Genomic DNA, 123,953 nt, shown 5'->3' on the forward strand with positions numbered 1-123,953 from the left:
CCGGTTGAACCGATGCTTTGTACCGATGCATCACCGGTTCATCCGGTGCTTAAGAATCTTCTCCTGGGCGCTGACATCATTGCACCGATGCCATACTCCGATGCACCGTCGGTTAAACCGGTGCTGAAGAAACTTCTCCTGGGCACTTGACATCGTCTCTGGAACATAGGACGCCCAATGCACCGATGCCCTTTCTTGGACAGTCGGTTCAACCGGTGCCTATAGGCTGACTTGGCTTCGATTTCCTCCTGCACCAAACATCAAGGCGTCGGTCCTTGCTACGCCTATATTTTCTTTCTCTTTGTCATCACTTGAACCTAAAAACCTGAGAATGATCATCTTAACAATCATATTAGTCCAATTGTTGTGTTGTCATTCGATCACCAAAATCACTCGAAATGGCATAAATGGTGCCATGTTCGTTACAGAAGGTAAAAGACATACCGGACTCTCCATGAAGACTCTAAGACCTCGAACTACGACTCGAACCCGAACTCTTCTAGTCCTAAGACCTCTACATGTGGAGATGAACTACATCTTGAGGGAGTAGCTCTTCACCAATTTCTTCCTTGATAGCTTGGATGATTGAGTTGTGTGTTGTTTTGAAATGGAGCCCATGCCCTCATATTTATAGAGGGGAGCCACCCTCTCTTTGGCCTGAATTTCAGCAGGGAACACCTTGAACCGACGTTGTGAGCCAATGGGAGATTGCCACGTCATAGACTTAAGGCGGTGGGGCCCATGGGCTGGTCGGCCGACCAGGTAGGTCGGCCAGCCTCCCAGTGGGCCCACCGACCTTCCTCTTCGTCTTGTGGGCTGCTTTTGGTGTCCACTTGTTGATGGTCGTGGTTTGGGCCCTTGTTCTGTTGAATTTCTTCTCTGGTGGGCCTTTCGATCCATGTGAAGCTCATGTGGTGATATCTGATTGGTCGGTGTTTGCTCCTTGTCCAAAAAGGGTATGATTGCCCTCCATTTTCAGCTAAAACCTGCACTCATAGAAATCTAGAGGGACATGTGGAATTCGGTGATTTATTAGTAGCATGAGTGTAAGAAATGCAAGTTCATCCATTTATTATTGCAATATTAATGCTTAGAAATGGTCGTTAGTGAGCGTCAACATAGGCCTACGATACCTCTTTCTCCTCCCGATATCCTTAATGAAGTAATTCTCGAGGAAGCCAAGAAGGAGGAATGATCAGATAGAGAGAAACGCTTTTCTGAAGCAATTTGGATTAGTTCACCCTCCATGATCACTCCTTGTTCTATAAGGGGAACTACCGTAGAAGCCCACATTAACCCCATCATGGAGGTTAATATTTTGCCGTGGCCTTAGAGTACACTATTCTGGGCAATGTTACGCTAAAACCATCCGACACGCTATTAAAGAGTTGTCCCTTGGGACACATCCTTAAATGTCGGGGGGTTGCAAGTGCCATACTGTAACATCCCAAAATTCGCTAAGTTGTTTCGTACGCTGTTTAGTTTCAAAATCGATTTTCGTCGTTGAGCTCAAGTTTTTCCCTAAAACCTAACCCTAATATTTCAGGAACTTTCCCTGTTCCGCCCGATCTCCCGATCCCTGATAGACCCGACCCCGACAACCAAATCCACCGCCCTATTCTTCCTTGACCCGCGCGTCGTGCTCACGCGTGCCCGGCGTCGCGCGTGGCCGACCGAGCGCCGTGTTTTCGGCGCGAATCTCCCTTCCTCTCTCTTCTTTCCCTTCTCTCTCTCCCATTCTTTTCTTTTTCTTTTCTCTTTTTTCTTCTTTTCTATTTTTCCATCTTTTTTCCCTCTCCTCTCTCCTTCCCCACGCGCTCGGCCCTTCCCTCCTCCCTCTCTGCTCCCGAGCGCCGCCCGACCCGGCTCCTCTCCCTGCTCGGCTCGCGACCGCCGGCCCCGAGCACCGCTCGGCCACCACCTGTCCCGCTCGCCCTGCACCCCCCGACCCGCCTCGCACGCCCACGCGTGCGCACACGCCGCGCCGCGATGCCCCGAGCCGTGCGCGCGCCCACGCCACGCCACGGCCGCCTGGCCGTGCTCGCGCGCGCCCGTGCCGGCCGCACCACGCCGCCGGTCCCGCTCGCCCTACACCCCCCGCACGCCCGCGCAGCCGCACACACCGAGCGACCTCGGCACAGCACCGCCTGCGATGGTCACCGCCTGCCCGAGGCATCGCGTCACCTCGCCGTCCGCACCCCTGCCCTTTTGACGCCCGCACAGCACCGCCGGTCGCCGCCTGCCCGAGGCGTCGTATCACCGTCCGCGCCACCGCCCAGCTGCCGCCGTCCCCGCTACACGCCACCACAGCCCACTACTCGCCTCGACGCTCGAGCGGCACAGCGCCGAGCCGGCCCCCACTGCCATTAAACCACCCTGCACCGCTCGCCGGCGTTCGCTCACGCCCCGCCAAGTCGCCACCGCCTTCCAGCGGCTATAAAGAGCCCCTGCCCTGCCTCCGAGCTCCACACCCACCACCCCGACCTTGCTGACCCCCACGGCCCTCCCCTCCTCAGCTGGAGCGCCGCCCCGCCGGACTCCGGTGGCCGCCGCCGCCCACTCTCGACGACCCGCCGCCTCGCTCCACCTCAAGTCGAGCCAGGTGGGGAAATCAAGCCACCGCACCCCTACTCCCTTTTCCCCCTCACCCCGGCCGCCGCCGTGGCCCAGAGCGGCCGAATCGGCCGCCGCCGACGCACGGGGGCCGCCTCCCCTGTTTCCCGTGGAGGAGGAAGGGGGATGGCAACGTTGCCAAAAGCCCCTCCCCCTTTCCTCTATTCCGTAAAGAGTCCCTCCACCCCTTGACTTTATTTCAAATAAAACCGCCTCTTTTACTATTTTGTTTACCAAATAAACCCCACCACATAAACTCAATTATAACCGAACCCTTACACTTTTCTAATAAGCCCAAGTATTCTTAGAAATTGTAACCAAGCCCTTTCTATTCCAGTAAAACTTACAAGCAAGTCCCTGAACCACTGATTTAACCCTATTCACCTCGTTGCTTTATTATTTCATGCACCAAACGAACTTTGATCGGCCCGAAACTTTACCACGCCACTCATAACTTAGTTTCGGCCATACCATTAGAAAACCACTTGGAAATATTACTCCGAACTCTATATCTTAATGGTTTTCGATTCGAGCTCAACGATAAAAGCTTTTATTTCTTTTTCTTGATTGTATGTTTGTTTGTGTGCAACGTAGACCACGGTGTGAACGAAGGGGAGCCCGCCAACGAGCAGTACTGCAAGCAGGTGAATGAGGACTAGTTCCACGAACCCGAGCCCAAAAGACAGTGCTTCGACCAGGACTTCCCCGAAGGCTACGAAGACGGCAAGTTCAATCCCACCCTTTGATGCATGTTTCAGTCCTAGTTTTTATAAACATAACTTTTTGGCCTATTTTATAGAATTGCATATGTTTTACCTGCATGAAAACACTGTTGGATTGCCACCCCTTGATTTGTTATAACCATTCCTTGACCACCTAGATTAATGTCTGATTTTGCTTGGACGTTAATCGCTATTAGAATGCTTAGGACTCTACACAAAATGCTATTTGTTTTATAAAAGAAAATGCGTGAGTATGTGGGAAGGGATAAAAGCGGTGTTTTTGAAAAGTGAGTTTAGACAGGATGGATGGCATTTCCGCGGGATTTGCCATTTGGTGTGCTCGTGCCTGTGTGGCAGGGCAAGGAAGGGAGATACCCATCTTGTCACAACTAAGGACCGAGTTGGTGTGTCATCTCACCTAACTCCACTATCATGCAAACCACTCGACCGTTGAATGGGCAACGGCTTAGCATAAACCCCACTAGTTGATGTGATAGCCATCAGGAGGGCTGAGTGCAACGGGTGCCCAAGGAAAAGGGATAGGCTCTGTGTGAGTTATACCCCGGTTATACCTCTGAGTTAGGTCGATGACCCCTTGGTAAATCCCGTGATGGCAAATCAGGTCTAGCTAAGGTGGGTAATGGCTATGTCGGGATCTACACCGACACTACGGTGCTCGTGTTGTGGTACCCGCTTGTGGGTAAAGTTTCACACCTCTGCAGAGATAAAAGCTATTCGAATAGCCGTGCCCACGGTATTGGGCGAGTTACGGTGTGGTCACATAACTAGTGTTTACCTTGGTTTGGGCTAGCGTGAGTTGTTTTGGAATTGTGTCCGGCAGTTGTGCCGTGTGCTACGATGGACGGGGAGTCCGGTAGCAATTTAAAACTTGAACTCCGTGTTACTCAATACAAAAAACTGGTTTCTGAAATGTTTTCGGCTAAACGAACCCCTGCATAAAATTTAGCTTTCCGCAAATTTAACCATAATCCTATCCTTGTTTTACCTGAGCATGTTATTCTGATATAACCCCCTCCGTGGGTGTGGTTGGACTTGCTGAGTACGTTTGTACTCACCCCATTCTTACTTTTTACAGAAGAAGACCCAGACTTCGTACCAGACGACGTCGAGTAGGGTCATCGTTCTACACCTAACCTTGCTTGTGGAACCGGCCCTATTCGAGATGTTTTCGCTGACGCAGTACGCTGAGCGCGAGCTAGATCCCATGTGGGTTGCGCTCTGGTGTTATGTCGTAGCTTGGTTACTTGTTATTATCATCTGTATCGAGTATCCTCCTCGGAGGTTTGTATGGTAATGAACCATCTGATGTAATAAATGTGGCATCAGCCTCCTGGGACTGATGCTTGTATCACATTTAAGTTCTCTCTTATGAGGGGACGCTTCAGGTGGTATCAGAGCCGTTGGTTGGCCGTAGGACATGACCCTAGGAGCGAAACCCTGTCTTAGACCTTTTCACACTAGGATTATTCCTTCCTTAACCCTTTCTTCACACTAACACTCACCACTGGTTCTTGCCCTGTTCCAGATGGCTGACAATGGATGGATCGGCGGAATCTGTCACGCAGAGCCCGGCCTTCCAAAGTTGTTGATACTCAGCCTAGAACGCATCGGAGTTGTGGACCCACCAGAGTTTCTCTACCGGGAGTACGACTCCAAGGGCACTCTTCGGTGCGACCTGATGATCTTCGTGGCAAGGAGCACCCGCTACCCAGATGTGGACCCTTGGTTCATCTCCACCACTGGTTTTCGCTTCCCAGACACCTATCGAAAAGCCGCCTGCAAAGCCCTGCGACGTCTACGCACAATCTACAGGCATCACCTTCAGCAGACTCCTATGGGATTTTTCCCGCCGACTGAAGGAAGAGGACGCACATGGATTGCCCGGATGAGAGGACTAGGAAGGGAAGAAGAAGACCTAGAAGACACGGTCTCCCATCTATCCATCTACCTCACCGCCCTGGATGAACTCGACCGCGAACAAGCGGCGCAACTGAAGCAACAAGTCCACCGAGCGGAAATGGCAACCCAAGAGCTAGACGAACAACAGACAAGAACTGTACATGCCGAGTATTCCCTAGCCGCTCTCCAAGTCCAAATGCAAGAAAAAGAGGCGGAACTGGAAGAACAACAGGCAAGAGTCACACGCGCTGAAAATTCCCTAGCCTCCCTCCAAGCCCGAATGCGAGAGTACGAGGCTCGCAAAGGAATAGGTGGGTGGATAGAGGAATAAGAAGAAGAAGAACCCATGGAAACCCATTGGGATGTAGGTACTCAGACAGAAGAAGAAGAACCCGAAGAAACCCACTGGGATAAAGGTACTCAGACCGAAGATGACGCGATGGATCAGTATCTTCCACTGAAGAAGCGCCCTCTTAGGATCGAGGAAGAGTCCCCATGATAGGAGTAGCCCCTAAACTAGAACCTCTGCTCTAACAATCGTGTACCAATAAAGTCTGTATCCCACCATGTTGCAATAAAAAATATCATCTACTCCCTTTATGTACCCCAAATAATTGTGCAAGTTTTTCACCCTATCTTTGTTTTCAGATGGTTGAGGAAGGATGGACCCAGGGCGACTGCCAAGCTGCACCTGGCTTCCCCATCCTCTTGATCAATGCCCTGGAAAGCCTTGGCGTCACGGAACGCCCAAGGTACTACAACAGAGAGTACGAGCATCATGGCACTCTCCGCTGCAGGGTGATCCTAGTCATCACCAGAAGTGACCGCTACCCCGACATCCAGTCATGGCGAGTGATCGCTACAGGGTTTAGGCACCAGGACACCTATCCCTTAGCCATCAGGAAAGCACTCCGTTACCTATGCCGGATCTTCGAAAGACACCTTGCCCCCGCGCCAATGAGGTTCTTTCCGCCGGCCATCAGAACCCCAGTTTGGGAAGCTCGAATGAGAAGCCTGGAACGGCGCCGCCATGAAGAAGGCCTCCTATACCAAGTGGCTACCTACCTAGCCTCCTTGGATCAGCTCTTTGACGACCAAGCCAACTTGCTGAGGGAACAGACCCATCAAGCCGAGCAAGCAGAGCTCGCGGTAAGATTGCAACAGATCCGAGCAGTCCAAGCCGAGGCAGGAGCCGCAGCCACGGTCAGCAGTGAAGCAGTTGCTCAGGAGAGCCTCAGGCAAGCCCGGGACCGGCGTATGCAGGAATGGGCTAGAAGTGGAACACCAGTCCCGGCAATAGGAGAAGACCATGTTCTGCTCGGAACGCCCGCCATAGGATGGGGACCACTCTTTGGAAACCCACAAGCCCCACCCGAGAACCCTGAAAGATCTACGGCCGCCGCCGCAAGAGAAGCCACTACGCAACCCCGGGAAAACGGAGATTTAGAGGACGGCGAGCAAGGACCGCTCATTCCCCTAGAAGCCGTGAGTTCTCTTCTGAGGGAAGAACCCACTCAAGCCGATGAGTTTGCCTAAAGTGCTAGCGACCGTCGAGGGATGAAGCCGTGTGGTCTGAAGAAGATCTGTGCCCCTTTTTCTTTTGAAGTTGTGTACCCGGACGTGTAGTACGCGTTCGGCCTTGCCCCGTGTTGTACCTCCCTTGCAGTAATAAAGTTGTTTGTGCTTGTTGGTTGATAAATTGTGTGCTTGTTAGTTGTGTGCTTATTGGCAAAAGGTAGATACCGCCTTTTCAAAAATACGATTTAAATAACTTAAACATCACTTAATCCTAAATCTCACAAAAACTCTACCCAATTTACAGATGGCTTCCCGAAGCGTTACGAGGGCCTCCCGCATTCGGAGCCCTCCAGTCGCTGATATGGGAGTGCAGCCGAATGGACAGAGCCCTCCCCAGGATGAACAAGAAGTGAGCCAGAATCGAGGAGAAAATCAGGAAGTGCCACTGCCACCACCACCACCCCTCGGAGACCTGGCACAAATAATCCACAATCAAACCCTCATCCTTGAAACACTGGCCAATGCCCTTGTCAATAGGCAGCCACAAGGACAAACCATGAATGACAAGCTGACAGCTTTCCTGAGGACCAAGCCGCCCACCTATGCTAGATCCAGCAACCCTTTGGATGCAGATGACTGGTTGCGTGTGATCCAGAGGAAGCTTGAGCCGTTCGAGTGCCAGGATCGAGACAAAGTTCTGCTGGCAGCCCATCAACTCATCGGGTCTGCCTTAGCCTGGTGGGAGAATTACTGCGCTGCTGCCAAAGATGCCTCCACCATCACTTGGAATGAATTCGTGAAGGAGTTCCGCCGTTATCACATCCCCTCGGCCACCATGAAGCGCAAGGCAGATGAATTCCGCGCACTTCAGCAGGGGAGTATGTCGGTGGAAGAGTGTACCCACCAGTTTATGGAGCTGGCCCGCTATGCACCAGAAGAGGTGAACGACGACGAGAAGAAGCAAGATATGTTCAAGAAGGGACTAAATCTAGAACTCAGAACCCTACTCACCCCTCAGATCTATCTGATTTCAACACCTTGATGAACAAGGCAATCCTCACCGAGAAGGCTAAGATTGATGAAAGGAAAGATAACAAGCGCAAGTTCCTGGAAAGCAAGTCTCGCCAGCAGGATCGTTTCCAGAAGCCCAGAAGCTTCAGCTACAACGCACCGAGGTCCCAAGCCTCAATGCAGTACAGAACTCAGTCTCAAGTAATAGGACCACGGGCCCCTAACACCCAGCCCAGAAGCCAGAACACCATGAGGGCCCCGCAGAGTAATGCAAGCCAGGTCACCACCAACAACAGCAATGTGAGGGCCTGCTTCAACTGCCGTGAGACGGGGCACTTCATCGCCGACTGCCCCCATTTCAAAAACAAGCCGGCTACGTCAGCCTTTTCCAACACAGTGAACGGACCAAAGCCAGTTCTGACGGGTGCCAACCGAGTACCCATCCGCGGCAACAACAACACCAACAACAATAGTCAGCAGATGAGGCAGCCTCAGTAGTCATTTGGACGAGCCCGCGTCAACCACATCGACGCATAGGAAGCTCAAGGAGCTCAGGGCATAGTACTCGGTGAGTACCTAGTCAGCTCAACCCTAGCAACAATACTGTTTGATTATGGAGCATCGCACTCATTCATATCCTCAAGTTTTGTGGAGAAACATAAAATACCTACAGTACTACTAAAAACACCTCTATTAACCCGAACACCCGGAGGTGACAACAGGTCTCAACTGGGTTGTCTACGGGTAAGGATCAATTTAAGTGGGGTAGAATTTCTAGCGGACCTAGTAGTACTTAAGTCAGAAGGGATAGACGTGATCCTTGGAATGGATTGGTTAAGCCGACATAATGGTCTCATAGGCTGTACTGACAAAGTAGTACACCTAACAAACCCAGAAGGAGTACGAGTGACCTGCCATACCCGGGAAAGTGGATCAAACCCGATGGTATTTAGCATGGAAGCCAAGTCCTTGGAAGAAGTCCCAGTAGTGAATGAGTACCCAGATGTTTTCCCCGAAGAACTTCCCGGTATGCCACCAGATAGGGATGTAGAGTTTGTTATTGACCTTGTCCCTGGAACTGCCCCTATAGCCAAGAGACCCTATAGAATGGCAGCCTCTGAATTGGCAGAACTGAAGAAACAACTAGAAGAACTACAACGAATCGGCTTTATCAGGCCAAGTTCGTCGCCTTGGGGAGCCCCGGTTCTATTTGTCAAAAAGAAGGATGGAAGTATGAGGTTGTGTGTAGATTACCGGGCACTAAACGAGGTCACTATCAAGAACAAGTACCCCCTTCCCAGGATCGATGACCTTTTTGATCAGTTAAAAGGGGCCAAGTACTTCTCCAAGATCGATCTGAGGTCCGGATATTTTCAGCTCAAGATTAGGGAAAGCGATATCCCGAAGACGGCCTTTGTCACCCGATACGGGCAGTTTGAGTTCACAGTAATGTCTTTTGGACTGACAAATGCACCTGCTTATTTCATGAACCTCATGAACAAGGTGTTTATGGACGAGTTAGATAAGTTTGTCGTAGTCTTCATCGACGACATACTTATTTACTCAAAGAGCATTCAGGAGCACGAGCAGCACTTGAGGGTAGTTTTGGAAAAGCTGAGAGTGCATAGGCTATACGCCAAATTCAGCAAGTGTGAGTTCTGGCTGGAAAAAGTAGCTTTCCTTGGTCATATTCTGATCGCAGAAGGAGTAGCTGTGGACCTCGAGAAGGTCGAGGCAGTTTCCAACTGGCAGCAACAGACCAACGTCAGTGAGATCAGAAGTTTTCTTGGGTTAGCTGGGTATTATCGGAGGTTCATTGAAGGATTTTCCAAGATAGCCCGACCCATGACAGAGCTGCTCAAGAAGGAGAAGAAATTCACCTGGATAGAGTCATGTGAAAGGAGTTTCCAGGAACTGAAGCGAAGATTGACTACCGCTCCAGTACTGATCCTACCGGATATTCATCGGGATTTCGTCATCTATTGTGATGCATCCCGACAAGGATTGGGTTGTGTACTGATGCAAGACGGGAAAGTCGTTGCATATGCTTCCCGCCAGCTCAGGTCTCATGAGCAGAACTATCCGACCCAAGATTTGGAACTTGCAGCCGTAGTGCACGCTCTTAAAATTTGGAGGCATTATTTGATCGGGAATAAGTGTGAAATCTATACTGACCATAAGAGCCTGAAATACATCTTCACCCAGCCGGATCTGAACCTAAGGTAGAGAAGATGACTGGAATTGGTTAAGGATTATAACTTGGAAATCCATTACCACCCGGGGAAAGCAAACGTAGTAGCCGATGCCCTAAGTCGGAAATCCTATGGACCCAAGGATGATCATCTGCGAGAGGAAATGGCACGATTAAATGTGCACAATGTCCCTCGCGGTTCCAGCTAGGTGCTAAACGTCCAATCCACGCTAGAAGACAGAATCCGAAAGGCACAAAGTTCGGACAAGGGGCTGATGGAAATCCGGAGGCAGACTGGAGAAAATAAAGCACCAGATTTTAGAGTGGATAATAAGGGAACCTTATGGTATAAAGATAGAATTTGTGTGCCCCAGAAAGGAGATTTCAGGCAGATAATCATGGATGAAGCCCACAACTCGGCATATTCCATCCACCCAGGATCCACCAAAATGTATATGGACTTAAAACAAAAATATTGGTGGAATGGGATGAAGGCGGATATTGCATGGTTTCTCGCCCGTTGTGATACTTGTCAAAGGATCAAGGCCGAATATCAGAAGCCAGTAGGGCTGTTGCAACCCCTACCTATCACAGTTTGGAAGTGGGACGAGATAGGAATGGATTTGTGGTGGGTCTACCTAGGATCCAGAAAGGACATGACTCCATATGGGTAATAGTGGACCGACTCACTAAAGCGGCTCACTTCATACCCGTATGGACTAATTACGGCGGAGAAAAGCTAGCCAAGCTCTATGTGGAGAACATAGTGAAGTTGCATGGTGTGCCCAGCCGCATTGTTACAGATAGAGGGACCCAGTTCACCTCTAGGTTTTGGAAGAGTCTGCATAAAGCCATGGGCACCAAGTTTGATTTCAGCTCTGCTTATCACCCACAGACGGATGGCCAGACAGAAAGAGTGAATCAGATTATGGAGGATATGTTGAGGGCGTGTGTTCTCACCTATGGCAAGGATTGGGAACAGAGTTTACCTTATGCAGAATTTTCATACAACAATGGCTACCAAGCAAGCTTGGGCATGTCACCGTTCGAAGCTCTTTACGGGAGAAAGTGCAGAACTCCCCTAATGTGGTTAGAAGTTGGAGAACGGGCCCTAGTTGGACCCGCACTCATAAAGGAAGCCGAGGAAAGAGTAGCAGAAATCCGCGAGAAGTTAAAGGCAGCCCAGTCAAGGCAGAAGAGCTACGCTGACAAGAAAAGACGGGAAATAAGTTTCAACCCAGGAGATTTCGTGTATCTTAAGGTGTCGCCCATTCGAGGAACCCGAAGGTTTCAGGTGCAAGGAAAGCTGGCCCCTCGGTACATTGGACCGTACCGAGTTCAGAAGAGAGTCGGAGCAGTAGCATACCGCCTAGAGCTACCAGAAGAAATATCGGATATACACCCGGTGTTCCACATCTCACAATTAAGAAGGTGTTTGAGGGTACCCGAAGCAGAACACGAGCCAGTTGAAACGATAGATCTGCAGCCAGACCTGCGATACCAGGAAATACCGGTTAAGATTCTAGACACTGTCACCAGGAAGACCAGAAACTCCGAAGTACAGATATGCAGAGTGTTGACGTTCACTAACGCCCCCGATTTGTATACCGCAAGCGCACGGTTCGTGGTAGCTTTTCCCTTAGAGTATTCCCCCAAGGTTTATCAATCCGTGGATCGACAATGAACTTACTAGGGTTTTCCATCTAATCTAACGGATCTATCCTAACATGAAGCATTAATTGCATATAAAAGGTGAACCTTTGATAGATATGAGTGATGTACGAAGGTTGATCTCATCCATGAACATCGGTAAGGATAAAGCATGACCGAAGGCATGACTAAACCTATCACACGCATTCTAGTTGTAGTTCTAGCTAAACGAGTAAGCTCAACATGCATCTCATCCAAAGCCTCTTTAAATCAAAACCTCCAATCCGATCCCTCGATACCCAACCTACTCTGTGGAGACGGCCTGTCACGACGCCCCCCTTTTCAACGGGATACCCTGAAGCAAGTCGAACCCCCTTTGGGTAGATCCGGTATGAACTCCTAGCCACCATAGCTACAAGAACACCCCATGCAATCTATCTCGAGAATAGATCTAGGAATAAGCGCACCCAAAGCAAGAACGAAATCGAAAGAGGAGAGACATGATCGCTAAATAGATCGGATGACATGAAGACATTACTCACATAATAGATTCGTTTGGATCGCCACCACCGCGTATACACCATTGACGACTCCAACTAGCTCATGAACTCCACCATGACACAACCACGCAGGGAGGCCATGGCGGCTAGGGATGGCCTAAGCCATCTCCTAAACAACTTCGAAGACTTGCGGCGGCCGTCGTCTCCCTCCGGTCTTGGCCCTAGGTTTTCGTGGAGTTCTGGTTGGATGGATGCCTCGAGTTGAATAAGGTGCGAGCTATTTATAAGCCGAGGAAGCCACCGGTCGAAGGGGAAGGCAAACCGCCTCAGAAAAGGGCTGGGCCAGCCGGCCCCATGGGCCTAGGCCGGCCGGCCTACCCCTTTTCGGGCTCGCCTCGGTCTCATCTTTGGCGTGTAGACTCCTCGCGTCTTCTAGAGTTTCTGTCCTTCACGATTGCACCCCTTTGGACGTTGTTATCTTGGAGATATCTTCGAGGAAAGGATAGGATAGGGAATCCTTCCGTAAATCTTCATTTGCTTTGCTTAATCCCGAAGTATCTTGATCTCATCTTCGTGGGCTCGGTCCTTTGGGCTCTCTTGGAGGATGGATGTGCATGAATGTGCTTCGAATCAACATGGGCTTTGGTCCTTCCTTTGGGCTTTGACCTTCGTCTTTCTCCGTGTTAGCGCTCGATCACGGGCCTCGTCATTTCATGCTCCAAAATAGGCCAAAAACCTGCAAAAACGAAGTTCCTCCAAAATATATGTGCATATGTCAAAATGACCAATAATTAGGCCGGGGTTAGGACGGTTAGTGATTTTGATATTGAATTCATGCCATTATCAAGGATAAACAAGGGATAAAATGGGTACTTAAGGAGCGCCAACATTCCCCCCATGCTTAAACCTTGCTCGTCCTCGAGTAAGTCCAGGAGTTTTGCTTATAAAGAAATCAGCGTTGCCCCTCAATGTCTTCTCTGCACTTAGTCATACATAACAAGACATATTGCTCTCTCAAGTATTTAGCATTTAAGTTCATGTTGTAACCGGCTACTTTTTCATTATGGAAGATAGACTAGCAATTAAAGAACAAGCCACAATAATAAATAAATGCAATGCTCTCAAACTTAAGCGAACTTCAAACCTTTACCTTGTTTCATCGTGAAGAGTTTTCAAAAGAATGCATATCAAACATAAGTGAGGTTCTCTTGCAAAAGATCATGGAAATACTCATCTCATCAAGTCGCTCAAGCCTACATTAGATTGTTTTCAACCTATTCTACTCATATATAAAAGTGGAAGACTTATGTGGAGCTTGGTAGGTAAAAACAATCCTAGCAAAACATTATATCTAAAATATTGTCAAACTAAGAGAGAGATCTAATGGGATTACCGAGACTAGTCAAAAAGGCCATTGGAAAATAATGTTGGAGAGGGGGAAAGATGAAACACACACATTAAGATAGGTGGACATGTGCAAGTGGCAAATGGATGATCCCGAGACACAAATGAAGTTCTCGTTATCGGATTGCACATGGTTGGAAGATTTGAGTACGGAATAATTCTTCAAAGTAACTTGGAAAAATAATGAAACCAAAAAGAACTAAGGAGCATTTTATTCTTCTCTTTTTTTTTCTTTTCTCCCCTTTTTTTCATTTTTCTTTTTTTTTCTTTCTTTCTTTTTGCTCCTTAGAACTTTTGATAACATAGAATACTTACCCAGCCATCCCCCCATGCTTGAACGAATGCTCGTCCTCGAGTATGAATAGTGGGAGAACCAACTAGCTAGGGTAAGTATCTCAAATTCACCTTCTTCTTCGTAAAACCGCTTGAAGGTGTGTTCCAGGATCAAAACCTTTCCCTCCCGCATACTGTCACTACACGAGGATAATCGGTAACGAACAACAAGAACACGATAGTTGATGTACTCTAGGTAAACCATGCAAGAGCAAAGCAAACCCAAAGCCAAGTCGCGATTCTATTAGGCATCAAAGTGTCTCCGGGGAGCCTTGTCTCCCAAAACTTTTCTTTATATGGTGCCCTTGATTCTTTTGATTCCGTCGAAATGATAATCCATACTCAAATAGGGTTGTGGTCAAGGAGGTAATCACAAAAAGATATTTTTGGTTTAGGGTGGATATCCAGCGAGGTTTGCAAAATTCCCGAAGTGGAAACTCACAATGCATGGATAGATAGGCTAGCAGAAAGAAGGTTACAAAAAAAACGGAATGACCAGCTTCTTAGTCTCGTACCAAAGAAATCAATCTTAATCCAACTCATCAAAATATAAGTTTGCAATCTAAAGGTTTCATCATGAAAGAATATGCTTCTATAGGCTTTGGTAGGTAGAACTTTGCAAGAGATTCACAAATGTAGATAGCATAGGAATTAAGTTTTCAAATTAAACAACACAAGGTGTAAGGTCATCGGTAGACTTAAATCAAAGAGCAACATAGAATATGTGGGTTTAGAATTTAGTCATTTAACCTCCACAAATAAAAGAGCCGGTATTTAATCATTTTAATTCCATTTAATTGAGAGCAAATGGTCAAGTCATATACAACATAGCGTAGGTAAAACAAAGCAGCAACTTTCATCATTTTTCCATAAGCATAAGGCATTGCCAAAATGTATCAATGTGGTGAGCACAAAGTGATGGTGATCCTACACTTATTGAAAATAAAAACAAAACTAGGTTGTCCTCCTAGAAGCCATGTTATTATAGGGAGAGATATACAAAGGTTGCATCTTTGGTTGAAGGCATATATGTACAAGCATTTAGAAAAAGAGAGAGTTGAGGAAGAATTACCGTCCTTCTCGATGCTCGTAATGAAGTGTAGCGTGGTCTCCCTCATACTTAAGCATTGTGCTAAGCATGGAAGAAGAATCATGAGCATCTTGTGGCAACCGTGATTATCTTACTCAATGAGATCTTTCTTCCTTGTCCACGAAATCCTCCCCCATGCTTAGCATGATGTTAGGCGTGGAAGGAGAAGATGGACCATCTTGAAATTCTTGAAGTCCTTCCCTCATGTGTATGAATATCATCTTTAATGTGTCTTCACCTTTGTTGCCTCAATTTCCTTCAACTTCTTCTTGTACTAAGTCATGGTCCCAATCATTGCTTCACGTCGTCGTCGCCACCTTCAATTCCTTGTTGTCTCATTGCTGCCGCATCTTCACGAATTTTTCTTTCAATTTCCAGAACAGAACCTGTACTAAAACATTGCTCCATTGCGAAGTGCACAAATTTTCCTTTCCAACGAGTCCTTATTCGCCCAAAATTGATTCCGAACAAGAGAGTTGTGTCCATTTTATCCCAGCGCTGCAATCTGTCCCGACGAATTTCAGAACGCGCAACGTCCAATGTTCTTGCTACATCTCCTTGTACGGGTCTTCAAATTCATTGATCTTGAATGCGTTGGAATGGAAATTTGATGGAGCTTCTGAATATCAACTTTTTGCTTCTTGTACAGCTCTGAACATGTTCTCAAATTGATGAAAACAGCTGCGTCCTTCTCGGGTTTCGACGATGTTGATGATCTTGATTGAAATTCTTTTGGTCTTGAACTCATGGGAGCGCTTCTTCATGCCTGCAAAATATTTTGAACACACACTACCCCCGGGGTGATGGTCGGGAGTAGAAACAAATGCCAACAAACCTACCCTTCCTAAAATCTCAAATTGTGGCAAAGTTAGCTTAGCGAAACTAGTGAGTGTACGTGTGTGCTAGTGTAAATGCAAACGAGAGGAAGGTATATAAACAAAGACAATGTTTACACCTAGTTCTAAACACTATGTTTACAACTAGGTTGCCGAATTTCTCCATAGCCACAAAGACTTATTTAACAAAGGTCAAAACACCATGTCTATCCCAAGATCAATAGGCCTTCATAGCACAAGAAAAAAAATAAAGCGCATTGCAAAGCTTATAAACCAACCAAATGCAACCTCATAGCTTGGTAACTAAATGATGATGGTTTTCAATCATGTCTAAACACCATGTTTACACAAGATTGCAAAAAGAAAAATGCTCACGTGAAGCATTAACATGGATATGAAAGCTTTCATCAGTAAAGTTGAGACCAAGCTAGCAAAATGAGTGCATGAACAATGGAATGGACGCAAAGTGCAAATGCAAAGTTAGCAAAAAACAAGTGTTAGCAAGGTTGAAAGGACCTTTCGATGTTGTTCCGCAGCTAGTTTATTCAAAAACAATTGCTAAGAGTGACAAAAAGCCTTCGCGGCACTTCATAAGAAGTGAGGCTTTTGCCAATGAAAAAGGTTATTTATCGAAAAAGGGTCAAGCAACCGAGCTAACAAGGTTTTAGAAGTAGGTTTATGGGTTTCCTATATTTTGGTCTTAAAACAAAATTTTTGAAGAGAGAGTGTTGGGTATAAAAATTCTATCTAAGGTGGTTTCAAAAAAACTAGAGAGAAACAAGAGTTAGATTTTTTTTGAATGAAAAACATACCCTATGGTTTTGGGATTGCTCTATGAGTGGTTTTCCTAAGGGTTTTAGGATCTCAAAAACGAGGCTAGTCAATGTTTTTTAGAAAAGGTTTTTTTTTAAATGCAACATGCAATGCAATGCAAGGGTGAGTGAATAAAATGATATGACATGATGAGGTGGTCTAAAACAAAACAAAAAGTTAACCTAAGTTAACTATCCACAAGTTTAGAATCAAAGGGTGGTGCAATGCTTCATAAATCTCTCTAAAAAGACACAAATAAAAAGACTCTAAACACTAATAGACACACAAAAAGGTCTACAAGTTTCCCAAGAGCAAATAACAAAGTGCTCCCTCAATAACATTTAGAATGAACAACATGAAGTTGTGGTTTTTATTAGAGCAATGGTACAATGTTACTTGATATTCCGATTAAAGAGTGCAATGTAGACGGTCATATTAATATATAAAATAAAAGATCGGGTTGCCTCCCGCAAAGCGCTTCATTTAGAGTCATAGAGCTCGACTTTCTCACATACCTTCTCATTGATGCGAAGCCATGGTCCTTCATGCAAGAGGTGAAGGTGTTCCATGCAGCTCTTATTCCACTTCCCATGTTGGACATGATCAATCACGCTTAATGGAAAACTTGCCCAATCGTCTCTCACATCATGGTCACCTCCTTCTTTGTTGTCCTTCATCGCTACCCTTTCTTTTCACGGATTTTCCTCTCTGTCCAGATTGGAAGTTGCACCAACCAATTGATCCAATGCAAGGTGCACGAAATCTTCTTTCCAACAAGTCTTCATTTACCCAAAACGCATTCCAATTGAGGGAGTTATGCCCCTTTTTCCCCGTTACTGCAATCTGTCTCGTGCTGATTTCAGCACGTGCATCTCCGATGTTTGAGACATAGCTCCTCCCGTGGGTTTTCAATTGTATCAATCATGGATGCGTTGAACCGAGGACTTGATGGAGATCCTGAATATTCAACTTTCTTGCATTGCAAATCTCTGGACTTGTGCACAAAATTGATGAGGCTTAGCGACCTCCGTTCTTGAAACTTGAAGATGTTGATGATGGTGTTCAAAATTTTGGGCACAGTTTCCCTCCTCATCATTTGAGTTTCTTGTCCTGCATGGTTAGTGAAATTCGGGGCTTCTCCCGACATGTGCTCTTTTAGGGTCATGAGCTTGACCAAGCGCAAAGCAAGATCGAGATTTGCAATTATTTGTAAACATATGCAACATAATCACATCCTCAATTAATTTTCATCAACAAGACATGGTGTAATTAAATGCAGCATGTGTTTCTTGCATAGCGCGGAGCTCATTATTAGGCAAAGGTTCTTTAAGCATGAAATCAACCTTCTCAAGAAACTCTAGCCTATCATCATGAAAAGAACAAGGCATAGAATTTAAACTTTCATTCCGACTATCGGTTCGAGCATGAGATTTTTAAAGATTATCAACAAAACCAATAGAAGCTTGAGAATTCACTGTATACCTTAGCCTCGGAGCTTTTTCATACTCATTGGAGTCGTGGTGCTTTGTGCAAGATGTCATCTTGATGCACTCTTCGTGGTCCGTCGTGATTTGCTTCTCACGTCTCCATGTGTTTCATGTTGCGCTCTTGTAATCCGTCGTGGTTTGTTTGCAACATCTTCATTTGTCTAAGGTCGACCGCTTGTGCCTTCATTTGCCAATGTCATTGGGGTTCTTCCTCTGCTCCAAGCCTCTGAATTTTATCATGTACGCTTGATGAAAACATCGCCCAAGCTCCTCTTCATTGTTGTCATCGTCATCTTTTCTATCTTGTTCTCATCGCGTTGCTCCTGCCTCTTCTTCGTAGAATCTATCCTGTACACTCAACAGAACATATACCAAAATATAGATCTATTGAAAATTTTATGAAATTACCTTTCCAACGAGTGGTCACTCGCTTCAAACGGAGTCCAAACGAGAGAGTTATGACCGTTTTACTTTAGCGCTGCGTGCTGTCCAGAAAATTTCAGATTGCACGACTTTTGATGTTTTGGCCATAACTTCTTGTGGAAAACTTCGATTGACTTCATTCTTGATTCGTTGGAATTGGAACTTCATGGAGCTTTTGAATATCCAAAAATATACTGCAATTTTATTCTAAGGTCGAGCAGAATATTGATGAGAATAGTATCTTCTTGTGAATTCATCCGAAGATGTCAATGATCTCAATCATGTGGTCTTTGGAGCGTCTTGTCGTGCGTCCTTGGCTTCAAGGTCATCACCATTGATTTACCAGCACATAGCATGGCTTCAATGATGTGTCTTCTCCATGATTCTTGCTTTACCCAAGGTATCGGGATTAGTGGAGGCTCCCGTGCTTTGTGTTGATGATCTGAGCGGTTTTCTTCCTTAATAGCATCACTCGACTAGAAGTATATCGAGCATCTCACTGGAGAAAATAGGTGGTGTTGTGGTTCTTCAAATCTTGTTGCCTCCAGCTTTGGTCAACTTCAAATCATCATCTTTTGTGCACTCGGCCTTCCAATCATCCTTAGACATCGTCATCACTTTCTCCGTTGTTTGCTGCTGCACCTTTCTTCGTTGAATTGCTCCTTTGTCCAGTGTAGAACATGTACCAAACTCCAAGCTCGTTGTGAGGTGTATCAAATCATGTTTCCAACAAGTGGTCATTTACTCAAATTGGATCTCGGATGAAAAAGTTATGCTTGTTTTACTCCGGCGCTACGCTTCGTCCCGAGAGATTTCAGAACGCGCAGCGTTAAAAGATCTTTCCATAACTCTTCACACCGATCTCCAAAATTAACGATTTTTGATGCATTGGAAAGAAGACTTGACGAAACTTCATAATAATCTATTATTTCCTCATGGCACATATCTGATCTTGGACGAAAAACTCATCACAACAGCGACACTTCATAGATGATGATGATCCAATCGCACGATTTTCTTTTCGGACATGCTTCGTACCTATTGCTTGAGCAAACAAATCTTCCCAAAAACATTAGTCTTTAAAATCAATTGACACGGCGGCGTACCTTATTTATCATCTTTTGCTTTAGGGAGTGGGGACTCGATAGCGGATGCTGGGCCACTAACAAAAGTTAGCACCTACCACTAAAGAGCGAAACTTGATGTTATTCACATCTTGTCGAAGTGGATCTAGGGTTTTCGATGTTGATGTTGAGAACTCCTCGATCATCTTGTCGTCGATTGTCGAAGTTTGTTGGAGCGGGTTGTGGACTTCTCGAAGCCCAAGTTTGGTGTTTAGCTTTTTCCACCTGCTTTCAAGGACACGAACAAGAAAACAAGGGTATATGCAATAATAAAATTTAGGGTTAGTCCAAAAAACTAGATAGATCGCCCTAGGGTTCGAGTTGCCGATCCCCGGCAACGGCGCCAGAAAAGCTTGTTGACGCTCACTAACGCCCCCGATTTGTATACCGCAAGCGCACGGTTCGTGGTAGCTTTTCCCTTAGAGTATTCCCCCAAGGTTTATCAATCCGTGGATCGACAATGAACTTACTAGGGTTTTCCATCTAATCTAACGGATCTATCCTAACATGAAGCATTAATTGCATATAAAAGGTGAACCTTTGATAGATATGAGTGATGTACGAAGGTTGATCTCATCCATGAACATCGGTAAGGATAAAGCATGACCGAAGGCATGACTAAACCTATCACACGCATTCTAGTTGTAGTTCTAGCTAAACGAGTAAGCTCAACATGCATCTCATCCAAAGCCTCTTTAAATCAAAACCTCCAATCCGATCCCTCGATACCCAACCTACTCTGTGGAGACGGCCTGTCACGACGCCCCCCTTTTCAACGGGATACCCTGAAGCAAGTCGAACCCCCTTTGGGTAGATCCGGTATGAACTCCTAGCCACCATAGCTACAAGAACACCCCATACAATCTATCTCGAGAATAGATCTAGGAATAAGCGCACCCAAAGCAAGAACGAAATCGAAAGAGGAGAGACATGATCGCTAAATAGATCGGATGACATGAAGACATTACTCACATAATAGATTCGTTTGGATCGCCACCACCGCGTATACACCATTGACGACTCCAACTAGCTCATGAACTCCACCATGACACAACCACGCAGGGAGGTCATGGCGGCTAGGGATGGCCTAAGCCATCTCCTAAACAACTTCGAAGACTTGCGGCGGCCGTCGTCTCCCTCCGGTCTTGGCCCTAGGTTTTCGTGGAGTTCTGGTTGGATGGATGCCTCGAGTTGATAAGGTGCGAGCTATTTATAAGCCGAGGAAGCCACCGGTCGAAGGGGAAGGCAAACCGCCTCAGAAAAGGGCTGGGCCGGCCGGCCCCATGGGCCTAGGCCGGCCGGCCTACCCCTTTTCGGGCTCGCCTCGGTCTCATCTTTGGCGTGTAGACTCCTCGCATCTTCTAGAGTTTCTGTCCTTCACGATTGCACCCCTTTGGACGTTGTTATCTTGGAGATATCTTCGAGGAAAGGATAGGATAGGGAATCCTTCTGTAAATCTTCATTTGCTTTGCTTAATCCCGAAGTATCTTGATCTCATCTTCGTGGGCTCGGTCCTTTGGGCTCTCTTGGAGGATGGATGTGCATGAATGTGCTTCGAATCAACATGGGCTTTGGTCCTTCCTTTGGGCTTTGGAGTTCGTCTTTCTCCGTGTTAGCGCTCGATCACGGGCCTCATCATTTCATGCTCCAAAATAGGCCAAAAACCTGCAAAAACGAAGTTCCTCCAAAATATATGTGCATATGTGAAAATGACCAATAATTAGGCCGGGGTTAGGACGGTTAGTGATTTTGATATTGAATTCATGCCATTATCAAGGATAAACAAGGGATAAAATGGGTACTTAAGGAGCGCCAACACAGAGTCCAGTGGAGCAGACACGGAGTGGAAGAAGCTATGTGGGAACGTGAAGACGCTCTAAAGAAGGAGTTTCCCCACCTGTTTTGGTGGGAACCAGCCGAATCTCGAGGACGAGATTCATTTTAAGTGGGGTAGGTTTGTAACATCCCAAAATTCGCTAAGTTGTTTCGTACGCTGTTTAGTTTCAAAATCGAGTTTCGTCGTTGAGCTCAAGTTTTTCCCTAAAACCTAACCCTAATATTTTGGGAACTTTCCCTGTTCCGCCCGATCTCCCGATCCCTGATAGACCCGACCCCGACAACCAAATCCACCGCCCTATTCTTCCTTGACCCACGCGTCGCGCTCACGCGTGCCCGGCGCCGCGCGTGGCCGACCGAGCGCCATGTTTTCGCCGCGAATCTCCCTTCCTCTCTCTTCTTTCCCCTCTCTCTCTCCCCTTCTTTTCTTTTTCTTTTCTCTTTTTTCTTCTTTTCTTCTTTTCCTTCTTTTTCCCTCTCCTCTCTCCTTCCCCGCGCGCTCGGCCCTTCCCTCCTCCCTCTCTGCTCCCGAGCGCCGCCCGACCCGGCTCCTCTCCCTGCTCGGCTCACGACCGCTGGCCCCGAGCGCTGCTCGGCCACCACCTGTCCCGCTCGCCCTGCACCCCCCGACTTGCCTCGCACGCCCACGCGTGCGCACATGCCGCGCCGCGACGCCCTGAGCCGTGCACGCGCCCACGCCACGCCACGGCCGCCTGGCCGTGCTGGCGCGCGCCCGTGCCGGCCGTACCACGCCGCCGGTCCCGCTCGCCCTGCACCCACCGCACGCCCGCGCAGCCGCACACGCCGAGCCGCGAACCGCGCGCACACACCGTCGCCCTGGGCGCACAGCACCGGTGACCTCGGCACAGCGCCGCCTGCGACCGTCGCCGCCTGCCCGAGGCATCGCATCACCTCGCCGTCCGCACCCCTGCCCTGTTGACGCCCGCACAGCACCGCCGGTCGCCGCCTGCCCGAGGCGTCGCATCACCGTCCGCGCCACCGCCCAGCTGCCGCCGTCCCCGCTACATGCCACCACAGCCCACTGCTCGCCTCGACGCTCGAGCGGCGCAGCGTCGAGCCGGCCCCCACCGCCATTAAACCACCCTTCACCGCTCGCCGGCATTCACTCACGCCCCGCCAAGTCGCCACCGCCTTCCAGCGGCTATAAAGAGCCCCTGCCCCGCCTCCGAGCTCCACACCCACCACCCGACCTCGCTGACCACCACGGCCCTCCCCTCCTCAGCTGCAGCGCCACCCCGCCAGACTCCGGTGGCCGCCGCCGCCCGCTCTCGATGACCCGCCGCCTCGCTCCACCTCAAGTCGAGCCAGGTGAGGAAATCAAGCCACCGCACCCCTACTCCATTTTCCCCCTCACCCCGGCCGCCGCCGTGGCCCAGAGCGGCCGAATAGGCCGCCGCCGACGCACGGGGGCCGCCTCCCCTGTTTCCCGTGGAGGAGGAAGGGGGATGGCAACGTTGCCAAAAGCCCCTCCCCCTTTCCTCTATTCCATAAAGAGTCCCTCCACCCCTTGACTTTATTTCAAATAAAACCCCCTCTTTTACTATTTTTTTCCAAATAAACCCCACAACATAAACTCAATTATAATCGAACCCTTACACTTTTCTAATAAGCCCAAGTATTCTTAGAAATTGTAACCAAGCCCTTTCTATTCCAGTAAAACTTACAAGCAAGTCCTTGAACCACTGATTTAATCCTATTCACCTCGTTGCTTTATTATTTCATGCACCAAACGAACTTTTATCGGCCCGAAACTTTACCACGCCACTCATAACTTAGTTTCGGCCATACCATTAGAAAACCACTCGGAAATATTACTTCGAACTCTATATCTTAATGGTTTTCGATTCGAGCTCAACGATAAAAGCTTTCATTTCTTTTTCTTGATTGTATGTTTGTTTGTGTGCAACGTAGACCACGGTGTGAACGAAGGGGAGCCCGTCAACGAGCAGTACTGCGAGCAGGTGAACGAGGACCAATTCCACGAACCCAAGCCCGACCTTTGATGCAGTGCTTCGACCAGGACTTCCCCGAAGGCTATGAAGACGGCAAGTTCAATCCCGCCCTTTGATGCATGTTTCAGTCCTAGTTTTTATAAACATAACCTATTGGCCTGTTTTATAGAATTGCATATGTTTTGCCAGCATGAAAACACGGTTGGATAGCCACCCCTTGATTTGTTATAACCATTCCTTGACCACCTAGATTAATGTCTGATTTTGCTTGGACGTTAATCGCTATTAGAACGCTTAGGACTCTACACAAAATGCTATTTGTTTTATAAAAGAAAATGCGTGAGTATGTGGGAAGGGATAAAAGCGGTGATTTTGAAAAGTGAGTTTAGACAGGATGGATGGCATTTCCGCGGGATTTGCCCTTTGGTGTGCTCGTGCCTGTGTGGCAGGGCAAGGAAGGGAGATACCCATCTTGTCACAACTAAGGACCGAGTTGGTGTGTCATCTCACCTAACTCCACTATCGTGCAAACCACTCGACCGTTGAATGGGCAACGGCTTAGCATAAACCCCACTAGTTGATGTGATAGCCATCAGGAGGGCTGAGAGCAACGGGTGCCCAAGGAAAAGGGATAGGCTCAGTGTGACTTATACCCCGGTTATACCTCAGAGTTAGGTCGATGACCCCTTGGTAAATCCCGTGATGGTAAATCAGGTCTAGCTAAGGTGGGTAATGGCTATGTCGGGATCTACACCGACACTACGGTGCTCGTGTTGTGGTACCCGCTTGTGGGTAAAGTTGCACACCTCTGCAGAGTTAAAAGCTATTCGAATAGCCGTGCCCACGGTATTGGGCGAGTTACGGTGTGGTCACATAACTAGTGTTTACCTTGGTTTGGGCTAGCGTGAGTTGTTTTGGAATTGTGTCCGGCAGTTGTGCCGTGTGCTACGACGGACGGGGAGTCCGGTAGCAGTTTAAAACTTGAACTCCATGTTACTCAATACAAAAAAATGGTTTCTGAAATGTTTTCGGCTAAACGAACCCCTGCATAAAATTTAGCTTTCCGCAAATTTAACCATAACCCTATCCTTGTTTTACCTGAGCATGTTATTCTGATATAACCCCCTCCGTGGGTGTGGTTCGACTTGCTGAGTACGTTTGTACTCACCCCATTCTTACTTTTTACAGAAGAAGACCCGAACTTCGTACCAGACGACGCCGAGTAGGGTCATCGTTCTACACCCAACCTTGCCTGTGGAACCGGCCCTGTTCGAGATGTTTTCGCTGACGCAGTACTCTGAGCCCGAGCTAGATCCCATGTGGGTTGCGCTCTGGTGTTATGTCGTAGCTTGGTTACTTGTTATTATCATCTGTATCGAGTGTCCTCCTCGGAGGTTTGTACGGTAATGAACCATCTGATGTAATAAATGTGGCATCAGCCTCCTGGGACTGATGTTTGTATCACATTTAAGTTCTCTCTTATGAGGGGACGCTTCACATACCGCTCATAATAGACAAAATCGAGGTCAACTTAGATTTCCATATCTTCGATATCCTCGATTTTGATCTTCTTCTAGGCTCCCCGTTTGAAAAGCTTCTCATATCTCAACGGAGTCTAGATAAAAAGTTTAGGAAAACCGCTTTTGCCACTGTCTCTTGCTTAGAAATTTCTATGGCGGAGCATTTTCCTGAGTCAAACCCACTCAAGGAAATGATGTATGAGTCTCCATTCATATCATCCGAGTCCATTCTCTCTGAGGTTGCAAAATCTGCTGCTTCCGAAGGGCACGACTCGGAAGTTACCCTTCACTTTTGTGAAAAAGAACGATCATTATCCCTCTTGAGCGAGTTTGAGCCTCTTCCCTCTAGCCCCGAGAAAGTTGTTCTCGACCATGATCAAGATTCAACTATGCCTTCCCACAATAAATCTCTTGAGATGGAGAATCGATGGGCCATGGAATTTTGTGAGGCGCCGACTCTGGAGTCTGATGAAAAGGATTCCACAGATGAGCATGGGACCGTCATCTTTGAAATACCATGCTCATTCAATGCAACTTCAGAGTCAGACATGCTTAGTGCACCATGCACACATGAGGACTACAACCACCTTATGGTCCTCTTCTGTAAAACTTTCAGGAGATTGGTTGTAGATGTATATGTTGATCGTAAACATTGCAGATTTCGTGGGTGCACCGTGGCACTAACCTTGTAGCTAGCTGCAACAATTGGTGGTGAAACAATGACCCACCACCAATGATGGCTACAAGGGTTCTCATGGTCGAGCTTATGACCACAAAAACAAAGCACTACCGGGAGATAGCCCGGATTATCATTTATTTATTTCCCTTCAATAAAAGCAAGAGCATGTTCTAGGATGTATTTTTCCTTCGGATATTTTTGGTCGCTAACCTTTCCAGGGGAAGATCAAGAAGAATGACGGACAAGTAACACCTACGCACATGACAGCTACACCAACTACAACACCTCGATGTGTCTTGATAGAGGAATGACTACAGAAGGAGACTTGAACTCCACACATTTGAGTTTTGTTGCCCAGCAATGCAAACTTCAAGTGTGGGGGAGGTATGTGAGTACCCCAAAGTAAGATCTTTATCAATCCATATCTTGTCTTTGAATTGGTGCTAGTCTTCGCATCTTGCTCTATATATAAAATTCAAAAAAAAATGAGAGGAGTTGCCATGGTGACAATTTTGAGTTCTCATCAACAAAACGCCATGGTAAGTACTCTCAGTGTCCTACTTTTGACATTAAACAAATCCATACCGGGAGGTCACCTGAGGATTGCCAGAGTAAGTCTCATGGTGAGATTAATATTTAGTTTGAATAAATTGTAGGGCTCCCTAGTTCTTAAAACCGGCAGAGCCATTATTTCATTTCCACCATCTCGTTGAATACAGCACCAGGTACAAGTACAAGTGTGGGGGAGATCTCTCAAGATTATCATTATCATACACATTCGAGATCTCCCACATATGTATTGCACAACATCGTCTGCACAAATAGGACAAGGGACAAGGCAAGGACACCAAATTCAGCCAGTCACCTAGTAGTTTGGCTGAATCACCATTGCCTGAATCCTCATCTTCTTCAACAATGATTGTATGTGCACCCTCTATCTCTGAACTCTCTTGATTCTTGAGTTTGAATGGTTTCTAAATCTGACTTAGTAAAATCAAACTCAAAATGAATCAGTGTATCCGCCTGCTCTACATGTTTCCTATGGTTGGCTTGCATATATTTTATTCCATGCTTATCACCTTGATGCTTGTGAACAAAAATCCTTAGGAAAGCATGCTCATCTAAGTAGTTGACGTTTGAGATATGGTTTGAAAGATATGATCTTCGCTCTTTATTGTTTAAGTGCTTGGGAACTTTATTTAAAATTCTGGAAAACGCTTTGCAAAGCTCCTCTTTGATATGCCAAAGTCCCACCAAAGCCATAAGATGATAGTTCTTGAAAACCATATACACATATGCTGCTTGTTTTTGCACTGAGCTTTGTCAAATTGTTGTGACCCTTGAGAGAATTCTTTTCATGCTTTCATGATCAAGATTCACATGCACACCTCATACCCCCTTGCTATGCTTCTTTGAGAAGTTAGCATTGTACCATCCACCCATTCCACAAAATAAATGCTCCACTATATGTGTTGGTCTCTCTCTCTCCAGTTTTTGTTAAAAAAAAGAAGAAGAGAGGCATGGGCTATCAAAAAAAAATATGGACACATGAAGGTACAAGTATTGAAAAAAAAGAAAGAAAAAATATATATATGGACACATGAAGGTCCATGATGAAAAAAAACAAAAAGATAGCCATGCTCTCAAAAGAATTTATATAGAGAGAGAGATCATACAAAAGGAGTTTCCATTCCATCCACCACAATCCATACACGTGCACATCTTGATCGGATTGTATGGTTTGTTTTTCTCTTTGGATCCGGTTTTTGACTTTGCAATACATGTGATATAACTATGTCTTATCCTTTATACTCTACCTTGAGCCCCACATATAGCCATCACTAGAAGTAGGATGAAGAAAAGGCAAGTCAAATGCCTTGGTAAGGACATGTACACATTGAGCGATCTGAGAGAATCAAATGAGGAGCTAAGCAAGGTTTATTTTGAAAACTTATTGAAAAAAATCCCAAGCTACTTGACATGAGGAGAAGTGATTTGAGTCAAGATCATTCCATGCCTCAACTACGAAAAATGGCATGATAGACACTTCAAAGTTCACAAGTACAAGGTATGAGTTGGAATATCTCTTATGCTCGCTTCATATCTTTGGAAGTCATGTTCCACCTTAGTCCTTTCTCCTTTACTCGAGGACAAGCAAAGGCTAAGTGTGGGGATGTTTTTGACGGCTACTAAATACCAAATTTAGGCCGTCAATTCCTGCATAAACACATAAAATGTGAGCACCAACCTAGTGGTAGGAGTTTATTACTAACCATTTCTACGAGTGTTGGTGATTATTTGTATGCATGTGAATTAAGTGAGAAAACACACTTCATGAGCAGGGAAACACACTCCACAGATCAAGGCAAAATGCGCAACTACGTACAAGGATCAAATGGCCCACTAGATAGCCTCACATGAGAAGGAATGCAGCCCACAAGCAAAGTAACACGTCATCAATCTGTGGCAACACCCTCTCAACGAATCAGACGCGTTCACGAGGATCCACGGGCCTACCAGAGCATCTAAACAGCCTTAAGAGGGGCCCACACACCTGGGTATGACATGGGGGCCCACCTAGCAGCCTCCAACCAAGTTCGAGGTGGTTCGGCCACCTTTTCCAGTCGGCCGACCAAAGGTCGGTGCCTCTAGACCTCCCCCTTCCACGTGCCAACTCCTCATTCGATGCATAGGTCGGTTCCAGGAGGAAGGGGCCCAATTTCGGGGCTGAAGAGGCCATGGCACCCCCTATATATATGAGAGGAGGGGGTAAGAACCAACACATCCATCAAGTGCTCACTTGAAGCCTTCTCTTGGTTTAGAGTTGTCTTAGAGTAGGGAGAGGGTAGAGGTACTCCGGAAGGGCGCCGGTCTTCGTCGCTCTTCTCCATTTTGTACCTCTACGAGAGTGAGAGAGTAGTTCAGGAGAAGTGCCGGGGTGTCGGCACTCTGCTCCCTACTTGTACCTCTACGGATGCTGCTATATTCTTCAGTATTTAGTAAGTATTCGTGGTTTCTATCTCTAGTAATTTACTTGGTATAGTAGATGCTAGTAGTGTTTGTAGTTGAGTGAGATCAGTTCTCTTACTCCCGGGTTCGTCGGTCTGTATTCGTACAGAGTGTTGTAGTTTGCTACGGGGATCCATACATAGTTAGACTATAGTAGTAATCAGTAGCGTAGGCGTGGTGTGTAGGCTAAGGGTTATCCTTCGATTGCTTTATATCCCACGGTTTGTCAGAGGTAGGCCGTAGGTGGTGACAGCCATATTGGCCCTTCGTAATCCTCCATGTTCGGATATAGCGTAGAGTTGTTGGACCGACGAGAATAGGAGTTAGTGCACACACGTTCCCTGTGGATACGATAACCCTTGGAATACCCTGAGGTGAAAGCTACAACGGTATCCGTGCGCTTGCGGATTTATTCGTGATGCTAAAATACCCAACAATCATCTAAAGAGTTGTGGAATTGTTCCACAACTTACGCCGTCTGGAACACCTCAGAGAAATGGTGTGTCTGGGCGACGTAATCGGACCTTGTTGAACATGGTCCGATCAATGATGAGCCAATCGGATCTACCATTATTATTTTCGGATTACGTTCTAGAAACAACAACTTTCACACTAAATAGGGTATCATCTAAATCCATAGCTAAGACACCATATAAGATGTGGACCGGGAAGAGTCCCAGTTTGTCTTTTCTAAAGATTTGGGGTTGTGAAGCATTTGTCAAATGCCTGCAGTCTGACAAGCTTACACCCAAATTGGACAAGTGCATTTTCGTGCAATACCCAAATGAAACTTTAGGGTATTACTTCTACAACCAATCAGTGGGAAAAATGTTTGTCGCTCGAAACAAAGTTTTCCTAGATAAAGAATTTCTCAAAGGGGAGAAAAAGTGGAAGAACGTTGCAGCCGAAGAAGTTCGAGCGGAATCCATAGGACCTGGCTCTACAATTGATGCTAATGTAGCAGAAAAAGTTGAGATGCATATGGCAACAGAAGAACCACCACAACCATGAAGGTTGGCAAGGCTCCACCAAGCGTGGGAACTTAGACAATGATGAGCCTGCGACATATGCAAAAGCGATGGTAGACCCTGACTCCATGAAATGGAAAGAAGCCATGATATCTAAAACAGAGTCCATGAGAGAAAATCAAGTTTGGAACTTGATTGACCCACCTGATGGTGTAAAAACCATAGAATGCAAATGGATCTATAAGAAAAGGAAAGATATGGATGGAAATGTTCACATCCATAAAGCTTGACCTGTTGCAAAAGGTTTTCGACAGGTTCAAGGAATTGACTACGACGAGATGTTCTCGCCTGTAGCAATGCTTAAATCTGTTCGGATTATTCTAGCAATTGCTGCATATTTTGACTACGAGATATGGCAGATGGATGTACATCTGACCGAGGATGTGTATATGATGCAGCTCGAGAAATGCTGTAAAGATATGCAAGCTTCGCAAATCCATATATGGATTGAAGCAAGCATCTTGGAGTTGGAACATTCGTTTTGATGAAGTGGTCAAAGGATTTGGTTTCATTAAAAATGAAGAAGAGGCTTGTGTTTACAAGAAGGAAAGTGGATGCTCTATTACATTTCTAATCCTATATGTGGATGACATATTGCTGATTGAAAATGATATTCCTATGCTTGAGTCTGTGAAGACTTCACTGAAAAATAGTTTTCTAATAAAGGATTTAGGGGAAGCAGCATACATTCTGGGCATTAAGATCTATAGCGATAGATCAAAAAGGCTTGTAGGATTAAGCTAGGATACTTACATTGACAAAGTAATGAAATGGTTTAGCATGGAGAAGGCAAAGAAAGGGTTCTTGCCTATGTCACACAGCATTCATCTTAGCAAGACTTAGTGTCCTAGGACGGCTGATGAGCGCGAGCACATGAGCAAAGTTCCATATGCCTCGGCAATTGAATCTATTATGTATGCAATGATAAGTACCCGCCCAGATGTTTCTTATGCTCTAAGTGTTACGAGCAGATACCATTCTGATCTAGATGAGAGTCACTGGATAGCTGTGAAAAACATTCTTAAGTACTTGAGAAGAACTAAGAATGTATTTCTAGTCTATGGAGGTGAGGAGGAGCTCGTTGTACGGGTTACACCGATGCTAGTTTCTAAACTGATAAAGATGATTCAAAGTCCCAATTAGACTATGTGTTCACATTAAATGGTGGTGTTGTAAGCTGGAAGAATTTCAAGCAGGAGACGATGGCCGATTCTACATCAGAAGTCGAGTACATCTTAGCTTCGGAAGTTGCAAAGGAAGGTGTTTGGATAGGGAAGTTCCTTATTGAACTTGTGTGTTTTGAAATGTATCCAGCCCGCTAGATCTTTATTGTGACAATAGTGGGGCTATTGCGCAAGCAAAGGAGCCCCGAAATCACCAGAAAAGCAAACACGTTATGCGGCGATTCCATCTTATTCGAGAGTTCGTCGAACGAGATCAAGATATGCAAAATACATACGGATTTGATTGTTTCAAATCGGCTGACAAAACCTCTTCCGCAACCCAAGCAAGAGGCGCACACAAGAGCAATGGGTATTAGATATAGATTGACACTAGTGCAAGTGAGAGATTGATGGAAATATGCCCTAGAGGCAATCATACAGATGATTATATTTCCTTGTATTCGTGATTAATAAAGTGTTTCTCGAATATCCATGAAAGACAACTTGTACTGATTAACGATTATGTGAATTGTTTGTGAAACTCTTTACTTGTGTAGTTATTCTAAAATGTTTCTAGTCGAAGTTCATGCAAGGACACGCATGAATATTAGACTAGCACATGTATTAGTTGATGATTAGGTTTTACAAATTAAAAATATGGAGATGTCAAACTAATAATGTGGGCTCATGTAGGACATGAGACTGAACTGACCCGACACGGGAGATGGTAATTTCTCATAACACAATATATACATTGTGTCCTTAGACATGAGACTGTCGCATGTCCTCAAGATGTGAACTGACTTACTTAGGAGTCATCAAACGCTACTCCGTAACTGGGTAGTTATAAAGGTGACTTTCAGATTTGTCAAGAAGCATGTTGTGAGAAAGGGTCAGTTAAGATGGAATTTGCCCCTCTATCTGAGAGAGATATCTTTGGGCCCCCCTGAGTGACTCAGATCAAAAGAGCATGGCCATGCAAGGGTTAAGAGTTAACTAAGGATCTGAATCACAGCATCGAGAAAGAGAGGTTAGCTTGGAGCTGGACCAAATATCGTGTGGCAAAAGGTACAACAGCTGGTCTGACCGGATAGTCCGGACATAGGTCCAGATACTCCGGACTGAAGTTCGAACATCCAACTCAATACCCCGGATACTCCAGACAAGGGTTCTGACGCCCGATCAAGTGCCCCGAATACTCCGGGTAGATGTCCGGATACTCCTGGCATTTTATATATTGTGATGGCTCGTCTGATTTGATCCTAGCGTGCGCATATGAGTTGACATGTTTTGCTACCGCTATCAACTATTGGGCAAAGTAAGAGTACTCGAGCCATGTCTATTCGCGTGTGAGCCCATAGGGTCACACACTTAAGGGGATGGAAGTCCAATGAGGATAAGATCCGAGTTTGATTTGGACTTAGGGCTTGGAAGCCCAAGAAAGGAGCCCTCAGGGCTATAAAAGCCCTAGGTTGTTCTCGCAGACCTAGCAGTCTAGAGTGCGATGCTTCCTCCACCGTACATGTGGATACCTTGGAGGTGCTGCATCTGCTGCACAAGGACGAGCCGCACGTGAGGAGGATCCTGCAACTGTACTGCCGGCTTCCATCTGCTGGACACCGACGTGGTTTAGAACTTTCGCACCTGCGCATCTAGTGATAATCTCCTGATCTATAACAGGAGTAGTTTTTGGTTTATGGGGGTAAAAATTTTTATTTTTCGCCGCCCATATCCTTACAATGGGGTGATAGTAAAGCTTTCACCCGTACCGAATTTGACCCTATCTTCTGTAGGATCATAATTATCAAGCAAACACTTCCCTAAACTCTTACGCATTTTGACCGACTTCATGTGGAGCATGCCCCCCAAACCAAGTCTTCAACCTTTGTCCTATCGTGTGCAGCTTGGAGCTGGAGCAAATATCGTGTGGCAAAAGGAACATCAACTGGTCTTACTAGATAGTCCGGATACTCCTGACTGAAATTCGGACATCCGACCCAGTACCCAAATACTCCGGGTATATGTCCAGATACTCCGAACAAGGGTTCGGACGTCCGATTAAGTGCCCTGGATACTCCGGGTAGATGTCCAGATACTCCGTGCATTTTATATATTGTGATGGCTCATCTGTTTTGATCCTTGCGTGCGCATAAGAGTTGACATGTCTTGCTAAATGCCGCTATCAACTATTGGATCGAGTAAGAGTACTCGGGCCATGTCTTTTCGCATGTGAGCCCATAGGGTTACACATTTAAGGGGATGAAAGCCCAATGAGGATAAGATTCGAGTTGGATTTGGGCTTGGGGCTTGGACGCCCAAGAGAGAAGCCCTCAGAGCTATAAAAGCAAAGGTGGGGCGCATGGAGGAGATTGATCTCTCTCCTCGCGCCCAAGCTTGCAGCCTACCCGTGAGCCCTAGGTCTAGGTTGTTCTCGCGGACCTAGCAGTTCAGAGCGCGACGCTTCTTTCACCGTACTTGTGGATACCTTGGAGGTATTGCATCTGCTGCACAAGGACGAGCCGCATGTGAGGAGGATCCTGCAACTGTACTGCTGGCTTCCATCTGCTCGACACCGACGCACTTAAGTTCTTCATCTACGCGTCTAGTAATAATATCGTGATCTATAACCGCAGTAGTTCTTGGTTTATGGGGGTAAAATTTTTTGTTTTTCGTCGCCCATGCATATCCCTGCAACAGGGTGATAGTAAACTCTTACGTATTTTGATCGACTTCATGTGGATCATGCCCCCAAACCAAGTTATTCAACCTTTGCCCTATGGTTATCAGACATTAGAACCATAGCATCAACAAATTTTTCCATGGAAGATGGTATACTTCCCATCTGTCCCTGCCATGGCTGCTGCATGATGCATATTTGGAACGAATTTAGAATCACTGAAATTATTCAGAAAATGAAAAAAAAAACTATGCATCTATGGGCCAAAAATCAGACGGCCAACACTACCCTAAACCCATCTTCTCTGTCCCGCCCGTCAATTCTCGCGCTGCTACCCTGCTCGCGCAGCCACCAGCTGCGCCGAGCGCCGTCATCCCCGCCACCAAGATCTGCGCTAACCCCAGACCCAGCAAGCAGTCCCCATGGGCAGGCGGCCGGCTAGGGTCGCCGGCGACTCGCGAGCGCGAGGGTGCCAGGCCGCCGCCGCTGACTGCGCGGCTAGTTCCTGCCTTCCCGGTGCGCCTGCATCCGCCACCGCCGGGCGCGGAGCTCTCGCCGGCTCGCCCATCGTCGCCTGTGACCTGTCTAGAGGTGTCTACCAAGTTGCATGATCGTACCTGCGGAGCTGCGATTGCGTGCCCTTCGAAGCCCGACACGGCGTGGACTGCAAACAGCGGCGCTGACGGGATTCTAATTCAGGTACACGGCGACGGCGTGCAGAATTCCGATTCGTTTTGGTAGATTGGTAACAATCGTTGTCCTCAATATATATAGCCCGTGTTTAGATGTAAAAATCAAAATTCCAAAAAAAAAATTCCGACACCTGCATGGAGACTTAAATCTAAACGAAATAAAAAATGCATTGCGACTGTTGTCTGTAAATGGCGAGACGAATCTAATTGTGCTGTAATTATATGCTAAATTGCTACAGTAATGCTACAGTGAATAACCTCTAGTGGCGGCTTAATTAGGCACATTAGATTCGTCTCGCGATTTACAGACGAGTTCTGTAATTATTTTTGTGATTAGTTTATGTTTAGTACTTCAAATGTAAAAAGATGTCTTTTTAAAATTTTTACATCGCGCAACCAAACGGGGTCATAGTCTTTTACAGATAAAGATCTGATTGATTTGAATCGTGGTTCGTTATAACTCTTTTTTTACAGATAGATTTGGGCGAGGATAGCCCAATCATTTCGATTCGTGCGCTTTAGGTTGTTGGGATTCGATCATACAATCGGGCCGCCCCGTCCGGCCAAGAAGATTGGATGCGCCGGCAGTTTCGTGACCCATCTGTTCGGATCAGCCCGCCAGGCACACGCACTCGCGTCTGCGAATCCACTTCGGAATCCGACTCCTCTTCCATTGCAAATTGCAACATAGATCGAGGTCCCAGAAATTGATCTCCATTTACTCGGCTCCTAGTAGCATTTTTATTTTGGGTTCACTGATGGAACTCTGATACTGTTTAGGCTCCTTCTAATTTTTATGAGATGGATATCATCACTGAATTGCTAGGTAGGGCAGTTTGTACTGATCGAACTCTGGAATGTTTCTTTGGCTGAGTTTGTAAAAGTGAAGACTATCCAATGGTGCATTTAGGGCAGTTTGTGCAGATTGCTTACATCAACATTTCAACCCTGCTAGCTGTACTGTGGCTGTGATCACTGACATGTTGTGTTGAGTATATCCCTATCTATTCTCTCATGTCAGTTAATTTTGCCCAGTTCAATGGCTTCCTAAAAATCTGAAATGACTGCAGTGTATGTTCTAATCATCTTCTTTCCTTGAATTTGTAGATGGAAAGAATTTTGTAGAGCAGTGGCTACAAGCAGCGCCATCGTCACCCAAGGCCGCGAGTACAGATCTTGAGGAAAAGTAGGAAGGGAGCCGCAGCTTTATCATGGATGTTTTACACTGGAAGGGGTGGCCGATAAAAGATTTACTGTATCGTTTTTTTTTAGTGCTAGCAGTTTCTGTGTTCATTTGTCTAAAAGATGGCTGTAAACGGTCTAGCCTGAATGTCTTTGGCGTATCATCTGTTTAGATCTTTATGAATGGATTGCATATTTGAGCACGACCTGTATCTGGTTGGTTACATATGCAAGATGTGATAGCCTGATATGTGTTTAATTTTATAATAAATCTTCAAGATATGCTGAAATTGGTACGCATGGCCCATCCATACGGATTATGAAAAAACATGTCTTCAGAAACAGTACTGTACACATTCTGAACATATGTGACTCAAGCTCAAATAGACAGGGTAATTATCTCGCTTTCTGTCTGTATAATGTTTGTCAATCTAAATGGCACAATTTCAGACTTTACAACACATGCCTTCGGAAGAGAAATACTCAACTAAAATCAAAGGTTCATATCATTTTTAAAAGCAAAACAAGTTTGATCAAATTTCACAACACTTCCACATATAAACTTCAGGATGTAATAGCAAAGCCAGAAGTCCCAATGTAAAGCAGCTCTAACACTCCAGCAGGGCCCATGTTTGCAGGTGCAGATCTGTTTAAATTCCCTGCATGTATCGAGTGAAGTAGCTAATATGAGTAAGAAGCAGGATTGCAGGAAGCCATGATATGCATGTATCGAGTGAAGTAGTTAATACAAGTAAGAAGCAGGAAGCCATTGTGCAGTAAGTACCTAATGAAAAAGAAAACTGGAGAACCGATGCAGTACAAATGAACATCTAATACCTTGGGGTTTTATGGAGCCTACAAATGAAAAAGAATCAGTAGCACTACAACACAAAAATAGACTGCATAATTACTACAAAGATATACAAATTTGCTTACTCTCCACGGGCATGTCCTCCTATTATGACCTCCTTTGCCACATGTACCACACTTAATTGGCTGCGATTCATGAAATGATTTAATCCTATGTTTGTCTGTATTTTGCTTAGTTGTAACTTTGCTATCTTTCCTTGAGGCACCTTTGTTGGCAACAATTAGTGGATATAGCAGTGCCTTTCCAACCTGGTACTAACAACAGGTAGAATTTGCTGAACTAGAATGTACCACTTGTTACGAAGCAACAGACAAAGATCAATTTAAACATAGTGAAAATATTGCTCACTAATTAAGTCAGCATGCATCTAAAAAAGCAAGTGCCAAAGCAAACAAAATAAACACTTAGCAGAGTTGGCAAAAAATATAACTCTTGAAATTAACTTATCAATGATCAGTTAACAAGTATACCTGATTGGAAAACAAGAAGTTTTCCACCAGTAGATTTAATTGCCAGGAAGCCAGCCTAAAGAGAATACAAACAAGAAAAATGTTATTCAATTAACCAAAGGAGTAAAATCTGAACACAAGAATTTCTAGTAGCTTGCATAAAAATGTTGAATATGATTTGTTGTTCAGCAAGACCTAATGCCAAGTTGAAATAGACCTAGCAGTCTAGCACCCGTGAAATGTAAAACCGGTACCTTCATAGCTGCTCCAAAAGCAGAATCAGCAACCCTATTATTGTCAAACATGTTCGGGATGCTTTCTACCAACTGTTCCAGATTCTCCCGGCACTAAAACCACAAAGGAAAAGTTGCATGATAAAAAAATGTTTTCAAGCACAATAGGTTTCTTTTAAATCTTTTTGAGCAAATGAAATAAAAGGTACTACCAAATCTCATCTGCTCAAATACAAACCTCTGAAACTGGGAAATAAGATCCATCTGAAGAGGTGTATATACATCTTGAACATCAGGAATGATGAGCATCAAAGGCTGCAAGAGAAAGAAGGTTACTGAGACAACTCAGATATCTAACATCTATGCAGAAACAAATTGTACTAAGAAAAAGATAAGAGATGGCATAAATGACAATAAAAATGCTGTTTCTACACACACATATATGACCTGTTAAAAGCAAAAAGACGCATATAATTGTAAACTAAAATATGGTCAAATGGAGAAACAGAATTACTGATCAATTCAAGACTTTCACTACCAAAGTAAAAAGGAAAAGTGAGATGATTAACATTCCCACTATTTCAGGGTTTGAATCCACATTTGCATAAAAAAAAAATCAGAATGTGGTTGCTGTGCTCCGTTGCCCTGCGCAGCAGAATTTCATTTTTTCTGGGAATAACATTCCATTGAGAACTGACAGTACAACTCCAAAAAGGCTGCTTCTACAGAAAATGCCACATCGATGCAAAGCCAAAGTCCTGTTGCTAAGGACAAGTTTAAAGAAAATGCTAGTTACAATATAATGTCTAATGTGCCTTCAGAGCAATGCTGTTAAGATAATGTGAGTACCTGCTGCTGAGCACGTTTAAGACTGTAGAAGTGAATAGCAGAATCAAACGTGCCAAAACCAACCATTGTCCGAGGACCCTCCTACATTAGACAGGAAAAAAACAGTAAGTGATGTAAACCAGGTTTCATTCTGTAAATAGCGTTCACTCCATATGGATACATGGATATGAACTCCTGGGAAAATGGGCTTGTCGGCAGTGAGGACCATCGTTTGTAGATGATGCTTTATTTAAACCATGCCAAACAATCAAACAATGATGTTCACTCCATGTTCTTGTTCGGTCATTGTGCGGTTGTGCCATTATGTAGATGTCGAAAATCAACTAGATACTCAGTTCCTAGAGTAACAACAGATAGAACAAAGATAGCTGAGCCCAAAGTAGCACCATAAAACTATGACCTATCTAATAATACTCAAAACTGATAATACAACAAATTGTCAGAATTAAAGAATTTACTTTACTGTCACTCATAAAAACTACAATGCTCACCCGGTCATCATATAAGTAACTTTTGTACAAGAAAGAATACAAAACAATATAAGGGGAGAAATATCAAATTATAGACAGTGCTGCAGTTCAATTTGTCGCTACGGTACTCATGATTAAAAAAAAGGACATATAATGGCATATATGTGTTCCTGAATCAGACTACAAGAGTCCAGTACACATAACTTACTGGCGGATCTGAAATAGCCTGGGCAATAGCACTGCAAGCCGCAGCAGTTGCACATCAATAAGGAAGAAGTATAAAGCACGCATTGGATCACGAACCTGAAATATTATTATGATGGGTTCTCATTGAATAGTATATGCAAAAATCAAAGCGAACAAGAAACTAATATAAATGGAAGGACAGTGGGCTGCCTGATGAAACTCTTATTCAATAGCTTACTAGTCCAAGTTCCATAAATTTGCCAGTTTTAAGTGAACCGAATAGTAGCGTGAAGAAATATAAATAAGATTGCATCATATAGAAGATACAAGTTCCACACAGACTATTTGATGCATATGCTATGATGCAGATGTTACAAGGACTTCATGGATTAGATAAGATAGTGCTTCGAAGTATTAAAAAAAATCTAAAGTTGACTTTATTACAGTACCAATCGATTTGGTCATCTATTTATATAGTTCGCTGAAGATGCACCTATCAATTTGGTCATCTATTTATATAGTTCGCTGAAGATGCACCTATCAATTTGGTCATCTATTTACATAGTTCGCTGAAGATGTGCGGTGTTTCTCTAGGTGCAAAAAGTGACAACAAATACCTGAATAGGTTCCTCAGATGGGTGAGGAAGGGCGAAAGGTTAAACCATCAGAGCTAAAGGCATGCCCGACAATGTGACGAGATCACCAGTACAAGGTATCTGAGAGAACATGAATTAGCAGTAGATCAACAAAGAGACAAAGACACCAGAGATACAAATAACTATTCAACAAAGCTACTTGATTCACAGTGCACCGCATTAATTGAGGGCTACAGTTCCCAGTTCCTTAACAATAAATTCGCTAGATGCAGCCTGTGATCAATAAGTTCCTTTTACACATATAAGAGGCAGGAACAGTTTTGGCCAGCAACAATATCTGAATGAAAATAAACACCATTTACACGATTGTAGCTATAAGACATACCGGGGGGAACGGTTGCTTGGCCACCTTGACGGGTATCATAAATGATGACTGATGCTTCAATCATTGGACGAGGAATTTGAGTAGGATCGATTTTGGACGGCTGATATTATATTGACACCTCATTTTTTTTCTTAATCTTTAAAAAGGGTCTTCAGTAAACGTCGAGCTTCCCAAGTCATTCCCGGCTTTGAAAATGCTTTGGATATAAAACTAAGAGTGCCTTTAGATGGTTTAAATCCTATCTCTTTCATATCTATGAAAAGTTTTCTCACTTCAGTTCCATTTCTAAGCTTTGACCATCCATTCAAAAGGATGTCATAAGTTGAGGGTGTATGTAAAACTCCTCTACTTTTCATTTCGTTGAACAGCTCTTTAGCTTGATTCATCATTCCAGCTTTGGCAAAGTCATTTATTAGTGAATTGTATGTGCTTGCTTTGGGAATAAAGCCTTTACCCACCATATCACAATACAGCCTCAGTGCTTCAACTTTATTGCTCTTCTTTGCATATCCTGACACCAGTATATCATAGGTGAGATTATTGGGTTCAAGGCCCATCTTGTTCATCTCACAGAGAACAGTATCCGCTTCTCCAATTCTTCCAGTGGACTCAAGACCACCGAGAAGAGTGTTGAAAGTAGCTATATTTGGTGACAGGCCTTGACGAAGCATCTGAGCATACATAGCAAATGCATTATCTAGATGGTCACTCTTACAATGGCCGAGAATGAGAGCATTTAATGTGATAGTATCTGGTGCAATTCCTCTCTCCAACATTTCATCCAAAACAACTGTAGCTTTCCTAGTCATTCCATGACAACAGAAAACATGCACAAGTGTATTATAGACAATGGTGTCAGCATGAAGACCAGCATTTATCATCCATTCATGAATTTCCAAAATCACATCCAATCTCCTGCTTTCAGAACATGCTTGCAGCACCCTTCGATGGGTCAGAGAGGTTGGAGTGAATCCAGCAGAAGCCATCTCATTAAGCAAATATTTTGCCTTCTCCACAGCCCCAACTTCAAGAAGGCCCACAACAAGTGTAGTATATGTGATGAGATTAGGCTTTATAGAACTCCGCTTCATTTCATCCAGTAGCTTTAGAGCTTTGGAGGTCTTTCCTTCCCTGCACTGTGCGGCGATCAGAGTGTTATATGTTGCTTGATCAGGTTCTATGCCCGTATTTCTCATTTCTTTCAAAAAAGATTTTGCTTCGTTGAACTTGCCAAGCATGCAAAGGGAATTGATAAACACATTATAGACAACAGCATCAGGTGGTAGTTTTTTCTCCATCAACTCCTGACCAACCTTAAAAGCAGCTGGCATGTTTCCTGTTTTAAAAAGCCCGTCAATTAAGGTGGTATAATTTACACAGTCTAGCAACAGACCATGTTCACCCATACCTTTAAATAATTCTTCAGCATCCTCTATATTCCCATTCTTTCTCAGACCATTTACCAGTGAGTCAACAACAAAGTTGTTTGGTTCAACACCATCATGCAACATACTACGGTACACATCAAGAGCTGCTTCTTGCCCCTGGCACTTGAAGAATCCATCAATAAGTATTCCATAGGTCACAACATTAGGAGCAATCCCAATGTCCTTCATCTTCCTCATATAATCAGCTGCTTTACTGAGGCATCCCCTTTTGACTAGACCTCTGAGGATTGATGAGAATGTAACAACATTTGGGCTAACAGATTTCTCCTCCATTTGCAACAGCACCTGCTCTGCCCCATCGATGTTGCCTGTTCTGCAGTGGGTGTCAATCAGTACAGTGTAAGTAACACAATTGGGAGTGAGATTATCCAATAGAGCATGCTGAAGCATGTCTTTCACTTCCTCAATCTTCCCTTCCTTACCTAAACAGTCCATCAGAGCTGTATACATGACCAGATCAATGACCACACCTCTTGAAGCCATCTCTCCCAATAAACCAAGAGATTCCTTGACCCTCCGCGCTTTCACTAATGAATCAATAAGTGTACAGTACGTCACATGGTTCGGCGCAGCTCCAATCTGGTCCATCTCCCGGAAAAGTGCATATGCCTCTGTGAACCGGCCATCCCTGCAGAGCCCATCGACAAGAGCACTAAGTGTGACCACATCCGGCAGCACACCCAACCTCACCATTCCCTCGTACAAATTGAACGCCTCCTCAATCCCCTTCCTCTTACAGTACTCCCCGATGAACGCAGTGTATGTCACCACATTCGGCTCCACCCCGTCCGCCTTCATTGAATCCACTACGTCCCATGCAGCACCAACATCACCGGAGTGGCAAAACCCAGCAACTAAGCTATTATACCCCACAACATCAAGCACCACCCCTTGTGTCCTCATCCTCTGTGCCACAGCCAATGCTGCGGCCATGCCCTGGACTTTACAATACCCATCAATGAGAGCATTCCATCCCACCACATCTAAGGTCTCGATTCCTCGGCCTCCTACCAGCATCTCAGCCAATCTCGTGGCTTCGTTCACCAGGCCGGCCCCACACAACCCCACGAGCACTGTGTTCACGGTGACCCCATCGAAGGGCACGCCGCGCTTGCACATCTCGGCGAGCAAGGGCGGAGCGAGCTTGCCGTGGCCCTGCTCGGAGAGGCCAGTGAGGAAGATGTTGTAGCTAACGGTATCAGCCGCAACCTGCGACTGGGGTCTGGAGGAGGAACGGAGGAGGCTGAGCGCGGGGCGGAGCAAGCGGAGGTTGCAGTAGGAGAGGATGATCGCGTTGAGGGTGCGGGAGTCACCTGGAACGGGACGGAAGCGGACGGCGGCGGCGGCGAGGCCCGAGGAGGCAAGGGCGGGGATGAGGCGTCGGAGGAGGCGAGCGGGAGGGGAGGCGGGAAGTGAGGAGACGATGTGGGAGGCGGCGGCGAGGCGGCCGGCGCGGAGGAGGGCGAGCGCGAAAGAGCAAAGGAAAGAGGCGTGAAGGGTGGGCGATATTTGAGGAGAGGCTGCCGCCATGGCCCATGGGAGTGGGAGGAGCGGACTAGCGCCCATCGGCGGTCGGGGTGGGCATTCGGTCAACTAACCGAGCAAAGAGGAAGAGCCGACAGCCAGACAGAGATGCCGCCGCCGCGCGCTTGTCGGGGCCGCCGCCGTCGATCCGCTGCACCCGCGGCCCCGCGCCGTCGATTCGCCGCCGCCGTGGGTGCTGGCCGGTGCCGAGGGCCGGCGGCGGTGGGCGCGGCGCGCGGGCGGTTGGGCGGGGGGCGGAGGGCCGGAGACGGTGCGCCGCCGCGCCGTGGTCGGGGTCGGGGCGAAGTGGAAGTGGCGGGGCTGGGGTCGGCGGCGCCGGCTTCCGAGCTGGCCGTGGGCGGGGCGGAGGGCGGAGGGCGGACCGGCGGAGCTCGGGAGAGGGAGCGGCCTGGGTGCGGGACGCCAGGCGGAGCCGCGGAGGCGAAAGGTCCGGTTGGGTGGCTAAACCCCGCTCCGTAAGCCACCCAGTCCATGGCCGTGTTTGGTTGGATTTGATGAAATTTTTTTTCCATCTTTGACCACTAATTTAGAGTATCAAATAAAGTCTAATTACAAAACCACCTCCACAGCCCCCTTTAAATCGCGAGACGAATCTAATAAGGCCTTTAACCGCACGAGTAGAGCAAGGTACTGTAGCATCACTGTAGCAAATCATCAATTAATTACCGTCATTAGATTCATCGCGAAAAGTTACACCCGTCCCTAAAAAGGTTTTGCAAATAGACTTCATTTAGTACTCCATACATACGAGATTCTCTTCTCGGAAAACGTGCCCGAAAAATTTCCTCTGTAACCAAACACGGCCCATATTTGGTTGTCTGACTACCTCTGTAGCCGGGCTACATCAAGCCAAATCGGCCTCTTGGTCTGGCTCCACAGGAACGCGAGATTCGGCCGTCTCCGGTTAGCTAGACTTGTCCAATCTAAAAGCTTGTCTCGCCTCACCTCCCGTGCATCCACCTCCTTCTTCCTCGTTCACCAACAGCAGCGGTGAACCTCGATTCTTTCCCATCGTTGTTCTCCAACAGCAGCTCTGCACTCGGCAGCGGAGGTCCAGCTCCCGCACCCAACATCGGAGCTCGAGCCCCGCTTTCGCGGCGGGGAGCACTCGGCTGCGGCGGCGAAGCACGTACTCCCGCATGCGGCCGATGGAGCACCTGCGCGCGGACGCCGCGCCGGAGCTTGGTGCTCTCGCTCGCACGGCCGGATGCGCTCCTTGCCGCTGGCGTCGCTCCCCCTCAACCCTCCCGCATGGTAGGCTCGACGGCCGGCGGCGGAGCTCGCCCACACGTGCGGTCAAGGCCAAAGCTCGCCCATGCGTGTGCCAACGGCGGAGGTCGCCCTCGCACGAGGCCTGGAGCGCAACCGGTGGCAGATTCACCTGCAAGCGGCGGACGGCAGCACTCCTCCACCCACTTGGCTTCCTCTCCCCACCCATCCACTGCCTCCTCTCTTCCATCTCCGGCTGCTGAACTTGATCCTAGAAATTGATTTGCTCATGAATTGATTTGGACTTCAAATTGCTCTAGCTCGCTGATATGAACCGCAATCGAATTGATTAGTTAAATCAATCACACATGGAGGCGGCGGGGATAGACCTTCACGGCCGGAACAAGGATGAGTGGATGATGGAGCAGGGCCTCCTGGGTGCCGGCATCGATGGGTTGGGTTGACGATGATGTGGATGGAGCGAGGGCAAGAGAGACCGGAAAGAGGTCAGTAACTTCACCAACACGTAAGACATGGTTATTGCATCAAATATGCAAGCAACCAGACACGATCTTGAGCTAGTCAGGCTTAAATTGACCAAGAAACCAAATACGAGCTCGTGGCTAACACTGGACAGGCTTTGGGCTGGCCTGGCTCCAAATTCTAGCCAGGCTAGAATAAGCCCATAAACCAAACAGACCCGAAGTGGGCAGGCGGCGGCTGGCTCTGGAGTCTGGAAGGTGTCGATAGGATGGGCTAAGGCTGTTAGAGCAACTCCAAAAGAGTAGCTATTTTTGGTCGTATTTGGTTAGCTATCATGTCAACTTTATACAAAAAGATGAATATATATGGAGTACTAAATGAAGTCTATTTGTAAAACCTTTTCAGGGATGGGTGTAACTTTTCGAGACGAATCTAATGACGGTAATTAAATGTTAATTTGCTACATTGATGCTACAGTAACTATCCTCTAATCACACGATCAAAGGTCTCATTAGATTCGTCTTGCGATTTACACGGGGGTTGTGGAGCTGGTTTTGTAATTAGACTTCATTTAATACTCCTAATTAATGGTCAAAGGGGCAAAAAGTTTCCATGAAAAATTTTTCCACACCAAACCAAACACGGCCTTTTTTTTCTTCCTATTTGACACTCCATCTAACTTTCTAAACAGATTCCTCTTTATATGAAGAGGTTTACTTCAACAGACTCTCTATTTCTCACTCTTCAAATGCCAACAGCTTCTTCAATTCTTCCCCTCCACACCCACTAACACATGGGTCCTACACGTCATACTCTTCTTCCTCCTTCCTCATCCTCTCTGCTGGCCTCACATCCTCTACTCCCCTCCATCCCGGCCCGGTGGGACCTCACGGCGGCCCCCTCCCTGGTGTGACGCAGCGCGACGCGGGGATGGCGAACGCCGGCGAAGCCCGCCCTACTGGGCGGCGTCGCAGGGCAGGATGCGCTCTTCTTCCCGGTGTTGCGGCAGCCGACGAGCCACGTTCCTGCCAGCCTCGAGCGCCATGAGAAGGTAGCAGGGGAAGGCCGCCACCGTCTACTAGCTATCTAGTGTTCGGCTTCGCCGAGGGGCACCGCTGTTGAAGGGCCCCGCCGCCGACCGAGGGCCGTCGCCATCGCGGCCTGCGCCTCCCGCCACCGTGGCGGCCGGACGGGGTGAGGCGAAGCCGGCGGGCGAGGTCCACGGAGGCGAGGCGGCAGCAGGAGGAGCGACAGGAGGACGCAGGAAGTGGGACCCCCCGTGCGCGAGAGCAGATGGCGAGACGCTGCCGCTTGGATAAAAAAGCGAGGGGCAGGGGAGAGATGGCGAAGCTGATAGCGAGGGAAGGGGGATGAAGATTCTGTTGGAAGATTTTTTTACTGCACTTTATCCAAATTTACCTAGCCAAATCAATATTGCTAAGCTATTGGAGTTGCTCTTAGGGAGCACTCTCCAACTCCAAAAAAAAATAGCTCCACTCCACCAACCCCATGTTTTTAAGCCAAAACTAGCAAAAAAATGATCGGTACACCTTGCAGCTGTGATAGATGTTATCCTGTCCCTTCATCTCGTGATCGAGGGTGCGATCTGTTTCCTCTCTCACCGTATATGAGATGTATTTTTTTTTGAACCGTACATCTTTTGCATTATACCGTTTCAGTCCAACAGCGACATAAAGTCACTTTACAGAGGCCAACATGACATAAGTTTGCAAGGACGCCCGCAAGCTGCACAAAGTTGTACATTGATGTCAGTAGCTTTTTTGACTTTGGAAGATGTGTACTCAACGTGCATCACTCATTCAAATTTCAAAAACAGCACCATTATTAATTGCCATTTTCTCTCTCATGTACAATAGGATAAAAAAAATCTAAAATTGAATTATCGCTACAAACTAATGGTATTCATCATATGCAAGCACTCCCGATACCAACCGTACCACTGCTCTTTGGTGTTGAACAAGTACTCGAACGGCCACTTTAACACTAGTAATTACGATATTATACATATCAAATATTATATATAGGTGTACCTGCGTTGTGTACCATTTGAACACACATATGTTCATCAGATGCAAGCTAGCACCACCGGTATCCAACTGTACCAATGCTTTTTGGTGTTGAACCAAGTCACTCGAACTGCCAGTTTAACACTAGTAATTACAATATTATAAATATCAAATATACATAGGTGTATCTCACGATCTACTGTTAAGCTGCAGATGATGTACATTAAGAAATTTGAAATGTACATAGGTGTACCTCATGATGTACCATTTGAACACACGTATGTTCATCATGAAGAATAATAACACCACACAATTAATGAAAAAATAAGAAAAGAAAGAACAAACTATGTTTATCCTAAGCTAGCTCTTTATCTTAAAAGAAGAAAATGAGCTTTAGAGGCACCAAGAGATGAGCAACTCCTGGACCATCTCCCCAATGAACAGAACATGGAGGCTTTTCCCAAAGAAATTGATTCAAGAAAGAAAAATAAACACGAAGCCAAAGAGAGAGAATAGCATGAAGCTGTGGCACCACGCGATTGAACTAGAAGCGGACGTCCAGGCGCTTGGCCCTCCTTCGTGAGCACCATGGTTGTCTGAGTGAGCATACCCTTGTGCTCCTGGACGGCCGTGAGGCGGAGGCCGGCCACCATGGCGCTCTTCAGCCCCGTCGCCCATGGCCAAAGTCAGCACCAGCACGCCCGCGACCATGCCGCGGAGCGCGCCGCAAGTCGCCGCCTAGAACGTGGCCCCGCGCCGGAGGCGAGCTCGCGGGCAGGAGAAGCCCCTCTTTGACGATGCGGTGGCCCTCAAGAGGAGCCTGCGTCTGTGTACTCGAGCAGGATCCGGATCTCGCCGGCCTGCTTGTACATGTCGTGGTAGCGCACTGCGGCCGAGTTCGCCATGGTCAGACAACTAGGTGTCCATGCCGGACACCGCCCAGCTAAGCGCGACCCAGGAGTCGTCGTAGGCAGCGGGAAGCGGGTGCTTGGGAGCCATGTGGTAGTCGACGGAGACAGTGAGGCCGCGGGCGTCGGCGACCAGTGAGGTCACGTAGTGGTCGAAGTCGGGGGCTCGGGGCAGCCGGGTGACCCGACGACGAAGTAGCCGCCGTGGAAAATGATAAGGATGGGGAGCTTCGTCGTGGCGCCGCCGTCAGGCTCGAACGCGCTTTGGCAGGAGCCTCACCGCAAGAGGACGCAGGGAGGCCACTATGACGCGCATCCCCGGCGAGCGACCGCGCACGCACGCGTCGACCGTCGCATCGCCGTGGCCCGCGGCGGGGCGACCGAGTCTCCACAGTCGAGTGGCTCGAGCACTACCTCCAGGACGGCTACGGCGTGCGTCGCTCCGCGCTGGACGGTCGCCGCCTCCTCATCCAGGCTAATGCCCGCGAGCTCGCCGCCACGGTCGCCCTCATCGAGCTCAACGGGCCGCAGTCGGGCCCCACCGCCGCCTGCAGCTCGGCCGGCCGCGGCGCTCCTAATGCCACGCGCAGCCCCGCAAGCCTGATCTGGGCCCGGCAACACCGGATAAGAGCCGCCATCGCCGGATCCGGCTCGGGTGGTAGTAGATCTGGCTGGACCACCGCCGTTGGCCAGGCCGGAGCATCATGGGCGCCGGCTTGCGAGGAGAGAGAGAGAGATAGAAGGACGGAGGGAGGGAGGACGGGAGAGGTGAGGGTTCAAATGTTCATTGGCCGGAGAGAGACTAGATTTTATTAGGTACAGATGTATACATATACGGTGGACCCACTGTATACATCTCATACCAGCTAGAACAGCACACATCCCTAAATCTGGATGGACGGTCTAGATAAGATCCACCATGCTACCCGGTTGTATATTATTCTAGTTCCAAAACTAGTGGAGAACGCGCGCTCTTGGCAAAGATGTAACAGTTTTTGTATAATACACATTTTCAGTGTTCAAGCAGATAATACATTTACATATAACAAAAGACAAAGTTTATTGCAACAGAGTCTCGACACTCTGGATAACACAACAAATAAGAACCTAGTGATGATCATTACAAGAGGTAGCACGAACACATTGGCTAATAGTAGGCTTTGGATTTCACAAAAGTTGTACAATGTGGAAGTTGGCGATTGCAAGTCATTATAGGGTTTGGACTTATAAGATAGTTGGCAATTTATTTAGGCAAACTAGCCAGGGAAACTAGACTCAATAATAAAGGAAAACTATATAACTTACTCGCATATTTGTATCACTAACCTTACTCCATAGTTATTTTCGAGTTTTGTATATTTCAGATGAGTAAGAGCGGAATAAGACGAAAACACGCAGCAGACGCCACACACTTATAAGGAGGACCCATCTGGCAGAGCAAACGGGCGCGCCACGAATAATGCATACAAGGAAAGATATCAGGGCCCACAAGTCAGCCTGCCAGAGAAGGATGAGGACGAGAGGTGGCCAGGTGGGGGCGGCCGACCCCCTGGGTCGGCCGAACCTGGCTGGCCTCCCGTAGGTGCGCTTCGAGGAGAAGTCACCCCCAAGTCTCCTGATCACCTTCCATATATACTTTTGGCGGAAACCGACCTCCACTAGTATAAATAGGGCCCCTCTCACCCTTCTCTCTCACACACACACTTGATTCCACTCATTCCAAAGAGGCTCTCTCTCTCTTGCTCTCTAAGCTAGGTAGTGGAGCTAGGCTAGTTCTCCTTTAGCGAAGCAAGTCGTCCTCGGGGTCGTTGAGCAATCCTCGGCTCCCGGTATGGCTTTGTATTCAACTTGTCAGACTTCTATTCATAATATAGAGATATACCATGGTTGCTTTGCTATCTTGATATTTTATCAATCCATGCTTAGTTCGTGCATGAGTTGTGCTACGGATTTGGTTAGGCCAGATGATCCGGGTACGGATAGAGGTTCATTGTGCTTTCCGGCTTGCTCTAGCGTTTTACTTATCCATCCGAACGGTGGGAGACCCGGAGACACTAGGGTGGTGACTTCATACATGAGCGTGGTGCTCGGGTATGCGGGATCCTTCGGATATGACCGTGCTCCACGGTGTGACTGGAGTAGACGGCAGGTGCTGACAGCCCTGTCCGTCTGGCGTAACAGCGGTGTTGCGTTTAGCGTATTCCCCGACGTTCGGGTACGGTATAGCAATTTATGCAAAGAGGTAACGGGACTGGATGTACTCCGGTGCGGGACCTTCTCCCCACTATCCCATTTTCCTGGCACATGTAGTTATAACCATGTCTTAATATAACACCAGCTCTGGATAGAAGCACTAGGACACTTAACCTAGCCTAAACTCCAACTGACTTTACATAGGATAGTTTAGTTCTTTCTTTTGTTGTTTCTCTCTATTATTCCTACCTTCTAGGGTGTGGTTGTGTGCTGTGTCGCATTACCCTTGCTTGTGTCTTTATCTTGACTTACCCCAGTCAGAGTTTTGACTATTGCTTGAGGTACAATGTCATGGTTAATGTTGAGTACAATACATTTGCCACTGCCATCTTTTGGGACAAAATAAATGACGATACCCTTACTCTCCGGGTGAAATGCTACAACGGTATATCCGTGCGCTTGCGGATCCTTCTGTAATCATATAGATTATACCACGAGAGTGGCACCCCTTGGGTGCAGTTGCTAGGATGAGTTCGGCGCCCTCATTTCTAGTGATTGCAGTAAGGACCGCCAACAGACATTTCTGAGGCCGTTGCCGAGGTCTTCGCACACTCGGTAGCGACTTAAGAAATGCCAACAGGAAGATGTCATTCCTTGCTGCATGAAAAAAAACTGAAATATCTTTTGCTGAATTTAATCAATTTACATGCAGTCAAACTTTAAGAAACAGAACGTCCCTCATTGTTGCTTTACCATGGTGGCCTCAAAGTTCATGGATATGCGTTGAACCGTTGGAGGAAGACACATAAAGCTATCAAGCAGTGGCGGTATCCGTAGCTCATAATTTCAACAATTTGAACTACTGTCAGTAGAATATGAGGGATCATTTGGACAAGCAAAGTATAGGTTGTTTTGTACCGGATACTTATTTGCGCTTCAGACAAACAGAGGATGAAGGTCAGTGTCCATAGGAGTGTGCCTTGTGTGATGCAGAGTTTTATATTTCAGTAAAGCAGAGCCACTACATTGGGTAAATATAAATAGGGACGTCAGTATTTCTATAGCTTTTTAGACAGTGGACCCAATCCGGCAAGGAAGACAATTTTAAACCACAGTAACCAAAAATAACGTCTATTGTCCTTCTCCACAGAGCTGGAGCAACTGTTGCTATAAAAAAAGCTCTGAACACATATAGTAGTTGCATGGTTTTGGAGCTAAAGGGGATTTGTGTGGCAAGGGTGAAAGCAGCACTTAATAATGGAATTTTTGGTTCAAAGGTGCAATCTGCAAGCCACGTTCTGTGCCTAGCTCCAATGATATTTCAGCAACTGGGTTACTTTATGAGGTTTTGGGGTAGTTACTTGCAATAGGCAGGGCCAAGGAGAATTCAGATAGGTCAACTGCTCCTTGTTGATTTTCTATGTCGAAAGATAGTTCAAACAAAGAGGCACCTACAAATGAGTCATGTGTTAAAATGATAGGCAAGTAGTCTTATGCATCATGCTAACACTGGCATGTAAATAAAAAGAGATAATTTTGGTGTGGAATAGTAATTTGATTGCTTAGCTAATTGTAAGCAATGATATGTTGCTAAATATTAGGAAGTATTGATTCAAAATTATTAGTACAGGTTGGGCAAAGAGGCACCTAAAAGGAGGCGAAGGGTGAAATAAGGCTAGCAGTTGTATTTATAAACAATCGCAAAACAATACGTCATGTGTTAAAATGACATGCAAATAAACCTATGCACCATACTAACACTGACAGGTAAATGAACAAAGATATTTTAGTGTGGAAGAGAAATTTGATTGCCTTGCTAATTGTGAGCAATGATTTTGGCCAAATCTTAGAGACTAATGATCCCAGGTTAATAGCAGCTTTATGTAAATTAGAAACACAAGACAAAGAAATATTGGACATCTACAGAAATTAGTCAATGGTCCATGCAATCAGAAAAATGAGTGGAACATGCATTCTATAAATTAAATATGTAGCTGAATCAAAAGAGAGAAGTAATCTTCAAGTCTATAGGTGAACTTTTTTTTACATATCAGTATAAGAAGTAGCAGTTTTTTATATTTATTTTTTTACATTGAAGGATACTAAATTAAATGATACTTTTGTTAGTTTAACATAAGAGGTTTGTTAATGGAAAAAAAGCTTGGCCAACTTATAAAGTGATGTTCACTGCTCATAAAGTGGCTGTTGAGATTATGTAGAAATTTTTAAAGCTCTTTTTTTGGAACAGCGAACCTTTGGCCGTCGGTTGCAGTCTGAAAATAAAACGATAATTAGATTCGACTAAATAGGACCAAATCAGTGAGTTAGGATGCAGATTTGCAAAACGAACTTGAAGACCACTTAATAGAACCGCCCATGCTAATGGAGTTATGAAGAAAGAGGCTGTTGAACTTGTTGAAAGGTGTTGTGTTTGGCTTGATCTTTCCTGGTTTCCTTGTGGTCCATCACTTGTTTGTGCGCTGTGGGGAGCAGGTAGAGTCTTGTATTTTTGCAAGCGACGGTGTGCAAAAAATTAATATACCTGTTGATAAAGAAACTAAAACTTAAAATGAGGTCCAAAAGTCTGCTGGAAGTCGCACGAGCAGTGTTCAGAAATTCGAGGATACCGGCAAGTACAAAGCTCCTTGGCTCTGTGTGTGCAAAGCTGATGATGGGTCAAACTCGTGGGAAACGTAGTCCATACAAACCCGCTTTCCCGTGCGGTAGGCAGCCCAACAAATCCTGGCGGTGTGGGGCCACCTGTCAGCCACCACGACAAGGCATCTATTTATTATATTTTTTGAAATGCCACGCCGCAACACACACGTCGCCCACCGATCAAACCCGGCCCGGCCCACTATATACACAGCGATGCGGGGCCACTAGTCAGCCACGTCACCTCTCTCTGTTTTCCCTCTCGCCGTCGCCGATCTCTCTCTTCGTCGGTTCGTTCCTCCCGCCGCCGGCGAGCCAAGCAGAGCCATGGCGGCCGCGGTCTTCCGCCGCGCGCTCCTCCTCCGCCGCGTCCTCCCCTCCCCCTCCCCCCACCCCCACCCTCCCCGCGGTCTCCGCCCGCCGCCTCCTCTCCGCGTTCACCACCTCCCAGCAGAACGCCGCCGCCACCACCGTCGACCTCTCCTCCGACGAGAGCCGCCGCCGCCTACTCAACAGGTGCGCGCCCGTACCCGGGTCACCGGAGGTGGTTAGCGCTTGAGGTCTCGTTTGCCCCATCTTTGTTTGAGTGACTGGCGGATGGCGCTGCGCAGGCTGGTGTACCGTAGCAAGCAGCGGGGGTTCCTGGAGCTGGACCTGGTGCTGGGGACCTGGGTGGAGCAGCACGTCCACTCCATGGACGAGCCCAACATCCGCGCCCTCCTGCAAGTGCTCGACCTTGTAAGTTGCCCTGCCTGCCTCCGGTTATCTATTGCTTCAGAGCTTGAAGAATTAGAGATAGTTTAAATAGGGGGAAACAAGGTTTGGGGAAGATTCGCAAGAGGAGCAGGGGAACGGCCTGTGACAGAGGCAAGAGGAAGGAGACCTGTTCGGATTATTCATAGATGAGCTTGCTGACGGCCACTTGCTCGGCTTTGTAGCGTATTACCCCCTCCACAAGTTGTTTCCAACGCTCTAGTCTAGTCTTAATTTCGTCGTCTGATGGTTCTTCTGTGCCACCCTCACCCTGTTTTTTTGTTGGAGCAAGTAGATCAACCGGTTAATCGATTAGTATGTTGGTTGGTTGCTGAGTAATCTGATATGCAGTAATCGATTAGAAGCATTAGTTGCTTTATTTGCTCATCTTTGCAGATATCCCTTGTTAAATTTGTGCAATCAACCCTTCTTTAAGTATTTGGAAAGCAGCTTGATTTTTGATGGTCCAATCAAGCTGAGGGTCTTCAAATTTTTGGAGAAAAATTACAAGTTGCTATTTGTTGAGCCGAATGTCTCTGCTAAAATTTTCTTGTTAGGAGAGCACATTGAGTTGTGCTTGGTGATGTCAAATATGTTCTATTCGTTCTAAAGGTTAATAGGTTTATGGAACTACACTATGCTCTTTGAGTGGGTTCTCTTTTATCATTTTAAGGGGAAAAAAATAAAAGCTCCTATAGGTCGCATTATTATAAAAACTCCTACGATATGTACATTGTAGAAGTTCCAACATTGGTTCATATTTGTTCGTGTTTACTCAGCTTTAATTAAAATGAACAGTTCCTAGAAACCAGATAGTTGTGTGATTGATCTTGCTTAGAGGAACATAGCTCTGCGAATTCAGTTTCTGTGCACTTTGCTGAAAGGAAAAAAAAAGGTTTGGGGTTGGGGTGGGTGGGATAGGCATGGTAGTGGCATAGCAAATCTCATGTACCGACTTGTTGCTGTAAACTTGACATTTTGAACTTTGAATCGACAGAAAATAAGGCTGTTGCTTTGTGCCTTAACCAAAGATGTCTATCTCTTTGCCTTAACATCATGATGGAGATTCACAATTTCTATCATTAGTTAAAAATCTGTTTCCTACTTGCCAATTTCAGAACTTGTTTCTACAATACTGCTTCAGTTATCAGCTAACAGTAGATCAGGGTTAGTGATTTTTGATTTCTCAGGTTAGTGATTATTAGGGGCCTTAACTGGGTAGCTCATGGATGCGTCTTTCTCCCTTTGATTATGATAAATGTAATTATTTCTCTCCCTCTCTCTCTTCTCTCTCTCGCATATATTATATACTCTCAAACGGTCAAACCTGATTTTAGATGGACTACAAATATTTTTTTCTTTATTAAAACTTACATACTTATTGTAACATCTGACCATTAACCAGTCAGATACAAATTCCACTACATAGGCTGATGTTTGCTTCCTAAACCTTTGGATATTGTGTCTAGATTCAGGAGTCAAGACATTTTTGGTATCAATTCCAGAGACAGTGACTGTGATCCCTCTGTTCCTGAAATCATCAAAGTATTCCTTTTATCAAATACACTGTTTAAAGTTTGTATCTAGTCTTAATTCTTGGACTTCTTGATTCATCAGGAAAACCCAGATTTGTGGAAATGGCTTACTGGTCAGGAGCAGCCACCAGAGGATCTGAATTCTAATCCAGTATGACATACTGCAACCGTTATTCTTATACTTTATTTTCTAGGAATGGCTGCTTCTTTACCTGACAGTTCTTGATCAAATAGGTGTTCACTGCCATCAAGTCGAAGGTCACAGATAATCTCACCAAGCATGCCTCTCCTGAGACCCGATCAACACCAGGTCAGACATGGGTGAGAGGATGGGATGACATAAAGAAAGGCAAAGATGGGCCAAAGTACGGAAATCAGTGAAAAGGAGATTGAAGTTTCGTGTCCTAAATAAGGCCCTGTACCTGTTCTCTCGCATATGGTTCTGGTGTAGAATAAATTGAACCGTGGCTGGCATGTTTGACGTGTGTGACCGTTTGTTGAAGTGATCTGGAGAATTAGTTTGTAGCTGTGGATTTGTGCTAATAAGCTCTGTATATTATGATACCCCTGGTGACAGCCACACTGGCTCTCCTGCTGCTCCTGCAGTTCTGGATTAGGGTCTTACCTCGTTTTTCTGCTGTGTTTTGTATTGTTTACCTGTTTGGTGGGCGGTGGCAAACTGGCAATAGGTGAAGGTCAAGCATTCGGATTTAAACTTAGGTAAAGACTTCAAAACAGCGGGCTGTAAGTTTGTACTCCTGCACGGCTGCTCCATCCATCCACCGTCCGTCATTTACCCATTTGATTATTTCACCTCTCCCATTTCTCTCTCTAGGTAAGCTTCTCTCTCCCGCTCTAGATCTGGGTCGAGCCCCTGGAACGACCCCGCCACCGTGGGCGGACATGTCGTTGCTGCCGTCCTCGGCGCTGCTGTCCCCATCCGCCACGGCGAGGCCTCCCCTCCTCGTCCAGGGAGCCCCTTGCGCTCTCGCCCGCGTAGGAGACTCTCATCGGCCTCGCACGCCACCGTTGGCGGCTTCGAGGCCTCCTCGTCCGGGAAGCCTCTCGCGCTCTTGCCCGCGTAGGAGGCATTCGTCGTCATCGCCCTCGTTCACCGCACCGAGGGCTCCTTGTCCGGGGAGCCCCTCGCACTCTCGAACGGGTAGGAGGCGCCTCCTCCCTCCGCTGCCCACCCTCCCGTTGGTGACCCCCCGCCCTTCTCCTCCCTCCACTCATGCCAACGAACCCCCGCCCTCCTCCATGGATTTCTTCAATACTCTTCTGGTTTCTCGTCGCGAAGCGAACTGAATTTTGGGGATTCTTTGTAGGGATTTTTCAGTCGAGATGCAGGGAGATTCAGTAGTGGAAGAGCGGATCCATGCGAAGGCGAGAAATGGTTTGTACATGATCTGTTTTTTGTGCTAGGAATCTATTTGATTTGGGTGATTATTTATCAGATTTGTTTGGTAGAGGGAGAAACCCAAATCGTTTTGGGAGGAAGAGAAGGAGCCCTCTGTGAACAGAGGATACTTATGAGATGTTTTAATTCATATTATTAGATTTCTACTGAACATTAATCAAATTCTTATGATGTGTTACTTATGATATTAAACAACATTCAAAATGATGGTGATTGGTTGAACACATGGAATTCCTAACCATATTGTTATATTAAGCAATACTTTTTGTTGTACATGGGCAATAATCGGATCCTAGAAGGCAATAATATTCTATTAAATAGGCAAAGTACTATATCAATTAGGTAAAACACTACTCGTATCAAGTAAAAGAGTTGTTAGCTGTTACAGCTTAAGCAAAGTAATATCTCAATTAGGACCAAAGGTTCTGATTTCATTGTACTTTCCTTCATATTTTGGACATTCACTCATATTATAGTGCATCACATCTTGCATGTGCATCATCTCTATGGTTCCAACCAATGTTTTCGGTATGTTATATATTCAGTCAAAATAATATGACTACTTCCTAGTGTGATTAGTATAAACAGTAAGCTACTTATCCTCTCTGATTATTTGGTTTTCACCCTTTTACACAATTCAGAGTATCCTTTTTGTTCATTGTCATGCATCATGAGCAAATATGATAATTAGAAGTAATATTCTTATTTAAAAACAATGTTATTCTCTTTTAGCAAAGTACTATTCTCAGTTGGCAAAGTTCTATATTCTAAGATAGGCAAAGTAGTGTTATTAGTCTGGCAAAATACTGTTATTAGTTAGGCAAAATATTATTCTTCAGTTTAATTTAGAAAATTTTTATGCTTTTTCTCATTAGTACATAAGCATTGCATGAAATTTTTTCTCAGTAGGCAATAATATGATTCCAGATTATGCAAATACATTTGAGTAGGCAACAATATGTTTCTGTACTACGCAACAACATGATCTTTGATAGGCAAAACAATGTACTGGTGCTAGTCTGCTAACTTCTTGACCTAATTTGATAGGTTTGTGAGATCTTACAGCTAAAGTATTTGTGCTGCAATAAAAAGAAGAAAGAATGATACAGCATTTTTCAGTGTTGCACTTTGTCCTACAATTAGTGTGCTGCTCGACACGTTGCGGGTATTTAGCTTTATCTGCTATTTTTTATGCATTAGAAAAATATACCAAGTATTTTAATAATACCAAATAAATAGTCAATCAATATCGGTTAAGCATTTCAGATGTCCAGTACAAGTAGTTTCTACTGATAGTTTTTTTGGCTTTTGTTTAGAGCATTTTTACTTTCTGATTATAACATTTTTCATGTGTTCCAACTGATAGTTTTTTTGGATTTTTCATGTGTGCAACTTATGCTAAACCAAGATGCAGAACTTTTGTGTTTGCGATAGTAGCTTATGCTAAACCAGCTAAGCAGTTTATGGGTTGGGTGACGGTGGCCCTCCAGAAAGGGTTGGAATATTACGGCCGTTTGGGCAGCGAGCATATGCGTTGCCGCTGAACTTATCAATTTTACCATTTCAGTCGGATGATTCTATTATTTTTTACTGCTAGGTTGCTGCTGCTGCAGAAGTTCCAAATAAGGTGCAAGAGGGTGGTTTATTAAAAGAGGGGTGAGGTCCTGCACTTGTGCTGTTTTTCAATTTTATTTTGCTTCATGTGGTGATTTTGCTCAATCCCTGCACAAATTCATTGCCAGCACATGCCTTGATTATTTTCTAATGGTTTAGATGTAGTGGGAAGTGAAAATCATAGTCTAAGGAGGTGGTGCACATGAAAGTGTGGCCACTATAGAGATTTTAGGTCTGCCCTCAAATTTTTAGGTATTTCTAGAGGCTGCTTGTACACAATTGCTATGGTTGTCATCTCTTAGCTTGGGCCTTGGTGATATGTCTACTACACCTCTGAAAACTGTTGACACTAGCTTTATCTTTTGTATTTTCTGGGACTTTTATTATGTTCTTAACTCCTTTATGTTCTCTTGGTAATGCATGATTCAGCCATGGAAACTTTTGCTAAATCATCAAGTAATTTATTAATTTTGAATTTAGCATTTTTGCATTATGATTCATAAGTATTTTAATTAGATCGGTTATGTCTTTTTTCAGACTTGTATAGGCATTTTAATGTTGGTTCTCAATAAAATTGTTCTACGAAGGCAATAATATTGATTTCCAATAAGCAATTTTATTGTTGTATCTAGGCATAATAATACATTTCATTAAGCAATTTTGTTGCCTTTAGAAAATAGATAACATACAACTGCTAGCAATGCTAATACAAGTTCAGCCTACTAATTTGTGAATGTTTTTTGGACCTCCATTACTTACATAGTTGCATGTTCTCTCTGATTTTTTTATAATTACAATGCAGGTCACCAGATTTTGAACATGGATGCAGATTGGAAGACATTTTGCATAATTAGAAGCGAATACATTTGGCACTTTGGAGTACATATTGAGTGCATTTTATGATTTCTGGTTCACATAGTTCCGTAGTGCAAGTAGTAGACAAATAAATAAGTAACTATGTAGGTCTAGAAATTGTGTTCTAAAATGCATGATGATGCATGACATTTCTATGTTCTTTTTTCTTCATGGGGTTGATGCTGTGTGTTCTGAAGTGCTTGTAGATTAGGACGAGATGATGCAGTTGCAGGCACCACACTAATTGAGGACCTGATGAGGTAACTACAAGTGCAGGAGTAAAATTGTGTAGGCAAAACTGTAATTTCTAACAAGCATAGATGCATTTGTAATAAGATGCCAAATTCATTTTATTTTAGATCTTGTAACATGAATAATGGCAGCTCTTTTCATCATTCATTAGGCAAAAGTATGGTACTAAATTAGGTTTGTACATTTACTAAATTGCTTCCGAGTTTATTACGTCGTGCCTAAAATTAAGTATTTTTTTTGGTTTGTACATTTACTAAATTGCTTCAGAGTTTATTACGATATGCTTTCAACTTTCAACAAAAGTGTTTTTTAGGACTGCATGAGAAAAAAATATCATCAAAAAATATTGAAGTAAGATTTAGTTTTGATGGTTTTGTTGAGGGCAACTCAATGGTGCAATCAGATTTTAATTTTGATGCTCTGGGGTAAAGTTACGGCTTTTTTAAATCTGATATTGCTTTTGCATGTGCTGATATTATTTTTTTTGTCTTTATCCTAAAGTTGTACTCTGGAAGCAATCTTTTACCAAAAAGAGAAACCCAATACCTCTAGATGGCCAAAAAAGAGTATGCCGTACGGCCAGTCTAATTTACGGCCGACCGTATGTTAGCCGCCTCCTTAAACTTATAGACAATAGTTTTGCATAAAGGTAATGCTTATCGGACAAGGTTCAACTATCTAGAGTTTTGTCAGTTTCTGATTAAACAAAATCTGTCATTATTTAATTGTTTTCATATATATTATAAGGTTGGTGTGCAACATGGAAGTCGGTTACTCCCTCCGTCTCAAATTATATATTGTTTTGGTTTTTCTAAATAAATAATTTTTATTATGCACCTAGATATATGCTATATCAAGATACATAACAAAAACTATGGATGTAGAAAACCAAAGCAATCTATAATTTGGAATGGAGTAATAGTCTTATCCATTTTTTTTCAGAATTGTCCATGTTAATTCAGCGCTATACAGTTCACTTCACTTCTCATACACTGTAAAAGTTGATGATATCATTCTTATTTACAAACGAATGAACAAATGAAAGAATAACACAAAAACTGCGCAGAAGATTGGACACACATGGCGGGCCCTGAGTTGCAGCGAAATCTTGCTAAGATTGAATGAATTTATCACTAGCACCGTGAAGCTTCTGAAGCAGCAGGGGCTTGCTGGGCTCGGAGCACCATTTCTTCGGTTGTTGTCCCTATGATCTCGTTTGCTCGCTTCAACGGAACACATAGGATCCTCCCAATTGAGTCCTGAGTAGAGAATAAGGTCCAACCGACGGAGCACTTAGGTTTAGAAATTTTGAACTGGCAGATACTTCTTTTTACTGAAGATTACTGTGGTGGCCTTAAAAGTGACTCAGAAGATGACATTCTTTATCCACATTTGTTCTGTTCTTTGTGGTGATCTTCAAGAGTTTGCGAAAAGAACTTACCCGAGAAACAATACCCAGCTTTTCTAGCTTCTTTACAGCATCCACAACATCAAAGTTGCACTCCACGCCGAACTCTTCCTTGATGAGATGTTCACAGCGTACATCAAGATCCTGGAAAGATAATAAGATACAGCAATATCAGCAAGTCATTTGTCAAGACTCCAGGTGCCACATAAGAGGGCATGTCTTGCGAATTTTTGCATGTCTTGTGAATGTTTGCTAAGTGTTGGAAACTTGAAATCTCCCATCTTGAAAACTCAGTATCCATAATTGAGGTTATTATGCCATATAAAAAAATTAGTCCAAAATTCATACAATTTGAGAGATGACAAAATACAAGGTTTAGAACAACAAAAGGAGAACCTATGTTAATTTGCCCATTTGTGCATGTGTCAGAAGTATGCGATTTTTTAACCTCATGAATTGGAAAGAGTTTGGTATTGAAATTTTGTATGGTGTATTGTTAGGACATAAACTATGGATGGTGAGTTTTTCAAGATTTTTGAAAAACTTGTAAATATGATTTTTTATGGAGCTTTCAAGTTTCCAACACTTAGCCAGTTTTCACCTGATATACTCAACTTACTTTCATAAACTTTAACATGGCACTACATATTAAAGTTTAGCAGGAAACCTAAGATGGTGAAATTGTCTTAATGTAAACTGAATTTCAAGGAAAGCATACAGCACAGTTATATGCTAAACTTCTAACAGCCTGTAAGTCTGAATAATAGGTTTGTTCTCCCATATAGCGATAAAAAAGAATAAACACAACAGCTGAGCACGAATATACTTTTTTGCGACCGTGCCTGAGCACAAATATACTGTCCAAGCAGAATTTTGATTGCACAAGATATGGCAGAAATATCACTACAACCAGTGCTGAAACTAAGGAGATACTGTTACCTGTATAGTGGCCTTTCCTTGCTCCATCAAAATATAGTAGGAAACGATAACCTCCTTAACCTGCAAAAACAGGTTTAAGATATTTTGGTGGCACATGCAAGACAAATTAAATTTATCAATGACATAGTGAGGGTTGCATACTTCTTGCTGGATCACATCATCACACAAGTGAAGAAGTGTTCCTTTTCCACTATCAAGTTGTTTATCATACATTGACTTTGTAATCAAATTTTGGTATGTGACCATATTTGCTTGGAAACTGTTTTGAAAGAGAAATTCATTGTATATCAGTATATACCAAGTTGGTAAAATGTACCATTCCAATAGGACCTTCAGACATACATTACTGATATTCAGAGTGACATATGAGCAAAAAAAAAACTTTCTTATGAGAAAAAAACCACCTACTTGAAGTAGATCTTCGCACAGTAAACTGATATTCAGAGTGTCATATGAGCAAAAAAAAACTTTCTTATGAGAAAAAAACCACCTACGTGAAGTAGATCTTCGCACAGTATCCAATCAGACCAGATAAGATAGCTGTGACAACCCATATGTCAGCCTTTGGCATTTCAAGAGAACCTATTAGAGTGACCTGAAAGGAAAACATTATTCAGATGGTCAAAGATAGGTAGTATGCGTGTTCGATGTCAAAAGCATAACAGACTTACCAAGCCAATCACGGCAGAAATTAGGAATGTAACCCAATCCATTGGTGTTAAACTAGGGTTTTTCTTCTCTGGCTACAACACAATGCTGATGTCAGGTATTCTAGGAGAACAAACAGAACGTGCCTAAAGATAATTAGAAGTGTTCATAGGAAATATATTACCAGGACTAGCTCCATATCAGCCATTGGAATGTGCTTGAAGTGCTTTACATATATCCCACGATCTGGCTTACTTTCTGTGCTAGCCTTTCTGCAACATTAGAACAAAGATACTAAGCCGGCGTGTAAAATCCTATGATAAGTGAGATTACTTAAAGATTCAAGATGGCTAAAGGACATGATGAATAGAAATACATACCTATACACCACGATCATCCTTTCAAATGTAGGCTCTTGAATTGTCATTTTTCGTAACAGATTCCTTATGCTGCCGTAAAATGTATAACACATAAGAAAAGAAGCACAACTTTAGATTGCCAAAATTCCTGTGAAGCTAGCCCTAATCAACCTTAGCTCCATTTTCTCTAGACGAACGCGCTCAACATAGAGGTCTGGTTCTTCTTCATCTTCATTAATTTCGTCGGTCTTCTTTTTGTCCTTTTTTGAAGGTAATTGTTTCTTGGAGAATAATCTATCTATCCTGATATTAAAACATTGTATCGGTAATTGGATATGATGCTTTTATCAAAGGATCGGAAAACCATCCAGTTCAGCAAAAAACGAAAACAGTTGATATTGAGATGTGATACCTTGTTACACTGAGCAATGACCTCCATGCTCGGGATATGATGACATCCACTTTCTCCATGAAGAAGTAGTCAGTTGTTCGATCAATTCCAATGCCCCGACGGAAGACAATATACTGCGAAAACGTTAACTTTAATGTCCTCCTCAGCAATGTGTATCCAAAGAAAGAATAGTTATGAAATACGTAACAAAGATACTAGTTTCTCCCATTTTCATTTGCTCTTGCCTTGTACATGTGGCACTCAGTTTATGAATCATTGGCATAGCATGAGTAATGTGTACTTTGAGGAGGAAAGATGAATAGTAGAGTGCACTAAAGGAAACGAAAAATACCTTATTAGCGAATGCTGGTAGATTATCATGTGGGTGTTCCTTAAAGTATCTTGTCAACAACTTGCTGTCTACCTATATTTGTACAAATAGCTAGTTGAAAAGTGAAGTAAATTGCAGTGTCAGCATGGAAATCCAATATTTTATAGAGGTTACTCCATACCTTGTGTTCATCAACTTGTATAGGGAGGTTCAAAAGATACTGGCCAGACTGCGCTACCTCATACTCTTCGTCGGATAACAACTTGAAGTTGCTCTTTTCCATTATCTACTTAGATCACCAATTGTATTTCGAAACAGAGGTAGTACAAGTTATCGCCATATAAAATCTCAAGTATCATTCTCGCTAGTATGAAAAGGAATAGACAGTGAGCCAACCTGAAAAATATAGGTTAAGAAATTTAGTTCTAGAGTATCAAGCTCACTGGATGTCATGCCCTGCTGCTCCAAACTCTTCTCACCATTGACAGGATCAAATAATGCATACAGTTGCTGCATCACAGCACAAACATCAAGATAATCGACCAACTTGACTGTTGTAGATGAATAAGAGAAGAGGTACGAACCATTAGATCATCAAACTGCAGAAGATACCAAGCACGGATTGTGTACTCTACCCTCTTACATAGCTTCATGAACTCGGAACGGTCGTTGTCACGTTCTGCATGGTAATCAAGAGCATGTGCGCGTTATGCCAAGCAAATGATTCACACTGTTTCAATTCCAAACTTTCAGATAGCTAGTCAGAAATAGTATTGCGAAAAGTAAACCATCTTGGATTTTTTTCTGAAAAAATAAAAGACACATTAATCACTCTAAAAAGATATTGAGAATTGGTGGAAATTGACATGCTTTTATGAGAGACAGTAACAATACATATCACTGGAGAGAGAAAAAAGGAACATATTGCTGTGAAACCTGAATACCAAACATTCAACAGACTGATCCTTCATTTAATAAGGGTAAAGAAAAATATAGGATGGCACCATCCTTCCGTCCTCAAGAATTTTATGATTCCCGGGACAAACTTTGCTGGAATACTAAAACAAGTATTCCTTTTTTTCCCTTCAGGAGTTTAAGCAAAATCCGGACAAATTTACAAACCTAAGGCTCCCAAAGCTATCAAATAAATTACTCGCATTTTCCCTCCAATATAAATCTAGTTCCATTCACGGCTCCAGGTCCGTTTGTTGCAATGCAAGGAAGGGCGATAAAAATAAAAAGATACTGAACCTTGATCAGACAACGGGAGACGCATAGATAGAATTCCTGGTGAAAAACCGACAATACGATGCAGACCCCTATGTTCCAAGAAACTGGGCGCCTCCGTGCCCCGCGAGCGACCCAATGCAAATCCACCTATCGGCAAATGCCCGCGCATCGGAAGCACGATCGATCAGGCCAAGAGATCACCAGACGAGGTGGTGGATAGATTACCGATGAGGTAGGCGAGCTTCATGACGAGCTTGGGCTTGAGGATGGGGATGACGGACTCGCGCTCGAGCCGTATGACCTCCTTGACGACGCCGTCCCTCTTGGCCTTCCCCTTGTCCTCCATGGCCGCCGCCGACGCCGTTGCGGGCCTCCGGTCGCGCTCCCCGGCGTCCGCGTCCCCCATCAGCGGCCCGGGCGGCCGGCGCGGCGTATAGAGGCGCGGCCGGCCGGGATCGGGTTCGGTTGTTCCAGCCGTGGAGCCGGGGCGAAGGATCGCGTCGGCTAGCGGCGATACGCGATGCGATGGCGATGCGATGCCGCCGGGGGCGCGGGTGGTGGCGTGGCGGGTTCGCGCCTTTTCGCGGTGGCGGCACGAGGAGGAGCTAGGGGCCTGTCGTGTCGATGGTTAATTGGTTCCTGATTTATTTGGAAGGGTGGTTAGGCGTTGATTAATCATGGGGCTCGCAGCGCAGGTGATTTGAGACGCCGACAGCCTAAAGACGAGAGAGATTAAAGTCGTGGACATTACGTTTGTAATGGAGTGCACGCATTGATGATGGTAGCATGCCATAGACACTACTATACATACGGTTTCTTGGTTGATGATGATGATGATGATTGCATGGAAACGTAATTCATCGTGTGATTCGAAAAGGTGCGATGCAAATTAAATGATTTCAAATTTTGTGGGCAAATTGTTCATCATTGACTAATTTAATTGACAACCCAATTTGTTCTATACAACCCAATTGATATCCACGTGGAGGAGGACAAAAATGATCATCCGGGTTTTTTTCCTTCTTCTCTAATACAGAGGAGATCGACATATTCTTTTTTTTTTAGTATTTTTTCCAAATACACAAGAGATCTGCATAACTTCATTTGGATTCTTGTTTAGTTCATCTATATCTTAGTTGTACTGTGTAATCTCTAAAAAAAATCCTAATTGACTAATGTGGCATATATTCATATCTGAATCGAATTAGGTAGATCTTATACTGAATTAGATTGTAACTATTTTGGCCTACTTGAAAAATAAGATAAACCACGCAATATGTTTGTTGTCCAAGAACTTTGCTAGCAGCAGCGGAGCCAGGGGCTGCTGGGGGTGCTCCAGCCCCCTACCCCTATGGAGCCCCCTAGAGCCCCCCCCCACCCACCCACCACACACACCCCCCAATGCAACATTTTGCAACCATGAATGAAGAAGAGGTACAAGAAAAGGAGGAGGAGGAAGAAGAAAAAAAGAGGAAAGGAAAATGCACCCCCCCCCCCTAACTCACATCCTAGATTCACCACTGTTTGCTAGGGCACTAGGAAGAGGAGAGTACCAAACTACTCACAAAAATAGCATGATAAAAATTAGAGTGTCAACCCCTTCCATATCGAACGTCTTTTAGATTGTTGTCCAAGACTTGAAGATGCATGATTTTAAAATGATAAGAAACTCAACGAAATTCATTCATCACCCAGAGTATTTTGTTTTAGGTAATTTGTATTTGATTTACATGAATAGTTTAGTGGCCAAGTATTGTGGATTGAGCTGAATTTCGAGAGCTTGTTGATTATTACTCATTGATCTGTGTTTATACCCCCATTTCTGTGCGCAGGCAAGTGGTTTCTATGACATGTGAAATTAAAGTTGAAAGTACTGGCTGGTGCGTCAACTGTCAATATTAAAGTTGACCTCATTCCTTACCAGAATATACCTGAGTGCTTTATTTGGAGCCCATCTCCATCACAAGCTACCATATGTCAACTGGAAAGCAACTATGAACTATGAATGTTCTCTACGCGATTCAATTGCACGGATATTCATCAGTTCTGAAGAGAAGGGATGTCTAATTTGCTTGGAGTAGCATTTTGTTCCTTTGTTTAATTCCATTTTGAAATGGCATTACTCTCGTTTAACATAGGCATTTAGTTGAAGAAAAAGCCCGGAAAACTTGTGAAATTTAGTTGAAGAAAAAGCCCGGAAAACTTGTGAAAGCCAGTTATTTCAGATGAATAATTCCCCATTTGAATTCCCAAATACTCTATTGATAGTCCCATTTCACCTTGACACAATAACCAAGGAAAAACAACCTTACTTATCATCTAATTAATATAACACAAGACTTTTTGCTAGTCCTCCAATATCTTTGCTAGAAACTCCTCGTTACTGGTGCTATTTATTGCCATGATCCTTATCAAGAGCAAATAGAACTATCATATATGAATATTTGAGTTTTGAAAATGGGAAAGAGAATGGAGGGAGTAAAAGCTACGTAGGTGTAGTACTTAAATTCATAATCAGCTATCAGTTGTGTAACGTATGGCATTTCAAGATTAACGACGAGTTGTATAACAGTCTTGGAGGTTGGACCCTAGTAGTATGCATGTAGCATGACGCACACATGTACAGCCACAAAAACAAAGGGCAAAATGTAAAGAATCCTGTCCCTGGCACCAAATGGATTGGTCGTCTCTGAAGCGTGTTTGTTCCTCTAGTTGTAGGCGTTGTTGAGGTAGAAGTAGAGGCCGGCCAGAGCGATGATCCCGGCGACAATGGCGATCGGCAAGGCCTGCCTGCAAATACAGTAGATGCAAAGTCTCTGCTAAACCAGTTGATTTATTCCTTGACTAGTACATTAACTCTACATGCTTAATGCATATTCGAAAATTTGAATTCCTTTTTTCATGAGATCTTCATAGTTTTTCTGTAAGCTTGTTATATTACCCGATTGCTTCGTCCTTCTTCAGCTGCTCCTTCCTCGCCTTGCGGGCATCGGTAGCATTCGCGTTCTTGGACACCGCCGGCTGGTATGTTCTGAACCTCCTCTTTGGAGCTCCACAAACTGTATCAACAGTGAACAAGGATTCCTCAACCATTGGGAGAGGAGTATATATCCTTCTCATGTGGGCAGTCATAAGTAATAAGGACATCGTATACATGTTAACATTAAATGTTTGTGTGTTTTTAAACAAATGAGTTACTACGCTTGATTCCATAACGCGTGAATTACTGGTGTAGCGTGATTTATTTGTTCGAAATGGTTGCCATGGTGTTCAACTTTATACATGGAAAATCAGGAATTAAAAGCATGATGCATAGGCGTTGTATGTAGTACTCTGTACTCCTATGTTCCTTGTTAGCGAGTTGCTATGCATTGGATAATAAGAGTGCTCCAGATGTAAACATTCTCAAGCGCACAAATGCACAGGAAACCTCTGCACCGCTGAAAGCCAACAAGAAGCACAAGCTCTATATTTGCCATGGCCCATGGGCGCATGCATCAAGTGACTGAAGTGAGGGAATTAGATGAACAGAGAGAGGAAGAAGAAGAAGCAGAGGACTCTGCTGGAGCTCATCCTCACCGGGGCAGAAGTAGTTGTCGGCCAGCTTCTCAAACGGGGTCCTGTCGTTGTAGATGTACCTGCACGGCAGAGGGGCGAAGGCAACCATAAAACATCAAGCTTGCAGGGCTGCTGGCAACGCCATGGCATGGCAGAGCGCACGATCGAGCAGCGCGCCGCTCACCCGCAGTCGCGGCAGATGTAGGCCTGCTTGGACGCGACCCGCATGGTGATCCGCGCGGCCGCGGCGCCCGCCCGCCGCCGCGCGGGCGCCGGCAGCCGCAGCGCCGGCCACGGCGCCGAGAACGACGACCGGAGCGGCGCCGCCGGCGCGCGCGCCAGGGACGACGCCGGAGCCTGCAGGGCCATCGCTGCTAGCTGCCGGCTGCCAGGGGACGACGAGGAAGAAGGCGGCGGCGGCGGCGGCAACACAGCAGCGGGGCAATGACGACGTGGCGGAGCTGGCGGAGCCGAGGAGAGGGGATAAGAGGGAGGGAGCGAGAGGGGCGATTGGCTGGTGTGGCAGCGAGCTCCGACGCGTCGCTTTTTTTTTGTTCTCCTTTTGCTTTTTGGTGCGAGCGTGAGGTGATGAGGTGGAGTTGGCAGCTGCAGGCGCGGGGGAAGGGAAGTGTGGAAGCTGCGTGGCGGCCATGGTCACCCTTCGCTCGCTATCCCTTCCCTCTGGACGCGCTCGCCACACCGGGCTCCTGTTTTCAGTCTACTCTCTCTCTCTCTCTCATTTGTACAAAATTGCCCATTTATAACAAGAAAAACTGAAGGGTTTTTGTACAAAATTTACATGGCTTCCTCGATCTATCATCAGCGCCGGCTCATCATATTCACCACCGCGCTATTTTCACTCTGCTCAGTTTTATAAAAAGAAAGAGAAAAGTGGATGAAACTATAGAAGCATGGATTCCAATATCGGTAAAAATGATCCCCCCTCCTTTCAGTAATTTTACAAAGAGACTCTAATTCCGTGAGGCCGACTCAACTTTTACAGGCCTGGATGTAGGGTTGTAAATAGTACGAATATTTCCCGACCGACCGAGAGCAGTCGGATAGTGATTCGGATATTATTTTCGGATATCCAATACGAATTCAGATATTTTTATTCAGATTCGGATACAATATGTGTGATATCCGTCGGATATCGGATATCCGATAGGATAATCCGGATAGGTGATTTGGATATTTAATTCGGATACTTTTACAATATATATATTTTAATGAAGATCTAATTTAAACTCTAAAAAATTATAACTAATTCATTTCAAATAAAAAAACGAAATTAGTACCAAAAATTTTCTAGAAATATAATCTACCTACCACCACTACTCTAGTTTTACAATACAAAATATATACATTAATAAAAAATTTAATTTTGTCTCTAGAAATTTATAACTAATTCATTTCAAATAAAAAAAATAAAATTAGCACAAAAAATTTTCTAAAAAATACAATCACCTATTGCCACACTATAGAAGTTGAATCTTTTCTATTCTTAGCTTAGTTTAAGAACTAAAGCCAGACTTTAGCAATAATTCAACGTCCCATTTTAATAAAAACTCAATATCATATAATAATTCAAACTCTAGCAATAAATTGATATCTCCTACATATTTATGCATGTAATAAATCAAAATGTCAATGTCGTGTAATTGAGTGCCTAAAATGGTATGCCATATATTGTTAATGTGGCTAATCAAGATTGATTTTAGTTCAAATCTAGCCTCCAAAATAGACGAATCAATTCGAGTGCTCCAAGTATCATCAATGTAACAAGTTATAACATCGTATAATTCAGTATTTCTAATCTAAGCTATGTGGCATGTCAGAATGTCAATGTAATTGAATCTCTCTCATCTATGTAATCATTGGAAAAGTTGTTTATTAATTGCGTCTTTAAGTATAATTTAATTAACCGCATCATAACTAAAATAACGTGACAAAGCCTCGAATGTCAAACATTTGATTCATCAATGTTAATAATATTGTTCACAACTTTATTACAATAATTTGACAAAGATAAGCGGACAAGCCTCCGCTATCATAATCTTTTCTAATAAACGTCTCAAATTTAGACAAAATACATTTATTGGACTCAAAGACTAATTTAACCATCTCCACACAGTAGAGAGCCGCTGACTAGATTCTTCTTGGTAGTGGGGACATGCTACACCTTCTTCAACTGCACGATCTTCTCTGAAGTAAGCTTCAGATTTACCATACCAACACCAAGAACACACACATGTGGTCCATTCCCCGGAGCAAGTCCCTCCGACCTGGTAAGAAGAAAACAAAGAAGCATCATCACACACACATGAATATTAGCTCCAGTGTCAATCCACCACTCGGGTGAACAAAATACTGAAAGAACTGTAGTTAATAAATTACCGTACCCCTATGTTCCCCCAGTCTCGCTAATTACCATGTTGGCTGATTTCTTGCCTTTGCGATTCGGACACTTAGCAGCAAAGTGACCCAAACTGTCACACACAAAGTAAGCTCCCTTCTTCTTTTTCTTGAACGTGGTTGTTCGTTTAGTCTTTGTTTGGTTATGCGGTGGCTTCTTCTTGTTCTTGTGGAAATTGTTTTTCTAAACAAAGTTGGCGCTAGAAGCTCCAACAATTCCCTTTTCCACGTGTATCTTTTTCTCTCGCCTTCTCTTCAACATCAAGAGTCCCAATGAGTCCATCGATGGTGAACTCGTGTCTCTTGTGTTTTGTTGAAGTCGGAAAATCCCCGCTCTCAAAAAAAGGTAGCAAAATCCCCCAAGAAGGTGGCAATTTAGAGAAATACCTCCGGCCACAAACTTGTTGGGTCTCTTTGCTACAATTTTTTGAGATCTTTTGCTAGTGTCTGTATTTCATCAGCTTGTTCTACCATAGAACGGTCTTCAACCATCCTATAGTCAAGGAACTATTTCATGATATAGAACTCACTGCTAGCATCAGAAACTCCATATTGAGCCTCAAGAGTATCCCACATATCCTTACCAGTTGTGAGCCAGATATATGTCTCTACAAGATTTTCTGCAAGAACACTAATGATGCAGCCTCGTAAAAGGTTATCGGTAGAATCGAACGCACTCCCTTCCTCTGGAGTGAACTATTCGGTCTTCCCCTTTGTTGCATGCATCAGGTTCATAGCCGTCAACCACAGTATAAGTCGTTCACGCCAACGTTTGTAGTTGGAACCATCAAAAGGAGGTGGTTTGATTGTTGCAGCAAAGCTAGCTACCGAAAGCCTCTTAACACGTTCAGGTTTTTGGATTGTTAGAAAAATAGACAGATTTTGGTATATTTTAATTCCAAATATTATTAGCAATTCCATGACATGACTTAGTGATCCCGTGATAACAAAATATGTGCTAGTGTTCATGTTAATCTCACTAAAAACATGAACAAGTTAATAAACCACAGATGGTTTAGAATGTACCACAAGACGGGACCAGTGCCTGAGGCACCGGGTGCATTATTACCAGCTGGAATAGTCATATATTCGACTAGCCTTGTTCGATGTAGCCGTACAAACTTGATGCAGGAAGTGGTTCGCAGTGCAGTCCCACGAACGGCCACCAAGAAGTAGACAAAGTAGTCGTTCACTCCACCAGGATGTAGACGACGTAGTCGTTCAGGCCACCAGGAAGTAGACGACATAGTCGTTCAGGTAGCGAGCAGTCGCGTCAAGACGCTCTCCACAAACCTGATTGCCCGATATCCCGAGTAGGATCTTCAGCGTGTAGAGGTTCTGGAGGCCTGCTCTCGCCAGGACTGTGCACGCAGTGCTAGCGATGGAAATGCAGAGCGCAATAGAGGGAGAAGGGCGAGGTCTCCTTAGTAGGAGTATCTGAGAGAGTGCTTGAGGTGTGTGAAAATGAGAGGGGGCTTGTCTCCTTATATAGTTGATCCTAGAGGAAAGGTGGATGAACCTGGACAACAATGACCATCAATTTGCATCATTAACCCGCCATCAATTTTCTTTTAATAACCAATTACAACCCAACAATCAATCTCCTCTATTATCAATATTTATCTCCTCATGACTCCATAGCATTAATAGTAGGCTTTAATTCTTTTCCATTTAATTATTGATAAATTCCAACAAAATTCACCTCAGTGTCTCGGAAGACAATCGCTAGGCGGCTAACTGCAGATGGCTCTTACTAGGCGGCATCTGCCTATGATGTTCCTTTTCAGACAACCGTTGGGAACAAGTGTGGCAAATGAAAGTGGAAAACAAGTGTCGTTTCTTCTTGTGGCTACTTATTCAATGCAAACCACCTACAGCAAACAGGATCATCCAACGAGGCGGCACGGCTGATGCAATTTGCAAACTGTGCCATTGCAGAGAAGGAACAACCTTGCACATGTTGGCAAACTGCTCTTACGCTAAGGAGCTATGGCGTTTACTAGCACACCGAGCCTAGCCTCCACCACCTTTGTGCAGATTTATCCGCAGCCATCCAATGTCAAAGATTGGCGGGAGCAACTCACTAAGGCTACTGGTCTTGATCATGATCGCCTCCGGCAAATCCTCACCTATGCCACTCGGAACATTTGACAACAAAGCACTACCTGCAGATCAGTCGTTGCCTCTACTGATTATGCAACAGCTTACCCACAGGCTCATGCAAACCCGGTTGTCTAGTTCTTAGCTCCACACAAACTGTGTGTTGAGTTGTTTTCTTTTCCCTGTTCTTTTTCCTTTTATTTAGCTCGTGAAAATACTTGTTTTTTCTGGACTCCTCTTTGATGCACAAGCAGAGCACCTGCTATAGTTTCTCAGAAAAAAAAAACTGCAAGACAGACCTTAGTTATTTCTATGGTTTTTAGTAAACGGCATGCTGATAGGCTGATGGGACTCGTTTGACAAAGGAAGGACACAGTTTTATTTTTCACAAGATCACATAAGGAAATAAATAGTACACTAGTGAGGATACGCACGTACAATGTTTTACTCCAAACTAGAATAGACGCACGTGCGACACGCACGTGATTTAAAAAAATTAAATAGATTAATCACAAAGAAAAAACTTAAATAGATTTTAATTCAAAAGTATATTTAATTAAATTTTAAAAATATGTAGGTTAGGGAAACACAAATCTAATGTAAGTATGTAACAGGACCGGACAACAACAAATAATTGGGAACAAATTATATGCATATTTCTCTTCATGAAATCTATTTTTTCAAATATAGAAAAAGAAATGATATCACATCCATTCTCCTTCTTAGAAAAAGAAAAAAAAGAGGTTAAGATCAAGATCAAAATTAATCCTATGCGTGAGTAGTGCTAAATAAAACTTAATAACTTATCTTAAAACAGTTTGAAGCTCTAGCGGCAATAAATTAAACGTTAAGCATACTTAGAGGTGGGCATAATTAACAGAGATCGAAAATCCAACCGAATGACCAGATCGAAAATCGAACTGAAATGATTGAGACCGAAACTATTTGATTACAATTTCAGTTCCAAGAAGTAACTAACCGAATTAAACATGGTTAATTAAGTCTTGACTCTGTTAACCGAAATATACATTAGAGCCCAGCAAAATTCCAGCCCAAACCGGCCCAATAGCCCACCATTACTAACTCTGTGTGTGTGTGTGTGTATATATATATATATATATATATATATATATATATATATATATATATATATATACAGGGCCGGTCTATTTAGCATCCCTGGTGTTGAATAATATTCAACACCCATGGCGGAGCGCCGCCCCTCCTCCGGCGGCATGGAAATTACGGTTAATGCTTGAGTCGGTAGTAAATTTTAGTGTTTGGTTTGCTTTTAATATAGTTTGCGGTGGATCTGGTCAAATTTTTATGGGTTGACGCGGTCATGGAGTATTTAATACATTTTAAATGACTTGCATGTTTTTTTAGAGTTGGTTGACCAGTGAATATGGCGCCATGAGTGTTTCGCTGTCTTGCCCGCGTATCGCTGAAGTATAAATTGGATTGCCATGGAGTAAAAAGTAGTTTTGTCGAAAGCGGTTCATGCTTCCCAGCATGTGAGTAAAAAGTAGTTTTCCGGCGTCATGGATATTACGGTTAATGCTTAAGTTGGTAGTAAAATTTAGTGTTTGGTTTGCTTTTAACTTAGTTTGCAGTGGATCTAGTCAAATTCTCATGGGCTGACGTGGCCATGGGGTATTTAATATATTTTCAATGATTTGCAATTTTTTTAGCATAGGTTGACCAGTGAATATGGCGACATGAGCATGTCATATCTTCCCATGTTTGATGTAAATATTTAGATGGAGTATAAATTGGAATCTGCGGAAGTGAAAAACTACGACACACTTACGTGTGGGTCGTGGTATCCAAAAAAGATGTTGTTCCAGTCGTGTGTGTCTTATGGGCTGCCTTGAACGTGTACCGCTGAAGTATAAATTAGAGTGTATGGAAGTAAAAAGTAGTATTTCGAAAGTCTAAGTGCAGTGAAAGGAAAATAATACTTGACGCTCCTATCTAGGCATTATGGATGAAGCCTCGACGAGTTGCACGTTACATGTTATGGGCCATGATAAGTAAAAAGATGTATCCAAAGCAGTCAAAAAGGTGTGGTTTTTGTGTACTACTCGTTTGGTTCACTAATATGTGAATCGTTCACATGAATTACTTTTGAACTCTAGAAGTAAAATGATATATCCATATGATTAAAAATCGTTTCACAAGTGCGTGTTTTATTATGTGCTCTCGATTAGCTTAAAAATCCTGGTCCTCAATAAGCAAAATGATTTATCCAGAAAGGAGTTAATTTATGGGCTCTTGGGAGTAAAATAGTGTGATTTTGTTTACTCCACAATTTCTTTGCTTATATGTGGATCATGGGGATGGATTAATACAACCATAGAGTATGAATGCTCTCATGACCATTGAGTACTAATGTAAATATACCTTGAATACTGCACGCCCCTATTACTTATTTGCTAGTTGTCACCTAGAATACTTATTCCCCACGTCGCTTCAATGCTCATTAATTTTATTGCTACAATAAATTTGGACTTAATACTGTGAATGGCGTTGATCTGGACCCAACACTTTTGTCTTAAGGCACTACTTTTTGTGAACTAAAAAATACTAACGCTATCAGCAATAAGAAACATCAATTATAACAGGAACACAATTTGAATTTACCATCAGCAATAAGAGACCACACCATTTTTTTGATTTATACTCTCGCCAACAATTATATCCTACTTGTTTGGTTCTATAATATGTGAATCATTGGGATGGAGTACTTGTGTCCACTATAAGTAAAATGTTTTAGCCATTAGAGTAAAAATCATTCGTATTGCTTTATGTAAAATGTTAGAGCGATTTGAGTAAAAATCTTTTCGCAAGTGCGCATATTTGCTATGATGAATATAGAGAATGTCACATAAATGTGAAGTAAATTTTTTTCGAAGAAGGCGCGTGATGTAAAATTAATGGGTAAGCTAGATATATATATAAGAAGTGGTTTTTTCCCGATGTATATGTGTGTTGTCTATGAGCAGGCATGTGGTTGGGGAGTAAATTTCATTGGCAAGCTAAGTAATTATCATTTGAAATATTATTTCTTGACAATTTGGAAATTCCATTGTCGTGTTCAAAATAACTTTATGACTTTCACGGTGATATGAAAACAACAGCATAACAATAATAAGATGGAGTAAAAATTATATGTACAAGGAGTCAACTCAAGACTCAGCCACCTATACGTGAACTCAAGACTCAGCCAGTCAGGTGATATTTCTGTTGTCCATTGATTTCACTCAATTTATTGCACGCATGATCTCCTTGTTTTGTGGGGTGTAGCTCTTTAATTGGCCAATTTGTTTTGATTTCGTCCAATTTATTGCACGACTTTTTAATTGGCCAACATATTATGGGGTGTAGCTTTTTAACTGCATTGATGAATATGGTATACGCTAGTTGGGTAGTAATTATCGGTAGTGGTGGGCTGTGGATTTTACTCGCCGGAGTAGGGGCAGCGTCGTCGGGATGTTGAATATTATTCAACACCCTGTGTGTAGAATATATATATATATATATATATATATATATATATATATATAGTATTATGGTATAATGCACCTGGATGCATTCTGTATAGAGAATGCACCCACCCTCTCAGTTGCAACTACTGTGACTGTTCTAGTTGCAACTGGATTGTGTCCAATTGCAACGGTTCGCGTCCAGTTGCAACCGGGTCAGTCCGAGTTGCAACCAAATTTGTTCGAGTTGCAACCGGTTTGTGTCCAGTTGCAATTAGTTCCGTCTAGTTGCAGTTGGTCTATTCTTCTTGTTGCAATTGATGTAGTCTCTCAGTTGCAATTGCAGGGTATAAGTGCATTTTGTACACAGAATACACCTTGTCGCAACCTTCACTAACTAGACTTGCAACTAGGTTGTAACTAGTTGAAACCAGTAGCAATTGTGCAAAAACAAGGTTTTAAGTGGTCGCAACTAGTGCTAACTACGCTACAGCCAAGTTGCAATTGTAATATAGCTATGATAGCAACTCATAGTATCGTGATGTTGCAATTACATACTTGAAAAAAATTCATCAAATATAGTCTTAATGGATCTCATTTTGTGAAGCACATTTTTTCCAACAACCTAATGCAAATAGATCTGAAATCGGAGCTACGGTTTAAGAGATATTGTATTTTTTTTATCCAAATCAATAAAAGATTCTCTGCATGCGGCTTTTTGGTGGGTGGCGGGATTGAGCTGTGGTTGGTTGGCGAGTCCGGCGGTGGGTCTGTGCATTTGCTATAGCAAATACACCTTGTTGCATTTTAGTCTCGTCGTGTGTGTATATATATATATATATACACTTACTCTAATTCAGTCACTCATCCCAACCCACTCCCGTTCCCAGTCCCACGGTTCCCCCCAACGCACCACCGGCCATCAGGCCACCACAAGCTGCAGCCGTGGCCGGCGGCGCGGCACCCGCGCCCTCGTCTCGCAGCCGCGAAGACCGGGGCCCGCGCGCCTGCATGCTGCGCGCGCGGCTGGCGTGCTGCAGCCTGGAGCAGCGCTGGCATGGCCGGCGTGCTGCAGGGCCAACGCCGCCTTCACACTACTACAAAACATAGATGTGGTAACATACTCTTGTAACACAATTATCAATGTGATATAAAGAAGTTTTATAGAAACACAAAGCTATGTGTTACAAATGAAGGCGGTAACACATAGCGCTTGCTTTGAAAAAATATATTATAGGCAATCGTTATAGTAACACTAAATTAATATTACAGCCAAGATGCTACAGAATAGTACTATGTTGTAACACTAGACTGGAACATGTAAAACAAGTCACAAATGCATATACTATAGTAGCACAAAAATAATATTACAATAGAAGTGTTATAAAGACCTTTATGATGAATATCATGTTTGTGCTGCCCAGCATAGCGACCTTCATGAACAACCTTTAAGGGTTGCATTTCGAGATTTTTGATTTATGCTTACCTATGACTTGCACAGCCTAGCATTTAGCAAAAAGCAGAAAATGGGTCACCGTAGATGGGCAATAATTGAGAGCCCCAGCATGTTGTGTGGTGCGGATGGGTGTCCGATGTCGGCTGGTGTCATGGGCGGCGGTGTCATTGCGCCTCTAGAGCCGAGATGGGAGCCACTGGTGGGTAGTTCTATTGGACATGAAGAATAATGTACAATGTGAGAGGAGAAATACCAAAAGAGGTTAGTGTAGGCCGGAGTGAGGCGCGACCGAGAGGGTCGAGGTGCTGTCGGCGGCCAAGCACAACCGCACAAGACTTTGCGGGTGACGCTACGAGAGAGGGAAGGTTGGGAGGTTAGGAGGCGATTGGTCGGGAGCTGCTGGGGCTTGTACTCCCCGACAGGATTGGGGGTGAGAATAGGAGGGGGCTAGGAGACTGGGAGCTACAAATAGAAAGTTAGAGAGGTAGGGACTGAGACAAGTTTTACACGGCGGTGGTGGGCTGATGACATGGCCCAACTACCTTAGCTAAGCTCAGTAACATTTCCTAACAAGCTAAGCCAAGCTAAGCCACTAATGAGTTGAGCCGAGCCACAAGTTTTTCATCCAATCTTACAATAAAATTATCACTCTTTATGATTAAACTATGCAGAAGTGGAAGACTGCGGAAACCAATCTTCTGCACCCACACCATACCATGATAAATGCTATACTTTTTTCCTACAACATCGATCAAATTTGATCCAAAAATGTATCTACAAAATTATGCTAATTTGATCCAAACATGTATCTACAAAATTATGCTAATTTGATTCAAACCTGTATGTAGGAAATTTGTCGGGTCACCGATTAAAAAAAATGTCATAAGAAAAAAAAAGAACAATTACAAAATTTATTTGGCATAAAACTAGAGGTCGTTTGGAGATTTACACCAATCTGCCCTTATCTCTCTCCCGTCCTCACCGCTGCTCCAACCCACACGCGATTCCTCCAACGCCGCGCCGATCTCCATCCCCACCTTGGGACTCCAGGCCTCCCCATCGATGTCCGTCGCCGCCCGTCCCCATCCCCCGTCCGCGGCCGCCCATCCCCGTCCCTTACCGTGGCACCGGCGAGCGGGCATGGCCCCTTGGCACCTGATCCGTTTCCGCGCGACCGGCGGGCCGAGCTTGCGGCCGTGCCGGCGCCGCCCGTCCCTCGCTGTACTCCACAATGGTGCCTGCCGTTCCCGCCCAGGCCTCTCCTCACCGGAGCTCGCGGCCACCCTCGCCTAGGCGGCCATCGCGGCCGTCGCGTCTCGCGTCCCCACCCGGGCGGCCTTCAGCACTGAGGCACCGCCCGTCCTGCCCGGGTGCCCCTCCCCTCCCTTGCCAGCGCGGCGGGACCTGGCCCTCGTTGGCGCCCCTTCCCGCCCAGGCTGGAGCCGCGCGTACCGGCCTAGGCCGGCGACGCCCGTCGCCGTCCGGCAATCGCTGTCTGCCCTCGCCGCGCGCCCATCCCCGCAGAGGCACTGTCCAAGCCGAGTCACCTGCCCCCACCCTTGCAAGGCCAGGCACGAGCACAACTCGTCACTGTTCAGGTGAGCACTTCCATGGATCCACAAGAGGAGCACGACGAGTGGTTCAACTACGACTACAATGCTGCTTCTGTGACGAACCTTGGCCTGACTTGATGATTGCTTCCTATTTCACATTTTGCACAAGACAAGTGGAGAAAGTCTAAATGTTTGCATATATTTTGATTCTTGCATGTTCTCCTGTTCTGTCATAAATTATATAGTATATATTTTTATGCCTTGCTGATCCGATTGATGGATTGATCTGAAAAGTTTTATGCTGTCCATAAGTCAAAAGGCTATGTTTCATCATTCTTACTTCGTTGAATTTATCCAATTCATGCTTATCACATCCACATAGAACTGAACATGCAGCTTGTTTACTTCAGTTCAATTTTTTGCTCCTGATCATATATGATTGTTTAATTCAGATTTGAGTGTTGGAATTTTCTTTTTGGGGAATCAATATTTCGGAGAATGTGCAGAAACTTGTCCAGTAGTGTTCTTTTAGTTCTGTCTAGTATGAATTCTCCAAATTACACTTCCTACAATTAAAATATAATCATAACTCATACTACTTTCCTTTCTTCTCTTTACTTGACCAAAGAAACATCTATTCCTGATAGAGTGGCGCTGGTGATTTACTTTTGTCTAATAAAAAGGTTATCAGCTGGTTGCTTGTTTTTTAAGAATAATGGCAAATAATCTACTATTAGCTCATTATATGTCGATATATGGGCCTAGTGTCTATGATTTAGATGGATTTCTATTGGAATTAGTGTGAAGATGATAGTAGTTACAAGCAATTATAAAACCAGGAAGCAGAAGGATGGCACCCCAAGATGCTTCTTCTTAGTTAATGATTCCAAACAAAAAGAGGCACTCCTTAGCTAAATCTTTGAAAAATGTATATTAGTCATTATATGTTTAATTTATTAAAGATTAATGTTGCGCAATTCTACCGCTCTATAATGCAATTACATTTCTCTTTCTTTCAATTTGATGCACATACAAAGAATTCAAGTAAAGGTAGGATAACAATAAAAACAAAAGGTAGGTAAGAAGGATATTTTTTCATTCATTGTAGTGATATTTTTACCTTATATTATTTCATATCTTATTTCAGATGATAAGAATCAACAATTAGGATTTGCAATCTACCATTAGGATGGACGAACATAATAGTAATTAATCTAACTCCATGATCTTAACATAAATAATGCTCGTTTGTCGCTTAGTGACTATGTCAATTGAAGTGTCTGGGTCCATAACTTAAGGCTGCTGCCATACTGAGGTCTATCGTTAGTGGGGTCATCAAAAACTAGCGATGCTCTTACCAAAGGTGTGTCAATTGCTTGGCCTTTGAATTATGTTTGCTATGGCTATATTTATATTTTTTATGTAGCATATATGGGTAGTATGATATTTAATATTACAACTTGCTTTCTCTATGCAGGTTTGAGTTACCATAACTGAATTCTTATATTGATGGGTAAACGAATGGATCCAGAAGCAACGAATTTCAAGAATACTATATATTTATATTTTGCTTTTCAGTAGTGGAGGTTTGTACTGTGCACTATTTATTTTTGCTCTTTGTAATCATATTGTTATGTATATAGACTATCATATGATGTGAACCAGTACTACAATTGAAACTTTCCTACAATCAATGCAAGGTCCTATGTTTTTTGGAATATTTGGTTCGTGCAACATGTTATGTTACTCTGAAATTTCATGTCAACATTATATGCCACATGCAGTCGTGAAATAAATATTTATTTAAATTCTGAATGTGTTACAATAGATAAGATTTGTGTTACGAGCTATATGTTCCTTTGTTCTAAACTATATGCTCTACCCCAATGTGAAAGTGTTACTAGAGTTAAAAAAAAGTGTTACATAGACACTTATTGTAACACTTGATAAATGATCTAGTAGATAAGTAATTGTGTTACAAAGTAGTAACACTTGTTTGGATGTAAAAGAACATATATCTTGTGTTCTAATAAATCAGACTATAGTAATATTGGAAATAGGAACACTACGAAAATGTGTTACTAGAGGATGCGGTAACACTTTTATTGACCTACAGTAACACAAGTTGGTGTTACTACATCCATATTCTGTAGTAGTGTCTCTCGATCCAGTCGCTTGGGCTCGCGGCGCCTTGGCTCCCCTCCCATGCGGCTGCAGGGGCTTGTAATTTCATCTCTTAATTTGAGATCGATTTTCTATGTGCATTTGAGGGTGGCTTGTTTGTGGACTTGGATCGATCTTGTGTGTTGATTGTAAGCGCAATCCCAACCTCCATCTCAATCGCGAGGGCGGCGCACAAAGTAGTAGTTTTCTCAATCTATGCTGACGGATCGGAGAGTTGGGTGGCTTTGCCTGCCGGCGGTGGAGGGCTCGTTCGGTAACCGTGTGGGCCCAGGCGGGTATGACTATGATGGGTGAAAAAAATATTTGGTTTGGGGTAGAAACGCTCTCCAACTCTCAATTTCTATGGGTTTCCATCCCCTCCTATCTCTCTCGGCCCTGACATGCGGGTCCAGCATAAGAGGTACAGTAGGCCCGATCTAGGTGAAAAAGGTTTTCAATTATTTTAGATAGATAGAAAACAAGGCACTTCAAGGTAGCTAGGTACTCCTACGACGCAGACACCCACACATATACAAGTACAGTCAGATCTGCGTGACGCTTTATTCTTGGTCAATTTTAGCCCGTGTTTGGTTGCAAACTTCCAAATTCCAAATTTTTTTCCGGCACCTGCATGGAGACTTAAATCTAGACGAAATAAAAAACGCATTGCGACTGCTGTCTGTAAATGGCGAGACGAATCTAATGAACCTAATTAGGCTTTAATTAGATGCTAAATTGCTACAGTAATGCTGCAGTAAACAACCTCTAATGACGGATTAATTAGGCTCATTAGATTCGTCTCTCGATTTACAAACAAGTTCTGTAATTATTTTTGTGAATAGTCTATGTTTAGTATTTCAAATGTAGAAAGATGTCTTTTCAAAAATTTTACAAAGCGCAACCAAACACGGCCCTATTCTGTAATAACTTGACACGACAAACTTGGCAGGGAGTAGTGGAAGCTCGCTCAGTGCTGGCCGGGGAGCTTCTCCTTGACCTTTTCCATGAAGCCCTTCTTCTCGTGCGTCCCCTCCGTCGTCGTCGTCCCGTAACCGCCGGTGGTCGCCGTGGTGTGGTGCCGGTCGCCGTCCCTGTGGCCGCCCGGGAGCTTCTCCTTGATCTTCTCCATCATGCCCTTCTTCTCGTGCGCCCCCTCGGTCGTCGTCGCATACGTCCCGCCGGTGGCGGCGCCGGTGCCGGTCGACCCAGCATACCCTGTCGTCGTGCCGCTGTACGCTCCGGGGGCCGTCGCCTGGCCCTGGTTGTCCTTGTGGCCTCCGGGCATTTTCTCCTTGATCTTCTCCTTAGGCCCTTCTTCCTACGACCGCCGCCCATCGTCCCGTCGTCCTCATCAGATGACTGCAAAAGGATTGTTGCGTTTTGGCTAAAACTCAAGCATACAGATCAGATAGATGTGTACGCGACGGAGCGCAGGAGCACCAAAATTAATGGAAAGCAAGCAACGCACCGAGCTGGAGCTGGTGGAGCTGCCGGACCGGCGGAGGATGCCGCCGCCCGTCTTGTGCTCGGCTCCGTGGGGGAACGCGGCGCCGTGGGTTCCAGTGACGCCTGTTGCGCCGTGACCCGTGGCTCCGGGCACGCCGTGGGTGTGCCCACCGGTGCCGTGCATTCCGGTGACACCGCCGCCCGCCGTGCGTACCGAAACCGAAACCTGGCTGACCGGAGCCGCCATGGCCCCCGACGTCGTGCGTGCCCGTTCCGGTTGGGGCTTCGTACACGGCCTGCTGGCCGCCGTATCCCCCGGCGTCGTAGCTGCCGGCGGTGCCCGTGGCGCCGTACCCGCCGCGGGCCTGCGCCTGAATGCCGTGGCCGCCAGGAATCGGGTTGCCGTATTCGTGGACGACGCGGGTGGTGGGCTGTCCCTGCTGGTAGTGCGCCATAGCTCTCTCTAGAGCTTGTGCGTGGCTCTTAAATTTTGGCCAACTTTGCTGAGCTCAGTTGTTGCCGACCATTCACAACTAGACGAGAGAATGGGTCGGAGCTAGATGGATCGGATGGGACGAAGGCGAGAGGCCGCGCGTATTGGTTTTTTTATAGAGCTGTACGTGTGTGAGATCAACGTGTTGGGGTCGGCAGTTGGACACGTCGCAAGCTACGTGTGCGCGCATGCAGCGAGTTGGGTGTCTGGCGCATAGGATGCCGAGTGGACGCGTGGGGAGTGGCCGGCAGGCTGCGTTGTCACGTTGTGTGACCGTATACGTTTTCGGTTCCTGTATCTATCTATCTATATAACCTATTTAGATGCAACCCACTAAATATTATAATTATATTTCTCTCAATCCTCATACTGCCACGTGATCAACCCACTAAGTGTCATGCTTAACCCACTAAGTGTCATACTCAATCCTCATGCTGCTACGTCATCAATCCACTAAGTTCATAATTTCTATTTCCCTCAATCATGTTTTCCATATATTTCCACTATGCTACGGTTCATCAAAAGTATAAATATAGAAGAAGCCAAACAGCCAAACTTTTTTATTATCAGTTAAATCATACAGGTGTTAAAATCTCCTCTCTTTATTTCCTTCTATTATTACCTCATGAACGTTATTTTCAGCTATCCATTAAATATTTGTCTATCTAATATTAATAAATAAATAAATGGGGTTGGCTAACGGCCGGCCGTAATTTAGGCTGGCCGTACGGCCCGTCCCTTTTTAGATAAGCGGGTTACAAGCTTTTCTTATTTGGCAAAGAACTGCTAGATCAGGAAAAAAATAGTTGGCACCAGTCATGATTAATGTTTTCACCAAAAAATCAGACCTGTACCACTGTGGCACCGTCCCTCTCCTAATTTTGCTTGCTTCTAGATGTTTCAAAATTTGCAATGACAAAAGCAACTTTTGAAACCTCATAAGCAAATTTATGAAAATCTGAAAGCAAATTAGAACATTTACAAAGTTTCACCTCATCTAAATTCCAAATATTCACATAGTTTCAAAACTACTACCACATACAAATCATGATTGCCTCAACTGTTGTACTGCTGATTACATCCGATGATTAAAACTACCACCAAACAAAAAGATTGGAGGTACTACAACTAATATCAAGTTACACATGAATAAAATCAAGCTAGGTTGAGGTGGCAACTAAACTGTTGCCGATGATGATCTGATGAACTTTCTGATCACCACACACCAAATCTGTAATAAAAAAGGAAAGTCTTTATTTCACTATGGATCAAAAATTGAAAACTCTGGATATACAAAAAAAATGTTAGCAGCCTTACAGATGTAGAGCATGTTATAGTGTTGATCTGCTGAAGAAACTTGCAGACAAAAGAAAGGTACATCAACCAACTTATGAACACACTTTTGGAGGACTAAAAGGAGGAAAGGAACACAAATTAGTGAAAGAGTAGCAAGTGCAGTTAGTATCAGGAGTAAAACATCACCAAGGCTGAATACTTCAGTAAACAAACGTTGCTTGAACTTTTTTTTTAAGATTAGTATAATTGCCTAGATAAATGCATTGAGTTGCATACATGAAATCAGAAGAATTGCCTAGATAATGCACTAGGTTGCCTAGCTCACTGATTAAAATATCATTTAGCAAAATAAGACCCCTAGATAAGCAGGTTCATATGACAACATAGTCAGGCAGTCAGAAAGCAAGATTGAGAAAATGACTCATCGTAACGATGTATTACCTTCAACATACGCATGGGGGAGCTGTACACACCTCCATCATGACCACAAGCTGAGCACCCACTGAGCCGCAGATTGCCCTTGACAGGTTCAACGGCTAGAGCTTTTCTAAACCACACTACTGTTTGTCCCGGTGCCTGTCAAATGGCTCCAATAACATACAAAACAGAAGTCAACAACACGTGGAGATAGCAAAAGTTCCATCTCTATAACAGTCATCAAGTCAGTTTGGGTTGTTTTTTAACAGATACTATAGAGGGGAAAAAGAAAAGGCACAAGATTTGCACCTTCCGGGAGCAGTCGCTTCTTTTCCTCCCCAGCTATGTCCTCAAGGGTGCAATTGTACCAACATTCTCCCCCCAGTGGTGGACCGCCATCACGAGGATCACATATATGTGTTCCCTGGTGTTGATGGTAAAGGAGGCTCAGCAAGCTACCAAATAGAAACATCAAAATTAAAGCTACGGTTTATAAAACACCCGCAGACACAATTCTTGTGAAATTGTATTGTTATGCCTAGGTAGAGCAATATTATTGCTTATGGAAACTGATATTATTGCCTACCGGAACTAATATTATTGCCTCTATAGAATATTCTTGAGAACCAACATTAAAATGCCTATACGAGATCGTAAAAGGACATTACTAACCCAATTAAAATGCTTATGAGTTTTTACCAAAATGCTAGTTGATTTAGCATAAGTTTCCTAAAAAATGCTAACACAAAATAGTACAACTGTGAGTAGAAACAAATATCAGTTAGTGAAGAACCTTAATGTTGCGTATATGTACAATACGATTGCAAATAGCTCTGCTTATGCTTGCAGGTTGCAGCTCGCTGCTGGACAGCTGCTTGTGCTTACTGTCTGGCAATGGTTCCAAGCCGCTGCTGCGGCTTCCCAGTGCAGCTTTGATGACTGCCCCCGGATCCATAGCCTTAATGGGCTCAGATTTAGCGAGGCCATAGAGGTGCTTGATGGTCCTCGAGATGGAGGCAGGAGCGGAAAACACCCTCGATTCCCTTGGCTCCGAAGTAGCAGGAGCCGGCGGCGGCTCCGAAGTAGTTTATTGCCTAATGAAGTATATTGATTTATAATCAGGAACCATAATATTTCCAAATTCCCTCTCATATTATTGCCTAGCTGGTAACTATAATTTTGCCTAACAAAATACATTGTTTTGCCTTGTTATAATTATAAAATTATATAAAATAAGAACCATATTATTGCCTAGTAAACCATGTATTTAAAACCTGATCTAGGGAACTGGGATATATAATGGTAGTATGTATGGAAACCCCTTTCCTTTACAGGTATCTAGGGACAGTTTAAAAAGGCTCTTCACACTGCACTTGTGCTTCTGGATTTAACAGAAAATGATTTGAGAAACCTGCAGCATATTGATTGACCAATCAAAGCTAAAACATCTAGCAACTAGGAATGATTTTCCGTATACTGAATCTAGCAACTATAGCTGGATTATCAAACTATAGCTAGCACCTAGCATACTTTTATGTAATAGGCATTCATGGCTGAAATACAAAAAGGATCAAAAACACCCGGAGCATCTAGAAGTATACCATGCAAATTCAAGCTCGTGCTCATAATCACTTGAACATGTCACCCTCCCTGGCTCCTGCTTATAAAATGTTGAAGGACACAAAGCTCCACCAAACTATGGCAAACATGACAGGAAAATGAAAAACAGAAATAAGTTATAAGCTACACCTAGATACTATCATTATTAAAGCTAACACACGTGTAGTATGCATAACATCTACAAATACCATCTACAGCTCGATCAATCGAGCAACATACACCATTTGCCCTGTTGATTAGGAAATAAAATAGTAAATCAATACATCTACAGGCTCTGCGTTTCTAGCCAAAGGGTAATACTAGCATGCTGTAAGATGAAAAGCTTGCATTGAAATTGTGAGGAGATGAGATAACAACTACTAGTATGCAGAACGAAAAAAGGGAAGGCACTCACGAAGAAGCTCCCCTCGCCCATCTGCAGGTTCTGCATCTGTGGCCGAAGGGGAGTGAGTGGGCCTTCACCACGGTGCTTGAGAAGCTGCCTCCATGCATCACGCACCTACACTGGTTTGCCTACGTGCAGTGGAACAGAGCTCACAAATCACGGCCATCGTCCCGCTCGCCGCGTCGTACACCAACCCCAATGCCTGCTCGTGTGGCTGCTGTCCCGCCGCCTCCTGCCACGGGGCATAGGGCTCGAAGTAGCTGTGGGGGCGAGGCACCCGGATGAGGGGGAGGAGGATGCGGAGGTGGTCCTCGAGCTAGCTAGGGAGGGGAGCAATGGGTGGATCTGAGCAGCAGTAGGCGGTGGATCTGTGCAGCGGCAAGCGATGGATCTGAGGAGGGGAGAGGGGAGGGAGAGGGGGTGAAGGGAAGAAGGGGGAACACCTGGAGTGGCGGGGAGGCCGGCGAGCCGCACCAGTGGAGGAGCGCGGGGAGTGCTTCGTCGTCAAAGGAGTGGCACCCGGGCGTCGAGCACGAGGCGGAGGCGGGAGGCGGCCTTGATGGCGAGCCAGCGGCAGCAGACAAAGGAGCAGTGCTTGCAGTTGCCGGAGCCGAGCATGCCGAAGATGAGTGCGAGGAGCTCCTCGGGGAGGCCGGCGATGCGGTCCTCCCCGCCGACAGCCTCGACGACGGAGGCGAGGAGCGGCGGTGTCATCACGACGACGGTCAGCGGCGGGGGAGAGGGCTTGCGGCAGCGCAGATGTGGTAGGGCACGGGCCCTTGAGGGCGGCATAGGCGGATCTGCCAAGGAAGGGGTAGGCGGAGGGGGGAGGCGTGGGTGGCGTTAGGGGGCGGAGAGGAATGGGAACAGTTCCAATTAAATGTTTTGTTGGATGTTGATAGATTCAGTCGGCCGTTCCAATCGACAACAATACAGCCGGCTGCAAAGAAGTCATTACCTAAATAAATAAATTCACATTTGTTCAAAAAAAATTGCAAAACGATTCGTCTCCTATGATCTTTCTATCTTCTAATATTGATGCATCTCACTAGAAAACATTAATTTATATTTCTCTCAAACCTTAGTGACACCAAACGATGGAAGAAGCACTCCTTCATCCACCTTCTGACTCCGTCTCTTTATTTTTCTCATGTTTGTAACTTGATCATCCAAGCTGCCGTTTCCTTAAGTCTCTCTGTCTACCAATGTCACCACCACCCCTTCCACTTCTCATGATCTGTACAGCCCCAACGCTCTATATATTTTGCTCGGTCGAACCCATCGCAACGTTGCACAAACTCTCAACTCCATTATCCCAACTTCAACATTATCCCAAATTCAAACACTATTTGGCATAACTTGCACACACCATACTCAATTCGGTGGCTCTCGGCATTTACACGCAATGTAAACGAAAGGACAAATCAGTATCAGCCTGGACATGCAAAAATTTCCCATTAACATTACTTGCATGATTGCTTGAGTTGGACGGCCAGTCTCCTTATCAGACACTACTCTCACTTCTAGTTTATCAGACAATACTTTCACTTCTAGTTTACTCGTCCCTGGCTAGGGCTGGATAATGAGCTGGCTCGGCTCAATCCGGCTCGTTAATATAACCAGCTAGCTTGGCTCGGCTAGGTCCAGCTCGCGAGCTGGCTCGAGCAGCTCATGAGCTAAACACTGGCGGCGCATGTCGCCCAGGGGAATGAGGAGATCGAGAGGGCGGGCGGCGGGGGAGTCTAGGGGCAGGCTGATTTGATTGCGCAGCGGGGAGCCAGGGGGCACGGCGGCGTGTCAACGTCGGCGCCGGCGAGTCTGTGGGCGGGCTAGCCAATCTGGGTGCAGGCAAAAGGAGATAAGGCAGCGGGAGTGGCGTGGCACGGCGGTGCGTTGGCGCCGACGAGTCTAAGGCAGGCAGACGGAGAAAAGGAAGCAGGACCGTCGAGGCACGGCGGCGCACAGATATCTGCGTCGTGCCTGCGGGCCGCAGGGGGCGGGGACGAGCGGATGACCAGCTTGTTGCTGCACCCCCGCCCGCGAGGCCGCGCGGAGGCGACGAGTGGGGCCGTGGGGGGATGAGTAGTGGCTCAATTTGGTGCAGGGAGTTGGTTGGGGGGCAGTGGGTGCTGCCCTGCTGGGGTTGGACTTGTTTGGGTTACTTGGGCTGCTATTTGCTGGCCTGCTAGCTGTTGTAAGTCTTGGCTCGTTTGACTCGCGAGCAGCTCGAGCTGGCTCGTTATACATAACGAGCTAAAACTTCAGCTCGGCTTGTTAAGTAAATGCAACGAGCCGAGCTGACTCGATGCGACGAGCCGAGCCAAGCCGAACCAGCTATGAGACGAGCTAGCTACGAGCTGAGCGAGCTAACAAGCCACGAGCATTTTGTCCAGGCCTATCCCCGGATCAAGGGTATGGAGCATCATGATAGTGATCTTGTCCTAAGTTTTTATGGCTCAACGTACTCCCAGGTTAACGTCATAGCTGCTTTGATGCTTGATTCTTTCACAGTTTTCACTCGCTTTAAAACCATATAGTACAAGTTACACTTTCGTCACCGTTGACAATTGGTATAGCAAGTTACAGTCTGATGAGCATCGGTGCAGGGCTCATGTAACATAATCAAAAGAGAATTCAGAAAAAATTATCATAAGAAGTTGTGGTCAAATCAAAGGTTAAATAGATATTGGGTTGTTGAAAATATCAGTGCATACTTGAGAAGGTTATAAAAGAATTTGAATATGATAAGAGAGAGAGAGAGAGGAGTTGCCTTGCTTCGTGGTAAATAGGAATTTTCTAGAAATATATATTTTGTATGGATGGATAAGGATGAGAAAAAAATTTAGAGTTACATATTTTATAAAGAAGAGTGTGGAAATTATCGCATGGCAACGCTGCAACACTATGAGCACCTATAAATAGATATACTTCATTTCCTTCTGTCATACCATAGCATAACATAGAGGCCTTAAGTAGGAGATAGTAAGGTAGCCATGTATTATAGTTCTACGATAACCGGTCAGCCACATAGATAGTATAAGAATTTTATGTTGTATGAAAAAGTTATGGTGAATAAAGGTTTAAGTTCCCTTTTAAAAGTCATGGATACATGGCCATAGGTGTACCCATCGCGCAAGACCGTGAGTGGTCGAGATACAAGCTGAGGGAGACTGCAGGTCCAGACTCAGATTTGTCACAGATACAGGAACGCGGCCTTTTGCTTGCTTCCCTTTCATTCTCACACTTGATGGATCTGCAGTTGTGCTTGAGTCCTAGTCTTAAAATCCTCTGGCAAATCTTGCGGATGCCCAGCTCAGTTCCTTCATCTCCTGGCATCTCACTACAACACATGTGACTTTCCGTGACGAAAACCTCATGATGAAAGTAATAATTGTCATAAGTTAATGTGTTTTATGACGTTTTGTAAGGACTGACATACGTTAGTGACGAAAATAAAATGTTTGTCATAAAGACAAACAAAAAATCATCACAGACCACACCTACGAATTATTGTGACGATTCTTGTTTCGTCATAAACTTGATTCATGTTTAAGACTCATGGCCCACTTGTTAGGCTAAACTATTCTTTCTTCATGAATTCTATTTTGCTTTTTTAAAATGATATTGTCCATGTTGGATTGGTCATCCCCCTTGCCTGACAAAACCATCATCATATTATGGGTCGGTATAGTTTTTCATCTAACCATTGGTCGGTATTTCAAATTTTTCCAAACGAAAGATGCGTCGGTATATGAATTTGCGGAGAGACCCACATGCTAATGTACTGTCAAGCCCTAACGTGCCTCCATTTCACCCCTTTCTTCCCCGTCGCCGCGCTACCTCATCTTTTCCAAATTGGCATGGCCGCGTCCAAATCCACTACCCGCTCATCCAAATCCACTCCCCCAGAGTTGAAAAAAAAAAAACCACTCCCCCAGATCCACGCCGCCACCCCTACGCCCGACGCGGAGACCGGCCTCCGCGCCCCCCACGCTTGCGACGCGAGAGGGCCGGCGCGCGCCTGCTCGCCCAGATCCCCGCCGCCGCCCGCGAAGGCCGGCCTCCCCTCGCCCCCCCCCCCCCCCCCCCCCCCACACGCTTGCGATGCGAGAGGGCCGGCGCGCGCCTGCTCGCCCAGATCCCCGCCGCCGCCGCCCCTACGCACGACGCGAAGGCCGGCCTCCGCGCGCCCCTACGCCTGACGCGAGAGGGCCGAAGGGCGGCACGGCGATGACGCGGCGGTGCTCGCACTGCAGCCACAACGGGCACAACTCACAGACGTGCCCCAACTGCGGGGGAGATCTTCGGGGTGCGCCTCACCGATGGCTCGGCCAAGAGCGCCAGCATGGGAACCTCTCCCTCCTCTCCGCCAGATCCACAAGCAGCGGCGCCTCCCCCCGCAGACGGGCCCGACCTCACCGACGGCTGTGGGGGCTATGCATCGACGACTTCGCCCAGGGGTCCTCCGCCAGCCCCGAGCGCAAAGAAGGGTGAGCGCATCTGACGACCGATCTCTACCCCTCCCCCTCCCCTCTAAATCTCTTATCGATCATCCGTCTCATTCCAAGCTGATGCGTGACCCTAGATAGTAGATCCTCCCAGTCCCAACTAGCTCCAAGCTTTCCCATTCATTTACCTGCTGAGTTTCGTGTTAATTCTTGTTGAACCGAATATGTTTTTTTGATGGTTTGTTCTATCTGTCTAAACCTCTAGGCCTCTTCAATTTGTGCATCATTGTTGGTTTCTCGGTGAAATAAACAGTTCTATTATAAACTATAAACAATGGCATTAGTAATGCACATAGTAGAGATATATACCTAGTGCAATTTCAACTTGGTTCCTTTGCAGTTGAGACAAAACTATGCAGCACCAGTGCTGAACTGCCGATGGCTATTTAAAGTTGTGTGATTCAGACTTGCATTCTTATAATAAGCACACAGTTTGATATTTCGTTTATTCATTGATGAACATAGACTACGAAAATAATTTTGGTAGTGTGATTAGTATATGTGCATATGGGATATCTACAAGTTCTTCAGGTTCCACCAATTATCAAGATGCAGAAAAGTTACGGTTCATTTAATCTCCTTGATTGCATTGCAATTTACAGTTGGCCTCTATATTTTGTTTGCATGTTTGCCTTATAGTTTGGTAATTAAGGACACAAATTTTATCTTGCCCTCTTGATTTTTCAGAATGTACATCAGCTTTTGGTAAAGGAATGAAGAAAACTAATGCTGATATATATGAGAAGAATAGAATCCACACATAAGATTCTTGAATCTTTCCTCTGTGATTTCTTTCTTTCCATGGAGATGGCATTTGTTTACTAAAAGATCTTCTTGTGAGATGAATTACTTGTCAGTACTGATCTGCTTGTTGTTAAATTAGTATGTAAAAAAGTCTTAGGTTATTCTTGGAAGAAAATGGATGTTTTTGTTATAATCTTAGCACTTGTCCATGCCTATGATGTTTATGTTCTAATCTGAGCACTTGTCCATGCCTGTGATGTTTATGTTCTAATCTGAGCACTTGTCCATGCCTGTGATGTTTATGTTCTAATCTGAGCACTTGTCCATGCCTGTGATCTTTATGTTCTAATCTGAGCACTTATCCATGCCTAGTCTGTTATTCTGTAGTAAATCTGAGCACTTGTCAATATCAAAGCTGTTTTCGTGTGGCAAATAATTTATTTTCCTTCCATCTGCAAATTCATTTATAGCCTGCTCCAATTGTTAACTTAGTATGTAGCATTTATCTCCGTTTAGCAATTGATTTAGTTTTGAAGCTGGAACAATATGAGGGAATTCTACAGACTGAACATGATTTCAAGAGAGAAACGGCAGGAAATAAATGATAAATTATTTCTCATTTTTTATCACTTATTCAAAAGTCAGTTGTTTAGCATATAAACTCAAGATGAGCATGTGAACAGAATTGTAACTGTTTTGTTTGCCCAAATTATGCTTTCTGCTAAGTTAGTTGCTGCTCTAATGATTAAACATATTAGTGCATTGTCTACCTAAGTGAAAAGCATCACTATACCAGAGCTAACACATGATAGTAAAATCGATTTTAGATGATCTGCTACTGTATGTTAATCATTGCTAGTTGTGTGTATCTATTTTTTCCAATGTTCCTACTATCTATTTTTTTCATTATGAGAAAATTTTCCTATCTTACTAAAACATGCCTTATAGGAGAAGTGTTTGAAGGCCAAAATGTCTTATGGGAGAAGTGTATGAAGGCCAAAGTGAATCATGAGAAAGTTAAGTACCATCACAAGACAGGAACTAGGCTCTACATTGCGCAGACCTCTGCTCAGACCAGCAAGGTGAGCTAGAAGACTTGAAGTTGCTAGGAATCTGAAGTTGGCTGTGAGATCATAGAGTTGTCTTGGTTGTTCAGTGAACATAGAGTTATTGAGTGACTTGGCTGATTGTATCTAGGTTGTTTTTCGAGTGACTTGACAACTGATATTGGGTTGTAATAAATATTCTGTAAAGTTACCTGTGTTTTGAATGAATATGTTGTTATGAAGTTAATTAGCATTGTAATACTGGATTAGATTCTTTTACTATATGAGCTTTATTGGGCCATCGAATATTTATGACGAATCAAATCGTCATAATAGAGGTGCCACATCATATCCTAGTCAGTGCCACATCATATGAGGTAAAAATTTTATGACGTTTTCTATCCTACGTTGCACATGTATAGCCATCCAAGTAAACAGTTTTGTGACATTTTTTGGTATTGATTATGATAAAAAATGAGCGTCACAACTTAGTGACGATAGAACAATCGTCATAAGATTTATGACGAAAAATATGTTTTTCGTCGCATAAGATCTTTTATGACATGGTATAGGCGACGAACCGCATCATGCAAGCGTCACAGATTATGAAAGATGACAAAAATACCACTTTTAGTGATATAAATGAAACGTCGCAGAAGCCCATATGTGTTGTAGTGTCTACACATGACATATCAGTTAGTCCGGATATACAGAAATTGCTAGTTCTAGACGCACTAAATGAGGAAATAAAGTATTACAAAAAAAAGATAAAAGGAGACAAGCATATATGATGAAATCGCGTACTTTTAGCAGTAGGAAATAAAACAACAAGAAAGGGACGTGTCAACTGAAATTGATTGGGATCAAAATCTTGAGCAAGGTGTTGGTGAAGAGGAAACAAACAAATATCACCATGGTAATAACACATGTACCCTTCTGATGTGCAATAGATGACTTAGGTATAACAAGATAGTTTTTTCAAGTGATTCAGTAAGATAGTTTTTTTCAAGTGATTTAGTACCCTGACTACATTCTAGAATGCATATATGTGACAACAATGTCATTCTAGTGCAACAGTGATTGCCCCTAAGATTATATTAGATCTTATAGTAAAAATGAATTAAGATGTTCACTAAAAATTACATTATAATATGATTGGCCGTTACCGCAGAGTCCACGTGGCGGTAAGGGAAGGATCGAGGCATCCGAGAGGTTCCTTGGCACATGTGTCGTCACGGACTTGCAGCGGCTTGTGCCACTCTTCGGCTGACGAGTGGGGAGCTCCACTGGAGCCATCTTCCATGGGCGCCATTATATGTCACTTCAGGGGGACACAATCGCGCATCGTCACCTGAAGACAACCGGTTCATGAGTGAGGAAGCGTTGACTCCCCCCTGTCGTCGACCGCCTCCGCCTCCAATGGCCCCTCCTTAAAAAACTCGGCCGGGTGGGGAAAGACCGCCCCACCGGTATTAACTTAAGAAGAAGCCTTGGCTTCCCCGATTGAGAAAATCCCCGAACCCTGGTCCCGCCCTGACACTGAGAGACATAACCCCTGGGAACTGTGCCTGGGCCATGTAAGGGTCCTCAGGCCGACTTGGGCCGTCTCACAACCAGTGCTTTGGCACACAGGGCTAGCGAGGGGATTTTTTTATCCTCAGTCTGAAATTCGCTCCCACGGGGAGTCGAACTCAGGACCTGAGGGGTACCGCCGGAGTGACTAACCAACTGGGCTAGCATCCTTTGGCTCCAATGGCCCCTCCTCCTAGAGCCACCGCTGAAGTTTAGGTATGCCCCTTCGTCCAATGACGACACCATATGAGGAAGGCATGGACACATCGATGGTGATGAATATACTCATCTTCTCCGTGCGCATGTACATCCTATCTCGAGAGCTCACAATGTCACCTATGAGGAACGAGAGGCAATTCCTGCCACTCCTCGTCGCCAGGCCGGTAGTACACTAGATACTCATGATAGGATGTGGAGAACACGATGGTGCAGTCCGGGGGAGTCGGAGAGGAGAGAGCGCACCCACCGAGCATTCGTCGGAGGCCTCGTTGAGCATGAGGAGCCACTCTCTTGGGCCCGGCTCAACCTACTATTTCCCTTGAAGAGACTACTACGTTGTTCAAATGTACTTTTTATTTTAAGGTGTTGATCAACTACTCTTTTTGCTAGATTTCCTACTTAACGGAAAACAAGATTAAGATACGGGTTTCCCTAAATGAACGTCTTTACTCTCCGTGAAACACCCCATTCCAGGTAGGGTTGAGGTATTTCACCCCATTCCACTCATGGCTTTTACAACTTTCCTACCTGCCCGTGAGGTGAAGCAGGGTGAGGGCAGCCCTCGTCTATAGGATAGGGAAAGGCGGGAATAGCTAGGGAGGGAGGTATAGTTCTTTGCCTTTCCAAAAAAGAAGCATAGAACTCTAGTCTTCTACTAGAGATTCTATGTTCTTGGTCTTGAGAGTGGCGTCCTGGAGGGATAGAGAGAGGCGTCCCAGAGGAATGGTTGGTATTAATTAGAATTCCTCTCAAAGGTCGGATACTAGAATCATCTATTTATATAAGAGACTTGTTGGTCCCCACTAAACATCATGAACTTTGATTTTCCTGCAACCACATGAAGCCACATCATCACTTTTGTATCAACCATTAGATATTCGGTAGATATCTAGATCCTGGCTGTATATTGTATCGCCACATCACCCATATTTAATTAATCATGCAATGCTCTCTCTCCCCACTACCGAGTCTATTCCCATTCCCACTCCTTGCAATTGATCTTTACTTAGCACCTTGGCAGATCAATCTCTTCTTTACTTAGCACCTTGGCAGATCAAGAGACCACCATAGCTAATGACACTAATGGCATTTGTCCTCCATCAATCATCCACGTTCCCACTCCTTCGTGCCTTGACGTGCTCCTTCCTACCAACAATTAAAGGTGCACAAAAATGCTCTCCTTCCCAACCAATCAAATAGTCAGCCACCACGTCTCTCCATTTTCTCATCCATTCCAATTTTCACTAAAGCCACAGGTTGCAGCCACTAAGAAATCATAGTAGTATATAATTACCGATGTGTTTCTCTGTTCTCCTAGCACATGCGTCTAAGATCAACCTCTGGACCCTTTCATCATTCTTCAATTCTCCAATGGCCTCGACAATGGAATTCATGTATGCTCACTTGGTAGATTCAGCAGGCGCGCAGTAGCACCAAGTTTCCTGCCATGGCCACATCACAACGTACTTGATCTACTGCATTGAGGTAATTCCTTATACCCTGGTTATCCATCTAGATACTCCAACAATAATTCCTTCCGATGTATGTAGTTCTTCATCTATCCTTATTGTAATTTTGGCAGGGGAATTTTTTTAATCATCTGATGACCCTCCTTATGTTGATGCAGCTACTTGAAAAAACCATTGTTTGTCTGGAATTCTTATTTTCTGAATCGGCAAGTTGTATCTCTAGAGCAAGAGAACTAGCTCTCTTTTTCTAGGCCACGCTGAAGAACCAGAAGAAGGTAGCATTACATAAAGTTGGGAATTTCAAATGCTAGCATTTAATGGACCTTTTACTTATTTTTTTTCTTTACATCCGGTGTCTAATTTATTATCATGTCTCTCTACAGTGAACAACTTTAAGGTTTCACTTGAATTCCATTTATTTTGTCACTGATGATTTTCTTTCTATGTTCAACGTAGTACTAAAGAGATCCGTCTTTCACTTCTTGACATGTATGCATGACTCTCTTTATATTTGTATACTCACTCAACAATTATTATAGCATTTATTTGATATGATTCAAATATTCCCGCAGCAACGCACGGGGGTTTCACCTAGTTCTATGTATGGAAAGGGCAACCAAGAGGTGCTGCCACGCGCTGGGATTGGACTCTTGGTCATGGGTCATGGAAATTATGTTGGAGTAATGGGCTTGGCCCATTTATTCTAAAGCATTAAAAGAATTTAAAGCCCACTATTAATGCTAGGGAATCAATGTTTAATTCCGTACCGGGAATTGAGGAGGATCTCAACCGACTTAAAAGGTGGACTTCTTGTACACCACTTGTGAAGCCGGTAAGAGGAGGACGGTGAACCACACGCGCGCGCGCGCTCGCTCGCCTCGCCGGGCCGGGCCGTGGCCGTGGCCGAGGCCGAGGCCGAGGCCGAGGCCGAGGCGCGGCGCGATGTGATGGCTATTTTGCCGCATCACCTAAATGACTCTGATGGTGTCCAGGTTCAACGATCCTGAGCACCTGAGTCACTATATAAGGAGTGCCATTCCCCTCATCCATCCTGCACCAGAGCACTGAGGCAACTCGGCTCCTCTCTTCTCCCTCTCCAGTTGCAACAACTGAGTTCCCCAACGCTAATTTCTGCGCGCACAGAATTAGCGTGAGCAGGCCTCCGAAACCTTGCTCGCCTTGAGATCCTGCACGGGATAGGCGGGCAATCAGGTTTTTGGGTAACGCTTTAGCGTGACTGCTCAAAAATACTAAGGCTTTGCCCGATTGTACGACTACTTCCTGGTGGACGAGCCGAACGACTACGTCGACTACATTCTGGTGGCCGAACGACTACGTCGACTACATCTTGGTGACCGTTCGTGGGACTGCACTGCGAACTTCTTCCTGCACCGATTTAGTTCGACTACTTCGACTGAGGCCAACCGAGTAGATGTCTACTCCAGTTGGTAACAGCGCAGCCAATGCCTCCGGCAACGGCCCCGCTTTAGGGTACTCCCTGAAACTTTAGTTATTTATATTGTTTATGCTTATATGTGTGATAAGTATAAACATGTTCACATGTTTTATTTTACTCCTTAAAGTCATAGAAATATTGCTAGTTTATACATCTAATTTTGGAATTAAAATATACCGAAAATTGCCTAGATTTCTAACAAATTACTAATGCGATGCAATCACTCTGCTTGATCAGTGTGTATATATATATGACGTATGTGAGGTATAATAGTCTTCACGGGGAAGATTTTCAAGGTAAAAGTGCGCGAGATATTCGGACCCACAAAATTTTGGGGTTGTTTGGATTTAGGGGCTAAATTTTAGTCCCTGTCACGTCAAAACGAATTTTACTATTTTGAAGTATTAAATAAAGTTTAGTTACAAAAATAATTGCAGAACCCTAGGGCTAAACTGCAAGACGAATCTAATAAGATATATTAATTCATAATTAAAGGATGATTACTGTAGCATTATTGTAGCAAATAATGAATTAATTAGGCTTATTAGATTCGTCTCGCCAATTAGCACTCATCTGTCAAAAAAATTATAAGTATATTTTAATAATACTCTTAAATAGCAAGATTCTTTTTGATGTGACAGGAGCTAAACTTTAGACTTTGGAAGCAAACAGGGTCTTTGACGTTAGACCTTGAGGAAAAATACTAATAACATTTTTATATTTGTAAGGAAATAATTGTTTTCCTTTTTAAGTGCTATAATAATATTATATTACCAATATATGTGCCAGAATACATCCAATCGGTACAGTTGGAAATCCGGTTTAGTCTCGGTTCTCGAACAAGTATTAGAAGACCAAAACTGAAAGTCTCTATCTTCGCAATCAGACATTTTACCTGGTGCTAAAGCCAACCTTTGGTACCGTTGGAAAGGCCAACCGGTAGGTGACGGCCCCCTTTGGTGCCGATTGGCTTTTCCAACCTGTACCAAAAGCTTTTCCCTCTTTTTTCAAAATTCTATTTTATTCAATTATTTTCTCAAATCATGTTTTAGTTTTTTATTACTATTTATCCATTTAGAATTGTGACGCATATCCGAGCTATACGCTACTATACGTAAATAAGTCGTGTTCGAGTTAAAATAATGTATGAAAATAACTAAATATCAATGCTAATCATAAAATTAAGTTATTTAAGCATAACAATATTTACAAATATACAAATATCACTGTTCCATGTATTAGAAATGTAATGAGCAATCATTTTAATCTCGATTACAAATACTAAGCCCCTCACGACGTCATGCAGATTGTCTATTGATATGACTGTCATGGTAGAACTCACTTTTGGGATCCAAGATCTCATTCATAATGAATCCTACGAGCTGCTAGGCTGTGGTCTATCCACGTGGAGAACTTCCTCCTTGATTTGCATTATCTATTATTTTTAAGAAATAAAGCTTGATATATTAATTCATCGCCTGAATATAATTAGAATTGTATTTGCGGATGGTTTATAGGTACATCAAGAATTACTTAAAGTTGTAGGGTATGAGTAAAAGGGTTTTTAATATTGCATTGTTATGGCTTTGCACATGTTAACACACGTTTCCTGATATTTCGTCTCTAAATTTGCCTTGTTGATAAGCACGAGATTTATGAAGCCTACTTGATGCTGCCATCCTTGTTTTCAGCATGTTCTATATAAATTAGATAGTGCACAAACAATACGACACGGGTTACTGGAATGTATTAATAATCTAGAGATTAGTCGACACTTACAGAACTTAGCAGGCAACAACCGATATGATAGAGATGTCAAGGGCATCTCAACGGTATATTGCATAAGTTCACCCTGAAGTCAAACTCCCCACGGAAGAAATCATCGTTTTGATATTTTGGACAAGCAAATTAGTTCAAAAGTAACATGTGTCAAGGGAATACTGCAAAAATAAGAAGATAACATGTTCTGTGTAGTATAGTGTACACGCATCACATGTTAACATCTATCAAACAGTTACACAAGTCCATAGATTCAAATGATCCAGATATGAGTGCGAGAACGTGCACAAGAGTACAAGACAACATGCAGATATTGCAAACACAACGTTAACGATACTAACAAACAACCAAAAACCACACATGCCGTCACTGCAAACGACCATTTATTGACAACTGATCCATATGTAGCAACCAGATCGAGCTAGCATTCACGTCAATTGGATAGCTCAGTGCTGCCCGGGGAGCTTCTCCTTGATCTTGTCCATGAGACCCTTCTTTTCTCCTGTGCCCTCCGTGCCGTGCGCACCAGTGCCGGTTGCGCCAGTTGCCGTGTCCTGCTGGTTGCTGTCCTTGTGCCCCCCAGGCAGCTTCTCCTTGATCTTCTCCTTGAGGCCCTTCTTCCTCCTCCCGCCCATGCCGTCATCCTCAGACTGGCATATAAATTAAACCACACTATGATGAGTAAAACTCGCACATGTATTTAATTTGTACGCGACCACCACAAGAGATCGAGATGCGACGGCCGACGACGGAATAGAACGCGTACACCTACCGAGCTGGAGCTGGATGAGCTGCCGGAGCGGCGCAGGAGGCCGTCGGTCTTGTGGTCGTCCCTCATGGGATTGGGATGATGGACCTGCTCGCCGGCAGCAGCACCCACGCTGGTGGCGCCATGCCCAGTAGCAACTGGGTTGCCGTACTCGCTGGCTTGGTTGGTAGCGTGGCCGTGCTGCCCCTGGTGCTCCATCCTAGCTATCGACGAGATCGGCAACTCTCTGGCTACTCTTTTTTATCAGATGTAGTTCTACGAATCTGAAGGCAAAGTGCAATGCTTGATGGGCATTTATACGAGCTGGAGACTGGGGTTCAATTACAATTTAAAAATAAAGTTAGATTAATGAGGTCAGGGAGGCCACGTTAGGGGTGTACGTATGCATGTTGCCATCGGAAGGTATGATATGGATGCTCATCTTGGATCAGAGGATATATATGGTATCAAAGACGGAGTGAAGAATGTCCATGGCGCGGCCCTGTCGGCGCCACGTACCCATCAGTGCGTGTGCCCACCATCTGGGCAGTTCCGGAACGATGACTGGATCAGGACCCCGTAGTGAGTTTGTTGTTTGCTTGTTGCTTGATTCCTTCTTTTCCTATACTAGCAACAATGCCCATGGTTAGTTAGAGTTAAGAAAATATAAATATAGTTAGAGTTAATTTAAGAAATTTAGTTTAGAGTTAATATAAATATATATATTTAATTAATATATTAATTTAATTAATATTTAAAATTAATTCTAAAAATGTGTATCACAATAAACTTAACTGCTATCTTATAGCTTAGCTCAACACAAATCTAATACAATAGCAACAGGAAAGGACTATAGCGGATAATTAGGAACAAATTATATGCATTCAGCTGGCGCGTGCAGAAGGCGGCGAACCTGGGGCGCAAGTGGGAGCAAGGGCACTCACTACTACAGAACAAGCCTTTGGTCCAAATCATTTGTCCCGGCTGTCTTTGGACCCGGGACCAAAGAGTGCTTTAGTCCCGAGTCCAACGGCTAGCCGGGGCAGCGTGGGGGGGGGGGGGCAGGGGCCTTTTGTCCCGGTTGGAGCCACCAACCGGGACCAAATCCCCTCCATTTGTCCCGGTTGGTGGCTCCATCCGGGACTATTGGTCCCCGGGGCCTTTGGTCCTGGTTGGAGCCACCAACCGGGACCATACAAAATGCCCACATAAAGTTGTCAACGCCACTCCACACCAAGCCGGAGGATCGACGACGTGCCTACGAGCCACCAAGACTCCAAGGATGGTCGGTGCAACAAGATACAAACTTGGTTCACTCTAGAACCACTCACAAGGCAGCAACACCTTGCTCTCTCACTCACTTAAGAGCTAACCTAGCACCTCAAAAGTGTGCTAAAAAGTAAATATTTGATCACTATGCTCTTGGTTGGTTTGGAGGTGTTCTTCAATGTGTATAGGGTCTCCCTCGACTCCAGCAACTCTAAAATGGCAGGAAGATGTCGTATATATAGCCCACAAAATCGAAGTAGCCGTTTGTAGCCATTTGGGGCATTTCTGCGTAAGCATCGGTTTAACCAGTGCCTAGTCATCGATTTAACCGGTCACTAACAGCTTGAATTAGCCGTTGGCCCTTTCTGACAAGTTCTGCAGCTGAAATATGGTACCACCGGTTTATTCAGTGTTAGTATCGGTTTAACCGGTGCTACAGAAACTTTTTGGAGTCAAAAACATGCTCTCTAGACAATAGTACGGTGTATTTCCTTGGCCAGCACTTGGACAGTTTTGTTACCATCAAGCCTTTGAACTAACTAGGAAACATCTCCGACTACTTATGTAGTTTGTTCTCCTCGGGCCCTTGAACCCACCATCGGTAACATCTCCGCGTACCCACCCTGGCAAATACCCTGGTAGTTTTGTTACCATCGAGCCTTTGAACTCACTAGGAAACTGTTGACGATCTATTTTAACCTGTTTTGACCGTCAACTCCTCCACAAAAACTAAACATACTATGGAAAAATGCTAGGATAGTCCTAAATATTAATGAATTCTACATATGTTAGATTGAGATTGTGTCCAGGTGATTCTGAGCTAAAAATGCAGCAAGATGGTGAGGTATGATTCAAGACACAAGATTTCGACCAATCAAAACGTAACATGTCATTTCATGGATCAAGTGGCCCAACAGAGCAAGGAACCGACTTAGGACAATAGGCTTGCACAGAGATATGACATGTGGGCCCAAATAACAACATGCCAGGACAAGATGGGGGCAGTTGTCCACTGGGCCAGGCCGGTCAACCACCCTAGTCGGCTGACTGCCCAGTGGGTTCAGGCAGGCATCAGCTCATCCTCGCAGCAGAACTCCGGTGACTCCCACCTATATATATGAGGGGTGGGGGTAAAGAATGAGACATACCACCTTGGAGTTTCACACTTCTCCTCTTCATATTGAGCTTGAGAGCTCATCCTAGGGGCTCTAGGCAGCCTAGGGGTGTAGGAAAATAGGGAGAGAGTGAGGAGGAGTCGCAGAAGTGCCGGGCTTTTCGGCACTCTTCTCCACTTTTACCTCGATGGATGCTTATCAATCATAGTAAGTGTTCGTGTTTTCCTTTTGTTATTGAAAAATAGAGTTTAAGTTCAAGTTCTAGTTTCTACCTTTTACTAGATTGAGTGTTCGCTAAGAGTAGTGAATGATCCTAGCTTAAGACTCCTGATAGAGACAGATAATCTTGGTCAGGGTTAGGATCAGTACGGTATAGCGTAGATGTGGTGTCTAGATTAGACTTTACCACTTAGTTGTTATATACTCCATAGTTTGTAAAGGTAGCCTGCAAGTGGTGACAGCCCTGTTAGAGTCCCAGTAATCCTCCACGTTCGGGTATATAACAGTGCCTTATTCTCGGAGCAACATGGTGTTCATCTAGGGAGAGACCGAGCGCCTGAGGTAAATGGCGAAACTAGACTTTTCTTGACTTAGGTTTTGAATCTTAGGAATTCCTCTCCGTCCTTTTGATTCTACACGTGTGTGTATCCTTGGATGAACTTGAACCCTTAGATAGTATACTCACGTTTCTTTGTGGATACGATAACCTGGAATACTCCTGAGTGAAAGCTACAGCGGTATCCGTGCGCTTGCGGATTTTATTCGTGACACAAAATACCAACAGAAACATCTCCAACCACTTGCCCTAGCCATTACTTGGGCAGTTTTGTTCTCCTCGAGCCCTTGAACCCACCTTCGGTAACCTCTTCGCGTACCCGCCTTGGCAGGTACCCGGGCAGTTTTGTTACCATCAAGCCTTTGAACTCACTAGGAAACATCTCTAACTACTAGCATTGGCCATTAGTGGGGCAGTTTTGTTCTCCTTGGGCCCTTGAACCCACCTTCGGTAACATCTCCGCGCCCTGCCAGATACCCGGGCAGTTTTTTTTACCATCAAGCCTTTGAACTTACTAGGAAACATCTTCGACTACTTCCCCTGGCCAGTACTCGATCAGTTTTGTTCTCCTCGGGCCCTTGAATCCACCCTCGGTAACATCTCGGCATACCCACCCTGGTAGGTACCCGGACAGTTTTATTACCATCGAGCCTTTGAACTCACTAGGAAACATCTCCGACTACTTGCCCTGGCCAGTACTCGGATGGTTTTGTTCTCCTCTGTCCCTTGAACCCACGTTCGGCAACATCTTCGCATACTCGCCCTTTACAGGTACCCATGCAATTTTGTTACCATCGAGCCTTTGAACTCACTAGGAAATATCTCCGACTAGTTGCCTTGACCAGTCCTCGGGAAGTTTTGTTCTCCTTGGATCGTCGAACCCACACACGGTAACACTTCCGAATACCCTCCTTGGCCGGCACTCAAGGAGTTTTGTTACGATTGGATTTCGGAACTTGCCACAGGTAGCATCTCCGACTACTTTCCTTAGCTAGTACTTGGGAAGCTTTGCTACCACCGAGTCGTTAAACCTCATTCGGGTTATATCTCTGCGCTTTTGGCCCAGTATGTGGTTGTCAGCCAGATTTGTAAACCGCTACTCAAGGCTCACCACGTTCCTATGCAAACTACGATCACCAGAGGTCATGACTCGCATCATAAGAGCATCATACAGCAGGGATAATGTGAAGAAATATATTACAGCAAAGGAGACTTCAAATAATACATCAATGATGATTGTCTGTCGGCTAGGGACTCTACCTCCTGAAGGTGCTCACGAAATGCTCTAGCGTTCAGTCATTGGCTATCCCCTCCCTTAGGTAATTGATGTTCAAGTCAGGGTAAAAAGACCTAAGAATCCCAAGTACATGCCTGGCTACATACTTGGAAGTACCCATCATATACCCGGCAATCTGGGTTGGCACGTCCTTCAACCTGTCTACCATGGAGCATGGATTGACGATACCAGGTTGAGGAGGATCAACCGTGCCGATGATCACACGTGCCGCGGCCTCCAGGTCAAAGATCTCTTTATCCTTGCATTCCTTGTCACGATTCAGCCTCTGGATTATGGACATGTACAATCTTCTTCTCCGCATCCTTTAGCTGTTTCTCGACAACCATTTTGTAGTTTGTACTCTTCGAGACTAGCATATGACATATGCAGAGACTCATAATCTTGAAGAGCTTGACAAAATAAAAAGTCTTATTCAAGTTATAACAAAAGCTATATGTATAATTTATATTCATCATAAAAATTTTATTACAAAATTATTATGTAACAAGTTGGGAGAAAAAAAGTTATGCATATAAATCGAATGTTGTTTAGAAGCTGTATGTATAAGTTACGCGTATAAGTTATATATGCTTTGAAAGTATGCTAAAATCGCAGTCCGAAAAAATATTAGTAACAAGTTATGTGTTAAAGTTATATATATAAGTCATCATATTGTAAAAAAGCTGCGGTAATAAAAAATTTCCAAAAGCTGAAAGTTCACTGTTGTCAGGAATCGCTCGCTCGGAGACCTCCGGGCGAGCGGCCGCTAATTAGCATGGCCCGTATAATTGCCTAGTAGAAAAAAAATTTCATACATAGAAATAGCTTGTGTCCGTCCGAACAGAAAGGCCGACTTTGTTTCCTTCCTGGCCGGCTTACCTCCATTGGGCCAGCCTGCAACCGTTCGGCCATTTTCCGCCACGGGCTCAGGCTTCAGCGTTTACGATCGCGGTTTTTTTTATTTTTGTTTTTTTATAAAAATATATTTTCGATTTGGAAATTTTGAAGAATATACCCTTGGGGGCCAGTGAAAATTTTTTTTGAATTATTTGAGCAAAAATTATTTGAGCAAAAACCCATGCCGCCCCGCTGCTGGGCGGCCAGATCCCGGCCGGGGTATAGTCTTGCCGCTGCCTGCTTGCTGTGATAGTTCTTGGGCCCATATGAACTACTCTTTGGTCTGTCGTCCGCAGCCAACATTAGGAATTATACGTGTGTGACTGGTAGTTAAATCATTATACAAAATTTAATAATTTTTTAATTGCTAAAATAAATTTTTTTATTTGAACAATAACAATTGTTCCAACAATAGCAAAAAATTTCCGGCAACAAAAAAATGATTTCAGCAACAAAATACAAATAGACCGATTTATTGAGCTGATCAAAGGGGATCCATGTGCGGCGCTCATGTGCAGCTCCTCGGAGGGAGAGGATCCAGGGGCCTTGTTTAGTGGCCACCCTTGGGTTAGGGGAAAAGAGGGCAGGATTTGTTTATGGGCATTGCGCCATGTGAGGCTTGGGCTCATCGTAGGAGGGCATCACTTGAGCTCATGTGGCCTGTCTCCCGCGGTGATCCTGTAAGGCTTCATCACAGAGCACAAGTTGCCCCTGCTCCTGATCGTTTCTTTTTCAGCGGTTCCTTCTCTTCCCTGCATTCATTTTTTTTGCTGGTTTTAGGACCACCCGTTTCTTGGATCTGATGCCCTCGATCGCCGTGCCCGTCCTGTCAAAATGATTAGTTCCAGGGACAACTAACAATTGTGTTCAGGCAGAGCAGGGCTGGTGACTGTACTCTGGGTGTGTACCAGTTTCAGAGCAGATAGCCTGCAATCTGCGTACTGGCTTCGCCGAACAAGGCCGGTTTTCCAAATATTTGTCAATTGCAGGAATATGTTAAAATTCAGGCAAAGTTTCATCTTTTACTCCCTTTTGCATGAATTCTGGGTTTATCTGATCAATTGTGCACTTTGCAGGATATAACATTTGATGACGAGCAAAATGAGATGAAGAAGAGTCTCCTGGTTGACTCATCACAAAAAACTCGAAAGACCATCACAGATGTTGATCCTAAACTCGGCCTACCTACTAGCCTCCTAGCCAGCTATTGAAGAGGCTAATAGGACATGCATACATGATGTGCAATGCAAGGCTTTGATCCAAAAAGTCACTGTACTTTGCAATCTTTCTCTAACTCATTGGGCTTTGAGTATACCAAACACCAATACAAATGCATCCCAATGGGAGGCAGGGACATGGTATGAGCTCACTAGTGCCTTGTGGTCCTCAGGACAAGATTTTGTGGTTGTACTTGACATAATATTATCCCTTTAAACTAGGAGATGGGTTAGTGGTGGTCCTCTGGTCTATCTATCTATACATCATTGGAGGGTGTTAACATTATTATCATTGGTCAAGGATCATCACATATAACCACCAGAAAGTGCCAAGTGGTTTCCTAAGAGTTATTATCCTAGTGTCATGTGTCAATAGAGTATAATGAGGTGATCACAAGAAGCTCTATGGATCATCGTAAGGGCGATTTGCTTCTTTGATGGATACTAGTACATTACTTGATCTCTCTAGTGGTTGTTTGACTGTGCAACATGATGATTGAATGGTTATGAAGTTACGATCGATGAGGTTGCTTCAATTATCATATATGCTGGTACTCAATGCTGACAGCTTGAAATCACAGAGCAGATTCGTGATATCGATCATTTCCTGGTTTCACTGAAGATTTTGAAGTTCATCTACAGTCATTGGAACCAATTAATGGGGACTAAAATATAAAATTTCAATCCCAAATAGATATGACCAGAGAAGGATCCAGATGGTATCCGATCCATAATTTTTCCCCATTCGTTGTTCTACACAGCTACTGTTCCTCTCCATCTCCAATCCCAAATCCACCCAATAAACTTCAATAGGGATAAAAAAAAGATTATATTCGGTCATGTAGTGTGTCAGTGCTATCATATAACAACACAAAACAGAGGAATAGGTCATAAAAGGTTTTTGGATGCTTCACATGAATCTACCCTCTTGATGAAACAAAGATGTTCTGTATCAAATTTTAAAAGGAGAAAAGGCAAGTGCAATAACAATGGAGAAAAAACTTCAGGATCTAAGCCATGTCATGAATCATGTGAATTGAGAAGTTCAAAGGATTCTACAAACCAGATTATTTTCCTTGAAGGTTATGTATAGATCCTTCATAATTTCTACTAAAAATCCAACAACGACCTAGAGTCGGCCTCAAATTTTTCCAGAAATTTTTTTGGCACTGAGCATCCAACCATGAGTTGTTGAAATGTTTTACAGTTTGGATTTTGAGGCCATTCCTAGGAAGCCAGTTTAGGCCTGAAACAAATATTTCAAGGTGTGAGCAAGCTGCCTGTTTGGTCGTTTCTTCAACCAACTAGGTATGAGCACATTAAACTTGCAATTATTAAGTACACCTTTCATGGTCAAAATCTAAATTAGTGTCTCTTGTCATGTCAAGGAATGGAAGACTTTGGGTTACAGCCAGCTGCCTGTTTGGAGCTACCTATTTGAGGTAAAAGGAACTGCACCACCAACAGGAAATAAACCGATATTTGGCAAGTATTGACTTTTATCAGAACCAACACGATAAAAGTGATGGTAAAGGCACTCAAATCATATCACCCCCCTTTATTGCCAAAAGATACCATTGACCAAGTCATTATTAGACCTCACTCACCTGGTCAAGTCATCTCTCAATGGTATGATCAACTAATAAAAGTTGTTATCCAACGTGGTTATATACCTCTTTTCTTTCAATTTTTTTTCTGCTAGTCAGCTTTTGCTTCCTGGACTCCATGACCATACAGGTGTTCTCCCTGTGTATTTGTTTTGTGAATGCGAAACAGTACTGACTAATGCATTGCTTTTGGCACTTAGTACATCAAACCAGCTGCTCTCGGAACAGTTGGTAGTTCCTCCCTTGTTTTCCTCCTCCTTTCCTGCTCTTTTCAAGGATCTGCTGTCTCCTTCTAAGTAAGCCTTATCAACAACATCTTCACTATTTCTCTTGTCTTTACTTTTTTATAAAAATATTTCGTTGCATATTTTTATTGGTAGTTAATTTCATCATGTGAGCCACTAAATCTAGCAGATCCTCATCGTGTTGATCTATTCACTAAACTACAAATCTGTCTTCTCCCATTACTGTGAGAATTGGCCTGTTAAGTAATAAATAAATAATTAAAAACTCTACATCCTTTTTTGGACTGGCTCAATTATTTACTGCTCATTGCTCAGTGAGTGCATTAGTTCTCTTCCAATGCAGGTAACCATCATGTCCTGTTTTGCGATTCAGAGCAGTGTAGGGTCCTAATTACTTTACTGAGAAATTATTCAGTAATAAACAACTGTTTAATATAGTTAACCAGATAATAAAATAACAAGTTGCAGAATGCACAGTGTGCAGAAGTTTGCTGATGTCAGTCGGCACTTTGTGAGGACCAAGAATCCTGTCTTACAGGGCTATGACACAAACTGAAAACAGGTAACCTATTAGACAGTAGGCAAATGCTACACCTGTGTAAAAAATCCCCACTTGCATTGGATGGTTGGCAGCGGAAAATGACTTATCTTGGTATGAAAAATAAGCAGCCACACATAAAGCTCCTCAACGATCCTCTAATCAGAAGAGTACGAGTTGGGATTATAAGAGTAGTATATAGCGATATATACACTAAGAGTTAAATTTTTCGTGATGTAGCAATGATTGCGGTGGGATCATCTTATCATCTCTTGTTTTGTTGTTTTGCTTTTGATGTTGATTCTTACTTGTATGGGAGTGAGGACAATTGGTTATCCTTTGCAGGCATCCTTCTTTTTATGGAACTGCCATAAGTCTTGGCAGATAGAAATCTCACCAATGCAACCTGAAAAGACATAATTCACAATATCACTTGTCTGCATGAGGGGATTGGCTGCAAGAGTTTTCAAGAACCAGTTTAGTTGAACTAAAAACATCCCGAATATTTGTAAACTGGTTACTCTTGGATACCGACCTGAATTCCAAATCAGTTGGACAGACATTGGGTTGGCAGTCGTAGTGCCGACTATGGCACCACATGCACGAGTGCGTACAGTGGTATAGACATCTTGTCATACAGTTTGTTTGACTTCTACCACCATGACACCATCACAATAGCTTTTGTTATCTGACACCATCACAATATCAGAGCAACAGGATGACTATGCAAACATGAAAAGTCGAAGAAAATTTGATGATAAAATACGTTTCGGCATACCGATTTTATCAGATAAACATTGCAAACAATCTCAGATCTTTCATATGGAAGCTGGTGCAAACCTTTTTTAAGTTTGTTTGCGTGGACAGCTGGTGCAAACCTGACCTCATGATCTCTCTAAATCTTCTAGCTGTCTGCACTGACTAAATAAATCACCTCACATCAGATTTAACAGATTTCTTGAATAAAAGAATCAACCAAAATTATGAGATGATGCAACAGTGCAGGGAGCACGTGTAGTTTAACCCTTTTCTGATATATAGTTTTATATTTTCCATGATGAAGTAGGATCTGACAGTACTTGTTGACATGGATGATTAGATTCATATATTTAAACCCCAGCAAAACTGTGACAGCTAGGACAAAGAGACTAGCCATGTGTGTCATTCTACTTCTCAGCCTTGACTGAAAATAAGATGTCCCAAAAGGTCAGCTCAACATTCTACTAAAATGCTTTCCTGGCAAGAGCCAACAGAGCATTAACAAGAAGAGACACATTTCAGGCATTAAAATAGCCCCAGAGAACCGGTCATTGAAGGGTCAGAAATGGTACTAATCTAATTAATCTTTTCCTGCAAATATTTCTGTCAAACTTCAGATATCCGATCGTTTCAGGTTATTATGTCGAGCGCAACCTTAAGCAGTCGATTTGGTGCCTATCACTGATAAATCAAGCAGGAAAAAGAAATTGGACAAAAGCAGCTTACAAGATTTGCAAGACATAAAATAAGTTGTTAAGAACATGGTGAAAGTGATCGGGTGCTCTAACCTAAAAGGGGGAGGGGGTGAATTAGGCACCTTAAAATCTTAACCTACAGCTCCAACTAGTTTGCACAAAAAAAAACTTAATCTAAAACATGCTATCTAGATGTGCAACTATGATTCTTCTAGTGTCAAACCCTCATCCCAAAAAGATTTTGCAACCTATAGCCAATCCTAGAAAAGAACTACACTAAAATAGTAAAGGCACAAATATTGCAATATGAAATGAGGAAGCTTAAAGGAGGGATGAGAGGAAGCAAACTCTCGACATGAAGAATTATCCCGTGGTTTGGATTGCCACAAAGGCGCCCCTACATCCACGTTGTTGAAGCACTCACCAAGAGTATTGCTTCCGGCAACCAAGTCTCTTCCGTGAACACAATCACGGTCACATTGATCCTGTTTTCCACTAAGGAGCTTGCCCACAAAGGACAGGGGGTCTCTATGTCCCCCGTACAAAGGTTGTCGTCGCCGCTCCACACCAAGCCGGAGGATCGATGATGTGCCGGCGAGACACCAAATGCTCCAAGGGGTCGGCGCACTGAAATGCTTGTTGGTTCACTCTAGAACCAGCCACAAGGCACAACACCTTGCTCTCACACACTCTAAAGAGCTAATCCTACCACTAACATTCACAAAGCTTGTGCTAAGCCTAAGGATTTGATCAATATGCACTTGGGTTGGCTTGGAGGTGTTCTTCAATGTATATGGGGTCTCTCTAGTCTTCAGCAATCTTCAAATGGCTGAGGGAACACAAATATATAGGCCTCAAATTTGAACTAGCCGTTTGGAGCCGTTGGGCACTTTTCTGCGTAGGCGTCGGAACTTCCGATGCTATGACATCGGTTCTTTTCGGTCACACCGAGCTCTGAAGTAACTGTTGGTTTCTCTGACACAGCCGCAGCAAACCCTGGGACCATCGGTTAAACCGATGCTAGAGCATCGGTTAAACCTGTGACACTTGATCTTCACGTATCCGTTGCACTTGATCAATTCTTGCTGACGTCATTGCACCGACGCTTGCTCCGATGGGGCATTGGTTCTTCCGGTGCTGAAGGCTTGGCTGCTGCGCACTTGACATCGTCTCTGGACAATAGTATGTTGAATGCACCGATGCCTGTTTCTGACCCGTCGGTTAAACCGATGCCTAAAAGTTGTCTTCACTTGATCCCTTTTAGCCCCAAAACTTTCACCGATGCCTAAGGGTCGGTTTATCCAGCAACCATCGGATGCACCGATGGTGGGGCTTCGGTTTAACCGGTGCAGCTGACTCTGCATCCTTTTGTCCAATTTGTCGCGGCGATCTTTTAGATTCTTGAAATATAATCTATCTGTGAATTATTACAATGCTTTGGTATCTTTACGACTGATTGGATTTGTCATCTTGATGGTGGATTGGACTTGGCGTCTCGACGATAGATTGAACATTGCGTCTTGACGATGAATTAGACGTGTTGAATCATATCCATGAGACCTAAAAATCCTACAAGTGTGATCTCACAAACTCGTTAGTCCCATTGATTATGTTGTCACTCAATCACCAAAATCATAAACAATGGCCTAAATGGGGCCATTTTCCTTACACATGGTCAGTACATTCCTGGTGACATGGCCATCCAACAAAAAATTGATATTGTTGATCAAAGTAACAGTTCTAGACCCAGATTGGTCAAGGAATCAAATGGCTCTATTATTTTACACCTGCAAGGGCAAGGGCATCAAAGAAAAAACTTTCCTATTGCTCATTAGAATGTGTAGTATGTCAGAAAGGAGCTAAAGAAGAGAAAGCTCAAAATTTTAGATGCATACACACATAAACTAAAAGTAAATCAAGTTTCTGCTTATACATGAGAAGAGATCTGATTGACTACATTTTCCTGGAATTAAAGAAGCCTCAGTTTCATTTATTTACCTTTTGTCTGGGTGCAGGATTGTCTTTATGTTAAGTACGGTAAATTATGAGTAATTTTACAAAACTTGTAGCCTCGGGACCAACAGAATTCAATTCATTCTCACTTTGAACAAAAGGTAAATAAATGCATGTATGAATGTCTCCATTCTTAGGAGTAGAGAGGCTTGTACCATTCACATTCTGTCCAGAGAATTGATGCATCTTTCACTAAAATCAGGTGACTATCAGATAAGAAGAACCTTGGGTCTGTCTGCCAAGAAGAACACAGACAATTACAGAAAGCATGCATAAAAGGGACACCAAAGTTGAGCAGGCAGCCATATGAAGCTTTGACCCATAATAGATGCATCTAATCACAAGCTCCAAGACATGGTCACATGTGTAGGCCATTGACACAAATGACTTGCACACTACCTTGTGCTCTCTTCCCCATAAATTTGTTGCACCAGCACCACAGAGGGGAAAAAGAAAGATGAAATGAGATCACTCACAGCTAAGCATCTCTCTCTCTCTCTCTCTCTCTCTCTCTCTCTCTCTCTCTCTCTCTCTCTCTCTCTCTCTCTCTCCTAAACCAAATCACTGACAGCATCCCTGTACACTCACCACTCTCCCTATAAAATGAAAATCACACACAAAGCACCATCACTTTCTCTCTACACCCATAGATAGACATGCCCTGAGATATATATATATATAGGCCATGGAGAGCAAGAGAGTTTCACCTCTGCAACAACAGTAGCAAGCCCCTCCATGTCCTGGCACAGCGAATGCACGCGTGCATGGATCTAACAACAATGTCAACCACGACGACGTCCACGTCCCCAGAGCCCGACCATGACCGCGGTCACCACCTCCCCTCCTCCACCTCCTTGGTGATCCCGCCACCATCGTCGCCGGCGGCGGCGGCGGCAATGCCAGTGCCACCGCCACCGCCGGCTCTGCCGCCCACGATCCCGGCCTTCGACCCGCACGACGGGCCGGCGAGCCTGCAGCTGATCGAGGACCTGACCACCCACGCCGGCGCCATCCAGCGCCGCGTCCTCCGCGAGATCCTCGCCGAGAACGCCGGCGCCGACTACGTCCGCCACTTCTTTGGCGCCGACGCCGCGTCCCGCGGCGCCGACGAGCTCGCCGCCGCGTTCAAGTCCCGCGTCCCCGTCGTCGAGTACGAGGACGTCAAGCCGTACATCGAGCGCATCGCCAACGGCGCCCCCTCCTCCCTCATCACCTCCAGGACCATCACCGAGCTCCTCACCAGCTCCGGCACCTCCGGCGGGCAGCCGAAGCTGATGCCGTCGACGGCGGAGGAGCTCGACCGCAAGACCTTCGTCTACAACCTCCTCATCCCCGTCATGAACCGCTTCGTGCCCGGCCTCGACGAGGGCCGGTGCATGTACCTGCTCTTCGTCAAGCCCGAGGTCACCACGCCGTCGGGGCTGGCGGCGCGGCCGGTTCTGACGAGCTACTACAAGAGCCGCCACTTCCGGGAGCGGCCCGACAGCCCCTACGCGCGCTACACGAGCCCGACGGCGGCGATCCTGTGCCCGGACAGCGCGCAGAGCATGTACGCGCAGCTGCTCTGCGGCCTCGCCCGCCGCGGCGAGGTGCTCCGCGTCGGCGCCGTCTTCGCCTCCGCCTTCCTCCGCGCCGTCAAGTTCCTGGAGCGCCACTGGCGCGCGCTCTGCGCCGACCTCCGCGCCGGCCGCGTCGACGCCGCGCGCGTCGCGGACCCGGCGTGCCGGGCGGCCGTGTCCGCCGTGGTGGCGGGGCCGGACCAGGCGCTGGCCGACGCCGTCGCCGCCGAGTGCGCGGCGCCGTCGTGGCGGGGCATCGTGCGCCGGCTCTGGCCGCGGACCAAGTACATCGACGTGATCGTGACGGGGTCCATGGCGCAGTACATCCCGCTGCTGGAGTTCTACGGCGGCGGGCTGCCGCTGGTGTCGGCCATGTACGCGTCGTCCGAGTGCTACTTCGGCATCAACCTCCGGCCGCTGGACCCGCCGGAGGAGGTCTCCTACACGCTGCTGCCCAACATGTGCTACTACGAGTTCGTCAAGGTGGAGAAGGACGGCGAGGAGGTCCGGGACGGGGAGGTGGTGGACCTCGTCGACGTCGAGGTCGGCGGCCACTACGAGCTCGTCGTCACCACCTTCGCAGGTGCGCGCATTTCTTCCCCGCCTCCATGGCTCCATCAATTCATTACATTTAATTTGTTGCATGTATGTATATATGTGGCTGGATGCATGTATATATGTGTGTACTACTTCTAACCTTTGAAGTATGGACTGGAGGTTGTTAGAATTGCACTCCTTCACAGCCGTCCGATGATCGCAAATCAACGGTGGAGACTGTGCAGTAGCACGCCACAACTAGACAAGTGTCTAGCTAGTTTCCTGCCAAAGTTTTCTTTTCTGACCGTGCCTGAGCAAGTTTTTCATCAAGAGAAAGAGTTTCCTGGCAAAGTTTTGCTATGCCAAAAAAATATAGCATGATGCCCCACCTGTCATAGACACAGTTTCTTACCAAGTTTTGCCTAAGGTTAGCCAAATGATTTAACAAACCATGGCACAACTTAATAAATTCTTATGGCCACGCCTTAGCTTAAAAAGTTTGGTGAGCTATATAACTTGTAACCAAACATGCAATGAAAATAAATTGCCATGAAATAAATTGTCGAGTGTTTTTTTTAGCAACCACATTTTCCCGAAATGACTTGGTGCTAGTTCACATAACTGAATTGGGGCTGCACTTTTTGCTGAAAATGAAATTAAAAGCAAGTTGAAAACTTTTTTGATGTGATACCACGCTAGCATTATGGTTATCTGCATGCCAAAGATAAGTAGTGCAGCAGGTGTCTTGGATGGAAATAAAGATGAGGGCCTTTTTGTTCTGCTTTCTACCACCAGTTGTTTAGTTTTTTGTTTGGCTTTTTGCGGTCTCCTCGCTGTTCCCTCCACTGGTGGACAGAAGTGAGTCTTTGCTTCCCTCAGCCACAGTGTACTGCCTCCATATTATATACTGCCTTAATTAGGTTTCTTCACGCTGCACTAATCTTCGCTCCTGCCGATCGAATTTTTTTAACTCTTTTCAGATTTTTATAATTAATTAAAAATGGAATATTTCACTCCCTATTTAAGTGCTGATTGCATTATCTGGCAGCACAATCCCCTTTTTTTTGCATTTTAGGTGAAAGGAATTAAATAAATCACATATTATATTATGTACTAATTATTTTTCTTCTGTGTTCCCAAAAAGTAATCAAGTGGAGCTTGGTGATTTGACCAAATTATGTAGGTAAATATAGCTGTAATTTGGGATCACCCACTTGGCCACTAGTGTACATAATGCCAGATTCTTGACTCCCAGTTTCCCACTAGCTTAATTTTATTTACCACACAATCTCACTTCCACTGAATTTCTGAAAGTACACTTAGCCTTCCTCCTATATAGCTTTCATGTTTGGATTGACAGTACACTCACTTTCACCAGACAAAGGAGATATTTGTAGCTTCATTTTGATTAGAGGGAGTTGATTAGAAAGGTCAGGTCAAACATGCATGTCTATCCATTGCTGGGTAATAAGCTTTTTTCTTCAAAACCAGTAAAAAAAATTCTTTATTGCCTCCAGGCATAAATGAAAGCTAATCTTTCTGGAGACATGCTGGAGTAAAGAACAAGAATACAATTTATCTCCTGTAGCAGTAGATAGGTACAAAAAAAAAGGCTATGGAAGAATCAACCAATAATACATGTCACAAGAATAAGAGAAGATCCAGATGTGATATGTGAATAAATGGTATCCAGTCAATGTGACCTCCATCCCAACGCCCCCAACCTTCATTTATTAGCTCCACCTTACAGTCTTGCACTTGCATGAATAAAACTTATCAACTCTGCACATCACTTGACGGATCCATGATACCTTAAACTATATTCCTGAGGAGAAAGTGATTAATGCAGTGAATCAAATAGATAGCCACTGCATGTGGAAATGCTGCACAGAAGTGTGCTAGTGGGGGCACAAAGTCAAAGTGCTCATTATTATTGTAGAGACGTGTGTTCCCAACAATTGGAGGTCATCTCAAGTTTTCTTTTAACAATCAACTGAAGTTATAAAAAAGAACATTATCAATTCCTTCATTATATACTTCTTCTTGCATTGACTGAAAATATAGAAAATTAGGACATCTACATGTACGTATGTGGTCTCCAATTTGACACTTTGACAAGCAATGCTTCTAATATCTATTATACTATCTTAAAAGGAAAGAGCTATAAATGTGGTGAAAGTATTTAATTTTTTCCTTAACGAATGTAGTAATATATACCAATCTTGTGTTGTCAATCACAGTCAAAAATAAAAATGTTTGACTTAGAAAAAATCTGAATGGACTAGAAGCAGAAAAAAAAACCCTAAAAGAGCAAGGATTCTTTCTGGTTCTGGCGTACCCATTCACTTTATCCAAGCACACCGTTTCTGCAGCTGATGAATCAAGCAAATAGCTAGCACTGCAACTTTTCATCCCCTTTTCCCTTAATTTGCTCTAGAGAGGAACTGCAATGTGAATCTGAATATCTCAATGCACAGACATCCTGTACTGTCAGCATGATCGATCACTAGTCCTTGGACGATCGACTTCCTTTTTTTTTTCTTCATTGATCATATGAATATCTGCCATGGCGCGCAGGGCTGTACCGGTACCGGGTGGGCGACATCCTGCAGGTGTCGGGGTTCCACAACGCGGCGCCGCAGTTCCGGTTCGTGCACCGCCGCAACGTGGTGCTCAGCGTGGACACCGACAAGACCTCCGAGGACGACCTCCTCCGCGCCGTCACCGCCGCCAAGCGCCTCCTGGCGCCGCTCGGCGCCATCCTCTCCGAGTACACGGCCTACGCCGACACGGCGTCCATCCCGGGCCACTACGTCCTCTTCTGGGAGCTCACCCCGCCGCCGCTGCCCGCCTCCGGCGGCGGCGACGAAGAAGCCGTGGGCCGCGCCATGGCCGCGTGCTGCGCCGCGGTGGAGGCCGGGCTTGACGCCGTGTACCGGCGGTGCCGGAGCCGCGACCGGTCCGTGGGCCCGCTGGAGATCCGCGTGGTGAGCCCCGGCGCCTTCGACGCGCTCATGGACCTCTGCGTCTCCCACGGCTCCTCCGTGAACCAGTACAAGACGCCGCGCTGCGTCAAGCACCCCGACGCCATCGCCGTCCTGGAGGCGCGCGTCGTCGGCAGGTTCTTCAGCGTTGCCGTGCCGCACTGGGAGCCGCCGTTCCAGGTCGTCGCCGGCGCCGGCGCCGCCAGCTTGGACGAAGGGACGCTGGCGTGAGGCGTGCGTCGCTTTAAGATCAGGGCCGGCCGGCGGCAGCGCACGGACGGCGGCTTCAATTCCGGTGATTACTGCGTAGATATAATTAAAATTAATTGTGGATGTGCATGATGTCAGTCTGATGTGATGTTCAGTTTTCACGGGAGAGCGCGTGAATCGTGATGCGTACCGACGTGTGTTATCGCTCTAGTGTTGTTCGGTTGCATTTGAGATTGATCATATAATTTGTTCTTGTCAACTGATCATTGGCTCAACTGTACTGTTGGCAAATCTTCGAGTGATGTTGGCCTCTAAGATTGATTGCATTTGAGATTGATCATATCCAGGGGCGGAGACAGAGTGATGCATGTGTTCTCCTAGAAATAGACAACATTTTTTTAGAAAAAAATCAAGTATATTTCAAGTTTATACATGTATACATATAGGTAATCACTACTACAGAATACATCATCGCCAACGCCCCATCACCGCCGGTTTGTTTCGAATCGGCGGTGATAGTCTATCACCGCCGGTTCCAAATGGACCCGGCGGTGATGCTTAAGTATCACCGCCGGTTCGTAATACGACCCGGCGGTGATGCTGTCAGTGATGCATGTGTTCTCCTAGAAATAGACAACATTTTTTTAGAAAAAAATCAAGTATATTTCAAGTTTATACATGTATACATATAGGTAATCACTACTACAGAATACATCATCGCCAACGCCCCATCACCGCCGGTTTGTTTCGAATCGGCGGTGATAGTCTATCACCGCCGGTTCCAAATGGACCCGGCGGTGATGCTTAAGTATCACCGCCGGTTCGTAATACGACCCGGCGGTGATGCTGTCGGCATCACCGCCGGGTCGTATTACGAACCGGCGGTGATACTTAAGCATCACCGCCGGATTGTAATATGACCCGGTGGTGATGTGTTCTCCACCTATTTTTTTCATTCTCCCCTCCCCCCCTCTCTCTCTCCGGTATTTTTTTCCTCCTCCCCCTGGCGTCCCACAGCCCTCCCCTGCCGAGTCGTGTGCGAGACGAGGCCGCATCCGGGCGCCGCCGGCCGTCCTCCTCCTCGTCCAGGTGTCGCCGGCCGTCCTCATCCTCGTCTAGGCGTCGCCGGCCGTCCTCCTCGTCCAGGTGTCGCCGGCCGTCCTCCTCCTCGTCCAGGTGCCGCCGGCCCTCCTCCTCCTCCTCCGCCGCTCCATCCTCGTCGCTGCCCCGCCTCCCCGTTGGCTGCAACACCCCCGCCCCCTCGGAGGTCTCAATCTACAGCCATCCCTCTAGCTCGGTCGTCTCTACCTCGTCTTCCTCCTCAGCACCTGTGAGTTGTCCACCTCCTCTCCTATAATGCCTAGGGTTTCTACTCCTATCTCCTCATTCCTAGCACTTGTAGATCTTGCTGCCTTCAAGGACGTCATCTCCAAGATCCACTACAAGATTATCATCTCCTAACTTTTTTGGATCAGGTAAGCCAAAAGCCCAAAACTAGATAGCAGGTTGTGTTGTCAGTAGTTGGGTTGGATAATAGCTTAGCCTGATTTTCATTTACTCTGGTGATGATGTAGAGGATTTTGGTTGCTCTTTTTTTCCCTTCTGATTGTTGATGTAGAGAACCAATTAGATAGTGAATCTTGTAGCATTAACTTTGGTTTGCAATCTATGCTTATTTTAGCTATTGATTGTCAGCTATAAAAAATTGACTCCTCAAATCAAAGCACATATTCCAATTGTAGCTGTCTCAAAGTATGAATTCAAATAGTGTTTTTAGATCACAATCTAATATCATATATTGTTGATAACTTGGAGCACTCAAATTGTTACAGTCCATCTATTGTGAATTGTGACAGCAAGAGTTGAATACGAATTAATTTGTTTCTAACAGATGACAGTTGTTTCTATATTTACATGCTATACCACTGGTAGTGGTGAGCTTATGGACTCTGCAGCTGAGGGTGTTAGTGGTGCGCTTGCTAGTTGCATCAGATTACTCTTTGCAATTTCTTTATCAGTGCCATGTCTCCTCGAGTATCTGCCTGCCTGTCCAACTTGCTAGTGCTAGCTTTATGTGTCTATCTAGCTAGTTGTACCAGCAAAGATTATCTTTTCTTTTCTGTTAATCCTTTTCAATTCTTGGTTGCTGGTGATAGTTGAACTAATCAGGCTTTGCTTTGCACCATTTCGCTTTTGGAGCTCTTCTTTTGTCTGATGAATATTCTACTTGAGCATCATTCATGCCTCTGTTTGTACCACAGCATTGTGCATCTTTTTAAATAGAGGCATGAATGCTGTTTCTGTTTGTACCACAACATTGTGCAACAGAAGGTTGTAGATGCAGGATTCAGTTCATAGCTCAATAATGCAGTTCCTGGAGTATGGAATATGGGCTTAATTTCCTTTTTTCCCTCCACTTTTTCTCTATTTACTAGCAAGTTTGTTTACCTCTAGTATATGTTTTCTTTCTCATTGAATGCTTGTGCTGGACTACATGACTATAAGAGCCTGTGTTATTTCTATAAGAATTTCTATAAGTAGGCAGGTGATTTTATTGCGCCTTTATCACATTAGTAATCATGTGTATCAATTAGTACATCATCCCTTCTCTGCAAAGGAACGACTTGGCTTTACTTCACAAGGTAACATAATCATGTTTATTCCGCTAGCATGTGGTGTTTTTATCCATAGCCTGTAGTTATGTTGTAAGCCTAGATGTTTCCATCACCACTCTATAGTGGGTGCTCTGTGCCTCTATTTGTATGCGGTTCATATTCTGCTTCAGGAACTCATAGCACTAAGTCATTGCACATTATCTGTTAACTTGATAAAGTTGGTTGCATTTTAATTTTTTATTAAGCAATTTAACAATTTCCTTATTGCCAGGAATCGAGTTATACTTCTTTTTTGCAATGTCCCTACTAGTACTTGATATTTAGATTTGTGTGACTTCACGTGATGTGTTGGGATAAGCAATGCACATTGTATTTCCATTGTAATTGCACTATTAATGTTGTTGGTTCATAGTGATACACTAAACAAGTTCTTTTGGCTTCTCTGCAGGCATCTTCCACCTCTTCCTAATCTAGAGGTTTCAGATGTGGTTGTTGAGAAAGCTACAGATCGTGCTCTTGTATGGATCAATAGAGTGCTTGCTGTTGGCCATGATATTGCCATCAAGAGAGATAGGAAAACTTTTATAAGGGTCTGTTAGTCCATGATCGTGCTCTGTGGTATGTTTGAATTTGGACTGCAAACATATATTGTGCTATTGAACCTAGCTAGCTTAGTAGTAGCTGATAGGTTGAATGCATGTTTAAGTAATGAGATGAGATTACCTAATATAATTCAGTTAAGCTAATAACTGAATCTGCTTGTTTTTGAGCAAATGAGGTGTTCCACAATTAGATGACATATAGTATCATTGTTGTCAGCTGATATATATGTTGTACAAATGATGCAAATTATTATATGAAAATATTTTTTTGATGGGAAAAAGGTCTTCACCGCCAGTTCGTGTCTTCAACCGGCAGTGTTGATGTCCCCATCACCAACGGTTCCAGATACGAACCGGCGGTGTTGATGTCCCCATCACCAATGGTTTTGGAACCGATGGTGATGGCCCCGCTATCACCAACGACTTAAATCTAACGGTACCCAAAACCGTTGGTGATGCCCTTTTAGAACCGGCGGTGATAGGGGTGGCTGTAGTAGTGAATGACTCCATTCAAGCAGGCCGTATTTTCATTCTTTAGAATGGTCAGTTGTGTCCGTCACCAAGGACTACGTTAATACAGCAGTTGGTAGATAGATGAATGACATTATCTAACTTTGGGAGTTTTTTTACACAGAATTGCTTTATAAAAAATGTGTTATCTTCTTCATATATGATATCTGTTTTAAGTACCGATTACACCGTTGTGTTCTACTTGATGAGACGAACAAAACTGGATCTCACTTGCATATATTTTGAATATGTTTTGCACTAATATAATAGCAACTTATGTGTAAATTTGAATTTGATATTACTGAACGAGTTGCTACAATATACATATATAAGTTCCAGCATGTATATGGTAGCAATTTATGTGCAAGTTATCACCACAATAATAAGTTACACATAAGTTGCTATAGCAAGAAAAATAAGTCATCACATAAGTTGCCATAAAAAAAAATTACCAACCATAAGTGTGCTTCTGGGGCAAATCACATAAGATGGGCCTTGAAGCGGAAGGTCAAGAAGGGCCGCTGGAGGGAGGATGGGTTGCACGGGGGGAGGGGTGTATGGAGGCGCTGGACCGAGACTATATACATAAATTGCTACTATACATATACTAGCAACTTATATATGTATATTATAGCAACTCATTTGATAACCTTCAAATTTGAATTTTTATATAAGTTACTACTAGTATAAAACATCGTTAAAACATATGCAAGTGGGGTCTAGTTTTGTTTGTCTCGTCGCGTAGAATATATTGGTGCAATCGATTTAGAGTTTAGGGTTTAGGGTTTACATTGATCAAATGAAAAACTTTATGTAACAAAAGTTGTAGATATTGTTTCATAGAATCCAGAACAGTTGAGCTTGTATTTTTCCGATTTTTCTACGATTTTATATCGATTTTACAAGTTCATTGTTTAATACGTCCTAAACGCCAGGACCTAAATGTAATTTTTTTTTTTTACATTTAGGTCCTGTCGCCCACTGGATGGGCGACAGGCACCCTGTCGCCCATTAGGAGAGCGACCGACACCCATTTTTAAAAATTTACATATTCGACATATATTTTTGAATTTTTATTTTTTTAAATATAAAAATAAAAAAAGCGCCCCGTTGCAGGCCCGGATCTGGGCCTCCATGCGTTGGGCTGAGCTTTGGGCCGGCCTGCTCTGCCTGCGCAGCTCGTGCGCTGGGTGACTCCTGGATTAATCTAAGTTTAAATTTAAATAGCGGAAAACTTAAATAAAGAGCCACCCCTCTCTCCCTCTGCCAAACTCTAAAAAATTCTCTCACAAATAAATAAGAAGACCTCCAGCAAAATAGATGCAAGAGGCGGATGCCCTACCAGCCCCTCTTAGGAGCAACCAAAAGTCTAAAACGCTCCTACCTGAAGCACACAATCCAAATACCCTTTAGGGATAAAACTGTCCAAATTTTTATCGGGGCCACTAGACGGACACGCCGCCTTCACGACTTTGCTTCACCTCGAAGCAAACTTCGCGATGATGCCACATGTCCTCCGTAACCGTCGCTCGACCACACCGGACACGTCCCCGATTTTGAGGCATAAACCGGCAAACTTGTCACCTCCGATGTCAACATGTGTCCGGCCTCCGCCAAGTTTTGACGCTTTCAAGTCTTTCACGCTCCCGCCGCACCGGCAGCCTACTCAAGCTTGCCATCATCTTCCTCCATGACTTGACCGACGCCGTCTTCATCACCATCTTGTCCTCCATGTGCTCTTGCTCTGATCGTTTATCCTGTGGAGCGCCTGACTCTGCCCGGACTCCTCGGGTCCCTCGGCGCCAAGCCTCCACTTGTCCTTCACCACCACATAATGCATCGATGCCAAGCCTCTTGCTTACCCGTTATCACCGCATGGTCTATCGCACCCAAGCTGGAGCTTCCCCTTCGCCACATGCAGTCGACCGTCATGTCGCATCATATACCTGCACATCACAAGGGAAGAAATATATCAAATCCACTTAATGTTGTCAATCAATCATCATTTAAGGGTGACAACCATTGACCCTCTGAATGAGAATTAATTAACATAAGAGTGACTTGATGCACATAGGTCTCAGATGGGCATGATGCAAATGAGTATGGATTTTTCCTTCCAAACACTTTGGGAGTGCCTTTGCACTATATATACAGACTAGTAGGATGCACGTCGCGGCACGTGTTTTTTGAAAATCAAGTGAAATAAAATTTATGTTTATAGAAAATAACATGTATGCTTGAAAAGGACGTGTTTTTTCAAAAAATCAATTAAGAAACTATAATTAGTATCACACGCATTAAAATAATTCTTTTTGCCGCATTAAAATTATTCAATAAAAAATGAGAAGTCAAGCCCCAATAACCACATAAATATAGAAGTTGAATTTCTGTAACCTCAAGACTCAACTACCTTTAAAAACAAAAATAGTATTCGATATTAATAGTTTAGCTGAATTCATTTATAAAGTGCAGCATTTTGATGGTACATCTTTTATGAGATCATTTTCACATATGCTTATTCATATATGACACTGTACTATACAACTATCTAATGCCTTCAATTGGCTGGGCTAGCTGGCTGGCAACACTTTGCCAGTTCTTCCAAGTTCTTACCTCCATATAGAAAGACGTGAGCTTTGCAATATCCTTTTTCAGATATTTTACAAACAAACAGTGATTACAAATGAACATAACCTGAAAAAAAATTGGGGCAAAGTGCGGGAAACATTTTAGAAACTATGGTTTTTTCCTTGATCTCCTAGATTTCGATATCCAGGTTCCTGAGTAAAGCATAACCAACTTACTGCATCTCAAATGTTTTTTGGAGAGAAGAAAATAGTTTACATGGTATATACATGGTATATTTAAAGTAGCATCAGGATTCAGCCTGTACATCTTTGCCACATCCTCAAAAAATATTTCATGATCTTTATAAGGGTTAAGCAGGCAAATGCGTGGAAAACATGCATCCCTCTTATATCTATTATAGGCTTATCTTAGCACATCTAGCCTTTTTTTATTTGAATTGCTTGCTACAACATCTGTTCAGATTGCTCACTTGAGAAAGATATATTCATGTTATATTCATAACAAACATAGACCAGCAGACGTGTCTCCCCCCTCTATCCACTCTATCATCTCTCGCCATTTCTGATCCCTCTCTCTCACCCTTTCCATACTCAATG

The 123,953-nt window shown here is 44.5% G+C and overlaps 5 protein-coding genes, 5 long non-coding RNA genes and 2 pseudogenes across 37 annotated transcripts; 6 read left to right on the forward strand and 6 right to left on the reverse strand.

The window, feature by feature from the left end:
* Positions 1-33,832: 33,832 nt before the first annotated feature.
* LOC120644532 lies at positions 33,833-35,684 on the forward strand. The gene is made up of 2 exons (XR_005663791.1): positions 33,833-34,219; positions 34,687-35,684. It is a non-coding gene; the product is annotated as an uncharacterized LOC120644532 (long non-coding RNA).
* Positions 35,685-35,761: 77 nt separating this feature from the next.
* Positions 35,762-42,592, reverse strand: LOC120644530 (pentatricopeptide repeat-containing protein At5g14770, mitochondrial-like). Of its 22 annotated transcripts, none has more exons than XM_039921185.1 (11): positions 40,842-42,592; positions 39,434-40,769; positions 39,248-39,338; positions 39,070-39,168; positions 37,797-38,569; positions 37,186-37,262; positions 36,969-37,061; positions 36,736-36,790; positions 36,331-36,513; positions 36,179-36,249; positions 35,762-36,053 (listed from the first exon to the last, which is right to left on the reverse strand). In XM_039921185.1, exons 1-2 carry the CDS (start codon positions 42,445-42,447, stop codon positions 39,565-39,567), a joined length of 2,811 nt encoding a protein of 936 aa, XP_039777119.1. In that variant the 5' UTR covers positions 42,448-42,592; the 3' UTR covers positions 35,762-36,053; positions 36,179-36,249; positions 36,331-36,513; positions 36,736-36,790; positions 36,969-37,061; positions 37,186-37,262; positions 37,797-38,569; positions 39,070-39,168; positions 39,248-39,338; positions 39,434-39,564. The 22 variants fall into 22 exon arrangements, with proteins under 22 accessions (XP_039777119.1, XP_039777110.1, XP_039777107.1 ...); XM_039921176.1 differs by lacking the exon at positions 39,248-39,338 and having other exon boundaries at positions 37,797-37,877; positions 38,002-38,134; positions 38,475-38,569; positions 39,434-42,590; XM_039921173.1 differs by having other exon boundaries at positions 37,797-37,877; positions 38,475-38,569; positions 39,248-39,321; positions 39,434-42,590.
* A 9,565-nt stretch (positions 42,593-52,157) lies between these two features.
* LOC120644533 lies at positions 52,158-54,820 on the forward strand (annotated as a pseudogene).
* Positions 54,821-59,287: 4,467 nt separating this feature from the next.
* Positions 59,288-64,950, reverse strand: LOC120644534. Its single transcript, XM_039921186.1, has 15 exons — positions 63,862-64,950; positions 62,991-63,085; positions 62,803-62,916; positions 62,588-62,692; positions 62,428-62,499; positions 62,097-62,209; positions 61,856-61,987; positions 61,706-61,774; positions 61,510-61,597; positions 61,349-61,420; positions 61,172-61,272; positions 60,819-60,936; positions 60,678-60,737; positions 59,772-59,882; positions 59,288-59,589 (listed from the first exon to the last, which is right to left on the reverse strand). Exons 1-15 carry the CDS (start codon positions 64,040-64,042, stop codon positions 59,464-59,466), a joined length of 1,557 nt encoding a protein of 518 aa, XP_039777120.1. The 5' UTR covers positions 64,043-64,950; the 3' UTR covers positions 59,288-59,463.
* Positions 64,951-66,110: 1,160 nt separating this feature from the next.
* LOC120644535 lies at positions 66,111-67,832 on the reverse strand. Its single transcript, XM_039921187.1, has 4 exons — positions 67,379-67,832; positions 67,216-67,274; positions 66,578-66,695; positions 66,111-66,426 (listed from the first exon to the last, which is right to left on the reverse strand). The coding sequence occupies exons 1-4, from the start codon at positions 67,561-67,563 to the stop codon at positions 66,345-66,347; spliced, it is 444 nt and encodes a 147-aa protein (XP_039777121.1). The 5' UTR covers positions 67,564-67,832; the 3' UTR covers positions 66,111-66,344.
* Positions 67,833-77,597: 9,765 nt separating this feature from the next.
* LOC120644536 lies at positions 77,598-79,923 on the forward strand. The gene is made up of 2 exons (XR_005663793.1): positions 77,598-79,566; positions 79,681-79,923. It is a non-coding gene; the product is annotated as an uncharacterized LOC120644536 (long non-coding RNA).
* Positions 79,924-81,280: 1,357 nt separating this feature from the next.
* LOC120646286 lies at positions 81,281-82,380 on the reverse strand (annotated as a pseudogene).
* Positions 82,381-83,264: 884 nt separating this feature from the next.
* LOC120644537 lies at positions 83,265-86,912 on the reverse strand. Of its 7 annotated transcripts, XR_005663797.1 has the most exons (7): positions 86,033-86,878; positions 85,620-85,714; positions 84,812-85,112; positions 84,328-84,442; positions 84,043-84,177; positions 83,623-83,715; positions 83,265-83,536 (listed from the first exon to the last, which is right to left on the reverse strand). It is a non-coding gene; the product is annotated as an uncharacterized LOC120644537 (long non-coding RNA). The 7 variants fall into 7 exon arrangements; XR_005663794.1 differs by having other exon boundaries at positions 84,328-85,112; positions 86,033-86,894; XR_005663796.1 differs by having other exon boundaries at positions 83,623-83,661; positions 84,328-85,112; positions 86,033-86,889.
* A 3,021-nt stretch (positions 86,913-89,933) lies between these two features.
* On the forward strand, positions 89,934-92,600 carry LOC120644539. Its single transcript, XR_005663801.1, has 2 exons — positions 89,934-90,513; positions 92,224-92,600. It is a non-coding gene; the product is annotated as an uncharacterized LOC120644539 (long non-coding RNA).
* A 6,569-nt stretch (positions 92,601-99,169) lies between these two features.
* Positions 99,170-99,799, reverse strand: LOC120646287 (dehydrin DHN3-like). The gene is made up of 2 exons (XM_039922929.1): positions 99,589-99,799; positions 99,170-99,466 (listed from the first exon to the last, which is right to left on the reverse strand). The coding sequence occupies exons 1-2, from the start codon at positions 99,781-99,783 to the stop codon at positions 99,263-99,265; spliced, it is 399 nt and encodes a 132-aa protein (XP_039778863.1). The 5' UTR covers positions 99,784-99,799; the 3' UTR covers positions 99,170-99,262.
* Positions 99,800-112,429: 12,630 nt separating this feature from the next.
* Positions 112,430-117,298, forward strand: LOC120644540 (probable indole-3-acetic acid-amido synthetase GH3.13). Its single transcript, XM_039921189.1, has 2 exons — positions 112,430-113,893; positions 116,425-117,298. Exons 1-2 carry the CDS (start codon positions 112,504-112,506, stop codon positions 117,060-117,062), a joined length of 2,028 nt encoding a protein of 675 aa, XP_039777123.1. The 5' UTR covers positions 112,430-112,503; the 3' UTR covers positions 117,063-117,298.
* Positions 117,299-117,950: 652 nt separating this feature from the next.
* LOC120644541 lies at positions 117,951-119,439 on the forward strand. Its single transcript, XR_005663802.1, has 2 exons — positions 117,951-118,371; positions 118,444-119,439. It is a non-coding gene; the product is annotated as an uncharacterized LOC120644541 (long non-coding RNA).
* The last annotated feature ends 4,514 nt before the right edge of the window (positions 119,440-123,953 follow it).

The sequence above is a fragment of the Panicum virgatum genome, chromosome 8K (assembly GCF_016808335.1).
Source record: "Panicum virgatum strain AP13 chromosome 8K, P.virgatum_v5, whole genome shotgun sequence".
Classification (NCBI taxonomy): domain Eukaryota; kingdom Viridiplantae; phylum Streptophyta; class Magnoliopsida; order Poales; family Poaceae; genus Panicum; species Panicum virgatum.

Bases quoted from the DNA above. Each gene is read 5' to 3' on its own strand.
- LOC120644530 (XM_039921175.1), bottom strand. From the start codon at position 42,447: ATGGGCGCTAGTCCGCTCCTCCCACTCCCATGGGCCATGGCGGCAGCC.
- LOC120644534 (XM_039921186.1), bottom strand. From the start codon at position 64,042: ATGGGGGACGCGGACGCCGGGGAGCGCGACCGGAGGCCCGCAACGGCG. The intron at 61,273-61,348 runs GTAAGTCTGTTA...TTTTCCTTTCAG, and splicing joins TTTCTGCCGTGATTGGCTTG to GTCACTCTAATAGGTTCTCT. The intron at 60,738-60,818 runs GTATGCAACCCT...CTGTTTTTGCAG, and splicing joins ATGATGTGATCCAGCAAGAA to GTTAAGGAGGTTATCGTTTC.
- LOC120644535 (XM_039921187.1), bottom strand. From the start codon at position 67,563: ATGGCCCTGCAGGCTCCGGCGTCGTCCCTGGCGCGCGCGCCGGCGGCG. The intron at 67,275-67,378 runs GTGAGCGGCGCG...TCTGCCGTGCAG, and splicing joins TACATCTGCCGCGACTGCGG to GTACATCTACAACGACAGGA. The intron at 66,427-66,577 runs GTAATATAACAA...CTGTATTTGCAG, and splicing joins AAGAAGGACGAAGCAATCGG to GCAGGCCTTGCCGATCGCCA.
- LOC120646287 (XM_039922929.1), bottom strand. From the start codon at position 99,783: ATGGAGCACCAGGGGCAGCACGGCCACGCTACCAACCAAGCCAGCGAG. The intron at 99,467-99,588 runs GTAGGTGTACGC...TTTATATGCCAG, and splicing joins GCTCATCCAGCTCCAGCTCG to TCTGAGGATGACGGCATGGG.
- LOC120644540 (XM_039921189.1), top strand. From the start codon at position 112,504: ATGCACGCGTGCATGGATCTAACAACAATGTCAACCACGACGACGTCC. The intron at 113,894-116,424 runs GTGCGCGCATTT...CATGGCGCGCAG, and splicing joins CGTCGTCACCACCTTCGCAG to GGCTGTACCGGTACCGGGTG.